At 38.2% G+C, this 144,179-nt stretch overlaps 4 protein-coding genes across 9 annotated transcripts in view; 2 read left to right on the plus strand and 2 right to left on the minus strand.

Moving 5' to 3' along the window:
- Positions 1-27,299: 27,299 nt before the first annotated feature.
- Positions 27,300-44,873, minus strand: si:dkey-164f24.2 (cytadherence high molecular weight protein 1). 4 transcript variants are annotated; one of them, XM_051654040.1, is made up of 15 exons: positions 44,572-44,873; positions 41,563-41,910; positions 37,350-37,397; positions 37,158-37,205; positions 36,779-36,814; positions 34,346-34,660; positions 33,617-33,655; positions 31,522-31,560; positions 31,267-31,341; positions 31,049-31,141; positions 30,844-30,934; positions 29,834-29,877; positions 29,648-29,692; positions 28,280-28,370; positions 27,300-28,131 (listed from the first exon to the last, which is right to left on the minus strand). In XM_051654040.1, the coding sequence occupies exons 1-14, from the start codon at positions 44,614-44,616 to the stop codon at positions 28,290-28,292; spliced, it is 1,347 nt and encodes a 448-aa protein (XP_051510000.1). In that variant the 5' UTR covers positions 44,617-44,873; the 3' UTR covers positions 27,300-28,131; positions 28,280-28,289. The 4 variants fall into 4 exon arrangements, with proteins under 4 accessions (XP_051510000.1, XP_051509999.1, XP_051510001.1 ...); XM_051654039.1 differs by having other exon boundaries at positions 29,834-29,878; positions 30,833-30,934; positions 44,572-44,872; XM_051654041.1 differs by lacking the exon at positions 29,834-29,877 and having other exon boundaries at positions 30,833-30,934.
- Positions 44,874-45,638: 765 nt separating this feature from the next.
- Positions 45,639-53,658, minus strand: LOC127415335 (Rieske domain-containing protein). The gene is made up of 4 exons (XM_051654071.1): positions 53,512-53,658; positions 49,452-49,661; positions 49,174-49,208; positions 45,639-49,073 (listed from the first exon to the last, which is right to left on the minus strand). Exons 2-4 carry the CDS (start codon positions 49,615-49,617, stop codon positions 48,798-48,800), a joined length of 477 nt encoding a protein of 158 aa, XP_051510031.1. The 5' UTR covers positions 49,618-49,661; positions 53,512-53,658; the 3' UTR covers positions 45,639-48,797.
- Positions 53,659-62,837: 9,179 nt separating this feature from the next.
- On the plus strand, positions 62,838-114,558 carry ncs1b (neuronal calcium sensor 1b). 3 transcript variants are annotated; one of them, XM_051654066.1, is made up of 10 exons: positions 62,838-62,969; positions 65,914-66,021; positions 66,134-67,312; positions 82,161-82,185; positions 96,837-96,975; positions 105,515-105,593; positions 107,871-107,959; positions 108,067-108,144; positions 110,658-110,780; positions 113,710-114,558. In XM_051654066.1, exons 3-9 carry the CDS (start codon positions 67,249-67,251, stop codon positions 110,754-110,756), a joined length of 573 nt encoding a protein of 190 aa, XP_051510026.1. In that variant the 5' UTR covers positions 62,838-62,969; positions 65,914-66,021; positions 66,134-67,248; the 3' UTR covers positions 110,757-110,780; positions 113,710-114,558. The 3 variants fall into 3 exon arrangements, with proteins under 3 accessions (XP_051510026.1, XP_051510028.1, XP_051510029.1); XM_051654068.1 differs by having other exon boundaries at positions 65,914-65,978; XM_051654069.1 differs by lacking the exon at positions 65,914-66,021.
- Positions 114,559-121,751: 7,193 nt separating this feature from the next.
- The window catches only part of hmcn2 (hemicentin 2), a 110,165-nt gene continuing 87,737 nt past the window's right edge, over positions 121,752-144,179 (plus strand). Inside the window, exons 1-9 of the mRNA XM_051654029.1 lie at positions 121,752-122,010; positions 127,168-127,238; positions 128,597-128,755; positions 129,774-129,896; positions 138,047-138,218; positions 138,373-138,479; positions 138,614-138,734; positions 138,913-139,176; positions 140,982-141,126. Coding sequence (XP_051509989.1) covers positions 121,752-122,010; positions 127,168-127,238; positions 128,597-128,755; positions 129,774-129,896; positions 138,047-138,218; positions 138,373-138,479; positions 138,614-138,734; positions 138,913-139,176; positions 140,982-141,126 — 1,421 coding nt within the window. The remainder of the gene's footprint in view (positions 122,011-127,167; positions 127,239-128,596; positions 128,756-129,773; positions 129,897-138,046; positions 138,219-138,372; positions 138,480-138,613; positions 138,735-138,912; positions 139,177-140,981; positions 141,127-144,179) is intronic.

The following is a 144,179-nucleotide window of genomic DNA, read 5'->3' on the forward strand; positions in this document are numbered from 1 at the left end:
CTGAACAGTATATATACAAAAGGAACTAATGAGGGAATAGAAGACAGGTGAGGATGATGTGGAACAGATGGAGGTGATGAGGGCAGTGCACCATGGGAAATGGTGTCCAGGGGGAAACTTCAAAATAAGAGTCCATGGAAAACATGAGGGAGACAGAATGTGACTTTTACAAGGCGACTCCTGGTGCCTAAAGATGGAGGGACAGGAGGAAACAGGTGACCAAAAGACAGGGGTGGAGTCAGAAGGTTTGTGAGGACATGTTCAAATTTCAGGAGGCATACACTTCTGACTGCTATATGATTACATGCTTAGAATAAAATTCTCATATTTTTAAATATAGTCTAACAACAGGTAATTGAATGACATTTTTCTCTCTTTCATGTTTGATTTTTGCCTAATTGTCCAAAAGAGAGGTACAGCATTTTATTTTACCAGTATGGTAAAATAATGTTTTAATGATAATAAAAACAAGAGAGGAGAGGAAAATGGAGAAAAGAGGAAAGGGGAGAGGAGAGCAAAGGAGAGAAAAGAAGAGATGAGAAGAAAGGAGAGAGAGGAAAGGCAAAGGGAAAGGAGAGGAACGGAGATAGGAAAAAGAGGGACTAGACTGATGTAGACAAGTCAACCCACCTTTGTCTGATGTAAAAGCTCAGACAAAAGCTGGGCGGTGAGGCCTTTCTTCTTTCTGAAGAGATTCATCAGGCTTGGAGAGAAACGGTCAAGTGCATCATAGAAGTTCTCTCTGAGATTTTCCCCCACCACTCTGTTGAACTCATAATAAACCTGAAACATAAAACTTAGCAAACCATGTATAAGCCCGGTCAGATGACCCCATCTATGACCCCCAACACTACATGATTTGGGTCACACAGTGTTAACCACTCCCAGATGGTTATATACAGTTGTGCTCAAAAGTTTGCATACCCATGGAGAATTGGTAATATATGTACCATTTTTAAAGAAAACATGAGTGAGCAGGCAAAACACATATTTCTTATGGGATTCATATTCAGCTGTAGGTTATAACAGAATGGCACAATCATAAAACAAAACATGGCATCACAGAAAAAAAATGAAATGACCCCTGTTCAAAAGTCTGCATACCCTTAGTTCTTAATACTGTGTATTGCCCCCTTAAGCATCAATGACAGTGTGCAGTCTTTTGTAATAGTTGTCTATGAGGCCCCAAATTCTTGCAGGTGGTATAGCTGCCCATTCATCTTGGCAAAATGCCTCCAGGTCATGCAAAGTCTTTGGTCGTCTTGCATGAACCGCACATTTGAGATCTCCCCAGAGTGGCTCGATGATATTAAGGTCAGGAGACTGTGATGGCCACTCCAGAACCTTCACCTTTTTCTGCTGTAACCACTGGAAGGTCAACTTGGCCTTGTGCTTAGAGTCATTGTCGTGCTGGAATGTCCAAGAGCGTCCCATGCGCAGCTTTTGTGCAGAAGAATGCAAATTGTCTGCCAGTATTTTCTGATAACATGCTGCATTCATCTTGCCATCAATTTTCACAAGATTCCCCATGCCTTTAGAGCTCACACACCCCCAAAACATCAGTGAGCCACCACCATGCTTCACAGTGTGGATGGTATTCTTTTCACTGTAGGCCTTGTTGACCCCTCTCCAAACATAGCGATTATGGTTGTGACCATAAAGCTCTATTTTGGTCTCGTCACTCCAAATTACAGTGTGCCAGAAGCTGTGAGGTGTGTCAAGGTGTTGTCGGGCATATTGTAACCGGGCTTTTTTGTGGCATTGGCGCAGTAAAGGCTTCTTTCTGGCAGCTCAACCATGCAGCTCATTTTTGTTCAAGTAGCGTCGTATTGTGCTCCTTGAAACAACCACACTATCTTTTTCCAGAGTAGCCTGTATTTCTCCTGAGGTTACCTGTGGGTTTTTCTTTGTATCTCGAACAATTCTTCTGGCAGTTGTGACTGAAATCTTTCTTGGTCTACCTGACCTTGGCTTGGTATCAAGAGATCCCCGAATTTTCCACTTCTTAATAAGTGATTCAACAGTCCTGACTGGCATTTTCAAGGCTTTGGATATCTTTTTATATCCTATTCCATCTTTTTACATTTCCATTACCTTGTTACACAGTTCTTTTGACAGTTCTTTGCTCCCCATGGCTCAGTATCTAGCCTGCTCAATGCATCCATGTGAGAGCTAACAAACTCATTGACTATTTATACACAGACACTAATTGCAATTTAAAAAGCCAAAAGTGTGGGAAATTAACCTTTAATTGCCATTTAAATCTGTGTGTGTACCTAGTGTGTCTGTAACAAGGCCAAACATTCAAGGATATGTAAACTTTTGATCAGGGCCATTTGGGTGATTTCTGTTATCAATATGATTTAAAAAGGAGCCAATCAACTATGTGATAATAAATGGCTTCATATGATCACTATCCTTAAATAAAAGGTTTTTTTTGCATGATCAGTCATATTTTCAAAATCAATGCCAAAATTTCACAATTTCTGCCAGGGTATGCAAACTTTTGAGCACAACTGTATATATATATATATATATATATATATATATATATATATATATATATATATATATATATCTACACCCATTTTCAGCTGCATGTTGCAGTCAGTTTCCTATGTGTTAATGATATTTGAGTAAACAAACGAGTAGAGCCCGACTGATATGGAATTTTTGAGACCGATACCAATACCGATTTTAGAGGGGAAAATTCACTGATTACTGATATGGTGGCCGATATAGTTCATTTTTGAGCCGGAATGAAAACAGACCTTTTCTATGTGGATTTTTCACCGATATGACTATGCAAAGGTACTCAGAAGTCTGCTTTCTTAAATATTTTTATCAAAGTATATTTGACATTATTATTATACATTGTCAACAAATTCTAGAAATGAACACTGAGAAAATGAAGAATAAATAAAAATACAATAATTAGCTAAATAAACATCAGTACTGTGTGTTTAGTATCAGTCAATTGCTGACCATTTAAATAAAGAATAAATAGAAATACAATAAATAGCTAAATAAACATCAGTCAAATCAAATCACTTTTATTGTCACACAACCATATACACAAGTGCAATAGTGTGTGAAATTCTTGGGTGCAGTTCCGAGCAACATAGCAGTCGTGACAATGACGAGACATATACCAATCTACAATAAACATCAAATTTACACAACACAATTTAAAATTTAATTTACACATAATTACACACAACACAATATACAAATAATAACATACAATGTACATTATACAATACACACAATATAGAATACACATTATACAATAAAAAAAATAGTATATATAGTATATATAAAATGTACAGTAGGTTGTATTGTACTGTATTGACATTCAGGCTGTCGGTTGATAGTCAGTTGCCAGTGTGTTGTTAAGAGAATATAATTTATGATCGTGAGAGATCAAGAGTTCAAAAGTCTGAATGCTTGGGGGAAGAAGCTGTCATGAAGTCAGCTGGTGCGGGTCCTGACACTGCGATACCGCCTGCCTGATGGTAGCAGTGAGAGCAGCCCATGGCTCGGGTGGCTGGAGTTTCTGATGATCCTCCCAGCTTTTTTCACACACTGCCTGGTGTATATGTCCTGGAGGGAGGGAAGCTTACCTCCGATGATGTGTCTGGCTGTTCGCACCACCCTTTGCAGGGATTTGCATTTGTGGTCGGTGCTGTTGCCGCACCAGGCGGAGAAGCAGCCAGTCAGGATGCTCTCTACAGTGCTGGTGTAGAACCGAGAATTCCTCAGCCATCTCAGGAAGAAGAGGCGCTGATGAGCCTTCTTCACAACAGCCTCAGTGTGGACGGACCATGTGAGTTCCTCAGTGATGTGGACACCCAGGAACTTGAAGCTGTGTTCTCTTTCTCTTCTCCTGAAGTCCACCTCAAGCTCCAAGTCTTACTTACTTGAGGGAGAGGTTGTGCTCCTGACACCAGCGTGTCAGAGTGTGCACCTCCTCTCTGTAGGCTGTTTCATCATTGTCAGTGATCAGACCTACCACCATCGTATCATCAGCAAACTTAACGATGGCATTGGAGCTATGTGTTGCCACACAGTCATGTGTGTACAGGGAATACAGGAGTGGGCTAAGAACACAGCCCTGCGGGGCTCCAGTGTTGAGGGTCAGTGATGAGGAGATGTTACTGCCCATTCTAACCTCCTGGCATCTGCTTGACAGGAAGTTCAGGATCCAGCTGCACAGCGAGCTGTTTAAGCCCAGAGCCCGGAGTTTCTCATCAAGCTTGGAGGGCACTATGGTGTTGAATGCTGAGCTGTTGTCTACAAACAGCATTCTCACATAAGTGTTCCTTTTTTCCAGGTGGGAGAGAGCAGTGTGTATTGTAGATGCAATGGCATCATCAGTGGAGCGGCTGTTGCGGTATGCAAACTGCAATAGGTCCAGAGATGGAAGCAGCACAGAGCAGATGTAATCTCTGATTAGTCTCTCAAAGCACTTGCTGATGATGGGGGACAGAGCAACAGGACTCCAGTCATTTAAGCAAGTGATTTTGGATTGCTTTGGAACAGGCACAATGGTGGACGTTTTAAAGCATGTGGGGACTACAGACAAAGAGAGAGAAAGGTTGAAAATGTTCATTAAAAACACCAGCCAGTTGGTTCGCGCATACTCTGATGACGCGGCCCGGAATGCCGTCTGGACCTTTATGGATATTCGCCCGTCAGAAGGATCGGGTTACATCCGCTACAGAGATGGAGAGTGAACTAACCTCTGTAGGTTCGGCCGCGAGAGCTCTCTCTGCGAGGGTGTTAAAGTATAAAAAGTATTTAGCTCATCCGGGAGAGAGGCAGCGGTGTTCACGGCAGAGTTTTGATTCCCTTTAAAGTCCGTGATGATATTAATTCCCTGCCACATGTTTCTAGAGTTGGTGGTGTTAAACTGTCTTTCAATCTTGTTCCTGTACTGGCGTTTTGCTGCTCTGATAATTTTTCGGAGGGCATAACTGGCTTGTTTATGCTCCTCCACATTCCCGGAATTAAAAGTGGAGGTCCGCGCGTTAAGTGCCGCGCGAACATCGCTATTAATCCAAGGTTTCTGGTTCGGGTAGATCCATATTGTTTTGGACGGAACAACATCCTCTATGCACTTCCTTATGAAACACGTTACACTATCAGTGTAAACCTCGATGTCGTCATCAGAGGCGGACCGGAACATCTCCCAGTCTGCGTGATCAAAACAGTCTTGTAGCATAGAGTCTGTAGCATCCAGTGTCCGACCAACACTGGATAGTTCTGATGGTGGGTGCTTTCTATTTCAGTTTCTGCCTGCCTGTAAGCGGGCAGAAGCAGAATGGAAGAGTTGTCCAATTTGCCAAATGGTGGGCGGGGGAGGGATTTGTAGCCATCCCGGAAGGGAGAGCAGCAATGGTCCAAAACCCGGTCCCCTCGTGTGTTAAAACTGATGTGTTGGTGGTATTTTGGTGCAATTGATTACTGTTTAGTATCAGTCAAATTCTGACTATTTTAATAAAGAATAAATAAAAATACAATAAATAGCTTAATAAACATCAGTACTGTTTAGTATGAGTCAATTGCTGACTATTTAAATAAAATAAAAAAATACAATAAATAGCTTAATAAACATCAGTACTGTTTAGTATGAGTCAATTGCTGACTATTTAAATAAAATAAAAAAATACAATAAATAGCTTAATAAACATCAGTACTGTTTAATTTCAGTCAAATGCTGACCATTAAAATAAAGAATAAATAAAAATACAATAAATAGCTTAATAAACATCAGTACTGTTTAGTATGTCAATTGCTGATCATTTAAATAAAGAATAAATAAAAATACAATAAATAGCTTAATAAACATCAGTACTGTTTAGTATAAGTCAATTGCTGACCATTTAAAGAATAAATAAAAATACAATAAATAGCTAAATAAAAATCAGTACTGTATCTTTAGTATCAGTCAGTTACTGACCATTAAAATAAAGAATAAATTAAAATAAAATAAATAGCTTAATTAACATCAATACTGTATGTTTGGTATCAGTCAAATGCTGACCATTAAAATAAAGAATAAATAAAAATACAATAAATAGCTAAATAAACATCAGTAGTACTGTTTAGTATCAGTCAAATGCTGACTATTTTAATAAAGAATAAATAAAAATACAATAAATAGCTTAATAAACATCAGTACTGTTTAGTATCAGTCAAATGCTGACCATTTAAATAAATAAATAATAAAATAAATAGCTAAATAAACATCAGTACTGTATGTTTAGTATCAGTCAATTGCTGACCATTTAAATAAAGAATAAATAAAAATAAAATAAATAGCTAAATAAACATCAGTACTGTTTAGTATCAGTCAAATGCTGACTATTTTAATAAATAATAAATAAAAATACAATAAATAGCTAAATAAAAATCAGCACTGTATGTTTAGTATCAGTCAGTTGCTGACTATTAAAATAAAAAATAAATTCAAATAAAATAAATAGTTAAATAAACATCAGTACTGTATGTTTAATATCAGTCAAATGCTGACCATTAAAATAAAGAATAAATAAAAATACAATAAATAGCTAAATAAATATCAGTAGTACTGTTTAGTATCAGTCAAATGCTGACTATTTTAACACAGTGCCAGTCATTTAGAGGCAGGTTCTGAAACAAGAAGCATTTACACCTGCCAAGACAAGAGATAAACAGCAGCAGTGGTGTTACACCATATTCTGCTTTACAAGTTCAGGGGAAACTTTCAATGGTGGAAAATCAGACTTTGAAATATTACATTTTATAAATGCAATGACTGGAATTGTTCGGTTGAAGGGGGTACCAAACTGTGAATCCTGAACCAAACAGTTTGGTGAATACATGTTTACACATTAGCTTCCACTCAGCTGACAAGCAATGAAAGTAGCTACGTGGTTAGCTAGTTAGCTATAAGCTCGTTGTCATGGAGAGTAAAAGATGGACCGACATTGTGTCTCACCAACTAGGTAACAACGTAGCGTGAAATCAACACTCAACATACACAATCCACCACTGCACCGTTGTCTGCTGAGCTGCAAAAATATGCTCTGATGTTTACCTTTCAATCTGCTGCGTTACTGATTGCACTGACAAACAAACACCGCACCGCTGAACTCCGCCCTGTCTGCAGAGCCACCGTCAGTTCAGCTCTGTAAACGATGGAGTCGAAGCACGCTCTGCTGGACAAACTACGTTATGACACCAATTCTAAAGCACTGTTTTCTGCATTATATGTTCTGAAAATAGTTTTCATATCTGCGCATGTCAGTAAACATATATACGCCGATACCGATATATCAGTGAAAGGCTAATATCGGTCGACCGATATATCGGTCGGGCACTACAAATGAGTAAATTCAATCCTTAGACAGCTTGTGCCTGCTTAACTATCTGTTTTTAAAAGATGCCTCTGTGCTCTTTTCGCTGCACCATGATACACATACAAAGGCTATTGGGAGCAATGTGTGCATCAAGGTGCAGCGAAGAATAGCGTGGAGCCATCTTTTAAAATCAGGTAGTAAAGCAGGCACAAGCTGTCTAAGGATTGAATTTACTCATTTGTTTACTCAAATACTCAAAAAAAAAAGTCATACATACCTGGCTTTCTGTAAAAAGAGCTGGCCATCGAAGTACCATCTGGCTGATGTCAGGCTTGTCATTGACAACTTCTTTTCTGCGAAGAGCAAACGTCCATTTGGTATCCATTTGGCTTTGTCTTTATCATTTCATTCACAAGAACATGACGAGCTTCTTCAAGGTTGTGGTCATCCATCCCCTCTGGATTTTCAGGTAGGAAATGTATTTTCCCTTTCCTTGGCTTCTTGATGTCTTTGTTGGGAGGGTTGCTGTTAGTAGTGTACCTTCCACATTTACCACCACTGACGGCAACCTACAGTCGACCCAGCTGGCGCATTTTGGTCCTATAATTATCCATCTTGAACTTCAGACTATTCTTCCATCCTTCCAAGCCAGAGGATGACCCTGATTCTTTAAGGTATGGGTGTGTTTGTACTGGCTTTTGCAACAGCTTCAAATTCTTCTTTTGTTGGCTATGCTTCAAATGCATACATGGTCTCGGCTTGTTTCTCAAGGATATCATGTTTAAGCTCTTTTATGACTTTTAGATTCGTTGCATCATTGAGATACAGCAGATTACCTTGATGAAGCCGATACTCAACGTCAACAGAAAATTTGGGAATGTAAAATACCTCTGGCCACTGAGAACTTCTATCCAGAGAGGAGTTGGACAGGATCTCGGTGTCTGCCTGGCTGCTTGTGTCACAAGAAAATTCAGTTTGTGCAGTGATTGGTACAAGCTCAATTATAGGGATGATTTTGATGGTTGACTTCTCTGGGAGCTCAGAGAGATCTGTAAGATTACACAGTTCGTTGTTAGATTCAGGATCTTGGTATTGTAAGGTGAATCTGTAGTTTGCTTGGAGAGTGCCTTTGAGCCAGCCAATCAAATCTTCAAGTGTGTCTGGTCGTGTTGTCTTCGTTATCTTTCTTATATCTCCCTCTGAGACAATAACTCTCATGGTTAATTTCTGTTGGACAGCCATCTGGGTAAAAAAAAATAAGACAGGTATTTAGAAAATAACATATTGTCTCAGTGTTACCATAAGTTCGCCTTGTACCTTGTATGCTGATAATGGGAGGAAATCATTCAACTCTGACATCCTAACCACCCACATAGAGGTAGCATCACTGTTGTGAAGCTGGTGAGATCTCAAATGCTCACAGTACCATGCTGTCATTTTGTGGCAGACAAACAGAATTTCTGTATTAGCTGCAACAATCTTTTCAATCTGGGCAAATTCAGGGAGACTTGAACATGAGCCAGTAGAGAGAACCATGCCTGGATGATACTTGATTCCATCTAAACAGACAGACGAGGCAAGCAAAACTGGGGTGACCTTTGTCATCCCAACTGATGGTCTGAAAAATGAGCTACAGTCAAGATGGTAACTGATTGCTTTCTGGTGTTTGTTAGCAAGTGTCATGGCAAAATTTTTGAAATTCTGAGCATTGTGAATTGCCTTTTTAAAGAGCTTATGCTTCCCCTCAAAGTGCATAGTCCAAACCTCACACAAGGGGCCAAATTTCCTAAGCTGAGGGTAATGTTCCACATAGTGATGCTTTGGCTTTAAATGAAAATCTAGAAATGTTGACTGCATCAGCTGTCTGTGCTCTGCTATCTTACAGTCCAGGAAATGCAGTGTCTCTTCAGCATGCCTTGGTGCCAAAGCCAGCTCAGTAATGTCTTTGAAAAGCATGAGAATTTCCCAAGTGTTGTCAACCTCAGGGACACAGTGACCAATGAGAAATGGAAGGAGCCATATGAGACACCAATTCTAATGGGCAAAATTCTCATTTTCTCATGGGAAAATCCCTTTACAATCATCTGAGGTCTGTCTGTTTTGTCAGTAAATGTGTAATTAAAGTAACCGATGGTGTGATTTAACATATCTAAAGTGAAATACCTCTTGCCTATTAGGTATGTAAGACACAGGGACAACTCAGTTGGAATAATGCCTTCCAAGACATCATGCAAGATGCCAGGAGGGTAATCAGTGACTACATGAAAGTGATTGAGATTCTCAGTTAAAGGACAGGCTCCTTTCACACCATAAGTCTGACTCAATCCTGGGTCCTCTCTTACCTCCTGCACCTGCCTATCATGGGAGTCTTTGTCTCTAAGTTGAAAGAAACCAGAACATACCTCCTGTTGCTGAGCGTCAGTACTGCTTGCCAAACAGAATCTGCAGAACTTGTCAACAGCGAAGCTCTCCAGGAATCCAGCAAGTGAGTGGGCACCAAGATTATTAGCGGCAACATATAAGGCTGTGCCTCTCACATTTGTACCTAATTGTTCCAGGTAAACACCATTTTGCTCCAATGACTTTAGATCATAGATAAGAGGTTGCAGAATTTTGCATAACCACACTTTTTGACTGTAGAGATATTGCATAGTAGAGCAAGCTGGACTGAGTTGAGGGCTGACCCAGTATACTGCGCACATTTTATGTTTCAGTTTTGATGTTCCTAGAGGATTGGCTACTTCAAAGTCGTCAATGTAAAGGCCAAGAGCAATTGTGAACTCGTCCCTTGCAAGAAGAGAGTTTTCATTAAAGTACTGTCCATCTACATATGATCTGTATTCCTGTAGCACATGCACTTTTTCTGACATAGCTCTGTTTAACACGTCAGTTTTGTTAAGCAACTTCTGGAGCATGGGAAGAATGGGGACATACACAAGTGGTTTTTGAACTTTTTCCACAACATATTCTATGGGGTTTACCAGTGGAAACTCTCTGCGTACATAGGCTGCTCTCCTTTTAGCAGTTCCTAAGGGTCCATCTTTGGCATAAAAAGTCATCATGTTACTTTCTGACACGGCACTTGTAACCTCTCTCACAACTGTTTCATCCATGTCATCATATTTCTTTAGCATGGCCCTCATTCTGTTATGCAGAAGTGGCTGTGACAACTTATTGATTGAACAAAGCTGTTGTATTACTTCTTGCACAGTACTCTCTGGTATGTGCAGAACAGTTTACGTCTTTAACAGAAGAGATGCCAAGTTGTGCTCAAGCTGTTTTTCTAAATCATGTTGATTCTCACTGGCTTCATCACTCACCTCTTCTAACTCCTCCATATCATCAGCATGTGACATTTGCTCTTGTGCAGCATCACTGTCATGGCTTACATAATCATGACCAATGATTTCTGACTTGAACCTCTTCCAGTTCTGTTCCTTGTGTACTTTACTCTTGTGTGCTTTGAAAGTGGAGTAGACACTGCTTTCAAAGTTACAGTCTTTATAAGGGCACCTGACTTTATGGTTTACTTTTAAATGTGCAGTATGCAGGTGAATAAAGTAATCAGCCTCAGAACAAGACTCAGCAAACCCACATGACAGACAGCAAAACTTAACTGGTACATCTACATTTGGTTGCTGATCTGGAGTTTTGGTGTGAAGGTGGGATAAGTGTACTTTTAGTGCATTGAGTGATTTAAATGTACATAGACATTCCTGATGTAAACAAGGAAATGGTTCCATTCTTGCATAACTTCCATGTTTGAGCCTATAATGTTTAAATAGCTGTGCTCTCTTTTCACAGTTATGAGAACAATACTTACACTTCCAAAGCATCTCCTCCTGTGACCTGCAACACAATAAAACAAGTTAGTTAATCATAGAAAAGCCCCTTAGAGAGCTATGAACCTTGATAAACATCAGGAGCTACTGTTTTTGCATTTAAACCATTAATTAACTTTTTATTTCAATCAATAGCAGTGTCAAAATACAATGTGGTCACTAACCTTAACTTAAATGCACTCACCAAATTCAGTAAACCATGGTTCAGCACTCGTCCCGTCGCCCTCCTCTCTCCTCCGCTGGAAGCAAGGTGTGCAGCACCTCGTGCGTCGCGGAGCGGGTGTTTAAGCAGCAAGGGAGGAATGTAACAAGCTAACAGATGAAAAATGTCCCTAACAGATGGGTGGGGTTCAAGCGCGGTGGAGAGAGAAAAGTAGCTAGCTAACAAGTGAAAAATGTCCCGTCGAACAGTTTAAAACAACGTTTTTCACTGCTCACAAACAGCCCCTCGAGGGAAAAAAGAAATAATAAAAATGTAACAAGCGAAAAAATGTCTGTCGAAATGGTTAAAACAAACTTTCCAACTTCTCACCAACAGCTTCTCGTTTCGCACACACTTTCGCAACCACGATAAAATGGCGTTGCCTGACTCCGCAGCAGTTAACCAGCGTCAGAGACGTTAGTGTGGGGGATGGGCTGGCCAGGTATCTAGAGGCCAAGTGTGCGTTCACATTCCCATCGTGCATTGCCTCTAGAAACTGCCAATCGCTGTATTCTGTTAAAAGATGCAGCCACCACCTTCGACAACAATATAATATAATACTGAATGGTACTGTAGTATTTGGTGCCATTAGCCATACAGAATCGACAGAAAAATTTGATTTCTCAGAAATGAATTTTCCATAGACATATGGAAACCCGTTTCCGCCACTTAAAAAAATATATGTCACATATTGTGCCATAATAATGAGAACATATCTCATAATAATGACTTAGGTTTTCATAATAATTACATAATTTTCTCATAATTATGACTTTCTATGATCTTATAATAACTGAACATAATTATAAGTTATTATTATGAGAACGTATGTCTTAATTATGGGAAATGTTCTCATTATTATGAAATACTAAGTCATTATGACATAATAAGTCATAATTATGAAATAGTATCTTATGACATATAAAATCATAACTATGAGATACAACACCCCTGGAGTTTGCTAGCTCGCTAGTTCGAATCCCAGGGTGTGCTGAGTGACTCCAGCCAGGTCTCCTAAGCAACCAAATTGGCCTGGTTGCTAGGGAGGGTAGAGTCACATGGGGTAAACTCCTCGCGGTCGCTATAATGTGGTTCGTTCTCGGTGGGGCGTGTGGTGAGTTGAGCAAGGTTGCCGCGGTGTATGGCGTGAAGCCTCCACATGTGCTATGTCTCCGTGGCAACGCCCTCAACAAGCCACGTGATAAGATGCGTGGGTTGACGGTCTCAGACGCGGAGGCAATTGGGATTCGTTCTCCGCCACCTGGACTGAGGCGAATCACTACGCGACCACGAGGACTTAAAAGCACATTGGGAATTGGGCATTCCAAATTGGGAGAAAAAGGAAAAAAATAAAATAAAATATGAGATACAATGTCATTATTATTAGACATGACATATGTGACTTTCAAGTGGCAGAGGTGTGGTCAGGACAAAAACGTAATAATTTTAAGCCATTTAATTTAAAATTCACACATTCAAAATGGTCTACAAATTAGTAGATTATACTTATAATGCAATCAAATGTAAATAATTTAAATACACTGTAATTAAATTGTTTAATTAAATATTAAATCTGGGCTAACAGTGTAGGGCCCAGTCTTGGCAGCATTGATTTAGGATGTCTAGATTGTTTTGGAGACCTTCTGGTGTTTTAGATAAGATTAATAGATCATCTGCATACAGTAAATATTTTACTTCCATGTCTTGTATTTCTAGTCCTGGACTCATGGATCTGTCCAACAGTTCTGCTAATTAATTAACATTGTCTTACCTCTCGATGTTGGGAAAAATATTTTGTACTTTTCTTACCAATTTTTACGCCACATTTATTTTGGGTGTACATATTTTTAATTATGTCATATACCCTACCCCCTATACCACTTTGAATAATTGTATATATTAAACCTTTGTGCCAAGTGGAGTCAAAAGCCTTCTTGAAATCTACGAAGCATGCAAATATTTTGCCCTCTTTCTTTTGGTGTACATGTTTGTTAATAAATGTGTTTTGTTGGGCCTCATGTATTCAGATAGAAGACAAAGGCAGGCCTAACACAGTCATAAAAACCTAACTCAAGCCCCCACCTTCCAAGTCGTAAATCTTACTGTTAAAATCGCGCCAAAATCAAACATAGGGAGTCCAAAACAGACTACAAATCCATGAAGCCTTGCTCACTAAAGGATCGAACTCTCAACTCCTATTGGATGAGGCACACAACAGAATGTCACCTCAAACCATGACATCATCAGGAGTTGAAATACCTCTGAAATGCTTTCGAGATTTGCTTCCAGCGACTTTGTTTGCAGTGTGTGGACACAGCTCTTCGCTGCTCTCAGGTGCAACCTCGTGGCACAAGGAAGTAACGTCCGACTTGAAACTGTGGCCATACAATCTCCATCTTGCTGGACGAGTTGAGATTACTCTGTGTTCAACCGAACACTCTAACGGATCCGAAGGAGACTGCCGAGCAATTCGCATCTTCATCCATTTGCCTACAGAAGTGAAGAGATTAAAGATTTCTCTTCCATTTTCAATCAAGTCGACATTTCTGAGTTCTCGGCCAGCCCGCCGAGAATCAACAGCCGTGCCCGCCAACAGAGCGAGGAAACGGCCTCCCGTCATCACACGAGCCTCAAGGAACCGGGTCAGAGTTAAAGGACGGAGGAAAACACATTCTACCTGTGTCCTCATGCGATTCAAGTAAGAGGTTTACGTCTGGGCAGAGATAGAATGTTCAAATCAAATCAAATCAAATCAAATCAAATCACTTTATTGTCACACAGCCATATACACAAGTGCAATGGTGTGTGAAATTCTTGGGTGCAGTTCCGATCAACATAGCAGTCGTGACAGTGATGAGACATATACCAATTTACAATAACATCAAATTAACACAACGCAATTTAAACATCTGTTATACATAATTACACTCAACTTAAAACATCAAATTAACACAACGCAATTTAAACATCTGTTATACATAATTAAACTCGACTTAAAACATCAAATTAACACAACACAATTTAAACATCTGTTATACATAATTACACTCAACTTAAAACATCAAATTAACACAACACAATTTAAACATCTGTTATACATAATTACACAACTTAAAACATCAAATTAACACAACACAATTTAAACATCTGTTATACACAATTACACTCAACAATATACAAATAATAACATACACTGTACAGTATACAATATGCTGTTTTTGTTTTTTTTGTTTTTTGTTTTTTACTATATAGATACTATATAGATACACATTATTCAATAAAAAATAAAATATATATGAAAAAAGTATATATATAGAATGTACAGTATTGTACTGTATTGACATTCAGGCTGTCGGTTGATAGTCAGTTGTTAAGAGAGACATAATATAATGACAGTAATATAATTTATGACAGTCCGGTGTGAGATAAAAGAGTAATAAAGTGCAGGGCTGATGTATTTTGATCGTGGGAGATCAAGAGTTCAGAAGTCTGATTGCTTGGGGGAAGAAGCTATCATGGAGTCGGCTGGTGCGGGTCCTGATGCTGCGATACCGCCTACCTGATGGTAGCAGTGAGAACAGCCCATGGCTCGGGTGGCTGGAGTCTCTGATGATCCTCCGAGCTTTTTTCACACACCGCCTTGTATATATTTCCTGGAGGGAGGGAAGTTCACCTCCGATGATGTGTTTGGCAGTTCGCACCACCCTTTGCAGTGCTTTGCGGTTGTGGGCAGTGCTATTGCCGTACCAGGCGGAGATACAGCCAGTCAGGATGCTCTCCACAGTGCAGGTGTAGAACCGTGTGAGGATGTGGCGGTTCATTCCAAACTTCCTCAGCCGTCTCAGGAAGAAAAGGCGCTGATGAGCCTTCTTCACAACGACTTCAGTGTGGACGGACCATGTGAGTTCCTCAGTGATGTGGACACCCAGGAACTTGAAGCTGCTGACTCTCTCCACTGGTGCTCCATTGATGGTGATTGGACTGTGTTCTCTGTCTTTTCTCCTGAAGTCCACCACAAGCTCCTTTGTCTTACTGACGTTGAGGGAGAGGTTGTGCTCCTGACACCAGTGTGTCAGAGTGTGCACCTCCTCTCTGTAGGCTGTTTCATCATTGTCAGTGATCAGACCTACCACCGTTGTGTCATCAGCAAACTTAATGATGGCATTGGAGTTATGTGTTGCCACACAGTCATGTGTGTACAGGGAATATAGGAGTGGGCTGAGAACACAGCCCTGTGGGGCTCCAGTGTTGAGGGTCAGTGATGAGGAGATGTTGCTGCCTATTCTAACCACCTGGCGTCTGCTTGACAGGAAGTCCAGGATCCAGCTGCACAGCGAGCTGTTTAAGCCCAGAGCCCGGAGTTTCTCATCTAGCTTGGAGGGCACTATGGTGTTGAATGCTGAGCTGTAGTCTACAAACAGCATTCTCACATAAGTGTTCTTTTTTTCCAGGTGGGAGAGAGCAGTGTGTATTGTAGATGCAATGGCATCATCAGTGGAGCGGTTGTTGCGGTAAGCAAACTGCAGCGGGTCAAGATTGAGTGGTAATACAGAGCAGATGTAATCTCTGATTAGTCTCTCAAAACATTTGCTGATGATGGGGGTCAGAGCAACAGGACGCCAGTCATTTAAACAAGTTATTTTCGATTGTTTTGGAACAGGCACAATGGCGGATGTTTTAAAGCATGTGGGGACTACAGACAAAGAGAGGGAAAGGTTGAAAATGTCCGTAAAAACACCAGCCAGCTGGTTCGCGCACGCTCTGATGACGCGGCCCGGAATGCCGTCTGGACCCGCGGCTTTGCGGATATTCACCCGTCGGAAGGATCGGGTTACATCCGCTACAGAGACGGAGAGTGAACTAACCTCTGTAGCTTCGGCCGCGAGAGCTCTCTCCGCGAGGGCGGTGTTATTTCCTTCGAAACGACCATAAAAAGTATTTAGCTCATCCGGTAGAGAGGCAGCGGTGTTCATGGCGGAGTTTTTATTCCCTTTAAAGTCCGTGATGATGTTAATTCCCTGCCACATGCTTCTAGAGTTGGTGGTGTTAAACTGTCCCTCAATCTTACTCCTGTACTGGCGTTTTGCTGTTTTGATAGTTTTTCGGAGGGCATAACTGGCTTGTTTATGCTCCTCCGCGTTCCCGGAATTAAAAGCGGAGGTCCGCACATTAAGTGCCGCGCGAACATCGCTGTTGATCCACAGCTTCTGATTCGGATAGATTCGCACAGTTCTGGTCGGAATCACTTCCTCTACACACGTTCTGATGAAACACATTACGCTATCAGCGTAAAGCTCGATGTCGTCATCAGAGGCGGACCGGAACATCTCCCAGTCCGTGCGATCAAAACAGTCTTGTAGCGTAGAGTCTGATTGGTCCAACCAGCACTGGATCGTTCTGAGGGTGGGTGCTTCCTGTTTCAGTTTCTGCCTGTAAGCGGGCAGAAGCAGAATGGAAGAGTGGTCCGATTTGCCAAATGGTGGGCGGGGGAGGGATTTGTAGCCATCCCGGAATGGAGAGTAGCAATGGTCCAAAACCCGGTCCCCTCGTGTGTTGAAACTAATGTGCTGGTGATATTTTGGTGCGACTGATTTTAAACTGGCTTTATTAAAGTCCCCGGTCACAATGAACGCGGCCTCAGGGTGCGCGGTTTCCTGCTCACTTATACTCCCATACAGTTCCTTGAGTGCCCGGTCTGTGTCGGCTTGTGGGGGAATGTACACAGCTGTGATAATGACCGCTGTGAATTCCCTCGGTAGCCAGAATGGTCGACACAGAAGCATAAGAAATTCCAGATCAGGAGAACAGAAAGACTTGATGGAATGTACGTTCCTCTGATCACACCAGGATTTGTTGATCATAAAACATACACCACCTCCTCTAGTTTTACCTGAGAGGTCTTTCGCTCTGTCCGCTCGGAGCATGGAGAACCCCGTGGGTTCAATGGCTGAGTCTGGAATCTCCGCAGACAACCAAGTTTCCGTAAGGCAGATAACGCAGCAGTCCCTCGTCTCTCGTTGGAAAGAGATCCGCGCTTTCAGCTCGCAGAGCTTGTTATCCAGAGACTGAACATTTGCCAGTAGAATAGTGGGTAGCGGGGGTCGATTTGCGCGGCGTCTTACTCTGATGAGAACGCCGGCTCTGTTTCCCCTTTTCCTCCTGCGTTTCCGCGGCCGTGCTGCCCAGACAAAGGGCTCCGCTTGCGTGTTTGTAAACAGCGGGTCGGCATTGAGGAATGTGAAGTCCGGTTTACGGTGTGAGATCGCTGAGCCAATGTCCAAAAGTGTTTGTCTGTCGTAGACAATAAGGCAGACAACATCCAAGACAAAAAACATAAGAATTGTAAACAAGACAAACAAACCATTGCTATGTTGTGTCGGAGCTCGCAACGCAGCAGCCATACTCGGCGCCATCTTGAGTCCACTTGTTATAGAATGTTATAGTGTGTTATTCTTGTGTTTCAAGGTTTTTGCTTGTACAGTTTACGGACCGCCATGTCCGCTCATTATTAATACTCAGGGTATTAATTATCACAAATTTGTTTTGTGGTCCAACCAAATTGGATTGTTGTGCAATTTCGCCATCGAGGGTGAGACAGCAACTGAGATCATCCATTAAAGAGTCAAATAACAATTAATATTAATGGAGGGAGGGATAGAAATAAAAGGGCAGACATATCCAAATATATTCAGACTAAGAACATTAATATTAACTTTTTACAAGAAACTCATAATGACATGATGAATGAAATAGACTGGAAAATGTGGTGGGAAGGAAATATCTTTTTTAGTCATGGCTCTAATGTAAGTGGGGGTGTTGCTATTTTATTTGAAAGAAAAAAAAATATGACTGTTGTTTCTTCATGTGAGATAGAAAGAGGACAGAGTTTAGCTGCTGAAATAATGGGACAATTGTTTGTATTTATTAATGTCTATGCTCCAAATAATGGAGCAGAGAGAACTAGTTTTTTTAATAAAGTGCAATATGGCAATTTGATAAGATTGCATTTTTAGTTTTAGGTGGTGATTGGAATTGTACCCTAGATTTTATTTTAGATAGAAATGGAGAGGAACCCTGCCCTCCTTCAGTAAATGTTTTAAGTAATATTATTAGAGATTAGGATTTATTTGATGCATGGAGCGAACAGCATCCAGAGGCAAGACAGTACACCTGGGTTAAAGCATCCAATGCACATATTAGTTCAGCTAGGTTAGATAGGTTTTATATTAGTAGAAATAAGAATAATAGTGTTTTAAAATCTATTATTTCTCTGAATGGTTTTTCTGATCATCATTTGTGTTTATTTGAAATACGTTTGAAAAAATCACAATGCCCTAGTTTTTATTGCCATGTTAATGTTTTTTTACAATTGTACAATGTTGTTTTTTTGTAAGAAGTTTGTTTTATTGTGGCGCAAATGGAGAGAACAGAAAAGTGAATATGATGATATCATACAATGGTGGGAGGTGGGGAAAACCCAAATAAGAATGTTTTGTCAAAATTATACTGCCCACAATAATAGTATGTTTAAAGAGACTATTAGAGGACTTAAAAGAGATATTGAACAATTTGAAATGAGTGTAATTAATAATAATTTAGCAGATGTGGGAATGTTGAAGAAAAAAAGAAGGCTTTAGGTTCTCTTCATCATGAACATGCAAAAGGAGCTTTAATCAAAGCTCGTTTCTCCTCGCTGCAGGACATGGATGCTCCTAGTTCATTTTTTTTTATCTAGAAAGGAAAGAATCAGAGAGAAAACAGATGCTACATCTGAAACAAACGAATGGAACTTTGAAGTCTGATCCAAAAGAGATGCAGATTTTTATAATGAACAGTTTTGAGTGCAAAAGTGTGATGCCTCAAGTATGGACTTTTTACTTAAGGATTTGCCTAAATTGAGTGCTGAACAGCAAGAGGAATTAGACTCTGAGATACGAATACAGGGATTGTCAAAAGCAGTTCAACAAATTTCTGTTGGTCAGGCCCCTGGTATTGATGGACTTCCTGCAGAATTTTATAAACATTTTTGGCACTTATTTAAAGAAGACATGTTGGAGGATTTTAAAGCTTCTTTTGAAAAGAAGGAATTACTAATCAGTTGTAAAAGAGCTATATTGTCTTTACTGCCCAAGAAGGGTGACCTTGGTCTTTTAAAAAAACTGGAGACCAGTTGCTTTATTATGCACTGATGATAAGATTCTTGCTAAGTGTTTTTAAAATAGACTAAAGCAATACATTGAGTATATCGTACATAAAAGCCAGACCTACTGTGTACCCAACAGAACTATAATAGATAGTCTTTTTCTCTTAAGAGATGTAATTGATTTAGCATTTATATATAATCAAGATTTGGGTATACTTTCTATTGATCATGAAAAGGCTTTTAATAGAGTTGACCATTCTTATTTGTTCAGTACTCTTAAAGCTTTTGGAAGTGGCAAAAATTAATATCAGTGATAAAACTTTTATATGCTGGGGCATCTGCCATGTTAAAGGTGGGAGGTGGGTTTAGTCGGACAGTTTTAATACACAGGGGCATTAGACAAGGCAGGGCAACTGTATTCTCTAGCAAATGAACCTTTGCTTTGTCAGTTAAGGAAAACATTGCAAGTTTTTTTAGTTAAAGGGTTTAAAAACAGGCCTGTTAATGTATCTGTGTATGCCGACAATATTCCTGTTTTTATAAAAAATTATAATGATGTAAGAGCATTAAAAGAAAGTTTAGAAATCAATGAAAAGACCTCATCTGCAAAAGTCAACTGGGGAAAAGTTAAGGTTTTATTATAGGGAACTGGCAAGAGAGAAATCCCCCTGTACTTCCAGGTGGAGTTAAAATTCTTGGTGTCTATTTAGGAAAGGAGGGGTATCAGGGAAAGAACTGAGAGGGTATGGTATGCTGTCATATATGGGAAGGGTTTTGGTTGCCAATAATTTAGCTGCGTCCATGCTCTGGCATAAAATGACTGTGCTTAATCCACCAGATGATGTTTATTTGTGAGATACAAAAGAGACTAATTGACTTTTTTTGGTCTGGATGTCATTGGACGAAGGCAGCTGTTCTTTTTTTGCCAGTTCATGAAGGTGGACATGGACTAATGGATGTACAAAGCAGACTCATGAATTCAGACTCCAAGCAGCACAGAGACTGTAATATTCAAGAGGATCGAATTGGATTGATACAGCCTGCACTTTGCTGCAAAAAGTGGAATTTTTTAAATATGACAAGCAGTTGTTTTTAATAAGGCTGACAGACTTGGATTTGAGTGGCACTTCGTCTTTTTATCAGTCAGTTTTAAAAGCATGGAGATCCGTTTTCAAATTGGAGAGAGACTTTTCAAATCTTGGAGACTGGATAAAACTTTAACCTCTTTTCAGTAATCCTCTGATAGGAGCTAAGGTGTTAAGCCTTAAGAGTTTAAGGACTCTAATGTCAAAAGATTGATGTACTAAAATATCAGATCTGAGAGCTGGTAAAAATTGGCAAAGTCCTGACGGTCATTAAGTTTGTTTGTGGCAGTAGCACATCGATTCCACTGTGGAAAATGGGTGTCCGTTTTGTAATTTTGAAGAGTCTTTAGACCATGTTTTTTACACTGTTTTAGACTGAAATGGTTGTTCCAGACTTTGGGGTAATGGTTTAGGAAATTTGGGGAAGTGTTTAGCACAATAATGTTTATATTTGGACCCGAGTATTTTGCTTCAGAGAGAAAGCACATTTCTCTGATAAACATTATAGTGGGTGAAGCAAAGTTGGCAATATGGTTGACAAGAAAGCTGAAATTAAGAGGGGAAAATTCAGGAACCCTGAATTGACATTTAAAACCCTTATAGCTGCTAGATTTAGAACAGAGTTTGCTTTTTACAAAATGACAAATAATCTGGTAGTTTTTAATGAATTTTGGGGTATTGGTGAAATTTTATGTACAGATGATGAAGAGAACAATTTAGTTTTAATTTTGTAATCATAGGTTTTTTCTTTATGGATGGTTTTAATTGAAGAATGAAAATTTTTTTATCACCTAATTTGAAGTTTTATGAATTTTGTTCTGTTGTAATAAGGTGATTGTTTTGACAAAATGTTTTAATAAAGGAGTGTGAAACATTCAAAAATTCTCTCTCTCTCTCTCTCTCTCTCTCTCTCTCTCTCTCTCTCTCTCTACACACACACACACACACACACACACACACAAATATACACATCCTTGTTAGAGGTCTGCAACCCAACCCAGACCCAAGAACCCAATGGTTTTCAGGCCGGGGTCAGGTTAGTTTTTCAAGAAGAACTTCGGGTTCGGGTCAGGTTCGGGTTTGTATGAATGAAAAAAAATAACAGTCTTACCGAACTTGTTTCACGCATGTGTTTTTTAACTATTTTAAATACCATGTCAAGTTAAAAAGAACTTCAAATTTTCAAAAACACGTTTTGTGATCCGTGGCGTAAGAAAGTATTTCCATCCACAAATGCATTTTTTATGACCATACTCAGTTTTTCGTAATTTTTTTTTTATTTACTTGTTCATTGAACTGTTGTATATAAGCAATATCATACACGCAATCATTCGATATGGCCCTAAATCAGCACTGCTGTGATTACCTATATTAGAAAAAACCATAACCCTATAATTAACTAAAAGTAATTCAATATAACTGAAAGTCAGTAACACTAATCTGACTACAATAATTTTAAATGTAATGCATTACACTACTTTTTGATTACAGTCATTTAGATTACAGTAACTAATTACTTTGAAATTGGATTACACCCAACACTGGTCATTTGATTAAAATTATTACTCATTATTAACCAAGTCAATTTACTCTCCATGTCATGTCAATTTATTTATAGAGCACTTTTAAAAACAAGTCTCTACCAAAGTGCTCTACACAAGAAAACAGTATAATACACTTAAAGATGCCAAAGGTGAAAAACTAAAAATAAAATACTAAGAAACAACCAACAAACTAACAATACACAAACTAACCAATCTTACAGAGATTTAGGGCCAATGAAAATAAATCAGTTTTAAAACATTTTTATTTTTTTATTTTATTTTTATATAAGTGGTGGAGTAGCAGTAGCAGATTTAGGCATGGACGACATGTGCCATTGCCCAGGGCGGCATCTTGCAGTGGGGCGGCACGAGGCACCCACACATAACCCCCCCCCCCCCCCACCACCATCAACAACTTTGTGGGTGTGTTGAAGCAGGTTTCACCCATGGTGCCATACAAGCTAGAACCACTGTGGAGTAGGATCTAATTTCCACTGGTATGTTATTCCATAACCGTGTGGCAGTATGTACATGAGCAGAATCGCCTAGAATTAAAACTGGTCTTACATTGGTTGGTGCCCAGTCTCAGCTTGTGATATTTTACATAAAATAGAAAATTCATCCCAACTGTCCAGCCACAGAAATGTTCTGAAGTGAAGAGTCAAGTTTTGATATGAATTTGAGCACTAACAAGACAAGTGTAATTTACGTCTTATTTGTTTCCTTGTGTTTTCTGTTTTTAAGAAGGAAGTCTGAATGTTTCAGATGTTTGTAATATTTTAGGCTCCTTGGCATTAAAGATAAGTATCATCACATTGTTGAGAAAAGAAGTTCTTCCTAATAGCAAAGGTTGCAACACTTCTCCACCAGAGCATAAATGACTACATGGTAGTTGCCAGTTTACACAATCAGCCAAATTCTGTTTTGTTCTCAGATTTAGATGTTAGAAGAGACCTCACTTTGGATTTTGAAAAGATCTTGTCTGAAATTATGCAACTACTGAGAATTCTGACATCAGGTTAATACATGACTGCCCACCAGGTACATAAACTGCCACTTAAACACACTCAATCACTAGTCCAGCAGAGGCTAGTGAATAATGTTTTAATAAGACAAGATTTAAAGGTGAATTTTTGATTTTTTTAATGAGTAAAATGCACTTCCCTAATCTTAAACTTTAGCCTAAACATAATCAATAGTGTCCTAAAAGACAAATGAGAGGTAAACAAAACAGACATCCTTACCCTAAACACCTAAACCTAACTGATCGTGTTCTTGTCACAAATGCAACATAAAAAGCAAACTTTCTGATGCAGCTATGTCAATTGGTGTCGCTTCTATGACACTTTCATCTCACCTGTCAGCTTTTGTGCTTGACTGGATTCAAGCCACAGTCCTCCGAGTCAGGAGTTAGGAAAGTCCAACACTCTATCATGTGAGCTACTGCAGAAGTTAATTGCAGTGTGTAAATGTAGGTGTGTCTGTCATAGAAATGTTAAAATGTATAGTTTTTCAAATAATGCGTTAGAGTAAAAGTGTTTCATAACATTAGAGTCTGCAGTAACAGATATAACTGTTTACAAAATCATAATGAACTGTTGTACTTGTGATTTGTGTGAAAGTGAATAAAACGCACAGTTGTTTTAGTGCCTCTAGTGTTAAATTCACCAGGAAGCTGCAGTGAGACATAGAACGTGGCATGTAAAACTCAATTTAGTTATAGTAACGCTTTTTCCAGCTAGGTTGAAAATAATCAAACTCTCAGTGGGCCTCATTCATTAAACTTTCATAAATATACGAGTAAATTCGGAGTAATTTGCGCGTAAAATGGACTTTCCTGAAAACTTCCCGCCAAATTCACATATGCTTCGTACTCAACAGATTTGTTAGTAAAAACGTGTGTATGTTAGTGAATTCCAAGCATATGTAAACAGAGGGCGTGTGCACATTCATTCATAATTATCATAACCCACGCCCATAGAAATGCCATATAAGGAAAGCTTCAGACTCGCTAGTAAATGAGAATAGGAAGCTTTTAACGTCTATGCAAACATTAATAAAAGTGATTTATTTATTTTTTATTATTATTATTATTATTGACCTGACCCGAGATCAGTTATTTTTTCAAAATGGAATACATTCACATCATAAAATATTGATTTAGCAAACACTCGCTTGTTCATTCTAAAAAGAAAGTGAGGAACTTACAGTCATTGCAGCTTTTGCTGTCATCGTAGGTTCTTTTGTCAATTAAACAGTCAAAGAGGTAAATAAAAAAGGTTTGAAATTAAGCTTTAGTGTAAAAAAAAAAAAATTTCATGCAGGGGCGGTTCTAGATGGGGGGCCCTGACAGAACTCTTCCTGATAAAAATAAATAAAATAATTATTTATTACATTACACTGTACACTGTGTGAAGTTCTTAAATTTGTCTTTATAATGTGCAAATATTTAAGCATTTAGAGACCCATAAAATTCAGTGTGAAACATTTATTTATCGAAATACCTTGTCTATGTACACCAGCAGTTCCAGATTCAGCAGATGTATGCCCATCAGATAAAACATAAGTGTTGTTGGAGTCCAGGTGTTACAACATTGAGGAAGTATTATTGTGATTTCACAACTATTGGTCACAAATCATGCACTTTACAAGACTGATATCAAATTGCCAAAGTTTTTGCCTACATAATAACCCACAACATTTGACTTTTTTTTTTATTTATTTTTTTTAGTTTTGGTGGGATTTCAGGTGATCGGCAAGATATCTTGACGCAAGCACTGACCATGGATCATTCCAAACACTACTGAATCATTTCAGTTTTATGAACCAACATTATAAAACTGACCCGAGATCAGTTAAAATCCTACGACACAGGTTTATGGGTTCACTCAGGCTTCGATCACCACTAAAGCTCAACTCCCCCTAGCGGCAAACCACCAAAGTTTCTAAACTGAATGAAATAATGAATCCTTGTTTGCTGAAATCACGTGATTTGGCCAGTTTGATAAGCACTCCGAAGCATTGGTTCCAAACAAATGATTCATAAAGGTTTCGAAGCTTCATGAAGCATGTTTCGAAAGTGTGTGGGTCAATAGTGTATGGGTCCTACCTGCAGTGCTTGTGACAGAAAAATCTGGCCACAACTGAACCCAGCGGTATGATGGGGATTTTTTTGAAACCCTGTTTTCCTGCTGTCCGAAGAGCATTGAATGCAGAGAAGCTTTTTGATCTTTGTTAGCAGGACACGTCAGTGAGGAGTATCCATCGGAATTTCTTCCCGATAGATCTATTTACTGCAGCCTTGAATGAGCCTATTAGGTTGTGTGTTCCAGACGGGAACGGATCCCAGCACCCGAGTCTGCTACTGACCGATGGGAGGCGCCCAAACCTCCTAGGAAAGTAGGAAAGACGAATCGCAGTACCTGGATGACCGGTCTGACATCTTAATTCCTGGATATGCGGTTGTAACTCAGACTTATTACATGCACAGGTCTCTGGAATACTCGATTCTGATTGTTCAGTGGCGCCACTTAGTGGTCTGATATTTCTGAGGAACAACCGCACATCAGGGCATATCAGACCAGTCATTGGGGTATTGCGAGTCATCTTTCCTACTTATCGTATCACTCTGCGATTGCTACAAGTAAGCTAATAAAATAATTTAAACTCATATCAATGTTTCATGTCCACATATTTATTTGGCAAATAGTCTTGTAATAAGCTGGATAATGAGCAGTCATTTTTGCAATATAAACACCACCAGAACTCTGACGCAAACCGGAGGTGCAAATCAGCTGTTCAGTGATTTCTTCTCATATAATTTCAATGCAAAACAATATTTCATGTACATTTATTTGGTAAGTAGCCATGTTATAAGCAGGATAATGTGCAGTTAGCTGGTTACCTCAAAATAAACCCAAACAGGTGAAGTGGACAGCTAGATCAATTCTATTCTGACCAAACACAACAGAGTATAACAGAGAGTCATGTAATAAGCAAACATACCCTGATAGCACACGTACATCACCTTGTGGTGGAGCGAAAATGTGCCCTGTCTCTTTAAGCATATTTAGTTTAGGGGCCGCCACCGTTACAACCTAGACATCTATTTGATGCGTGTTTGCATCTGGAAGATGTATTTTTTACGTTGTTTCCTCATCAGTGTCTCTGATGTCAATAAGACATTTAGCAGATGTCTTTGAGATGTTTATGATTTAGAATGTTTGTAAATCTGATCTTTTTAAGATGTTTAGCAGATGAAAATATCTAAAACAAACATCTCATAGATGTATGTGTGCTATCTGGGTAGTGACCAAACAATTATTTAAAATTCTATTAAATAGTTCTAGGAGAGTTCAGGAAACCTACTTGAAAACAGTAATTATTTTTACAATTTCACTTTAAGGGCACAGGCACTTTATGGTGCATCAGAGAATGTTGTGAATGCATTGATTTCAGTGGGGATGATATGTATGACAAACGGAGCAGAAAAACAGAAGTGTTTGCAAAAGTGACGCTCCATTCCTACTGCAACCAAATATAGAGAACAGCTTTGAGATGCCAAACACCTTGCCTTGAAAGTATGAGACTCATCAGTCAGGTGAGGGACCACTAAAGATCGGTATAGTCAGACAGTTTGCACTTTTTCACATTATTGTGTTCACATTTTAAATTAAAATATCCTATACAGAGATCGCACTCTCACAGTGTAGGAAGAATTTACACACAAAATAAAATAATATGTATGAATCCAAGCCCAGCCCAACCCTTTCAACACTGCAAACAATAGTGTTCTGGGGGAGCTAGATACATGTTATGTAATATCTGCTTGCACCTTTAATTTTTCAGTTATGTCTTTTTCAGTTAAGTGTTTTGTTAGTTACTTTTTCACCCATGATCAGAGTTTTTCACAATTTCTTATTATTCATTTAGTGTTTCTGTAAGTCTTATATCATCTCTTATCTCGATATCATTTATTTTATCTTGAATGATGGTTTATCTTAGCCTTTTATTTTGTTGTATTTTTCTCTAAACTACTGCAATTGTGTTCTCTCTCAATATGTTTTGACAACAGTTGCATTTGCACCAGCGAATATCTGTTTACATCTAATGCATACACAGAAAAGTTGAAACATTAAAGTTGGGTAGAATAATTATTCTCAAACTCCTTTTATTTATAATTTGGGGAAAAGGCACCATATCCTGTGAACAGATAAGGGAGGCAGAGAAGAAGCGGCAATGGTACAGTATGAAATTGTGCTCTATTGAGGAAGCACTCCACTCTAAATCTTTTTTATCAAATGAAACAAATACAACGTTAACAATTTATAATATGGTTCTATTTGTTAACATCAGTTAATGCATTCGGTATAATGAATTAACAAATGCATTTTTACATCATTAATTGATCTTGGATAATGTGAATTTATCAAAATACTATTGTTTATTGTTTGTTTTTTAATAATGCTTAAATGTTAACATATAATGTAAAAATAAATAATAATAATAATAATAATAATAATAATAATTTTATATATATATATATATATATATATATATATATATATATATATATATATATATAGGTAGAAATTAACACTAACCAAGATTATTAAATGTTATAAAAGTATTGTTTGTTGTTAGTTCATGTTAACTGTTGCATTTACTAATGTTAACAAATACAACCTTGTTGTAAAGTATTCATTCCCCATAAAAAAATTGTCCAAGTACAAACATAGAAATTTGCAACACGCATCCATTTAACTCTACTATTTATGCAATATATAACACCTGCAAATCTATTGTACATGCATATGGAAATTGAAGAGAATTCATTAGAAGCTCTGAAATAAATCCACAAGCAAAGAACAGCCACACATCCTCTTCATTTGTAGGTAATAACCAGCACAGAAAGGCACTTTGCAAGGATGTCGTTTCATGATGTTTCAGCAGTCCCTTTATGTTCTATGAAACTAAAGAAAAAAACAATAGTGGTGACAACTAAGACATGATTTATTGCTCATAATGCTCACAGATTGGACTTTACTACATTTGTTCACCTTTTTAACTGATTCAAATTATTTAAGAGCTTAAAAATAACAAGCATATCCTCACTCATACCAGCGGCACTTTAACCTTCAATTGCAACTTCAGTAGTTGCCAGACATCCATTGATGGCATCCACAGTTAGGCCACCACTCATTGCCAAGTCCTGTGAAAATGAAAAACAGCATTAACTAAAGCATTTTTATTTTATTTTTTACTCAAAAACCAGTGACAGGCGCTGGCTTTCTTTGTCAGTCCACCGTAAAAGTTATGGAATGTATCATGGAACTAAGCTGTCTATGGCACTGTAATTGCGATATTCTATACAACATTTTGGTAATTCTTTTATCATTATTATGAATGCATTTTTATTTGCATATTAATTGAGAGACTACATGAAATATTTGTACTTTTACAAATTTGTCACACCGCTTTATATAATGAACCAGTAAAGACAAAAAGTGATTAAAAACAATGAATTACTCACAGGACCTAATATATACATTCTCCCTTGTGTATATACTGTATTTATATATATTTGAATGCATATTTAATCAACTGATATTGATTAAACAATGTTTATGCACACGTTATGCGTCAGCTACACACATACTAAGCATCATCTGTTTAGTGACCTTGGTAGGGTTGCACCAGCTGTGCGTAAAGTCTCACTTAAGTTGGGACATAAAGTTCACACTACGGGCTTAGTAACTACTAGTTAATTTGTAGCCTTCAAATTTGCACACAGAAGTTTTAAAAAGCTGTGCATTTCAGTTTGATCTTGTTATGGTTGATATGCTTACATAACTGTCATCAGTAATAAATTACATTCTCATTGAAATACGATACGTAGTAAAAGTAGATTTAATAAATAGTATGTTTAGCCTATGTAAATTACATATTCAAGAACAGTATCTAAAATTAATAAGGGGCAATAAATAAATACTAATACAACAGGCTGGAAAAATTGACATTTATTCAATTTTGAAATATTGACACCACACAGGAAAGTGCACCGTTAGATCCGTTTCATACTGAAGAGCAGCTAAGAAGTACATTTTTTACATAATGTACTCTCTCGTAAATGTAAATGAGCATACATCATATACTGTATGTCTAAAGGATTGAAGCCTGTCGTGCAAAACATGAGCTCATTGATGTCAGAAAATCAGTCTGCTTTTTTATTCCATCCGTTACTCCTGGTCGGAGGCTTCTGTAAATATTTAGTTTATAGGTTGGTTTACGTTCTACCTACGTTTAATGGTGCAACACTCAAATATTTATTAGTACGTAAATTGTGACTTAGTGCCCATTCACACCACAACTAGGCTAAGTTGTAACTTGTGTATTGCTGGTGCAACCGGCCCCTTGAGTTTAGGGAGGTGGGTAGGGGGATGGCGGTAACATAGTTCTTCAAACAAGAAGTTTTGAGTAGAACAATACCTTTTTGACTTCAGTTTCTACTTGTGACATAAATTCATCTTGAGCCTGAAATGTAAAGAATACAATTTTATTATAATTTCAAAATTATAATGGCGGATGTGAGTCTAGGGAGGTGGGTATAGGGGTGGTGGCAACACAGTATTTCATACAAAAGTAGTGTCAAGAAGTTTTAAGGAAAAACAGTACCTTTTTGATTTCAGTTTCTACTTGCGCCATAAATTCATCTTGAGCCTGAAATGTAAAGAATATGATTTAATTATAATGTCAAAATAATTACGATTTTCACTGGAAAGGCAGCTTTCTTTCACTGCCTTTTATAGTCAGAGAAACAGGTAAAAGTAGAAGCTAAAATGTTTCATATTTTGTATATCTATCAGTAATTTAGAGTCAATGTATATTCGTATATGCATTTTCGATAAGGACTGGAGCTCAGTGGGAATTCTCTCTCAACTTTAGCTTCTTTCAATTTTCATCCTTAATTTCTCCAATCCAGCAATAAATGAGACATCAAATAATATGAATAATTTCTGATTTGCAGATAATTTCAATCAAGAATAATATGCAGCAGACAAGTTACACAAGAAAAGATAGTTAAAGGGATAGTTCACCCAAAACTGGAAATTCATGCCATTCCAGATGACTTTCTTTCTTCTGCAGAACACAAATGAAGATTTTTAGAAGTATATCTTAGTTCTGTTGGTCCTTTCAATACAAGTGAATGGTGACCAGCAATCTGAAGGCAGCATAAAAGTAATCAATAAGACTCCAGTGGTTAAATCAATATCTTCAAATGCGATATGATAGATGTGGTTAAGAAACAGATCAATATTTAAGTCCTTTTTTTTTCCAATAAATCTTCACTTTCTATTTCACTTTCAGATGTGAAAGTGAAACTAAACAGGTGCCACATGTGACTTTCAGATGTGAAAGTCATACACATCTGCGATGGCATGAGGTTGAGTAAATGATGACAGAATTTTAATTTTTTGGGTGAACTATCCCTTTAAAAGTAAAAGCTGTTGTTTCTGTAGCTCAGCCGGTAGAGAGCATGGTATTAACAATGCCAAAGTTATGGGTTTGATTTCCATGGAACTCCAAAACTAATCAAATGTATACTGTATGCCGAATGCACTCCATGTCATTTTGGGTAAAATTGTCTGCCAAATTAATAAATGAGAAGCTCACATGGATACTTTCCTTTGGCAGCGGCACAGGCTCAGGAGCAGGATTTGTTTCTGCCAGTGTCTCTGATAGAACCTCAGGGGCATCTGTTGTTATTTCAGGAATCTTTGGAAAAAAGACCCCATATTCTGTTTGAAACCACTGAGGAGCTAACAGGATTTAATGCTTTGATGTGCACATTATGGGTATGTCTGCTCGCTGAAACATCCAATAGCTCACCTTCTCCTCTGCGATGGCTGCTTCAACACCTATGGCTGACTCGGTCACAACACAGTCTTCAGCAAAACGATCACTGGTGGACTCGACCAAAGGCTTGATCATGTTACAACCCGAGGGCAGCGACCATATTGAAAATTAAACTTCAATCTAAAAGGATTTTGAACATAAATGCTGCAGATGATCCCACTAAAAAAGTTAATAAAAAAGCATTCTTATACCTTGGGTTCTTCCAATGTGGCTGACTGTTGCTCAGGCTCTGGTTTCACTAAAGCTTCTGTTGGTAATGCAGCTTCCTAATAAAAGGAATTTGAAAGAATTATTCGTGTGCCCCCTGTCATGCACTGCAAATCAGTACAATGTTATTGAAATATGCTTTTCACCACTAGAGAGGTATATTTTATTTGTACGAAATTTCAGGTGGCCTTTCCTTTCAACTAAATAACAATAAAACCAGAAAATTCCAAAGAACTCACGATTGGAACCATTTCTGCTTCAGGCTTTGTATGTACATCCTGTCATGGATACATGGAAACATGCACATATTAAAAGGGAAATAGTTGGTTTAGAGTGCAAAAAAACAATCACAAACCGATCTGTTCAAAACACTACACACACATTTCTCCAGTCCAAGTTTCATGCTTTTAAACAATTAACACAGACTAATAGACTCACAAGACTAAGGGAGTATTTACACGTGGTCACTTCATGCGTTTTTACTCTTCGGATAGCTATCTGATCATGAAAAGACAAAGTGTAGATGCCCTCCAAGATGGATTCAAGACAGATATACATCACTACTTTCGGAGGTGTTTTGAGACGCATTACGTACGAAACTCGCTCAAGTGTAAATGCATCTGGCTGTATATGTAAACTTTACTCCGCCCAAACAGGGCTACATCAGCACAGCGAATATGTGAAACATAACAGCAGTTAACAAGCCAATTTAAAGTCGTTATAATTTTAATCTTAATGACATTATTTGTTGTTATAAAAACAAAAACAAGTCTCTGGAAATCACTGTCAGTTTTTACATTCTTGCAGCAAAATTTTCACAAACAGAAATTCCTTAAAGGTGCACAATTAAGTTTTTGTTGATGTTGTCTTGAACTTAAACTGACACCTAGTGGTTTGGGTGCAGCATCATTCAAACACAATAGATTTCAGTTGTATGTCATTGTAGAAATTCACTATTCACAGCCAGCCAGGTTAAAATAATTCCCTGAGTGAAAGTGTCCATTAACAGGGCAGATTAAGTGAGTAGTAATCGGCTGGTCATATGATCCTAACCCCAACGGGGGCAGCAATACGGATCTCGCCTAGGACGCCAGAATGGTCTGAAACGACAATGGCCACAATGAGGGGACCCTCTCCATGTAGAATAAGACCGATTTTATAAGGTTACTGAAATGACTGGAGTCCTCATCTCATGTAAGTAGTCATGATTTTAGATGTATGTTTCAAAATTACAATTCATTCATTACAATTCAAAACTTTTTAATGAGGAAAAAATTACTGAGTGCACCTTTAAAAAGTTGCCTAGATTTGCAGAATAGAAGTTGAATACTTAATAAACATTCTGAGAGCTGTTAATGATAAAAAAAAAAAACATATTTCCTTTCTCAAATGCTATAACTATGACTTATAAAAGTATGATATTTCTTTTTTCTTTATTAATTTTTTTCCTTCGCCTTTACTTCTTTTCTATGTGACTTAGTTAATGTGTTCAATATGTGTTCAGTATGTACTTTTTATTGAACAAATTTTGATTATTTGATTATTTTTTTCAATAAAAAAAAACTAAAAACAGCTGTTACCAAGTATTTACATGAGGCTCACACACAATAAATAATACCAAATTAAGAAATGGATGCACATTTAGGAGAGACAGAAATTTTCTTAATTTATTTGATGCAGAACGCTGACAAAACTGAAACTAGACACTGACGATTAGTGCAGCTGACCCATCTTACCTACAACAAGCCCAGAGGGGAAAAATACACAGTGCGCACACACACACAGACACACCGTGTCACCGTTTTATTTGCATATAGCGCGGGAATTGAAGATTGGATTTATATCTGTTTGGCAGTGACACAATAATGTGGCCAAGTGTAAATGGAATTTGCTTATTCAATTTGATAGCAATGCAAAAATACCCACTAAACTGCTCTACAAAGGCAAAGTGCAGTAACTATACCAACACTAAAACTGAGAAAAAATGGTTTAAAGTTACTTAGTTTTAGTGTTGATTTTGGTGCAACTTTAAAACACTCGGTTTTCTCTGAATCTGAGCATTGTTTAGCCAAATCCGTCTGTCAATGGATAGATTACAGTCTATGAGACCTGATTTCAGTCATAGCTCAACTCAACGTTTTGCATTTGCATGGCAGAGATGTAGCGCCATATTTTCAGATTCACATCCGACATTATAATCTGCTGGGTTAATAATGCATACAGAACAGGGAGTGCTATTACTGTTTTTATACAACTATCATGTCTTAAAAAAAATAAATAAATAAATAAACAGACCAAAGAAACAATAAAAACAATCAAATCCAAAGAACTCACCACTGCAACCTCTTCCGGTTCAGGTGCTCCATGTTCACTCTGTAGGTGAAAGAGAAAGTCATTGATTTAAAATCATACTCATTTGATAGCAGAAGTTAGTTTAGTGTGCATAGAACAGGGATTTTAAACTGGAGGACGGGGACCCCTTGCAGACCACAAGGGGGTGCTAGATGGTCCATGGAAAATTTCAGGGGGAGGGGGGGACAAGAAAGAATGTTTTTAACAGAAAGAAGACTTTTAGGTGTATGAAATTAATTCAAGTTTGCAATTAGTTTTGTGGGGGGTAAAAACCGAAACTTAGAATAGTTTATTCCTGTGTTTTATTTTTCTAGGGAAAGTTATTCATTATTTAATTTTGTGATTTAAATTTGTCTTTATATTACACATATTATTTTCTCATAGTATACAGTAAATGTGTGTTTATAGATGAGAATACTGTATATGGCTGCCTTTAAATTTTATGAAGGGGGCCCCTCGCAAGGGGATCATCGTATTTGGGGGTCCTGCAATAAAACACCGGACCAAATGGCCCAAAGGAATGAACAATAAATTGGATGAAGGAGGCTAATGTCATGCATAACCACACACACATTTGAACTTCAAATGAAGAGTCCAATTATACAATTAAGTGCTAAGAAAGGACCAGATAAATTCACCTGTTATACATGCAAACACACTCATGCAAAGAGTTCAGTGCAATGTGCCTTGAAGGTATATTGTATCAGGCACCTCCGTAATTTCTGTGACGTCTGTGTAGACTTCTAGATGCTCAGCTTCAACAGTTATTGCTTCAGCTTCAACAACAGGCTCTTCCACAACCTTGGCAGCAGGCACAGCGACTTCCACTGCGGAGTCAGCAACAGGCTCAACTTCAGTTGCCACTGTTTCTGTCACAGTTTCAACTGCAGCTTCAGTGTCAGCTGTAACCACTGTCTCCTCTGATACTGGCACCTCTACCACTGAATCTTCTGCATGAAGCCCAGAAGCAGCTTTATCTTCATGTTCAGTGTCAACCGTCTGAACAGGTTTAGCCACAATGTGAATCTGCACCAAACATGCATATGCACCACAACATCATATGGAGATCAAACAAAGCAAGCAACATTTATACAAAAGCAAAACTGTCAGGTTTTAATAGAGCTTGGAACTGCAGCAAATGGACCTCAGTTAGGGAAGCATAGTTCACTCAAAAACGAAAATTCTGTCATCATTTAATCACTCTCTAAATCTTACTGTCTTCTGAGAAACACAAAGTCAGATGTTGTGCAGAATGTTAGACTCAGTCACCATTCATTTTCATTGTACTGAAAAAAGATATGACAGTGAATGGTGACTGAGGCTAACATTCTGCCCAACATCTCCATTTATGTCGTATGGGTTTAGAATAACATGAGGAAAATGATGACAGGATTTTCATTTTTGAGTGAACTATCCTTTTAATTTGATGTAAATGAATCCAACGATGTAAGGGACAGATGTACACTCTTAAAGGGGTCATGTCATGAGGAATCAAATTTTACTTGATATTTTGACATATAAGTGGTCATTCTACTATAAAAACACACTGTAAATTTCAGAACCCAAAACTAAATCCCCAATACAATAAAAGCATTTGTTGAAATCAAGCTTCAAAAACGCATCGTTCTCTACTTCCGCAACTTCCCTACGTCATTTGGGGGCCCAGTAATTCATGACTGCCTCTACAGTGAAAAAACATCAATGCCTACTTTACGTCATCGCATCCTTGTTCCCGCCCTTAAGTGCTTCAGTTCATAAACTGAGAGAGAGAGCATGACAAACAGGCCTTGTGTGGCCTAACTATTCCTGAATACCAAAGGGGGCCCATATGGACAATTTTTTATTATTTTTATTTATAAATATGCACTACACAGACATCTTTGACCACTGTCATGTATCTGGCGCTGCTTTTAAAATACGTTGTGTAAAGTTAAAACTCTGAATAGGAGAAGCTATTCTGTTTCATTCAGCTGCTCTGCCTTTTTGAGTACAAACACATCATGGACACGTTCTTTCTCTCCTTCGCTATTTTTTTTATTGCTGGTGTATGTAAAAATGCACTAGATGTTGTCTTTGACCGTTTTGATGCATTTTCAGCAATGTGATACTGTGTATGTGTGTGTATTCACCGTACTTTGGACTATGTGTGTGTGAGTTTTTCAACTCCTATTAGCTTGGAATGCTTGTGAATCAGTCATAATACAATTCAAGCTTTGCAAAGGAACTGCTATTGAAATATGGGGCAGTTAAAAACACTTGGACCTGATCAAAAATGTAATTAAACCATTTCATTCATGAATATTTCAAATGTCATGACTTTTTGATAGTTTATGGTGCTGGGTGTTAACAGTTGTGCTTGAGATGAACGGTTTAATATTGTTGGATGCAATGTGTTGGATGTGCGTTTTGTGTAAACACTGTAATTTTGTTTTATAATATTGTGGACCTTGTTCATTTTCTTCCTATTGAGTTTTAAATATGGTTTTATTTGAGAAGCTGCACCATGTTAGCCAATCATAACAGTAGGCATTTTCATTAAAGTTTTAGGGGGCGCTTAGGCCAAAACCACGCGTTTCAGACAGAGGGCCAGAGACAGGGTGGAAATTGATGAAATATTACTAATTTATTACTGTTTTGGTGCAATAAATTTTTTTTTAAAAAAAAGTACTTTCATTATCAGTGGACCTCAGGGAAGATAATAAAACTATATACAGTAAATAAAAAAGAGTACTTCGACCCCTTTAAATCAGATTTAATTTTCACATTTAATTTATGTTCTCTAAAGTTTTTTGTCCACTGGAACTTTTTGGGAAAGATGCATTTTCAATGTTTTGGTGGCTGACTGATCAACATCATGATACACAACAGTGTAATCCATTGACCAGACTGTATTTCTACCCCTTTCAGCCTCATTTTCATTCACATCATACTTAATATGCAGTCCACCCTGACCAAAGTCTTTTGCATTATAAAGAATTTTGTACCAGGCGTAATGTTCCAGTCACTTTTACATAGGAGCTAAACTGTTTACACAGAATAAAAGGGCAATATTTTCATCTGAAACTACAGCAAACTGCTTAAAAACTATGAAACAGATCATGCACATGAATTATTAAAAATACATGTCACTTAAGGAGACATTACCTCAGTGACTACAGATGATGTGTCCTCAACCTGGATCTGTCAATAGCATGTTCAAAAAAGATCATGGTTAATGAATGCACAAATTCACTTTGGTTACCTAACCATACAGTATTTATATAAAGCTAGTGTTCTCTGTTCGTCAAAAGAGTTGACACACAGCAAATTAGCTGCCTTCACACATCATAAAGCGAACGTGTGAGAGAAAGCACATTAGACCACCTAAAAGGTGTGGCGCCGGAGGCCTGCTAATTAGTAAGAAAAAAATACACATCTACTGTATTCCGGCCCAATACTGTTTATGGCCAAAGGTGAGGGTGTTTTTATTAGGAATACAGTGGTGTTATGTAGAGAACAGATGGTGTAAAACATGTTAACATACCTCAGATTCTGCAGGGATGGACACTGGCTCATCTTGAGGTGCTGTGACCTTAAAAGGAGAGTTTAGACATTTTTAATGAGGAAAAACGCCTATAGAAGCCCAACAGTGTGTTTGGCCAAAGGCAAGGATGTTTTTATTACATATACACTGGTGCTATGCAGTGGACTGATGGGGTAAAACATCTTAACATACCTCAGATTCTGCAAGGATGGAAACTGGCTCATCTATAGTTGCTGCAACCTAAAAAAGACAGTAAAGCACAAGATTTAAACCTCACTGTCCACATAAATATAACATTTTATTGTGTTATAATTGTCATTAACTCCTTTATATTTTTTAACAATGTATTCATTTGGAATTTATACTTAAACAACAACATTATGTAAAGTCAGTTCTACCATGTCTCCCACTCCTTAAAGGGATAGTTCACCCAAATGAGCAAATAATGACAATTTGTGGGTGAACTATTTCTCTAAACAAGGTTAAAATGAGAGCCCTCAATGAGAGCATGAATCTGAGCAAGGCAGGAACCAATTTACCTTCCTCACTTTTTTTAAGAGCTGGTACTCTTAACAAATAAACACAATTTTCTTACAAACAATTATGTCTGTTTAGACAAAGCTAACACAACCCTATGGTAACAAACAAGCAAAAAAAAAAAAAAGAACTGCTAAATTAAAAAATGCATGTACATCGCAGAGCATAGTGTATAATATTAATATAACATATGCTAGGCTGTTAAAATATTGAGTACAATTTAATTTTGTTGTGCTCCATATCTCAGTCTCTACATTCTTCACAAGCTCACAGAAGGTAAGTGCCCCAGCTCCCTGTGGGAGCAGGACAAAATGTTCCAGTGCCAGTGTAACTCTTTTCGGAACAAAGTGTCCCAGGCTGTTCCAAACAGCTTTTAGTTTTTAACAATAAGAAATAAAAAACAAATCTCCATACAGTTTTGTGCAATTTGAATAAAATTAAAAATGTTTCTGTTCGGTTTATACATTTAATTGTACTCTAACAGTGGGTAGAAAGAAATATGAATACACTGTCAACTTAAAGTATTTTCCAGATATCATTTTTTTCTTTAGTACAATGAAGGTATAAATGTCTGTTATTTAATTTTGCAAACAACATTTTGTCTTTATTCTGCAATTACATTGGCTTGACAAAGCCAACATACTGTTATTCTACAGACATGGTTTAGGGCTTTATCAAAATCCCTAAACAAGACCAAATTTCTGACTGTAAACCCTCTATCTATCTGTAACTTTCAAACTTTTTTTAAATTAGTGTTAAACTTTCAGACAAGGTTTGTCAAGCCAACATCAAAGTCTGTCTTAACAAACTTTACCTATCTTGTATAAGACTTAAAGGAATATTCCGGGTTCAATACAAGTTAAGCTCAATCAACAGCATTTGTGGCCTAATATTGATTACCACAAAAAAAAAAATAATTATGATTTAAAAACTTTACAGCTCAAATAACACATGAGTTTTAACAGACATTTATAGTTTATAAGTGCTTTTATAAAATTATAGGCTTCACATTTCTGCCTTTCAAACCCTCCAAAAATGTGTTGGCTTGTATTGAACCCGGAATATTCCTTTAATATTTTTATTACACAGTATAAATGGATCTTTTTACTTTAAAACATATAGCTGCCTTTATATTTTAGGAAGGGGGTCCCTTGCAAGGTGATCATCATATTTGGGGGTTCTTGGCATCAAAAAGTTTGAAAACCCATGGTCAAGCCACAGTAACAATGGAGAGAAATTAATGTGAAATGAGTGCAATTTTGCAACAAAAGGTTTTATAATGTATTTCCAATGCTTCAGACAAAGTAAAATATTAGAAAATCTCATTTAATGTATGCTCACATCATGACTCCAGAGGAATCACTAGAGCTACATGTATTGTGTAAACCACACAATGGCTTACACAGTGCAATAAAACTCAGTCACAACTGTTGTCACAAAGATTGTTGTTGAAAGAGACAAAAGACTGCCTGTTGGCCACCACGCCCCCTCAGAGTTCAGCATGTGCATGTGGTTATAAAGTGGCCCTCAGTCAGATATCCATATCACTTTCTCCTATAGATTATTTTATACTTTTTAAAATATATATATATATATTAAAAAAAAAGAAACTCAATTATAAATAAAATACGAATCGCTTTTACAGTCCTAACAGGGGCGTAGATTCTGGAGGGATGGGGGGAGGTAACCCCCCAATAATCAAGACTAGCAAGTACAACATATCAGCCACTGCAACGGCTACCTGGGCCTCTTTAACAAACACAAGAAGGAGGGGAGAAAGAAAGTTGGGGGGAGAAAGGGAGGAGCGGAGGGGGGTGAAAGTAAGAGCCCAGTAGAATACAAAACGTTCTTTCTCTCCCAGCTGCATAGATGGGAGCTCACCTGCGTTTCCACAGAGACATCCAGCAAGTCAGCAGACTCGCGAAACCCCCAAAGCCAACTGAGAATGAGCCCCATGGCATCACAGACCTTACACTCCAAAAAACTTGTGAAACTCAAAGAGACTCAGCCCTCAACCTGCCTCTAACTTTATGGGTATGTGCCTATCTCACTTGCCCTGCCCTGTGCCACGCTCAGTGTGTGTGAATGTCCAACCCAACCACTTGTGATGCCTGTAAAGAGAGAGGAGAGGCTGAAGCAGAGCTCACAGGAAAAGAAGGGTGGGCTTTAAGGGGTTAGCTTTTCTTAAAAAAAAAAAAAAAACCCAAGGGAGGGTGAGGGGCAGGAGACTGAGGAGAGTAACACTAACAATATACTTCGTGTCAGTTTGGGTGTGAGGGGAATTTAAGCTTGCATATATGTACTTGCATGTAGGTACACTCATGTCAGAACACAGCATTCTGCCTATGTCAGCACATAATTGCCACATGTTCCCAAATTAGATTAGAGAGCACATTTTGTACCAAAGGGATTGTCCTACAGAGGACCGCTGCAATTTTGTACATCTCAAAGGGTACTCTAAGGCGACGTCCACACTAATATGATTTCTAACGTCATCGTTTTCCAAAGTACGCAATACTAGACTGTCTCTGGCAAAAACAATGCATTTTCAGTGTATTAGTGTGCATGTGACCAAAGAATATACATCTATGCATTTGGCAGATGCTTGCACAGTGCATTTGAGGTATAAGTTTTATCACTCTATGCATTCGCTGGGAATTGGACCCATATCCTTGACATTACGAGTGCCATATTCCACCATTTGAGATACAGGAACAGGAAGGAAAACACAAGAACTCACAAGAGTCTCTAACCTTCCATATTCTATGCAGGTCACCAGATATAAACCATAAAATGTCAACTGGTAATTGACGACAAGAGGTTTGAAATGCTGTGCCTAAAAAGGCAGTAGCCTTCAGCGAATCAAATAATGTAATTTTCAATAAAAGAGCAGTTGGGCAGTTGGGTTTTGTCTGCTGTGGCTCCAGGCTGTTCACTCACTAAAATATACTCCTCCTACATTGCATATGACCCCACCCACATCTTACATCCTCAAAAAAAGCCATTACTAACAGGCCCATACTTTCATATTGGTAACAACAGTGGCCATCATGCATTACAGACACATTACAGTCCTACATAATGATTGCAAATCCTAAATTTTTTGTGTGCATTGATGAATATCAACAGGCTGTTAAACCTCAATAGATGCGTTTCCACTATCGGGCCAAATGAGGGCGTGCCTAGTACCTGCCAGGCCCAGTTGCCTTCCCTCGGTCACTTCCGGGGCTTCATCGTGCCTCCTCTGGGCTTTCTTGGGGCCACAGCCACTTAATCTTGGGCCAAAAAAGGCCAGCTGGGGATTGAGGTGGGGTCAATGTCAAAGGCTGAGTTTCACGGAACCAGCGCACAACTGTACAGGTTCGGGAAAAATAGAACAATTGCGGGCACATTACAAATCTGTTAAAATGCACAGTGGACAAAGCAGTGCCCAAAGAAAGAACTTTCCATGGTTTCGAGATCATGGACTGTGTGCTGGAGAGACCACTCGGAACACCATGGCAGTTACAGTCCGTGAGTTGTCAACGCTAACTTATCTTGCTAGTTAGCTAATGTTTACATTCGATATAAACTTGATATTCTTGATAACTAGATAACATGATACCTCAACTTGAGCTTTCCTCTTGCTTGTGAAATGGGTGGGGTGTGTGAGGTTAGCACCAGGGCAGCGTATTAAGGGTGAGTTTTAGGGCAATGGTGCAGGGCTATTAGCCCGATGGTGGGAACGCATATCGATTTTGGTCTCACGGCTCGAGGTCCGAGGCTACTGGTCCCGGCTGGCCAGTTGATAGCCATGGCTCGCACTGGACCGATAGTGGAAAAGCAGCTAAAAAGTGACATCCAACAAGGGGGTTCACATGCACATTACCTCTGCTACTGGAATGGTGACACTTTCAGGTTCCTCAATCACAGCTGGCTCTTCTATGGGGGGTTCCACTGGGGCTTCTGTCAGGTCTTCTGCTACCATCACCAACTTGTCTTTTATGGCATCTGTAACTTGGTTCTCTAACTTTACTGGCTCTTCAGGAGGAATTTCAGCTGGAACGTCAACTGGAGCAACTACTGCCACTGGAGTATTAATTGGAACTGCGATGGGGCACTCTGACGTTTTAGGAACTGGAACCCTTGTGGGAACTGGAGCAGAGACTCCTTGCACTCCTGGGGATCCCTTTCCAGAGGAGGCATACTGCTCCTCCAGGGTCCTTCTTTGGGCCTGCTACTCATAAATAAAATAAAATAAAAATCAAATCATGAAATCAAAACCAATTCATTTTTGTTTAAAAGACTGCTAAGTTCAAATGACTGCATTTGATGGGAATTACACATTTTATAACAATTTCATTAAAAGCTTATATAAGTTATGAAAAGTTGGCCTTCTAGTGGCAAACATTGGCTGAACCAATTGATTCAGACAAGCCTAGACAAGTGAGTCTGAAGAGTCAGCATCCCTGTGAGCTCCAGATGGGGCAACAGAGAATGGACAAAAATGCTAATCACATCATAATGGAACCATAATCGCATTATAATCAGACTCATCGCTTCTTTGGCCAAGAGCGAGGGCTGGCCGGTGCTGTTTACATAGGCCTCAAAAGAGTTTAAGCTCACATTGTGCGAGTATGGGGTGTACAGTGCCCAGCACAGTTAAGGCCACATTATGCAGCCATGTATGAAGGCAAGCATCAGCACTGGCCACTGCGCTCACAGAACAAAGCCAAACGAGGCAAAACATGGGCCTGAGTCCATGCAACAGTTCAGCTTTTAAAGCATAATACAATTTCACCACAGAAAGCTCTTGTTATTGTAGCAGCTTTGGGGGATAGGAGAAGACGTTAAGAAAAAAGCATGCATTTTCACTGAAAGAAGGACATTTTGCCTCAAGGTTGTTCAGTCTTACACAAACAGGAGAAACCAGTTCGGAAGCTTGGTTCTTCTATTTGGAAGTGATGGATAGCAACAAACAAGAGAGTTGGAATGTGCCCCCCCCCCCCCCCCCCACACACACACACACAAAAGTATTCTCACCATTTCCTATTTTACAGGGAAGGTTAGAGAATGTGAAATATGCCCAATTTAGGACCGGCTCTATCTGGGGGACTTAACAGCTACAGAGAGATAAAAGATACCCCTCTATTTCTGTACTAAAAGACAGGTCTGTTGATATGATTACATGCCTCAAGTAGGGTTTTAAGGGAGTCAATGAGAATTAATTGGTTACATTTTCAACAAAATATACTGGAGCGAGTGGTATTTCAAAATATTTTAATGATATAACTTACAAATGGGCTGTGAAATCCAAACAAAGAGCCCAGTGTTCATATGCACAAACTGTATGCGTTTCGTTATGTCAGTGGATACAGAGGACAAGAAATGTCTTACAGAGTTGAGGCATGGTCAGTGCAGTGCAACATTCCTTTGGCATGACAAAACATAAACCAAATCACTGTCCAAAAATAAATGTATTAAGTATTGAGGAATTTTTAATAAGCCGGTTACAGTGGATGGAGGACGGTGTTATAGAAATTCACCAATTCCAAATAATAGATGCAAAGGTTGTTGTGGTGGGCTCAGCCCTCATCAGCTCTTGGTCTCTTGACCAACTGTCTCTGCAGGAATGTGCCCTCAACCATGTTTGGAATCAGACAGTCTCGGGTGATGTGCCAACATCATCAAAGTCCATATGAGTTTGGAGGTGGGGTCAGAAGACATGATTTGGTCTGTTGCATGGATAGAGCAAAGGAAAAGGGCCACGAAGCAAACCAATCACACTCTGTCGCCCCAAACACACCCATGGTAAAGCAAAAGCACATATTTATTATTATCATTATTATTTTGCCAATTATTATTATCATGCAAAGTGAGCTTTATGCAGCAGCAAGGATAGTTGAACCAAAAAGGTCAAATGAAAACTTTTTGTACTTAAAAAAGTGGATATCACTTGTTGTCACTTTATTTTAAATCCTAACAGCTCTTCCTCAGAACAGACATTAGGCTAATCAACGAATATAGGCCATTCTTATTCCAAAATATGCAATAAGCTCTATTAAAGGGGTAAGCACTCAATTGATATCCTTTGCCCACTGAAAATATTAGCACAAGCCCTAATATTAAAGACACTGCTGCCCTGTGTTGAACAGCACAATTAATCAATAGCCTAAAATGGTCATATGAGTTAACAGAACTGTTCTGCTATAAGAAACATATAGGGTGAAAAAAACCTCCTTGAGGGCCGTTCACACCGGACGCGTTGTTGCGTCCGTCTGCGCTCTTTTCTCGTTGTTTTTCTATGTAAACATGCGCTAGACGGAGGTCTTTGATCGTTAACTGTTTTGGCCGCGTTTCGCGGAACACCGCGTTTTTTTAGACGCCGTGTCAAGTAAGCAAGAACGTCACAAATATAACTTTTAAAAGCGCGTCTTCAGACACCTGCGTTCTGTTACATTCGTTACGCTGCGTTATATATATATATATATATATATATATATATATATATATATATATATATATATAGTGTGTGTGTGTGTGTGTGTGTGTGTGTGTGTGTGGCAGGCGTATGTGTTCGGTCTGAACAGCCCCTTATTGGTGCTTTTAAGTGGAAATGGGCCAATTGGCCAGCGCACATAAAATGATAAGCCTATGACGACAGTTAACTAAATTCGAACTGCTTACAGACTTCTGTAAAAATGTGTTATGCTCCATTTTAGGAAAACTATCAACGAAAGCTTGGAAGCTGGAACTAGACTAGAAATGTGGCAGATGAAGCTGATTGGAAAACTTAAATAGGTTTGAGCATAGTTTGGATATAAATGTTAAAATCTAATAAATCTGAATTGTTTATTTATTTATTTATTTTTTCAATATTAGGTAAATAGCTACTTACCACTCTCCTCATGCGGCGCTTGTTCTTCTTTCTCTTGCTGGGCATGTTTACTGTGATGCGTGTGTAAAATTAAATAATAAAAAGTGTATTTCTTCTGTCGTGGAGAAACGTAGATGAGGATGGAGAGCGGATCCGTCGCCACTCTTTCAGTCAGATTACAGCAGTCAGAATGTCAATATGGTTCTATTTAAAGCCCGGTTGATTTTTTTTTTTTTTTTTTTCCATCTCCGTGTCAGCCTATAGGGGGAAGGGAGTTAGGAACGGAGTCCACGCACCTCTGCATCAGTCTTCGTGATTATAATGAAGTGGGCTGACCCCATACCAGCTCTTCGCAAGATTGCATAACATTATAGCTACTCCGATAAGACAACGTCAGTCTTGTTTTAACGTTGCTGTTACACTTTACACACGCGGTTTCTGTTGTAGGAAGGTAGGCTATGACTTGTCTTGTGAAGGCTACTTTATTTTGGTAACTCAATTTAAATTGGTTTATTGCATGACAGTTCTTGGCCTTGTTAAAATAAATTAATGTCAAGGGATGATGCCAATTTCTCCTTTAAATTTAGATTCACATTAGTTGCCATCACAGCCAATAATAATCTGCATGATGTTACCAGATTCTTTTTTTTTTTTTTTTTTTTTAAATAGGACTATAAATAAAAAATCATGCATTATGTAATACTATAAAACATGCTTTTATATTATGCTGGTGGTCTAATTGTACTCATTTTTTTATGATTCTTCATGCTTCATAATTATTATGATGATGATAATTACACATAGCGTGTACAAACGAATACACAGGCTATACATTTAAAACTTTATAAAGGAAAGAATAGTCTTTTGTCCATGACTAGCACACTGGTAAGTTACACGTTAAGCTAAACATATGAAAATGTTGCTGTCTTTAGCCTATTCTGTTTGCATAGTTTCCATTAATTACCAGTGTTCCCCATATTGAATCTCTTAACTCGGTGTTAAGTGTCAAATACATGCATGTTTTAAAAAGGCATCTTCACACACAAGGCAAGATGTTTTTTATGTTCAACTGAAATATGTCTGTGGCTTGCCTGATGTTATTTTTATTTTTATTTTTTACTTGCACAAACTGTAAAATGTAAAAAAGTAATTTACAATACTACTGTTCAGTACATAAAATGCACATGCACACATACACATGTTAGATGTAGCCTACACAAAGTTTTCAGTCTTGAATACCATCATTCCTGTCCTCCATCTCCCAGCCACCACTATATCTATTCACAAACAAATACCCTTTGCAGAGCAAGCACGTGCCTGAAGCTGTTATAGGCTGATGTGTTACATAACTCGTGGACCGTGTAAAAGTAAAACACAGTAGCAGTTTTCTAATGGTCCATTCCCCTATACACACATCCATCATTCCCACATTTAAACAGTGGCAACTGTGGAAATCCTATGCATTTCAACGTATATACTGTGGATAGTGGTAGACACTCGTAAACTGCTTCAACTCTTTTCTGCCAACTGTATCCTAATTTTATGACTTCAATAAATGGACAGTGATTGTAATGGTGATCTACACAAATAAATCATTTACTCTGTGTACATGACTAACATCCTCTTGTAAAATGTAAAGACAGCTCGATTGGTTCTGTTGGCGAGTATTGAGATTGGTCTTGGAAGTCTGTTGGTACACTGGGGATCAGCTGATTGTTTACATATGTGGAGCTGGGGATTAAATAGCATTTCTTGGGTCAAAAGATCAAGACCTTTGAGAGAACAAACATAGATTTAGTCATATAAAGACTTTGGATATGTGTTTTGTCTTCTTTAAAATACCTTTCAAATGTCTTTTTAAGTTGTGCAGGAATAAATTTTGGCCATGTCAAATCTGGTTTAAATTTATTTCTTTCTTCTAATCAAATACTATATAAGAACAAATTTCCAATAAGAAATAACCTAAATGTAAAATTATAATATTATAATTTTGCTTCTATAAGAGCATTCAAAATTCTCTTCACAAGCCAACACTTGACATGTTAATAAAAGTTTTTATTTCTCTACAATGAATACAAATGTTCATAGAAACATATTTTAAATTATATTTTTAAGGGTAAAGAGGTAATGTATGATTTCCTGTTGATCTGTGAGTGAAATATACAAAATATATAAAAATCTACACTCACTGAGCACTTTATTAGGAACACTATGCTCCTAATAAAGTTCCCAACGTGGTCTTCTGCTGTTGTAGCCCATCCGCATCAAGTTGGACATGTTGTACTTTCTGAGATGCTACTCTGAACACTACAATTGTACAGAGTTATCTGAGTTATCGTAGCCTTTCAGCTCGAACCAGTGTGGCCATTCTCAGTTGACCTCTCGTTTCCATCCGCAGAACTGCCGCTCACTGGATGTTTTTGATTTTGGCACCATTCCGAGTAAACTCTAGAGACTGTTGTGTGTGAAAATCCCAGAAGATCAGCAGTTACAGAAATACTCAAACCAGCCCATCTGGCACCAACAATCATGCCACGGTCCAAATCACTGAGATCACATTTTTTCACCATTCTGATGGTTGATGTAAACATTAACTGAAGCTCCTGACCCGTATCTGCTTGATTTTATGCACTGCACTGCTGCCACACAATTGCTGATCAGACAATCACATAAGTAGGTGTACAGGTGTTCCTAATAAAGAGCTCAGTGAGTGTACTGTGTTCATTCATACCTGTACTTGCCTTATATTAGTTTATTTTTTAAACAGGTAATTTGTTGTGGAATCATATGGCCTTTAGAGCAAGCTGTTGCATTGTTGAATGACTTGAGTAAATGAAAAGGTTTCAGTCATTCCTCCATCATTTGACCCTTGAACAGTAGGGCCGAAATTGCAGTGTTGTCATTTTACATGTTTTAAGTTGTGCTTGCTACTGATACCAGAACCAACATTGCTCTTGTGAGTAGTACTTTTGCTGGGCATTCTTAAAACATGTAAATAACATATGCAAACAAACCAATTACTTTTAAAATTTAATTCTGAAATGTGTGTGCACTCTATCAGTGAGATTTCTTGTATGCATTTGTGTATGCATATTTCTTAAACATGCTTGATGGAAAGGATTTTTTTTTTTTTTTTTTTTGCTATTTATCTTACTTTCTATTACTAAACATCTTTTTTTTTCATCATTGGTGTCGCTGTGGAATGTTATCTACATTCGCTGTTTAAGCATTCCCCCACCCCCAAGGCTTTATCAACCACTCCTATATACACACAAAGATTAGGAATACTTCTCCTTCAGGCACCCACCCGCATTCACTTCCATCCTTGACCCTCAGTTTCAATGACCCCTTCACTCACCAATCACTCACCTCTCCTTGTCTCCCTTCACTCACTATCATCACTCCGTAGACAATGTATACATCAAACCCCCTCCAACTCCTGAGACCTCCTTCCTGTTTACAGAATCAAAAGCATTGATAAAGGTGGTTTATACTGAGTCTACGTAAGCACAAATATAGTGTGCATTCTTTATTGTAGACAGAGAATGTAATACTACACTACTTTTCCTTTTATCTTTGCATGTATATACAGTATATTTTTGAGCAACATTTATCATCCTTTAGATGAACATTTTAATGTAAATATGTACGTTTCAAGCTAGTTATCAACACCAGCAACAGGAGAAAAAAACAAAACAAGAAAACAATTAGAATATCCTGAAGACAAGGCCAAAACAGCTGGAAGTATTGGAAAGTGTCTGTGCTTGCACAGTGTTGTTTTTAGTTACCTAATCTTTCAAACTACTTTTGCTGTCCGCACACCTGTCCCTAAATCAGCAAAACTGAGTAACACACCAAGAAACCTCTATAAGATGGCATGCGAGATCACTCAAGAGCTCAATGCTCTGATACACTGAATAAATAATTCATATTTATACAATTATGATCATTTACTAAATAAATTGAAATATTAAATAAGTTAAATAAGCTTACATTGACCAATTTTGTCTAAACATAGAAAGACAAATGGTCTTGTCCATTATGCCAGAAATTTTAAAAAGCACTTGGAAAGCACCAAATAGGCCCCAGGAGGAGTTTTTCAAAATACATTTTTTAAACCTTAATATCAGATGCTGTATCTGACATGGATGTACAAAAATACAGCTATTACATAAAGACCACATTTCAAGCTCTTTGTTGATCATCTGGGCTCAGAGCCACTCTTGAATATCATTCTTCTTGTGAGGTCACTTCATATTTTTTTCTTTTTTGAAAGTGTCTCTGTATTTCTCTGTCTGGTAGTAATCAGAGTCAATGGCTCCTGGTAAGTCATTTAAGGTGACGAACACATCTCCATTCATCTCTGTCACTGTGTGGACTCTTTGTTTAATGCCTTTAGAACACCAGGTTGGTTTGAGAGGCTTCACAGAAGGGTCCACTGCCTGATAGAGACCTTCACCCTCAGCTAATGTAATTTTATACTTGTGCCATGGGCACATAATGCATGGCCGACCATCAAACTCCTTGAGTGGCAAAAGAGAAAATTAAAAATTTAAAGCAGTTAAGACATGTGGTATACAGACATAAACAAGAAAAATCCGAAAGGCTTTCTCAACAACCCACCTCAATATCTCCTTGCTGAAGTGGGCCTCCAGAGTCTGCCACAACAGAAAAACATGAGAAACTACTCATACATTTTTTTCTAAGTAACAGGTAAATTCTCATTGTGGACATGTCAAAATTACTAGGGCTGCACACGTTACAAAGGGTAATTCTAAAGCCTTACTTGTGAGCTCAAACCATGATCACTGCCTACACATTATTTGTGTCTATACTTCTTATTTTACATTCTTTAGTCAGAAGCATAGAAATAGGACAAGTAGTCAGGTTTGTCCACTTACGGTAGCAGCGTACATCAATAGCATAAAAATGCCCCTGGTGGTAAAGCACAAGAATATCTCTTCCACCAACTGACTTCACCACTCGTCTGGCTTGAATGAGGTCCTCTTTTTTCGCTATGAAATGAGAAGGTTTGGATGCACTCGCTGCCTCTTCATTTGAGTTCATGTTTCTTTCCCTGTCTTTTGTCACTGTGACAGGGCAACAGGCACCTGTGTATGTGTATGAAACAGAGGCAGACAGAGAGATGGAGACATAAAGCATTTATTAGTAGCCAGGGTTGGGAGTGTTACTTTTGAAATGTATTCCACTACAGATTACAGAATATATGCTATAAAATGTCATTTGTAACATATTCTGTTAGATTACTCAAAGTCAGTAACGTATTCTAAATACTTTGGATTACTTCTTCTGCACTGGTAGATTTTTTCACTTGTTTTGACTATAAAAACTCTGCCAGTACAGTAATACAAAATACACGTTAAAAATACATTCTCTGAAAAACCTCAATATCTTATGCAGTGTTGTTTCTAAAACAAAATAAATCAAATTGATCTCGTTTTAAGGATTTTTAGATATTTTTACAGGAAAATAATACAAAAATTATTATCAAGAATATGATTTTTGCCCTAATATCACAGATCTTACTTGAAAAAAGAAATTATGATCCAATGTGAATTTTCTTGTTAAAAAAAAATATGATCGTGCCTGGTAACATGTGCATTTAAAATGACTAGAAATAGCATTTTAGCTTAGCATAAAGCTGACAATTTACACAAGGTTTATTTCTATTTCTTCTGCTCCAAACTTACTTCAAACTTACTTCTCTGTCTGCTCGTATGAATGTAACACATCATAAGAAAGTGTTTCACCGCTGTTCAAATGCACTTTGGATCGCATCATTTATATGTATAAATGTTTTCCATCTGAAAGGACTAAATATTAAATGAAACAAATGACAATAAAATGCAAAGTAATCTCTTTAGTAATCAAAATACTTTTTGAATGTAACTGTATTCTAAATACCAATGATTTAAACTGTAACTGTAGTGGAATACAGTTACTTATATTTTGTATTTTAAATACGTAATCCCATTACATGTTTTTCGTTACTCACCAACCCTGTTAGTAGCTATAATCTTGTTCGCCCCTTTACCCAATGAGAAGTAATAGAAACATTAATTTAAGGTTCAGTTGACAGTATTTGTGGCATAGTGTTGATTACCACCAAAAATAATTTCAACTCGTTTATTTTTGAAAAAGCAAAAACTGCAGTTACAGTAAGGCACTTACAATGGAAGTGAATGGGGTCAGATTTTATCACACTAAAATAGCATAAAATAGAGATTTTATCACACTAAAATCATGCTAACATAATATTCAGTGCTGGGTAGTAACGGAATACATGTAATCTGGATTGCATAATCAGATTACAAAATAAAGTATTTGTAATCAGATTAAATTACATTTTGCTACTTTTTTTATAGATTATATGATTACACATTAGCAAGGCAACACAGTAAATTGTTAATAATGTATTGATCATTTTCATATCAGTATCATCATATTCTTACCCTGAAGTGCACAGATGAACATTGAGCATATGCTCCTTTTGCATTATAACAGTAAGATATGCACCTCAGCTAAAGAATAGGTGATGGACTATTACCAAGTAGTAAGGGTCAAAAGGAAGCGTGTCAGAGGTCTAGGCTGTTAGCTTTGACCTAGTAATGTCATTTCTGTTGATTTCAGGTTCATTGAATGAACTAGATATGTTTTTAAAACTCTATATTATTTCTTACTACCTCACCAATGATGTGCTCACATATTGAATTTAATTGCTTCCAAAGATCTAGTGCAGGTGTCGGGAACCTTTTTTCACTAAGGAGACAATTTTTTAATTTTTGGTTGATATATTTTTTCGAAAGAGCCATAGCACAAAATAATAATTTACTATTTTCAAAAAATGTTTTTCAATAAAATAAAATGTTTTTTATGCCCATAGATATGCAACAATTAATAGGTAACATGTTGTAATATGGTTTATAAGTGTTTGTGCTGGTTTGTGCTTTACTTCCTTTTTGGGCTGGGTAATATGTAGAAAAAGAGATAATTGCCTTAAAAAATATCACAGTATCCTATTATAGCGTCAACCCCCCTGCTGAGGGTCAGTGAATATTTTGCTTTATTGATTTTGCTTTAAAAAATGTATTTATTGAAACATGAAAAACTTAAAAGACATTTCTAAATTCAAATTGCACTTTAAACGAAATGAAAAAAGCAATTAAAATAACGAAGTGATCAAAAAATCTGATATATAACCACCACAAATCCAAACATTAACCATCTCCAACGGCCCCATTTGCCATCAAGTATTCGTCAATGAAAATGGGTGAAAAGTTACTAAAAGCCTACAGATTAAGAACTAAAGACAATTATAAATGTAAAGATAATAATAATCATAATAAATAAGCCTAATAAACTCCCTTGTGTTCCCAAAAAAAATGCTGCCAAATGTGTGTTCTTATTGAATGTGTTTGTATTGCGAAAAACGTGTAAAAGCTCTTTACATGCACGTGTTCTATGAGACAGGGTCCCGCAGCATGCCTCTGAACAAACAGCGAATCAGGCACGAGTATTGATGGCTATTCTGTTCTTATATGATCAAATATAAAAACGTTTCTTCAAGCGCGTGTTTTTGTGACTAACAGCATTTCTTGTCACGTTTCACTACGAGACGTCTTACAGGTCACCCGCCTGTTGTGGATATGAGCAAAATTACTCGCGCATGAAATACCTGCATTTGGACGAGGAGCTCGTGAACTGGATTGAGCCTCGTCGCATTTGGAGGGTGGTGGGTGCTATTTCACACCCTGGGTGCACATAAAAATAATGAACGTTCGTAAAATCACTAGTAGAAAATGCTCTTAACCGCTAAGATTAATAGTTATTGAGAAACGAGGCCCAGAACTCTATGCATGTGCGTGTCTTGGAGAAGTGCTTTCATTGCACACACATCAAATCAGACTCGCATCAGCGGCTTTTCTTTCGTCTGTTCTTCAAAATATAATCATACGTTTCATCATACATCATGTCTTTGTGTCTAATTTCTTGTCATATCATTTCGAGAAGTCTAACGGGTCGCCCTCCACAGTGGCTGGTACATCATCAAAATTACGCACCACAAAAATCCGCATGTGGCAGGTGATACTTTCAAACCTTGTTCACCAGGAGTAGGCTGTACGACAAATTTGGGAGAAAGGAAATCAGAACTGTCCTTGACTTCAAGCTTTGCAATCGCACCCACACTTTCCGCAGGAACATTTTCTCTAGAAAGTTTTAAACAATCATGTGTTGGTGATGAATGGTGAGACATAGGTTCCTGACCCCTGATCTAGTGGATACCATCTCGAAGGGTCCTGCCCAGAGGGCACACAAATTCAACTGCAAAATGTGCAGCAATATGGAACAAAGCCCTTTACTGTTGCTGCTGATGCAGTGGAGTCCACTGCACGAAACCTGACATAAAACTTGACACAACTGTTCCCTGTGTGACTGGGTGGAACTGTCAGTAAAGCTTGTATTGAACTCAGAACATTCCTTTAATAATATCTAAAAGTACTGAAAATGGCCAGCTCAGATTTCTCTGGTTAAACATGGCATTAAATAATAATAAGGCCAAAGCATCTGCTCATCATAGTTTCCAATCTTAATTAGTCTGCTATATTCCCATAATTTTTTTTTTTTTTAAACGGCATGCTTGTCCAACAATCAGCTGACGTGTGTGCGTTATCACGTGACTTAGATTGAGCTATATATAAAACAGAACGTTGTTTGATTCTCCCGCCACTGTTGCGGCTGGTTAGTTTCGGCAAATTTTGAACAATGACGTCTTCGCTCTACAACAGCCCTGTTTAAAATATAGATCATGATGTCTCATGGTGCTTATTTAATACGGGTATGCTCTAACTATGTTTGACAAATATAAAGGTGGGTAGATGATGTAGCTCACACATAATAATATAAATAAGCCGATTTGTCGAACATGTATTTGAAATTTACCTCTCAAAGTGTGATAATCTTCTTTGATATCTGTCTCTTTGTCTCGCTTGTGTAATTTTCCAAATAATTGATTAAATAAACATATTTTACATATAAAAAGAGGAAATCACGAAGTGAAGCAATTCACAGTACTTGGATTATTTCCGGTTATATCCAGCGTTTGCGTTTCAAAATAAGAGATTTTAGGGGCCGTTCACACCAAACACGTCCTAACGCAAGAAAGTTAGACGCCGCCACTTGAACCCAGGTGTCTCGAGGCGTGTTTTTAACTGTTAACGTTCTTTTTAGCTTGACACGGCGTCTAAAAAACGCGGGGCAGCGGTCAAAGTCGTCCGTCCAGCGCATGTTTACGACGAAAAATAATTGAAAAACTGAGCGGACGGACGCAAAAACATGTTCTGTGTGAACACCCCATGCACATGAAGAGTGATTTTTAATCAGAACCTTTATGGTAGCCTACATATTTTTGTGATCTTTTCAGATAGTATAACATTTATGTATAAATTAGGAACGACATAATAGATGGTGTCGCGTTTTAAAATATATAAGAAATACGCAGTGGCCTAATGCCCCAATCTAAGCACGAAGTGAAGATCTATGAGATCTACGAGAATAAGTAGCTGTTCTGGTAACTTTCTGTTTGTTTTCACTTATAATATAGAATTATGTCTATAATGATTTTGTGAATATGCGAATTAAATGAATGGATGTATAAATGTAAAGTGCAAGTAAAAGCACATTAGAAACCAAGTGGTATGTTGCACTAATAATATGTCCATTAGGTGGTGCTGTTGACAGTAAAATTTGAACTAGTTAGGTTCAGAACTGGACATCATAGGTACCCATTGGGAATAATCCACATACTGAAATCCAACACATCTCACCCCCACCACTACAACACAGAACAATCCTGACAGTACAGTCAACAAAAACGAGTTAGTGTGTCTCTGTCAAAGCATGGGTCTGCTTAATGGTAGGATCCAAGGGGACTCTTAAGGTCGATTCACATCCTGCTCAGCTCTTGGGGCTAGTGTTGTTAACTATGCCATTACAGACTTGGACCCCTTCTCCGTACGTGCATTCACTGTCATGTAATGTGTTCCTAAAGAAAATCCCAAAAGAGGTGAGAGAGAAATACTTTGACAAACTCTCAAACCTCATGCCACAAATTTCCAGTTCCGCAGAAACGGATCACAATGCAGGTGTTACTTTTATTTACGCAACAATTAAGCAAATGTTGCAGCAAAATTCATTTCTGAGCTGCACACACTCAGAAACCAATCACTACTTTGATCAACATAATCAAGTTGTAGCTATCTATGTACATCTTTTACAGCAGGCTATTCTTTTTTATGTTTATTAATGTATTGTTAAATGTTTATTTTATTTGTATATTATATTGCATATTGTTCTTATTTTATTTTCATTCTATTTTATTGTTATTTATTACTGCTTAAGTATTATTATTCTCATTTTGTCATTACTTGTTGTGTGTATTGATGCTTTGGCAACATTGTATGCAAACACAATTATGCCAATAAAGTAAAAAAAACAATCTTCATTCTGTTTGCCACTAATATGCTTTCTTCTCGATCTGTGATGTACGCATAAATATACACACACTAAGAAAATACCCTGGCTAAGATAATCTTTTTTTTTTTTTTTTTAAGATAACAGGCTACTTGTATTTTAGCCATCACTGATGTGCAGGTTTGTACAGAGCTTAATATTCTCTTTGGTGACATAGTATTTAAAAAAATAATAATAATAATAATAATAGTGTTTTTATATATTATCTGAAAAATTCATATAAGTGAAATTAATTTTCTTCTCTTACAGGCCAAGTGTGAAAAAAAAAAAAAAATAGGTAGAAATGGAATATAGTTCCCTGTGAAACATATAACAAATAGAAAGGCATTTGCAATTGGCTTTAGACCACAGTAAATAAACAATAAATACAGAGAGTAATAAATGCAACACGGTGTAAATAGAGCAGCGATGGATACATTGCATGGGTCTACTACACTTAAAATAGAGTAGGGAGTGAATGGCTATAGATAGTGTTGGTAAAATTGGAACTTAGAAACCTGCTCACATTGACTTATTTTCCCTAAAACAAGGTATGGATCTGTAACAGTCAAAACATACAGTATGTTTGCTTGTGTAGTTAATGAACAAGCAGTGTCAGCGAGCACTCTAAGCACTCAGAAATGACCAAAGTAACCATAACAGAATAACAGTAGAAAGCAACTTCATCTGCCATGTCTGTTTATTTTATTTTATTTTATTTTTTTAATAATCACTGATTAGTACCACATTTCACATTCACAAAAATGTAAATCTGCTTCAAACAGCAGACCGGTGGATTTTTTCCATTAAATTTTCATATGTTTCATCATTTGACATAGTGCTTTAGAGTGTAAACATCCATTGCTTCGCTGAAAATGCATTTACCCAGATGATGGCCCTTTCCAAAGGCCAAATGTTGCTTTGAACAGCTACTTACCATCAATTAAAAGCAGAATGTTTTATTTACATCAGAGAAGAGTAGAAATGGAGAACAAGAGAAAATGAGAAATGGAAAACACAAATTCTTTGTGGCCCATGCAATGTACACCCAACATGCTTCATGACACAGGCTATATTGTGCTGGAATTGCAATCAAATACAAAGAGAGTGCATTTGTAAATATAGCTGCATTAAATAATATTTTGGGATCATGTGAATCTGTGAGCTCGATATAGCCAATAAGAGATGGTAAAGGGACCGGAATGAGGTGCCAGTGTGCCAGACATGCACATTGCTTAGCAGAGGTAACTCCACCATTCTATGCTGCCCTCGTTTGTCAGTATTAGATTAGAATAGATGGTTTTCCTCTAAACAGGAGAGCCAAAAGTTGATAAGAAAGGTAAAGTCAATCCTCAAGATGTTACTGTATAGAATTGCATTACTATCTTCAGGATCATGTAGCCTAATCACTGTTGCTTTGAACTTATTAGCTATAATAATAATTATTTATCTGGTTCATGTTTATACTCACATTACACTATGTAACACAATTTTGGTTTCTGGGTAGTAAGTGTTATTTCCTAATTGCTTATGACTCAAAAGTATAGCAAATGTCTATTATTCCCCACAAACTTTGCTTTTGTGACCAGGACAGTGAAATTTTGAAATTTACCTATTTCCAATGAGAAAATGGGCGAATTTGTGTCTTTTTGTTCACAAAGTCAGAAAAAAACAACATATGAATCCAAATTAACATGAATTTATACTAAAGTAATACAAAAGCAAAGGCAAAGATAGCAGGGAAACTTGGTAAAATCGCCTTGGAGACCCATCAGGAATGCCACCATTTTGAAGTCTCCTATGACCTCCCAGCCATACTCATCATACTTCAAGGCGTCCAGCAAGGTCTTGATGCTGTTGTAATCCTCTTTGAGGTGCACCATGAGTGAGCCAGGGGAAGAGACGGGTACTTGTTACCATTATGGAGCAGCACGGCTTTGAGGCTCCTGGATGAGCTGTGAATGAAGAGGCGCTACTCATTCTGGTTACAGGCGATGCCGATTGCCTCGAACAGACTGGTCACATTGTGGCAGAAGCAGAGCCCATCTTGACAGGTGAAGAAGCTGGAAAAAGATTGGAAACACTTCCTCTGATCTGCGACTTGCACACTTTCATCCAACGAGTTCCACTGCTTAAGCCTAGACGTCAAAAGCTCCGCATTGGACTTGGTGAGACCAAGATCTCTAATCAAGTCGGTGAGGTCTTTTTGGTTGGGGTAGTATGGGTTTCTCTCCTCAGCTCCACCTCTGAAATTGTCATCTGGATCTACAACGTCTTCCTCGCTTCCAAGCAACAATTGTCCATCTTACCTTCCAGAGTTTTTTTTTTTTTTGCAGTGCTCGCAGTTGAAATGAGGTGTCCAGTGTTTGCCTTGATCCCTAACAGGCATGCCGAAATATGCCTTGTAGGCCTCACACATCTTAGCGGATGCTTCCACAGAGTACTTTTTCGCTCTTGTCTCGATAAATTGGCCGCAGACATAGCAAAATGCGTCTGCCGGATGCTTGCAGCCTCTTGATGCCATCTCAGAAAAATGCAGATATGTATCCACTTAGGCAGCTGGAACTAAACTGAACTGGTGGGCTTAAGGCCCCTGTTTTTATACTACTATTTATATGACTGGAAAACGTTCTAGAAGTTACTCCATGTTTACTCAGCACTGAATCTATCTGGAATGTTCTGGAAAATAGGTAAATTTCAAAATATCACTGTCCTGGTCACAAAAGCAAAGTTTGTGGGGAATAATAGCCATTTTCTATACTTTTGAGGCATAAGCAATTAGAAAATAACACTTACTACCCAGGAACAAAAAAACAAAAAAAAAACAAATGATTTTATCACAAAGCTGCTTGTGCCTTACTAAAAACCATCTATCGGTCTGAGAGAGAGAGAGAGAGAGAGAGAGAGAGAGAGAGAGAGAGAGAGAGAGAGAGAGAGAGAGAGAGAGAGAGAGAGAGAGAGAGAGACCATAACCAATACCCACACAGGAAATTAGGGGCGGGTTGCATAAAAGTTTTAGACTCGGGGCCAAACATGAGTTTTGCCCACCCAATCAAACATTTGGGAAACGGTTTAAATAATAATAATAATAATAAAAAAATAATTAAAAAAAAAAAAAATATATATATATATATATATATATATATATATATATATATATATATATATATATATATAATTTATTTATTTTATTTATTTATTTTTTCTGCATTGGTTAAAAGCAATATGGGGGCGGGCTGTGTGTTGCAAACATTGAGGGTGGGCTGTAGACTGCCTATCCAATTACAAAACAGCACCCAAATGTGTAGCGTTTTTCTAATTTTGTCATTGGCCGAAAGCAACGACACACTGAAGAAGCGGCTGCTGCAATACAGAGAGTCCGAGATGTTACGCGAGCGAGAACAATAATAAGATATTTTTTGTGCAATGTATAGGTTTTTAGTGCCCTTATAGAAGCCTGGTGCTGTCTCAATGTGCAGTGACCATGTGGCTGCTGTTAATGTATCACAGGCTCCCTCTTATCAAATATATCCCTCTCCCTTCACATCAACTACCCGAAATCGCGCTGCGGATGTTCGTGAAGTACTGGACCTGAATTATAAAGTAGAGGTCTGTGCGGAATGGATTTTTCAGTCCCACTCACGTAAGATTCTGTCCCTTCTATCATAGGCTATTTTTATTACAATTCCCATCCGAAAAAAAAAAAAAAACTGGTAGAGAGAGAGAGAGAAAACACGTTAACACTAACATTGTCAAATATCTGATTGACCTTTGGTTGGTTGCTTTCAAAGTTTTGTTTGTACCTTTCTATAATAAAGCGTTAACATCCATAGCACTAAGGGACGAGGAAGAATTTGAATGAATCAACCCTGCGCCTGTAAATCGTTAATTTTTTTGTTGCTCTTGCGCAATAGACGGATAACACGAATACCACTCTGTACCTTAATACATGAAATCAATCTATTTTATTTTTTAATAGATTTATATTTATGTTTTGCGGGAGTCACACGGGTAATTTCTTCCTCCCGTTCCCGCGCAAACATCATCTCGCGCGCACCTGCACTCATTAATTAGAACTGTTGCAGGACGCGTGTGCTTCTGTTTTCCCTGTTGTTAATTCGGTGTCGATGAGAGATTCTGTTTGTCTCCGTGCCTTTTACTCTTATACATCTTTTTACAGCGCTGTGATAGTTTTTTGTTTATTGTTTGTCATTGCTTTTTAAACTACTCAATTTTTGCCATGAAAATAACCTTTGGTGCTTACATGGAATTACTTTCCATCCATCCATCCATCCAAATTCCTGTGTTCCCTAAATTACTTTTCACACATAGTTTCGTTGGTAAAGGGTAAAAATATCAATACCCTTTGCTACCCTACAAAGGCCATACTCATTAACTAACATTGAAACTGAGAAAAATGGCTTGAATTATTTTTATGTGGATTTTGTTGTTACTGCATTTTCACACAATGGTTTCTCTGAACTTCAGCATATTAGACAAACCCGTCTTCACCGGACAGATCATAAGAGACCTGTTCCCGTCAGAACTCAGTTTTGCATTTTGCCTTTGTAGGGCAGTATCATTGCTTATTACATTTCTGTTAAACATCATTTCATATTTTAATTACTTCTTTAAGCAGTGCCCATCTGTGTCAAATTTTAGGATCTTAATCTTATGTTATTGATCTCTCCATCTAATATATTTCCTTTCACTCCATCCTTATTTTCCTCCTTGATATTATTTCTCTCCACGCCATCCTTGCATTCGTGGGGACTCTAATTTGTCTTTGTAATTTGCTTTAAGGTTGTAATTCTAATTGATCTAAAAGTGTATTGCTTTATTTTGTCTCTTAGTAATACTTCAATCTTATGAGTCATCAAATTTATTTGTATAGTGCTTTTCACAACAGCTGTTGTTTCAAAGCAGCTGTACATAAAATTATACTATAACAGAAAATGAATGAATACAATGCTAGTATTAGTTATGTTTAGAAATAGTAGTGGTTAAAATTGTATAATAAAGTGTGTATGATTATTTACAATGTTTATCAGTTTATTTATTTCAATATATTTTTTAATATGGGGAAAAAAGTGTAAAATATTGTTATATTGGGTCTTATGATCTTAACAATTACACCATGTTATGCCAATTAAAGACATTAAATTAGAAGTCTGAGTAACCTCTCCCCATCCCAAATGCCCACCTATGACATCCCCCAGCCAACCCTAGCATAGCTTTCAGAAGCTGGGCCTGTTTAAACTACTATTTTGGTCTTAACTTCAGTTTGTTGCATAAAAAATTTGATCGATCTAATTTAAGACCAAAATGTAAGACAGCACACCACTAGGCTAACTTTTGTTTCTATTCTATGTTGCCATGGAAAATAACTGTCAGCTGAGCCAGTGGGGGCTTCAGAGGGCTGAAAGGGGCTTGAGTTGAGACTTTAACAAAATGTGTTGTGTTTTTTATTATTTGGGTTAAAATCACTAAATGTGTTCATTAGAATAAATTTTGAAGCATTATAATTCTCTAATAAGCAAATATTTTCAACGAATGAAAACTGTATTGAGCGTCCACAGTTGGCCATTTTCTTTAAGCTGTTCAGTGTCTTACTTTTCCCACAATGCAATGTGAACTAGACTGTGAATTAGACTGTCAATATAAGACAACTGTGAGCTTGTTTTATGCAGCAGGCTTTCTTTGACGTCTTTAGCTAGTCAGACTAATTGTTAGACGAAGTCTTAAGTTAATGTTTATGCAACCGGCACCACGTTAAACTGCTTCATAAATCAGAAATGAAAAAAAAAGTATTTTAACTCATTTTGTCTTGAGTGCTGGGTAGTCTTTATAGTTGTCAATTATTTAAGTTTTTGTAAAAACATTTCAATGTTTTTTAGAGGACTGTCAATAGCTTTTGTATTTGTAGTATTCCAATATTGCCATTACACTGATCAGCCACAACATTAAAACCACCTGCCTAATATTGTGTAGGTCCTCCTTGTGCCGCCAAAACAGCACCAACCTGCATCTCAGAATAGCATTCTGAGATGCTATTCTGCTCACCACAATTGTACAGAGTAAAAATCTGAGTAAATTCTAGAGACTGTTGTGTGTGAAAATCCCAGGAGATCAGCAGTTACAGAAATATTCAAACCAGCCCGTCTGGCACCAACAATCATCCATGTGATTATCTAATTAGCCAATCGTGTGGCAGCAGTGCAGTGCATAAAATCACGCAGATACGGGTCAGGAGCTTCAGTTAATGTTCACATCAACCATCAGAATGGGGAAAAAAAATTTGATCTCTGTGATTTGGACTGTGGCGTGATTGTTGGTGCCAGATGGGCTGGTTTGAGTATTTCTGTAACTGCTGATCTCCTGGGATTTTCACACACAACAGTCACACTCATATTCTATAATTCTGATTTAATGTGAATGGGATCTACGCTAATATTATTCTATTTGTTTCCCTGTCTTAACTTCAGGATACATATCCTGAGGTTACCAGAGCCTGCCAGACCCAGCTCTGGTACCTGATGTCCGACTCCCACTACTATGTGTTGCTGAGTGAGGACGACTAACTGCAACCTGCGTCAGCCAGATGTCACTTCAGTCTACTATGATGGATTTCACTGAGGATGAACTGATGCCAGCTCCAACTGTAAGACATGGTATACTTCACTGGCCACTGCCTGAAACCTGGACTTAAGATGGACTGCACTGGAAATGAACTGCAACAAGCTTCCAGTTGAACTGCAATGCACCTCACTGACCTCTGCCTGCATCACCTCGGTGAAAGTATGGACTATACTCTTAAAATGGAATACATAATGTAGATAATTAATTGAGTTAAGTGCCTTGCTCAAGGACACAATGGTGGTGGCTGTGGGAATTGAACCAGTTATGTGCTTTAGCCCACCACGCCACCACCACACTAATTACCAACTAAAGCCTTCATCCACCAAATAACAAAGGACAATTTATCTGTGTTCACTTCTGCAGTTAATTCATTATGGACTTCAAAGTCTTTAGTCATTAATCTTACAGTTTATACAAAATATTTTTACATTGGCCCCTAACACTTAGTTTACTAATTTTAAACCATGACTTGTACTAAATATAAATAACTAATATTGCCATGTTTAGCCAGAGAGGAACTGGCCCCCACAGTGAGCCTGGTTTCCCTCAAGGTTATTTTTCTCCATTAACCAACATCTTATGGAGTTTTGTGTTTTCCTTGTGACATTTGCCTTTAGCCTGCTCACTGGTGGTCTAAACAGGCCTAAAAATATTATTTATTTATTTTAAGGCACAATTTACAATCAAGGTTTTTTTATTTGTATCAAACTGCACAATTATGACTGTTAAAGCATCATTTTCTGTAAAGCTGCTTTGAAATGATGTACACGTGTGTTGTGAAAAGTGCTATACAAATACAGTAGGCTAAATGACTGACTGGCTAATCAGTACCAAATAACATTTCATTAGTAATCTACCCAATACTGGTTACTTACCCTACCCTCTGAAATTTTTCTTGACATACTTAATGTTAGGTTTTAATACAGAAATGTGCTTAAAAGTGGAAAAGAGAACGAAGTTAAATTGATGCACAATTTCTTGAGTTAAAAACATTTTTTATTAGCCGCTTTGATTTGTGAGTAAAGTCCATTCTCCAAGCTTAAGGAACTCAGGGGTTAATGGCAGCGGTGAATTGAGTTTGTCTTGCCTCTGGAAAGACCGCGAGAATAGTCCCGTCAGAATGAACGCACTGTCGGTTACAGACGCCCAGAGAGTGGCGGAGGCAATCCAAACACACCCTCAGAGAGGAGCGAGCTATCTTGTTCATCACTAAAAAACGGAGACACCACTATCCTAAAGCGAAGCGGTCGGTGAGTGTCATATCATTTTGACTTTCATTCAACATTGCGTTAAAAGACACTGGAGAATGGTACTGAGCAGTGTGACACGTAGCTTGATGGCAAGCTGCCCATTCGCCATGCCAGTTAGAGTTTCTATGGATACACCGAGTCAATTATTTAATTTATCAGCTGAAAGTTGCAACAAAAGTGAAAGTGTTTCGGAAACATGAAGCATGCTCTGTTCTTTCATTCCTGTAGAGATAATGTCGTTTACAGTCTGTCAAAATGTGCCTAAAATAGGCTATTAACGTTTTGATAAGTGTAATCGTGTAAACATGTAATTTCGTCAAAAAAGCCAGTTACTGTTCAGTCAAATCTCTTCAGTGTGATAGCAATCCTTCCGAAAATTTACCATGGTATAGTTTCCGCCATGCGTACTGTTACTACTGTAAAATAATAAATTAACATGCGTTGTCCTTCAAACAGTATAATAATGTTTCTGTCAGTTTGTTTACTTTTTTATTTTTAATGATGAAACATTAGATAGCAAATTAAGTTACCTTAATATTTTATTGTATTTTATATCGATAATTCTAATTATGATATTTTGATGTTAAAGTGGTTTTCATGGTACTTTTTGTTATAGAATGTAGATGTATATGAATGTATATTTTACATATAACTGAGGTTGTACCATGGTATTCAGTGTTAACATACTGTGTTATTAACAGTAGACTATATAGAGGCCTGGCATGACAGTATTAACGTTTTTAGTTTTCAGATAGACTGTCAGAATATTAACAATTGTGTTACATAGTTAGTAATTATAGTGGTAGATGCATTTAAAACAGCATAGGCATATTGTCATTTTAAACACCATTATGTGATTACACCTGTACCACTCTAATACAGGACAAGGTATACCATATTATCTGTGGACATGATACCATGGTAAGAACAAGAGTAATACAGCTACAGGTTTTTATAACTATGACAATGACACCTGATGTATTAAGAACTAATTTTACATGCATGATGTAAACAACATTCTTAACAAAAAAATGAAAAAAGGCAAGTTCCTCCATATCAAGAATTTCATATACATATTTCTTGTTTAACAGAATTGAAGATGCAAAAATAATTTCATATAGTTTAAAGTTGATACTGCAGTATAGCTATAGATGTTTTCTCTCTCATTTCTGCATCCAGCTAGAAGATTGTACCAGCATGTTATGGCATTTGCAGGCAGTTAACTCACAGTGCATATGGAGTTGAAAGTGATTGCAGCAGATGGAAGGAGGTTATTAGCTTTGGTGCTCAGCGTTGCAATGAGTCCGTAATGTAATATTTGACCTCATGGCTTGTTTTGAATTGCATGGGCAAGATAATTTTATTTGAACTATTTTTGTGTTCTGGGCCTTGATTATAACATTTTTCCCAGAATGTTTTTCTGGATACTGGTAGCAAGATCAGAGGATGTTAAGCCGGGTTCACACTGTATGATTTTAAGAGATTTCTCTCGTCATAGGGCAAAATCGGCAGTCTTTGATCAGCCATGTTGACCTATATACACCATGTTCAATGACCAAATAGATGAATCTTAGGCTGCGTTTACACCGCAAGGCTTAATGCACAGATCCGATCTTTTGACCGTATCTGATTTTTTTTTTTTTTTTGTCTCGCCTGTTACATCAAAGACACGACTTGTATCTGATGTCTGTGTTTACAATAATCTCCCGCCCAAACTCGAATGATTCCATTGCTGATCGCTTTCACTTATGAGCACCACGGTTCACCTTCGGGTTTTGAATGGCCCTGTGCTATTTCATATTTTCAGAAGTAGGCAAAATTTCATATGATTGCAATTAATTAGGAAAAAAGGCAAAAGCGACTTTTTATTGCTGCCATGGTAAGCACGCCTTTAATGATTTCAACATCGGTGAGACAAGAATTGTGCCTAAGACCTAGAAATCAGGAGTGGTGGGACCAAGTCCACATGTTTGACGACAGGGAGTGGGTTCAAAATTTCCACCTCAACGAGAGTACCTTTGAGTTTCTGAGTGAGCGCCTAAAGGCACGTATGCTTCATAAGGACACGCCGTTAAGAAAAGCCAAGGGAAATCGAATATACATGTTTAGACGTAGGTCAAATATCCAGATATCAGATATGTATCTGATTTAAAACCACATTTGGAAGTGGCTCAGATTGGATGCGAAAAAAATCCAATCCCGTGCAGATTTTTCTATATACACGTGTGCAACAATATCTGGTCTGTACCTCCAGTGAAGTTCTGGCAATCTCAAATATTTTGCGTCGCAGTCGCGCAGTGTGACTGCTTCTACTTTGGCCAGTTGAGAGAAAAAACCCAGTCAGCGCTCAATCGGGATGACTGGGATCAAAGTCTTTGTTACAATGTGTATTATAGTAATCGCACAATCTGACATAATGACTCACAGTGCGCCATGGCTGTACACAAGATGTCACTGGGACCATATCCTAAAATCAGACAAGCAAATGTACAGTGTGCAACAGGCTTTATCCATACCAAATGGTTCAGAAAATCTATTTTATTTATTCTTTAATGAATGGTGATTTATCGCAGAGACTCAAATAGAGCAAATAAAGATACATTTGTGTCTGTTGGAAGGGCAAGTAAACAAGCAAACTCTATAGCCCAAAATAGAATCTTCTGACTACTTGAAATATGATTTGACTAATTTAGTTTGATTCAGGTTCTGAGGATATCGATCCACTTGCTGTGTTGGCAAGAGCACAGTGTATTGTGCCAGCTGTACATAAGCACTGGGAGAAAATCATTCTCATGAAAGTCCAGTGTGAGACATCTGCATGGAGAATGTGTAGTCTGCAATTCTCCTGGCCAGTGCTCATTTCTCAGTGGCTCTATCAAGATTGCTGGATTAAAGGCACTTATCTTTCAATGCATTCTAGCCTTGTTGCTGTTTGTGCCCACAGTGTTTAGAGGTATCTCTGGACAACCAGACCTGGGCAAACAGGAGTTGCTGCTTTAAACTACAGAGGTGAGGAAGAACAGGCCAGGAGATAAGCAAGCAGCAGTCTGTGGTCAGTGGTTCCCCTGGCCAGTGCTCATTTCTCATTGGCTCTATCAATATTGTTGGATTAAAGGAATTTATCTTTCAGTGAATTCTAACCTTGTTGCTATGTGTCCCCACAGTGTTTAGAGGTATCTCTGGACAACCAGACCTGGGCAAACAGGAGTTGCTGCTTTAAACTACAGAGTTAAGGAAGAACAGGCCTGCAGATAAGCAAACAGCAGTTACTTGGGGAGATTGAATGTCCTGTGTCTGCATTGGAGAGGCTGCAGTAAGGCATAAGAAAGAGAGCCATCAGCAGACTGTGACAATTAAATATTGGTTACCTATGGGTTCATCATATTGTCAGTGTTGGCGAATGTGAGCAGCCCTATACACTGCATCTAGATAATAGAAGTGACCTTCATCCAGCCTCTCTCTTTCTATCTTTATAATATTTGCACTCAAAAATACCTCATTAATGCTACCATATATCCTGTCATCTGCTACCAGAAACACTGATTTGGGCATCTCGGAGTGCACAACGTAAGAAATCAACAAGGACCAAGCCTGCACTTTTCATTAAGTTTACCAAACCCCTTATCTTAGCTGCCAAGTTGACAAGAACAAGGAATCTCCTTTAAGAGTCACTCAGAGCTAACAAGGTAGAAGCAGTGAGGGAGTAAAAAGAGGGAGAGAAAAAGAGAAGAGGGAGGGTGGGAGGAGAAGCAGAGTGAATTGGCGCTCAAGTGTGAGCGAGTGAGCAAACAGAAAGCTGTGAGTATCTACTGTAACCAATGGCGCTCTGATAAGACATTTCAAAGCCACGCTTTCCTACTGAAGAATCCAACGAAAGAGAGGATCAGAGCCTTATGCTTAAGCAAACGGACAAACAAATGGCCTTTTATTTGAGGAGCAACAGTTCAAATGGACTCTTCTGAGACAACCATAATTGAAGACGAATTGCTATGAGACCTACTGGACAAGAGGGATCATAATAGTGACTTTATAGTTATTACAACTGCCTTGAAAGTCCAAAGGAGAGCAGAAGAGGAATATTTGTAATGGATGGATTTCCTTGGGGTTGTTGTCAGTGCTGATCCATCACTTTGTTGGTGTGCTTGGGTCTCTGTCTGTGATTTGCCCCCATATACTGCCTGAAGGGAAAGCGAGCTGGTGAGTGGACTGGAACAAGTCAGTCTCACACTGGACCACTTGAGCTTTCTGGAGGAGGACAGAGTTAAGTGGAGAGTACAGTATGGGGAAGTCAAACAGCAAGCTCAAACCAGAGGTGGTGGAGGAACTGACCAGGAAGACGTACTGTAAGTAATGACACTTTTTAACTCTATGCAAGAAACGCTTTTTTTTTTTTTTTTATACACTCTCATTGTGTGACTGCTATGCCTTTCATAGTGTTAATTTTCTCTTCATGTTAATCAGCATTACTGTTTGCTTTCCTTTTGTTGATTTTTATTTTTATTTTTATCTTTTGAATAAAAAGCCATGTTGGCTATTAAACCCCATTATTTATTTATTTGTTTTCTGTCTGGGTCCAGCAGATGTACTAATTTAGAGATGAGAAATATACTGTTTGAAAACAAGTATGGAGTAGAACAGAAAATACAAGATGCAGCTCATACATAAAAAAAAACATACATATTTTCACAAGAAATCACAATTCCCACAGCATCACAAATTGTGATTAGCAGAAGTCTGGAAGGGGTCCTAATCAGCATGTTTTAAAAGTCCTCCAATTGGTACACAAGCTTTATGAATATGCAAATTGGCAGGTCTTGAGATCTGCAATCAGGCTGGTGGTTGCCTAGAGAGATATCTGAAAGTGGCTTGCTCTCTGCCAGTGAAGCAGATTGGGTTTCCATGGATGCGTAGGCTATATACAGTATGTAAACACATTAAGTCTCAATTCTAAAAGTAGTGCAGTATAATGACAACAGTGTCTTCAAATCCTAAGCACACAATTCACTGTAGATCATCATGTAACCATTCTGGATTCTTTTTATTGACTATTACCTTTGAAATTAATTGCAGTGAACTAAGAAGGCCTTACATGAAAAAATAAATAAATAAATAAATAAAAGTATACAAAACATTTTGTTTGGTTTAAGCTGTTTTTTTTTTAGCAGGGTAAGCCAGAAAATAACATTTCTCTTTTAAACAGAAGGGATTTAATTAAACTGAGCTCTGGGGACTTCTCTTCAAATTTTGCGCAGCTTCGTTTAATATTTCTCTGCCAGTATAGACTAACCTCATAATAATAATTTTAGCATATTGATACTTATTAGTGTTGGTAGGACTTGAAAGGATAACGATTATTATATGCTGTGCAGCTGCACACTTATGTAATTTTGTTTGTATGTGACTAGTTACATTAGCTGTACTAATATGCACAGAAAAACAATTAACTTGGCTGCTGCTCTGCAGTAAAAGATGATTTAGGAGACCTAAGATAAAAAATTTTTTTCCAGAAATCATCATAATTGAAAACCAACCAAGGCTGTGTGAGTAAATAGTGTCTATGTTAATAAGCAGTGCATACAGTAAAGTGGGCAGTGCTAGTTTGAATTCATCCTTTGGTTTCTGCTGCGTGTTGGGCTCTGTGGTTGGCGCTCAATGGAAAGGCGCTGGGCAGGAAATTGCAGCATGCAGGAAAATGTGGCTCAGTGCTGGGATGTGCTCCATTGCCCTGTCATTCTTGCCCTGCCTCTCTTAGTCTCACAGTCTCCCCTCTCAGTTTCTTTCTTTCTTTCTTTTAGTGACTCTCTCCCATTTAATTATCTCTCTGTGAGCATGGAATGGAATACTGTAATTAAGGCCTTATCAGCTCTGATGAGCAAGGAAGGACATTGCATTTCTCTTTCTAACCATGTACCCCTCTTACCGACCCCTCTTTTTCCTCTTTTGTTTTTTTTCCCCCCTCATCCCCGTTTGTAGCCTTTATCAGTTTCTCTTACTTTTGTTCCACCACGTCTTTCAACTCTCTGTGAGCTCAAGCCCATAGCTTTGTCCATATACATTTGAGTTAAGTTTAATCAATATCACACAAGCAAGAGTGCTGTTGTACTGATACTGAATATCAGCATAGTGCTAATTCTGTTGCAGACATCACAGGTAATCACAGCAGTGCTGAAATTCATTAAAGCAGCATAAGAGTGTAATATTTCTTAGGTTTTAGCAAGAACATATTTCATATTGATTAACTTAAGACAAAATATGGCGAGTTATTTTGTCTATTTTTGCTTCGCCAACAAAAATAGTACCAAAAAAACTGTATCATCCATTTAATGTAACCAGCTCAAAGACTTACCTGTCTGGAAGGCTGTGAACACAGACAAGAGGAGTGCAATAGCAAAATGTTCCAGTGCTGTTTTCCGAAATATCAGCACTCTTAAAACACACTTGTCCAATCAAATTAGAGGACTAAAACTAACTTTTGTATAAAAATAAATGTTCCATAAACACTGAAAAAGTGGTATCCTGCAATTGTTACCTCAAGGATCTATTTCAACTTGAACTAACCCCTAAAATTTGTTGGGCTGTTTTAGTCAGATTAAATAACATGACTTGAATAAAACCAATTAATCCAGATGCTACAACATAAAGCACATTTTAGGTTACCTGCCAAAGTTTTGATCTAATTAACTGGTTAGATTCAAGGAAAAAAATGATTTAACATAAGTGAATCAACCTGACTAAATTAGGTTACACCAATTTATTCAGGTTTAAGGGTTAGATCAAGTAGAAATAGCTCCTTAAGGGAAAAATTTCAGGTAATCACATTTAAGTGTATAATATCTTTATTGTATCATATTTTAAGGCATTTAAACATGATTTCAATTTAAATATAGCTTCTTTGTCTCTCTGCATTGCAATCTCTCACATCAAAGTGGCTTTTGATTCAATCTAAACATATTTTGCATAAGTTTATAGCAATTTAAGGACAGCTTAACTTGCTTTTATGCTGTGGAGGCTTGCTGCTGCAAGTGTTTATTACTCTTGAGTGGGCTACATGATTGAGTTTTTTTACGTGGTGAGTATACAGGGAAGCCTGTGTGAATACAGACTGGATTTTTAATGTAGGCAGAAGACACTCTTTCCTCAGTTTTTCATTCTTCCAGGCAGGCCTTGATCAAAAGCTCCCCAATCAGCACACTGCCTCGCCTATTCACTGTGAAGATTAGCAATGGCATTTAACTAAAAATATGAGACTTTGTCTTCTGTCTGGTTATGTAACATTGGCTGATGGCATTTTCATTTTAATCGTGGTCATATCTCTGGATATTGATTGAATGAGAGCTACTGTAGCAGCTCTAGAGTGAATTTTAGCCTCAAAGTGGAATAGCATCATGCATTGGAGGCCTGAATGATTTAATGAGGCGAATTCAAACAAAAGGCTATATAGCACTGCCAGTTCAGTGCCAGGCAGCTCTCATTTCACTAATGTGTTAAGTAATAGGCCCCAATGGCAATTTCGTTTGGAGGGATCCCTATCCGCTTGGAGCAGTGGAACTTTTGCCCTTTCAGTTACTTTCACATTTAGAGGATTTGCATACAATTGACATTTTTGGTTCCCTTTAGAACATTAGCGGCCATATAGAGAACATTAGCGGCCATATAGTCCGAATGAAATAGCCATTTCTCTTTTCCAGTATGAGAATGTGAACTCTGAATTGCCCACAGTTATTGTGCTGTGAGTAACTGTCTTAAGTATGTCTGGAGGAGCCAGTCATTTCCCTCTGTCACACTTTTCTAAAGCATTTTTTCCCAAAGCTTGAAACACAAATGATTTGTTTATCTCCACCAGAACAATCCACAATGACTTCCTGTGCCTTTGCAATGAGGCATCAGAGTCTCTGAAAAGATCTTGCTACTGTGTGGTTTCCAAGCAATTAGAGGTACAAAAAGAGCTTGGCTGCAGAAACAGAAAAAGTCATTCATTAAATGTAAGGAGGGTAGTGTGAGTGATTTAGATATTAAACAAGAAGCCATCACAAATCCCTATGATTTCCTAATGTTTAATACATAACCTGATGCATTTATGCATATTGAACATGCAAATGTTTGATTTAATTTTATAAGTAGGCTTTGCTACAGTATGTGCATTGCCAGTGTCACTTTTTAACTTCTTTGAGAATGCTAGGGTAACAATAAACTCAGCTGAGGTTGATATTTTGCAGCTTTAGTTTACAAGGAAAGATGCAAAACTCTAAAAACAATGAGGAAAATTAAGAAACAGGACTTACCAAATGTTACAGCAAAATAAAAGCAAGAGATGGCAAGCAGCTAAAGACACAGGATGGTCTACACCCACTGAATGTGTCCAAAACCAGAAACATGCTCCCTTCTCAGACAGTTTCCGGAGGTATGTAGACAAGGCTTGTCCGAAACCAATGTTTGCTTAACATCCTGCATACTAAGATGCCTCCATCTGGTTGATTTTTTTTTTTGTAGGCAGCATAAATACATCCTTTGCAGCCTGTAATATATGACAATCCTATGCGGTTTAGCGGGTGGTTGAAAGAATAAAAATGCATTTTGAAAGAGCAGTTGAAAGAAGTATATTAATTTATTTCAATATATCCATTTTATTTGACTTGTTTTTATATTTCTTGCAAAAAATAAGCATTGTAGTTATTAATATTTGCTTAATTATCGCTACAGCACCATCACTATTTGAAAAAGTAATTTTTGATCAAATCTATAGAGGCCCCATTTCCAGCAGCCATCACTCCAACACCTTATCCTTGAGTAATCATGCTAAATTGCTAGTTTGGTACTAGAAAATCACTTGCCATCATATCAAACACAGCTGAAAGCTATTTGGTTTGTTAAATGAAGCTTAACATTGTTTTTGAGTTGCCACAGTATGCAATAGACTGGCATGTCTTAAGGTCAATATTAGTTCAAAAATGGCAAAAAAGAAACAGCTTTCTCTAGAAACTCAGTCAATCATTGTTTTGAGGAATGAAGGCTAAAAAGGCTGAAATTGCCAAAAAAAATTTAATACAATGGTGACAGTCTTCAAAGTCAAAGGACAACTGGCTCTAACAAGGACAGAAAGAGATGTGTAAGGCCCAGATGTACAACTAAACAAGAGGATAGGTACATCAGAGTCTCTAGTTTGAGAAATTGACGCCTCACATGTCCTCAGCTGACAGCTTCATTGAATTCTACCCGCTCAACACCAGTTTCATGTACAACAGTAAAGAGAAGACTCAGGGGTGCAGGGTTTATGGGAAGAATTGCAAAGAAAAAGCCACTTTTAAAACAGAAAAACAAAAAGAAAAGGTTAGAGTGGGCAAAGAAACACAGACATTGGACAACAGATAATTGGAAAAGAGTGTTATGGATCTTAACCCCATTGAGCTTTTGTGGGATCAGCTAGACTGTAAGGTGCGTGAGAAGTGCCAGACAAGACAGCCACATCAATGGCAAGTGCTACAGTAAGCGTGGGGTGAAATGTCACCTGAGTATCTGGACAAACTGACAGCTAGAATGCCAAGGATCTGCAAAGCTGTCATTGCTGCACGTGGAGGATGTTTGATGAGAACTCTTTAAAGTAGTTTAAGTTCTGATTTTTTTTTATTTTTATTTTTTTTATTGTAATAGTAAATGTTCATGCTATTAATGTCTGGACAATACATTATGATCAGTTGAATGCCACTTTGGTGAATAAAAGTACCAATTTCTTTCCATAAGTGCAAAATCTGTACATTATTCTAAACGTTTGGCTGCCAGTGTATCTTTATACAAAAATGCTGTCTTACTGTCATGGACTGACTGGGCAGAGAGGATAAAATGTAGTTGTCTTTGGTTTCAAAAATAGCTACTGACAGACTGCACACAATTACGACAGGGTAAAATGAACAAAGTAATGACGAGTTAGAAACAATAATTTCAAAATAAAAAAGACATGACCAAAAACAAGAAACAAAACAAAGATATCTATAAACACTATAGACGTTTCATTGGGTGTCATTTAAAGATCATTTTAAAGGGAGACTGCACAAAAAACAAAACAAAAAAAAATTCTGTCATTTTCTACTCTCCTTTAACATACATTCTAAACCTGTATGACTTTCTTATGGGGTACTTAAAAGGAGAAAATCACAGGCCGCCTTTTCAATACAATTGCAGTGGATAGTGCCTCACTTTAGAGCTTAAAAAAGGACACAAAATGATCATAAAAGGAATCCATGTGACCCCTTGTGTCATATCCTAAGTGTTAGAATGGAGGCATACAAGGTTTTGGTGAGAAACAACCTAAAAGTAATTTTTCAGAGAAAATCTTGACATCTATTGCACGTTCATGAGTGCTATGAGAGAAGCTGTTTCACAGTGGCTTGCGAGTTCGTCTGAGAACACATATCCTTTAATGTTCCACATAAAGGCTGGTTTACACCACATGATTTTAAGACTAGTTGACTCCATTCTGCAGATTTTTGGCCAGTCTGAGTTGACAGATTTCACAGAAAATCTGATTTTCAGAAAAACTCTGATTTCTTACCCTAAGAATCTAGATAGAGAATATAAAACATGATTGATCTTTTAGTGCAGACTACAAAGGAATTATCATAGTGTATAATGCTCCACTACTTGAATATGAAGTCATGTGGTGAGCAGCCAATGAAAATCAAGCACGCAGAGCCATGAAGCTAAAAAAATATATATACACCGATTAGCCACAACATTAAAACCACCTGCTATTCTTCTCACCACAATTGTACCGGGCTGGGCGGGATGGGCTCAGTGGGCGACCCGGCTCATCCCTTTGCTGTCCGGGGAATCCCAGTTTGCAGCACAACAACTGCCGGCAGCTAATCTCCTGGTCTACAGTGACCTGAAGAAGACCATCCTGCAGCGGGTCGGCTGGAGCCCAGAGCAATACCAACAAGTATTCCTCATGATGAAGCTGGAAGGATCTGGCCGCCCGTTCGCCTTCTCTCAGCCAGAGCCCAGAGCAATACCAACAAGTATTCCTCACGATGAAGCTGGAAGGATCTGGCCGCCTGTTCGCCTTCTCTCAGCGGCTCCATGATACCTGTCGGAAATGGCTGCTGGCGGGGGACCGTGAGGTCGAGGGAGTGGTCGACCAAGTGGTGCTGGAACAACTGATCCGCCGGCTTCCAGAAGGGATGGCGGAATGGGTCCAGTGCCATCGCCCGGCGTCGCTGGAGGAAGCGGTCCAGTTGGCGGAGGACCATATGGTGGCATGCCCAAGGGCGGAAGAGCCCTCTCCCTCTCTCTCTCCTCCCCCTGTGTTTCCTCCCATCTCTTCCCACTCCTCCCTCCCCTCTCACTCTGTCCTCTCTACAGGCCCTGTTCCTGCACCCTGGAGGCATTGAAACCCGCCGCCAAAGCCGGTTCCTTGCTTGCACCGGTTTGTCCCTTTCCCGGCCACTTCAGTGCCTTCACGCTCTCCCCCTCAGGCGGATGTATCTGCCCCCTCAAGTGCAGTCGTAGTGCCTGGGCTGGCCTGCTGGCGTTGTGGGAATCCGTAACACTTCCGGGATCAGTGTTCTGTGATGGAGCTGGGGACTGTAGTCCGGATCCCCGACGCTCCACAGGCTGCCCCCGATCGGGCTGGAGGGTACAGAGTCAAGGGGAGTACACACCAAGCCTTGGTGGACATGGGTTGTAATCAGACCACTATCCACCAATGCTTGGTTTAACATGAGGCTTTGGGCACAGCTAAAAGGGTGAGGGTGAAGTGTGTACATGGGGATATTCACAACTACCCTGTGGTGACCCTTGTTATTAAATTTCGGTGAACAAAGCATAGAGTGGAGGCCACGGTTAGTTCCCGCCTCACCCATCTGCTGATTCTGGGAACAAATTGGCTGGAATTCAAAAATGTGTTAATGGGAGTGTGTGCGGATGGGTCCTGCACAAAAGCTGTGAGATATGCGATGCTTTGGCAGGGGAGGCGCAGCCGGGGCCATCTTCGTCAACTCCACGTCATGGTGACGTAAGGCGGTGAGAGGCTGAAGCCCCTCTCATCATCAGGGGGTTTCCCAAAGGGGATTTCCCTCTGGAGCAGTCGAGAGACGAAACCCTCAGGCACACCTTCGACCAAGTGACAGTTATTGATGGTCAACAACTCCAGCCGAACATCATGCTTTCATATTCGTATTCTGCAATAATAAAGGAGCGGTTGTATAGAGTGACGCAGGATGCTCGAACAAAGGAAGATACAACCCAGCTCTTAATACTACAGAGCCGCCGGGAAATGTTGTTCCAGGCGGCTCATTATAATCTGATGGCGGGTCACTTAGGGGAGAGGAAAACACTGAACCGACTAATAGCCCGTTTTTATTGGCCGGGCATTGGCGGCGATGTTCGCAGGTGGTGTGCAGCATGCCACGAATGTCAGCTGGTGAATACACCGGCCACCCCAAAAGCGCCATTGCGCCCCCTTCCGCTGATCGAGGTCCCCTTTGAGAGAATTGGCATGGACCTCGTCAGGCCATTGGAATGGTCAGCATGTGGACATCACTTTGTATTAGTCCTGGTGGACTATGCAACGCGATATCCGGAAGCAGTGCCTCTACGCAACATCTCAGCATGCAGTGGTGAGGATTCTGAAAGAAATCCTCACTGATCAAGGCACAACATTTATGTCACGGACACTCCACAAGCTTTATGAATTGTTGGGTATTAAGTCGATCCGCACCAGTGTTTACCATCCACAAACAGATAGCCTGGTGGAGCGATTTAACAAACCCTTAAAAACATGATTAGTAAGTTCGTGCACGAGGATGCTAGAAATTGGGACAAATGGCTCGATCCCCTGTTATTCACAGTATGAGAGGTCCTGCAAGCCTCCACTGGGTTTTCCCCATTCGAGCTGCTGTATTGGGAGGAGGGACCTTCAACCAGTAAGAATGAAATTCAATACGTTCTTGATCTTAGAGCAAAACTCCACACTTTGGGGCAACTAACCAGGAGAATTTGCTCCATGCTTAGGAACGTCAAAGTCAACTGTATAACGGGAGCTCAGTTGCGGAAATTTGCACTGGGAGACAAAGTGCTTGTATTACTCCCCACATCGGGCTCCAAATTACTCGCCAAGTGGCAAGGACCATTTGAGGTCACACAACAAGTTAAAATGAACCGATAGAGGGGGTGCACCTCAACCTCCTGAAATTATGGAGGGAGGCGGTCCCTGTGATGTTGGCTATGGTAGTTCTGGAGAGGGCGGAGCTCGGGCCGGAGGTGAATACAAAACCCAATCATATCACCCCGGTCACTTGCGGAGACCACCTCTCACTGTGTCAAGTCGCAGAGGTTGCCAAGTTGCAACAGGAGTTTGCAGACGTGTTTTCTCCTCTGCCGGGTCATACAAACCTCATCCAGCACCATATCGAGACCGAGCTTGGGGTGGTGGTACGTAGTCGTCCCTACTGATTGCCCGAGCACAAAAATAAAATTGTTCGGGAAGATTTGGATGCAAAGCTCGATATGGGGGTAATAGAAGAATCCCACAGCAATTGGTCCAGCCCGGTTGTTCTAGTTCCTAAGAGTGATGGGTGTGTGCAGTTCTGTGTGGATTATAGAAAAGTTAACGCGGTGTCTAAATTTGATGCCTACCCAATGCCTTACGTTGATGAGTTGCTCGATCGGTTGGGCACTGCTTGATTTTATTCGATATTGGATTTGACAAAGGGTTATTGGCAGATCCCCTTGACACCAATATCCTGTGAAAAAACGGCCTTCTCCACACCATTTGGATTACACCAATTTGTGACGCTTCCTTTCGGTTTGTTTGTGGCCCCGACTACATTTCAGTGTCTCATGGACCAAATCCTCAGACCGCTTTTGGCTTACGCTGCTGCCTATTTAGATGATAAATAGGTATATGCAGCATCTGAGGGCGGTTCTGTGGTCGCTGTGATGGGCGGGACCCCAAGAAGTGCACGATTGGATGGGTGGAGGTATGGTATCTGGGGCTCCACTTGGGCCACGGGCAGGTGCGTCTCCAAATTGACAAGACTGCGGCGATTGCGACCTGCCTGAGGCCCAAAACCAAAAAGGGGGTGAGACAGTTCCTGGGGCTGGCTGGCTATTATAGGAGGTTTGTGGCTAATTATTCGGACGTCACCAGCCCGCTGACTGATCTCACTAAAAAGGGAGCTCCAGACCCGGTCCAGTGGATGGAGCAGTGTCAACAGGCATTTACACAAGTGAAAGCTGCACTTTGTGGGGGGCTGCTTTTACATTCACCCGATTTCTCTCTCCCTTTTGTCTTACAGACGGACGCTTCAGACAGAGCGCTGGGGGTGGTGCTCTCACAGGTGGTGTAGGGGGTGGAGCGCCCGGTGCTGTACATTAGACACAAGCTCTTGCTGAGGGAGACTAAGTACAGCACCGTTGAAAAGGAGTGTCTTGCCATCAAATGGGCGGTACTCATTCTCCATTACTACTTGCTGGGGCGGGCCTTCACTCTCTGTTCAGACCATGCCCCACTCCAGTGGCTCCACCGCATGAAGGATACCAATGCGCAGATCACCCATTGGTATCTGGCTCTTCAGCCATTTAAGTTCAAGGTGGTCCACAGACCGGGAGCACAGATGGCTGTTGCCAACTTCCTTTCCAGAAATGGGGGGAGTGGTAGACAGGCCGGATGTATCCCTGGCCTGAGTCGGGCGATGGGGTTATGTGGCAGCGGGGCCGTGGTCGAGCATCCGCCCGGAGAGAGAGAAAGCGGTAAGGGTGCATACACCTAGGCTAGATTGTGATTAACACCTGTTTCTAATTGTAGTGTGCTTCGGGAGAGCGGTATAAAAGGACCATGCCACCGACAAGAAGCAGAGAGAGTCATGGACAAGAGACCTTATTGTGAAGCTGATGAGTTATGTTGTGAAACTGATGAATTATTATTGTGAAGCTGATGAGTTATTGAGAAGCTGTAAATTGCTGGAGTATATTAATTAAAGCCTTACTTGTGAAGAAACCGCTCTCCTGTGTCCTCCTGCTGTGAAGGTCCTTTACACCTATTCAAGAGAATATCGTGATCTATTGTGTAAAAGGCAGCACTAAGATCTAAAAGCATTAGAAGTGAAATGCAGCCGTGATCAGATGATAAGTGCAAGTCATTAGTAACTCTGATAAGTGAAGTCTCTGTACTGTGGTGTGGCCTGAATCCAAACTGAAATTGTTCATATATACTGTTTCTCTGTAGAAATGAACATAATTGGAAGGATACTACATTTTCTAGTAATTTCGACATAAACAGGAGACTATACTATTAAGAAGAGGGTCTGAAATTACAGGGAGTACCTCTTTTAAGAGCTTAGTTGTTATTGGATCTAACATACATGTTGTGGCTTTTGATGTTTCAATAAGTTTTGTTAGCTCTTCAGACATATGACAGCGAAGGATTGAAGTTGCACGTGAGGAAAATAAAGACACACTATTTTCAGAGGTACTGTGACAGATGATTGCATAATTCCAATTTTATTTCTGATTATTTCAATTTGATCAGAAATTCATGAAGTCATTACTATTGTGCTGTGACAGAATATCTGGTTCAGTTGAAGCTTTATTCCTAACCAGTTTAGCCACAGTACTGAACAAACACCTAGGATTGTTGTGGTTATTTTCTATGAGTTTGCTAAAATATGCTGACCTGGCAGATTTAGTTCCTGTCTGTAGCTACAGACACCATTTTCCAAGATGCTTTCTTGAGAGTATGAGTGTGATCATTGTACCATGGTGCGTGGCTTTTTTCTTTAATTTTCTTTAATCGAAGGGGGACGACACTATCAAGAGTACTTGAGAAGACTATATTTATATTTTCTGTTATTTCATCAAGTTCTTCTAGACTTTGTGGCTTACTGAGTCTATGAGATAGATCTCCAAGATTATTAGTGAAGCTATCTTTAGTGGTCGAAAAAATGTTCTACCTAAACAATAGCATGGTGTAGATTGAGTAACATTAGCTGATCGCAGAATACAAGAGACGGGGTAATGATCTGAGATGTCATCGCTCTGCGGTAGATTTTCTATAATATCAACATCAACTCCATATGGCAGAATTAAATCTAGCATATGATTTTGGCAATGAGTTGGTCCTGTCACATTTTGTCTGACTCCAAGCAAGTTGAGAATATTGATAAATGCTAATCCCAACTGGTTAGAGAGGGCTATCAACTGGTCAGCCGGGGCCAGTAGCCTCGGACCTTGAGCCGCAAGAACAAAATCGATCTGCATTCCCACCATTGTGCCAATAGCCTCTCAGTGTTGCCCTAAAACCCACCCTTAATACACTGCCCTGGTGCCAACGTCACACACAACCCGCCCATTTCAAAAGCAAGAGGAAAGCTCAAGCTGAGGTGTCAGACTCTAGAGACTAGCTAGCCCTCGAAATGAACACAGATTTGTACTGTGCCCAAATTTTTTATTTTTTTTTACCAAACCTGTATTGTTTGTTGTGCGCTGGATACACAACTTGGCAAGTTCGGCGACGATATACTTAATCATGTCTTCGTTTCGGCAGACGCCGTCAATCATGTGTTGCACATTTTCATCAGCCCAAATAGTCAGAAGAGCCCTGATTTCATCTACTGACCAGTACTGATGATTCTCCGTTCTCCGTTGATCTGTTGAGGTAAGCTGATACCTAGATATGAAAAATTGGGAAATGAGAATCTTGGTACTGACCTTCTGATCTGTCTCTGCTTTTGACATTGACCCCGCCTCAACCCCAATTGGCCTTCTTTGGCCCAAGGGTAATCGGTGGGCCAAAGGCACTTGGGAAGCCCCCGAGGAAGCCCCAAGGAGGCACGATGAAGTCCTGGAAGTGACAGTGGGAACGCAACTGGCCCTGGCATGCACTAGCACACCGTCATTTGGCCTAATAGTGGATCCGCGGCCAATGCCATTATTGAATTTTGGGTTGGGTGCAAAAATTCTCATGCCTTCATTGCCTGTTTTTTAAGCAGAGGCCCAAGGTGTCCAAGTTTTATCTTGTTACTTTGTTGTCTCTTAATCTCTGTTTCTGTCTTAGTCTCTCTTTCTCTCTTTCCCTCCCTCATTTTTTTTCCTCAGAAATGGAGCACAACATTCCCAAAGGAGGTTTTAATAAGACTTAGGAAGACAGACACTGTCTCACTCACATGCTTTTTTTGTCTCAGTGACAAGACTCCCTACTGTGAATCAGCTGTATTTCACTGTTGATGCCTTTCCAGGTTATCAACAAATCATCAATTCCCACACCACTAGACAAATATGACAGTGACAGTAGAATTAGATGTAGGCTTTATTTATTTTCATGAATGTTTCCAGGAATGAAAGATCAAAACTAAACCCATGCTGCATGTTGATGGCTACAGGTTGTTGGGTACTTTTTTCGGCCATTGTAACCAAGCTTCAAAGTTACTTCTGTTTCCCAGCAACAATAAAACCGCATTCAAACTGTGTCTAAGTGCTTGGGTTGTGTGGGTACTGTTTCATGTAGCCTACTCCTTATACAGTCATTTTTACCTAAAATGACATCTGTTGTGTGAGAGGAAATTGTTTTTGTTTTGGCAATTAAAAGCAAAATACCTGCTCAGTTTATAAGATTGCCCACGTCTGTACTCACTGGGTCAAATTGCAAGTTCCAAAGTAATAGGATGCCCAGGGAGAACAGGAGGATTATGCTGATTGAACGAATTCTACCTCAGTTCCAGTTGTACAGATTGTAAGAAACTGTAACGAAATGATAAAACATGCAACATGGTGTTTTGTGTATGTACCAAATATCATGTTGTATCAACATGTGTCTTTGCCCATATTCAGCTCTAGTTTTTGTCCTCATGTGAAAGGACAGATAACCATACTTACTGATTTGTTTGGAGACGACTCTTGGGGTCTAGTTGAGAAAGCTTCCTCTTAGAATGTATAGATAAGATGCAAGTAATGCACTGAAAATACATCATAGGGGATCAGTAACTTTTGTCTTTGTCATCTTGGACTTACATTGACACCTAGCTTGGATGCCGCATAATTTAAAATCAATAGTTTTCAGTTTCAGATGCTATTGTAGAAATTTAGTATTCATTACTTTTATCAATGAGTGAAAGTGTCAAATAACAGGACGGTTACTGAGATTAAATGAGTAGTATTCGGCTGGTCATGTTATTCTAACATGGCAACCCTGTGTGTGGACCCTCTCCATGTAGAATAAAACAGCTTTTATAAGGTTACTGATATGACTGAAGTCTTTCATTGAATGTGAGTGGTCATGATTTCCTACGTATATTGCAAAATTACAATTCATGTCTTTAGGAGTTAAACTTTTTTAATGAGAAGAAAAATTACTGAATGCACCTTTAAATCACAGGCTTTTATGGAGAGCTAACCACTGTTTGTATTCAGGTTCTAACTAAATATGTGCCTCTTTTCATTAATCCACTCTCTCCTTTTCTGGGCTTGCAACTAAAAATTGTAGGTTCAAACCCTGTAAGCTGTAGCCCAGTTTGCTCCAGGCTGACTGTCTTATAATAAATCTGTTATAAGTAGCTTTAGATAGAAGTGTCAGCAAAGTGATATATTAGTGTATAATTATTTTCAAACTGGTAAAACTTTACAGTAAGGTTCCATTTGTTTACATTAGTTAATGCATTAGGTATCATGAACTTATAATGAACAATATATATTTTTTACAGCATTCACTAATCTTTGTTAATGGTAGTTAATAAAAAATATTGTTCATTGTTAGTTCATATTGAATTAACTAATGTTAACATATACACATTTTGATTTAAAAAAATGTAATACTACAGTATATGTTGAAATTAACATTAATCAAGATTAATAAATGCTGTAAAATTATTGTTTATAGTTAGTTCATGTTAACTAATGTTGTTAACTAATGCTAACAAATGGAACCTTGTTCTAAAGTGTTTCCTTAAAATTAATGGAGCTTTAATTTGTTTTATGAGCAATTGTTTGTTAGTGATTTTTTTTTTATTATGGAATGGCACACATAAAATTTCCCTATTACCAGACAGATGTCACTGAATTAATTGTCGTGTAATATCACACCTGTCTCTGTGACAACGCAAGTCTCTGTAAACAGCAAACAAATGTATGTGTTGCATTATATTTTACTTTTGTCTTGAATTCAATAACTTATTCATTGTGTCCTCCCCTATATTTTTCCTACAGTTACAGAGAAAGAGGTTCAGCAATGGTAAGTCTGTCTGTCTGTCTGTCTATCATCTCTCATCCATCTGTCCATCCATCTATATCTATCCCCTGCTCTGTGTCTGTATCCTCCATATCTCCTCTCATGCTTCTGTTGTCTGTTTTGGCACACCACACTGAGTACAGCATGCTTGTCTGCCTCCATCTGCTTTGGCCACTCAACACAGCAGTCTTTCCTCTCTTCTTTTTGTAGTTGTGCTTCTCTAATAAAACATTTCAGTTTCTACCCCTGAAACACACATTTGACGGTAATATTATAGTCTATCTGTCCATTCACTGCTATTTTCCTGTTCTCATTTCCTGTAGACAATGCATAATGGACATTAATACTGTTATGTGTCATATAATTAGAGCATTACATTTTAAGTTTTAAGTCTCTCAGTATAAATGGTTGCCAACAGAGCACCTTTGAGCCTTTTCTGTAAAAAAAAAAAAAAGCACTGGCACCTTTTCTGGCAAGCCCTATGTCAGCCCAACATTGGCACTGTGTGTGCCTGGGTGTTTGCCAGGCTAAATTGTTGACTCATTTCCACGGCTGCTGGCAGACATAAAACCAGTGATAAAGGATGTGGATGTTGGTCTGCAGTGGCATGTGAGTTAGGTGTATTTTGGATAACTATGAATTCTCTGCAAATGAGATCTCACTCCATCTTTCTGAGTCCTGTACTGTTGACATTTCAGTATCTATCATCCACTAAGGATCCTGTCTGAGGATGGATGATGTTATATGAAGTAACACAGAGCTGAAGAGATTCTCTTGCTTTCAGCCACAGTACTTGTGTGATCCACAGAATAGTCAGAACGGTGTGTGTGTGTGTGTGTGTGTTAGGGCTGGGCAATATGGCCAAAAATATTATCACAAAATTCTTTTTCATATCATTCGATATCGATATTTATCATGATATACATTAACATTTGCACATTGCACTTTTTTTTTCTTTCCCCAAGTCGGCAGAAGAAAAGAAGAAGAAAAAAAAAATCCTAAGCACTCAGACTAGTCTATACAAAACTGCATTGTGGGCCCAGAGTCAGTCAAAGCAATGGTGTCTAATATAAAAATATTTTATAGAGTTTATCAATCAAGTGCTGTTGGATAGAATGTTAAAATATCATCTGTTCCTTTTGAAGCATAATGACAGCATATAATTTTTACATTCAAATTATTTTTCTATTTTGTTACATTCAAATGTAGAACACAAGCAAGAGTGCGATATGGCCCTAAATCAGCACTGCTGTGATTACCTACGGCACTCGGCCTGCGGCCGAATCACAGCAGTGCTGATGTAGGGCCATATTGCATGATTGCTAGTGTGATATTGCTTATATACAACAGTTCAATGAACAAGTAAATGTTAAAAAATGTGGAAAAACTGAGTACAGTCATAAAAATGCATTAGTGCATGGAACTACTTTATTACGCAGCAGATCAGAATCTGCCGTTGCTGGTTCTAACCAAATGATGCGTCCAAGCCTCCGTTAGTAATTAAAAAATTTCACTTCAGAAATAGTATCACGGCTTATGCTGTTTCTAACAAGTTATTGGATAAACAAGGAAGAGTGTGTGAGTGAGGTGAGAGAGAGAGAGAGAGAGAGAGAGAGACAGACGGAGTGTGTGCATCACCTGTTGCCACTCCCAAGCAAAGATGCTGTCAGCTTTCTGAAGTGGAAAAGTAGCGGTCCAAACGGGGGTAATTCTACCTATTTCGCGGTAGCCGGTGCACAAGAGTCGATCACTATAGAAACCACATTGTCCTCCATTTTAAACAGTGTGTCCACTCCAATGTGGAAAGTCCAGTAAGAGGTAAGCGCCTTCAGTTTGTGTAATTAATCAGTCTGTTGTGTCTCTCAGCTGTGATGAGCCGTAATGCTGAAGTTGTTCGTTTAAAGCCGTTTAAAGCTATTTCCTAGCTTTAGTAGTAGTAATACAAGCGATCATATAGTGCTGTATGTAAACGCTGGCTGAGGCGGATTCACTTCACGTCACCTAACCTGCTGGCTAACATATGCAATGTCAAAAAAATTACATGTAAAAAAAAAAAGACAAACCGTAGCTCTTAACACATCTGCACTGCTCTTACACTTTAGTTTAGAATGGCACGAACACAAGCGGAGTGATACACACACAGTGAAGCGTCCGAGCGCTGATGGTGGCTGTGTCTCGTTGCAAGGATGCAGGATGGAAGGATGCGTCCTCCAGAGGTCACATTTGTCGGCCGCATACGTCATCGAGGCTGTCTCGTTTCAGAAAAGTGAGTAGGACACTCCGAATGCAGCCTTCGAATGCGACCTTCTTTCACGGGAGTTCGGAGGATGCATGAGGTGTATCCATCATGGGCACTCATAACCCACAATTCTTTGCTTCAACGGAAATGTCTAAAAAAAATGCCCATTTGCCCTGTAAATATGATGTTCAAACGCAAGTAATGTTAATTCCCAAGTTGAAGTACCTCAGTAGATGGGTGCAGAGTATATAATATGTATAATTATATTAATATATAATTAAAATAAAGTATTAGACTAAAAGTGCACCTGTATAATCTATTTTCTTTTCTCTTTACATCTTTATAACATATAATGTATGTACCTCATACATTCCCTTCTAAAGGGACTTTGTTCCCTTCTCACTCAAAGTGCTCGCGCTTGTTAAAGAGTGGCGTGCTGTCATAGCAACCATGTTACGTTCCGTTTCCGTTTGTCCTACGAAGGCCGTCTCGTTTAAACGAGGCTCGTTTAAAGGAGGACACTCGGTATACTGCAGCCTTCAAAGGACGCATTCTACCTAGCATGCAGCCTTCCAAACGAGACACAGCCAGTGTCAGACCATCAGTGCTCATGGAATGTCTCTCGTCCAATCCAATTCGAGGACCGGAACTAACTGTTGAGATATATATATATATATATATATATATATATATATATATATATATATATATATATATATATATATATATATATATATAATTATTATTATATTTTTTGTGTGTATGTGCAAATATATTTGGTGCTACTAATTGCAAATAAAAAAATGGAAGATGCACACAGCAGTCATGCTCGGGTCTCAGGAGGGTATATATAGTCTGAGTCCACTTGTGAAAATGCAATAAATACAATTTTATTTTTTGTTTTAATGACAGCATGCACACAAGCTGGCATGGACTCAACACACTGGTGCAGCATCTTCAGCATCATTTGGGAATATTCCAAAGAGCATCCTGTGTGCTTCAACAGAAGCAAGGAAATCTGACATTTGTTTTTTTTTTTAATATAAATTATTTAAAATTATCAATGGCACAAATTTGCTTATTGTAATTGTTACTTAGAAATAGTTCAGAATCTTAAATTATTTGTATTTATTTTACATCATGATGTTTCTTTTTTTATTATGTCTTTTTATTATTTCTTTTGTTTTACATTTTTCAAAATCCTCAAACATTCTGTTCCAAATTTCAATTAGATTGTAAATCCCAGATCTTTTAATGTGGAGCCAGACTTTAAGGCCCTAGTGTATATTCATATATGTTTTTGTGTGGTTGTGATTTTGATCTGTTTTCCAAACTCAGTTTGTCTATGTTCAGAGCTGGACTCCTCTGAAATATAATGAATCCAAGATGGCCATCTTCCTCCTGCTCTCAAACTGAATTAGAGAACTATTATATTAGCCTGACAGAATTGCATTCTTATTGGTGTAGGCAACAGCATTCATTGTCCTCTTATCTTAGACACAGGCATTCTGTCGCAGGTAATTCATAAAAGCAGCCACATAAGTACTGAAACCCCATTGGGATTTTATTAATTATATGTATATAAATTACTTCTTTTCATATGCACTGATGTGCATTGATCAGCAAGCTATTTTCCTTCATAGTATGCCAGATTGGAATTTAAATTAATGGCTTTGCATAGGTTAACCAACAGCCTGAGGAGCAGCAATTAAATAGCAGAATGTTTATTTAGTCATTTGTCTTCCCCTGCAGGAGCTAATGGATTCATTTGTGCTGGCCATCACTACGAAAGTCTGTATTTGAACATACTGCAATCTTCTGAAGTGCCATTTAATGGCTGGCACTGCTGAAGTGCTGTAAGGTGGCAAAGCATTTGTCAGCAGTCTCACTAAACAAAAACTGTACATTCAAATGTATGCACAGCACATGCACACATGTTTGAGCCAAGTGGTCGTGGGACAATGTTCCTATCAAACAATTATAGCCCAAACCCAGGGCCAGATCACGGTCCTGAAAGGCTCATGAGCACAAATGTCCTCATTTACTCACCCTCATTCTTGACTTGATATCTTCCATGGAATACAAAAGAAGGATTTTAAAAGGATGACTGGTCCACTGATTTCAATATAATGGCAGTTGATTGAGACTCACTTAAAAGCTCAAAAACAGACCCAGAAATGTCATAAAAGTAGTCCATGTGACTCTTGCATATTAAGTCTTCTGAAGGCATGCAATACTTTTTGAGAAACAACCAGAAATGTAAGGATTTAAAATATAATATTTAAATATTATTATTATTTTTTAATATTATAGATTTATTATTCTTATGTTATTAATTTATTTTGGGGTAAACATTTTATAGTGCACCTTTAAATTCTGATTCGTTGATAGCAGAATTGTTCCATGATCAACAAGGATGTTGATCCAGGAACATGTTCTACTTGGGTATATTGCATACAGCATACAGCAACACAAACAAACATCTAACATTATTATTATTATTATTATTATTATTATTATGTTAATTTTATAAACTCCTGATCAAATCACTCCCTCTAGTAACTTCCAACCTACATTATATTGCTGTAGCGTTTTCCCTTTCAAGAGGTTAAGGGCCAGAGAGGTTGAGAAGTGATGAGGGTCAAATGAACCACCATCAGTGCAGCTGTGTGAGCAATGACAAGGGAATTTACCAAGGGAAAAAATTGCCAAATGTTTTGTGTAATTAGTGCTCTTCAGTGCCAATGCATCCAAGATCTAGTTGACTGATGATGGGTGACATTCATAGTCCTCAAATAAGTGACTTGTATGGACAATTTAATTGTGTATAATTAGAGAATGAGGCTGACAGTTTTTTTCAAACCAGAAACTGATGAAGCATTAGAGTGTTTATACAGATGTGTACAGTGAATGAAAGCTGATATTTTTAGCTATGTGCTTTTGGGGGTTAAATATGTTTTCTGTTGACATCTGAACATTAAAAGTGTCTTTTTAGAATTAAATGCATTCATTAACATCATATTTGAAATATAAGTGCTTTGTATGTCTCACTTTTCCAAAAACAGCAGACATTGCTTTGTCAACAGTGGCTACCTCAAATTAAGCTGCAATCAAGTCGGATTAGCGTAAAGCAAAATGCTGTTACCCTTCTCATTTGCTCCATGCTCAGTCTGTGCATGCGTAATCCTGTGAAGAATGTGATCATCCTATTGTGTGTGTGTGTGTGTGTGTGTGTGTGTGTGTGTGTGTGTGTGCGTGCGTGCGTGCGTGCGTGCGTGCCTACCCACAAATATAGGAAATCACCTACATTGGAGGAACTAGCCAACAGTCCCCTGGAGAAATATGGCTTTATAAACTAAACTAAACAAATTACAATAAACTAAATACTGTCTTGATGAAAATTTAAAAGGCAGAAAGCTTTCTGGTTTAGGGGATTGTGGAAGCGGGGGCATGGCTGAGCGCTGGTTTGTGAATGAGAGCAATGAATGATAAGGTCTCGCACCTGTGCGTAATTTCTCTCACAGCTGTTCTGTGTTTCAGTGAGCAGCGTTGGGGAGAAAATGGGAGACGAGAAGCCCGGAGGGGGAGAGAGACAAACCTGTCTGTGTGCTACTGCTGAAAAGCAAACCGCGTGTGAATTTTGAGTTGTAAAGAAGTGAATAAAACTTATGTTAGACTGTTTAGCCGGCTTCCACTTCCTCCTTCCTAGACCCACAAGAGTGTGTGCTACAGGGATAGAATACCAAATGGGGAATAGGAGATACCAAAAGTCCCCACAAAGATCATTAACCCTGAACAACTCACTCGTATAACGATACATCCCTATAGCAACTTTCAATACTTTACAAAATGCTACATTTTAAAATGAAATTAATTGAAAATTCTGCCTTCATTTACTCATTGCTTTATTTATTTATTGCTTATTTACTCATTTGTTTGCTGCAGGACATAAAAGGTATTTTCAGAATGTCTGAGCTGTGACTCAAAAAGCACCTTAAAAAAGATAATTATCCAAAGCTGCGCATGCGTAAAGAACTAGGAAATGTATTCATACTTCAAATCATGATCATGATGAATCATGAGTTTGAGGTGTCATAAGGGTGAGTAAATGATGAGAGAATTTTGGGGTGAACTATTCCTTTAAGTTTCACTTTGTTCCTTGCACTAAACTATCGTATGGTTCCAGAAGAAGGCACGAGTTGTTACTTTTATGTTTTATGTTGTTGTTGTTGTTGTCATTTTTGGAATCAGTTATTGTGACTGTACATTTATCTGCTTGTTACCTATTTTAATTGTTGGTTTTCTATATTGTTGTTATATTATTGGTTAGGTTTAGGCATAGGCATAGGGGTGGAGTTAGGTGTTCAAAAATATCTGTATTAGAGTATAATGTAAATCAAATTATTGTGACTATATTACCTGCCTGTTACATCTTCTATATTGTTGATAAGTGGTTAGGTTTAGGGTTGGGTTAGACAATCTAAAATATTAATATGATGGTTTAATGCAATTTAATTACAGTAATATACACTCACCAACCACTTTATTAGGAACACCTGTACATCTACTTATTCATGTGATTATCTAATTAGCCAATCTTGTGGCAGCAGTGCAATGCATAAAATCATGCAGATACGGGTCAGCAGCTTCAGTTAATGTTCACCCCCAAACTGTGGTGAGAATAGAATGACAGGAGCGTTTTCATGATGCAGGCAAACAGTCGCTATGGTTACATCCTCATCATGAAACTGCACTAACCTGAAATCTCTGACATGGGGAGTCAACTGTCCCCGTGAGGGAAATGGCTCAATAAATATACATTTTTAATGTCTAAATGAAAATTTTAAAATGCAGAAAAACTGGTGAGGTTTAGGGGTAGGGTAAGAGGATAGAAAATATGTATTTAGCTCAATATAAAAAGTCAATGAAAAGTCCCCATAAGGACTGAAAAACAAATGTGTATGTTTGCATTGATGTGTTTGGTTGAGAGGCAGAAGGTTCTTAGGGCTCCCTGAGCGGATGCTACAGTCCTCTCCCTTGCCACTACCACCTACAGACCCCTTTTCCAATGAATGACTAATGCATTAATCATACTTTCAGAGAACATTTTCTCCTTTCTATTTTCTTGCTCCTGTTTCAGCTGTAAAAATAGTCTGATTGATTTGTGAATCATCAGTGCTTGTCTGTTTTTTTTTTTTTTTTTTTTTTTTCTGACCAGTGTGGTGTAAAAGGGCAATTGTTCAGAAATTAAACAGTTTGCATTGCTCTGTATGTGGCCAAAGGGTGGCATCATAAAGCCACAAGAGGTTATACAAACCTCTGGCCCTTAACAGGATACTTGGAGAGTGTGTGTGGGAATATCTGTAAGAGGTTTTCTGTACAAAGTTTTTTTATGGTACGCATAACTGCTGGAGTCCTTACAGTTGAAGTGTGAATTTTTTTCGATGGTAAAATACTTCTTCCTGGCTTAATATGCAACTATAAGAAAGCTATTTGTAGGTTGAAATTTACTCGAAAAGTGTAAACACTTTGTCTCTGTGGCATTGCTCTGTTTGCTCTAGCATTCTGATCAGCCTGTCAAATCAACACTGGCTCAACCAATGATGTGACTTCAGGGAGGGTTCAAGGGACTTTTTTTTTTTTTTTTTTTTTTTTTTTTTTGACCAATGGTAGATGGGGGAATGTTTGTGTAATCTGCTTGAAAACAATCAAAAAAACAACATTTTTGAAGTCTCACTTGCTCAACTGAACCATAAGGTAGTATAGCTGCTGTGCTGAAATTGTGCATTTCAGTAAACTCACTAAACATGCTACTGACTTCGTAAAGGCATTGATGTCCTTTTAATATTTTATTGATTATCATAACCTGTCCTTTGAACACTCTTGCTGAAGTGACTTCAGTGGCAGTATGTTTTAATTAGCTTGCTTGTGTGAGCCCTGCCTCCTCACATAGAATTGGGGAGAGCTTGTTTTATTGGGGTATGTAAACAGATCCATATGATCTTGCACTTTTCCAGCCCCATATGTCCATGAGTATTCTGTCCTTCTTCAAGAGGAGAGTTCCTAACCCTTATCTTTGCTTTCTCTTGACGCAAAGGTTTTGAATAATTATCGTCCCATTTCAAAATTGCCATTTGTTTCAAAAGTTATGGATAAAGTTGTGTCACAGTTACTTCCTTTTCTGAACTCGACTCAGGTTCAATCATTTCAATCAGGTTATGATGACGACTCATCACAGTACTGAAGCAGCTTTGTTAAAAGTGATGAACGATTTGTTACTTGCAGTTGATCCTGGTGATAGTGCAGTTTTGATTTTACTGGATCTTAGTGCCACTTTTGACACAGTAGATCATAACATCCTTCTGTCACGCCTTGAACACTGGGTGGGCATTAAGGATACAGCACTACTCTGGTTTGATTCATATCTTAAATTCAGGACATTCTCAGTGGCTATTGGCCAGTTCATTTCTTCATCTGTCTGTCTCCTGTGGGGTTCCTCAGGGGTCTATTTTGGGGCCATTACTCTTCAATCTGTACATGCTTCCACTTGGTAACATCATTAGAAAATATAACATCTCTTTCCATTTCTATGCCGATGATTCTCAGCTGTACCTCCCATTAAAATCTAGAGACTCTTTGCAGCCTCTCATGGACTGTCTTGAGGATATTAAATGCTGGATGGCAAATAATTTTCTCCAGCTCAACAATGATAAAACTGAGGTGATTATCTTTGGTCCCTCCAAAACTAGAAGCTCTATAGTTAGTTACTTAGACAATCTCACTCCATATGTTAAGTCACATGCAAAAAATTGAGGTGTTATCTTTTACTCTGAGCTTTGTCTTGAAAAAAAAATTAGCTCAGTTGTTAAAAACAAATATTATCAGTTGAGAGTCATCTCCAGACTTAAATCGTCACTTTCCTTTCAAGATCTGGAAAAAGTCATTCATGCATTTATTACATCACGCCTGGACTATTGTAATTCTCTATACCTTGGTCTTCCCCAATCTTCATTGGCACGTCTGCAGATGGTACAGAATGCAGCGGCTAGACTGTTAACGAGTGCAAAAAAAAACGTGATCATATCACTCCAATTCTAGCTTCTCTTCATTGGCTTCCGGTCTTTTTTAGAATTCAATTCAAGATTTTGCTGATTGTTTTTAAAGCTCTTAATTGACAAGCCCCATCTTATATTTCTGACCTTATTTATTTGCATTCATCTCCTAAGTCTCTCAGGTCTGCCAATAAAGCTCTCCTTTATGTCCCACGGTCATGTCTTAAATTAAAAGGTGAAAGAGCCTTTGCAGTTGCTGCTCCATGCTTATGGAATCAATTGCCACCTGACATTAAGTGTGTTCCTTCAGTCTCTTTCTTTAAATCTAGACTTAAGACACATATTTACTCTTTGGACTTCCCTGGCTATTAACTTGTTGATTAGTAATTGTTATCTTTTATTTTATTTTATTTTATTTTATTGTATTTTATAATTGTTTTTGTATAGCACTTTGGTCAGTGTAAGCTGAATTTAAATGTGCTTTATAAATACAATTTACTTAATTATAATCAGGAAAGGGATAGAGAGACAAATATTCTAACAGCCTATGATTTTAAGACCATGGGATATATATATATATATATATATATATATATATATATATATATATATATATATATATATATATATATATATATATATATATATACAGTTGTGCTCAAAAGTTTGCATATCCTGGCAGAAATTGTGAAATTTTGGCTTTGATTTTGAAAATATGACTGATCATGCAAAAAATATTTAAGGATAGTGATCATATGAAGCCATTTATTATCACATAGTTGTTTGGCTCCTTTTTAAATTATAATGATAACAGAAATCACCCAAATGGCCCTGATCAAAAGTTTACATACCCTTGAATGTTTGGCCTTGTTACAGACACACAAGGTAACACACACAGGTTTAAATGACAATTAAAGGTTAATTTACCACACCTGTGGCTTTTTATATTGCAAACAGTGCCTGTGTATAAATAGTCAATGAGTTTGTTAGCTCCCACGTAGATGCACTGAGCAGGCTAGATGCTGAGCCATGGGGAGCAGAAAAGAACTGTCAAAAGACCTGCGTAAGAAGGTAATGGAACTTTATAAAGATGGAAAAGGATATAAAAAGATATCCAAAGCCTTGAAAATGCCAGTCAGTACTGTTCAATCACTTATTAAGAAGTGGAAAATTCAGTGATCTCTTGATACCAAGCCAAGATCAGGTAGACCAAGAAAGATTTCAGCCACAACTGCCAGAAGAATTGTTTGGGATACAAAGAAAAACCCACAGGTAACCTCAGGAGAAATACAGGCTGCTCTGGAAAAAGACGGTGTGGTTGTTTCAAGGAGCACAATACTTGTTGACCCCTCTCCAAACATAGCGCTTATGGTTGTGACCGTAAAGCTCTATTTTGGTCTCAGCACTCCAAATTACAGTGTGCCAGAAGCTGTGAGGCATGTCAAGGTGTTGTCAGGCATATTGTAACCAGGCTTTTTTGTGGCATTGGCTTCTTTCTGGCAACTCGACCATGCAGCTCATTTTTGTTCAAGTATCGTCATATTGTGCTCCTTGAAACAACCACACCATCTTTTTCCAGAGCAGCCTGTATTTCTCCTGATGTTACCTGTGGGTTTTTCTTTGTATCCCGAACAATTCTTCTGGCAGTTGTGGCTGAAATCTTTCTTGGTCTACCGGACCTTGGCTTGGTATCAAGAGATCCCCGAATTTTCCTCTTCTTAATAAGTGATTGAACAGTATTGACTGGCATTTTCAGGGCTTTGGATATTTTGATATCCTTTTCCATCTTTATAAAGTTCCATTACCTTGTTACACAGGTCTTTTGACAGTTCTTTTCTGCTCCCCATGGCTCAGTATCTAGCCTGCTCAGTGCATCCACGTGAGAGCTAACAAACTCATTGACTATTTATATACAGACACTAATTGCAATTAAAAAAGCCACAGATGTGGGAAATTAACCTTTAATTCCCATTTAATCCTGTGTGTGTCACCTTGTGTGTCTGTGACAAGGCCAAACATTCAAGGGTATGTAAACTTTGATCATGGCCATTTGGGTGATTTCTGTTACCATTATGATTAAAAAGGAGCCAAACAACTATGTTATAATAAATGTCTTCACATGATCATTATCCTTAAATAACAGACAGTTTTTTTTGCATGATCAGTCATATTTTCAAAATCAATGCCAAAATTTCACAATTTCTAAAATATATATATTTTAGGGATGCACCGATACCACTTTTTCTCTTCCGATCCAATTCCGATATCGGAAATCTCAGTATCGGCTGATACCGATCCCGATCCGATACCAGTGTTGTTGTTTTTTTTTTAATTTTTTAATTTTTTTTGTTTTTTGCATAATCAGTTTAGAATATCTTTACATTATTGTGTGGAACTAATTGGGTGTACTCTTTAATATGTAAAGAAACACAAACCTCTAACTACACATTATTTCAATATAAATGTATAGCTTATTAAGAAACACTTTATTATTAACTAGTATACTGGATAATGTAGAATCAACATTAACAGTAGTTCATCAGTAGAAAAGAAGATATTTTCAACTTGTATCTGGACTTTAAAGGATTCAGATCTCTTTTTTGTTCAATTTAGTTGTAAGATATCAGCTCACTTTTCATTCACACAGTTATTTTTATGGAACCCATTCAACTTAAATATTATTATAATTTGTAAACATAATAATATATTATAATAGTAATATATAGTAATATATCTCAATCGTGCACCTTTAACTTTTAAACCCTCACGCTTTTATTTTGACATTCTGAACTCTCCAGGAAGTCCTGTATGTGTCTGTTTGTAGGCAAGTTCACAGTAGTTTAATTCGCTTCTTATTCAAATTCTGGTAAATTCACCTCTAGTGCCATTCTAAATGCATATTATAAGTGAACCGAATAATTGAGCATCTACATCTGAGATGTTGTTCGTGAGTAGCACTCAAATATTTCGCAACGCGTAAAGGCTAAAAATAGCCGTGAGTGTGTGTGTAAACAGCAGCGCCATTCACTGATGCGCTGGAGCTGCGCGTGCATTTTATATATTTACTTATTAAACACAGCCTTTTGTGATTTACAGAGCTATCGCACTTCTTCAAGTGGCTTTGAATAAAATGCGCAAGTCATATTAACTACTTTAATTGTGTTTTTATGGTTCTTTTATGTCATTTTTTTAGCTTGACAGTAACGAACATGACTAACACACAGTATCGGATTTGGATCAGGCTCGTCGGACCGATACCCGATCCGTCAAAATGCATCAGTATCGGAGCCGATACCAATCCAGGTATCAGATCGGTGCATCCCCCTATATATATATAAAATTAATCTCTATACATTAGTGTACTCCTAAACATTGAAAAAATATGTACATTTAAAATGTATATGTTTTGTATCTTCTGGGAAAATAGACCAAAAATATTGATGACTCATCTTGCACTCACAATCTTTGTCCAGTCAAATACTCTCAAGAAAGAGAATGTCCTTCCTGTTAGCCTGTTATTTTGATTAATTGTGCAACCCTGAAGGATCGTAGTATTAGTCTAATGACATACTCTTTAGGAAATGTATTGACCAAATGAAAAGTGCATTAAAATCACCACAATATTCACAATATTGCTACATTTTATATTGCCAGCAAAATCATTGCGATTATATCATGAATATTATCAATATATTGCCCTTCACTATTGGCTATTAGCCCTTCCATGACCCAGTTTACACCTGGTATTAAGATGCATCTCGGAAGATCCAATCACATGTGGTCAGGCAAAACATATCGCTGTTTACACCTGGCCACTTAAATGCATTTTCTGGGACCACTTGTGTCTGGATTTCAAGGGGAGGGTCTCTGTTTCATGCAGTATCTATATAAAGGAGCTTCAACTGTTCTCATTTTTATCTCTGCATGTTGATATCAGACAAGATCCGTGAAGTTCTCGTGCATGTTTTTGTATCCGCTTTTACAAATTTTCTGATCTGACGTTTTTTTAAATTTATTTTAAAGTCACTCATAACCAGCAAAGATTAAACTCTTGTTTTAGCGTAACAGTTTTATTGACAGGTGAGGGGTGGTGCTTCACTGCGGGGATGCATGCAGGACGGTTTATCGTTAACACCTCAAATGCGATGTGTCACATGCGTTTTTGACCACATATGTGGTTTTTGTGATCCGATCACAAAAGGTTTTAGACCCCATTTAGACCTGTATTTAGAGCTGAACACTTGTGATCAGGTCACTTGAAACGCATCTTGATACAAGGTGTAAACGGGGTCTATTTGTTCTGCCCAAACTTCCTGCTTCAATAGGAAATTCGTCAACACAGGAAAGAAAACTTTGCTCCTCCAGTGATTTAATCTATTAGGAGTTTCAGTTTGTGTGAGCTAGATTGTTGAGCTGAGATGGGGATAGACATTTTCTTGCTTAAGGGTCACATTACATCATGTAACAACATGAATTAATATTCTGTGGTAAGCAGAGCAGCAATAACAGTCTGCTCGGATGAGCTCGACATCAGTGGTTATTATTTTAATGCACCGCTAGAGAATGACAAAAATTTAACCTCTGAATTGTGCTCCCAATTGTTTGTGAATGTGATTATTTGCTGGTTTCCATGGGGCCAGAACCTGTATCTCTGAGGTTGCTCATGCAACATGCTATTTGTAATGAGTGATAGCGAGACAAACAGACCTAAATGCAGAGGAACAGTTCAAAGGATTTTTTTTACAATAAACCTCACACAGCGGTCACGCTCAGGTCTCAGGAGGTTAAAAGTTCAATTTCAGTCTGACTAAAATAATAATAATTCTTTTTAAAATTTGATGTAAACACTTCAGTCCACCTGAACTAACGGACTAAAAGACCTAGATAATGTGATTGTGGCTCGGCTTCGTCCAGAATGTATACACATTAATCAGACTACAGTTGGCCTCTGAAAGACAGAGGTGACACGTAAAGTCAAATATTCTTTTAAGTATTGTGTCAAGTATCTGTTTGTATTTGGACAGACAGATGAAGCTAGCTAGGCTACGCAAAATCCTGGGAGCAACTATTTCAAATGTAAAGATGAAACAAATCCAATAAAAACACAGAAGTTCATATGTGCACTTGAATTGGCCAACTTGAATTGGTCAACAAGAATGATGGCTCCTTCAAATAACCCACGAATGAGCCCACGTTTACATGTATCCCTCATACAAATACATCTGCATTCCAACAGTGTTCTGTAATATCTTGTCTACTTTTCATGAGGGTCTTGATACCGTTACACATGAGAGCTGACAAAAACTTTCCCAAACGTCTATGGAATTATTATAAAGATTAAGGTTTTATTTTCCCACTTCCAGGTACAAGGGCTTCATAAAAGACTGCCCAAGTGGTCAGCTTGATGCTGCAGGCTTCCAGAAGATCTACAAGCAGTTCTTCCCCTTTGGTGACCCCACCAAGTTTGCATCATTTGTCTTCAATGTTTTTGACGAGAACAAGGTGAAATGCACGTCACTGTCAGAGCCTTGCATAACAGATTTTTCTTTAGGATTGGAGACATTGTGTCTCTCTCTTTCTCACATATACAACTCACAGAAGATCACTCTCACTTTCCCAGTGCCTACAAGTGTTAGGTTCCACTAGAGTAGTGATCAAAGGACTGACATGAGTTATAGTCGACTACATAAAGAGAACAAAACAGCACAAACAAGTGGTTTATGAATTACTATTTTTGATCTTTGGAGAGTGAACCAGACACCTACTAAGACTGTTTGCTTTCGAAATTTGATTAATGACCTAATATATTGCAGAATCTTGCAATTTTTCTTATTAATTTTACTGTACGTCATGATGTTCCCTTGTTTAAAATCCTAAACCTTGCACTTTATTTCCAGGTTAAACTTACATTTTGAATCCCAGATTTTCAGTGTGGACTTGTTAATGAATATGAAGTGAAATTTGAATTATTCTCACTATCTTCTGCATAATTTTCTTGTTTCCCATTATTAATTATTCATTAAATAGTCTCATTTTGTTATCTCAACAATCTGTAATGTGATTACGAGCCAGTTAACCCATGCCAGACAGGAGCTGTCTGCTAGCCAAACTACTTTCTGAGATCACACACAAAGACAATCACACTCAAACATAGCTCCCTATGTTTATTTATGGGCTTTGTTTGAATGGCACTTCTGTAGTTCATGAGGCACATTAGTCTCTGTGTTTTAGCTTTCACTTGCTCTTTTCCGACAGTCTGTACCATTCTGCAATGTGTCTCACCTCAGTTTCACTTTTCCAGCAGCTGGCTAATGGCATCAGTCTGGGCTTGTAAAGAGCTGCAGTGATATCCAACAGAACAGACTCAGCAGTCTGACTTTAGAGCAAAGGTCTAATGAGCTGGACACACACACAGTGATGACTGCTCCTACTACAGATGCCCAGGCATGCTGTAGCTGCAGCTATTTTCACTTTCCCTAAATTTTTGTTTCAAGGTTAATTTTGCATTATGAGCTGTTTAAACCAAACATGCTCTTGCGTACAAGAAAAAAAATAAAAATTGATGCAGCATAACAAATGGAACAGAATGCAGGTGTCGAGATGCGTTTTTAAAATTTGAAGTTCTTATTAACGTGCCTCGATGTGTTAATGTTGCGTTCCATTCAAAGTTGGTTGTGGGATATTCGTACTTGATATTTGCATTTTCCGACCATAAAGGGATTCCAATATGGAATTCTCGGAACAAGATGTAACACTATGTAACACAATTTTTGTTCCTGGGTTGTAAGTGCTATTTCCTAATTGCTTATGCCTCAGAAGTATAGAAAATGGCTATTATTCCCCACAAACTTTGCTTTTGGAATTTACCTATTTCCAATGAGAAAACAGGCGAATTTGTGTCTTTTTGTTCACATAATGTCAGAAAAAAATAACATATGAATCCAAATGAGCATGTATTTATACTAAAGTAATACAAAAATGACTACAAAAGATTTAGAAGTGAGTAGTTTTTCGAGATTTACGATTATACTGTACTTTTACTGTACTGTACTGTACTTTTACAAATCAGCCCCCAAATGTAGTCTCCCATCATGTTCTCGTTATACTGTCTTTGGTAGCGGCGTTCAAAGTCCAGTATACCCTGATGGAAGCGCTTGCCTTGCTCCTCCGAGTACGCTCCCATGTTCTCCTTGAATTTATCAAAATGAGCATCAAGGATATGGACTTTGAGGGACATCCTACAGCCCATTGTGCCGTAGTTCTTCACCAGAGTCTCAACCAGCTCCACATAGTTTTCGGCCTTGTGATTGCCCAGGAAGCCCCGAACCACTGCAACAAAGCTGTTCCAAGCTGCTTTCTCCTTACTAGTGAGCTTCTTGGGGAATTCATTGCACTCCAGGATCTTCTTTATCTGTGGTCTGGCGAAGACACCGGCTTTGACCTTTGCCTCAGACAGCTTAGGGAAGAAGTCTTGAAGGTACTTGAAGGCTGCCGACTCCTTATCTAGAGCTCTGACAAATTGTTTCATAAGGCCCAATTTGATGTGCAGTGATGGCATCAGCACCTTCCGGGGGTCCACCAGTGGCTCCCACTTGACGTTGTTCCTCCCCACAGAGAACTCGGTCTGCTGTGGCCAGTCCCGCCTGTGGTAGTGCACCTTGGTGTCCCTGCTGTCCCAAAGGCATCCCAAACAAAACATTTTCAAATTAAAAACTTTTACAGTTTTAAAAATTAACTAATTTTATAACATAAAATTCTGAGCAACAATTGTCCATCTTACCTTCCAGAGTTTTTTTGCAGTGCTCGCAGTTGAAATGAGGTGCCCAGGGTATGTCTTGGTCCCCGACAGGCATGCCGAAATATGCCTTGTAGGCCTCACACATCTTAGCAGATGCTTCCACAGAGTACTTTTTCGCTCTTGTCTTGATAAATTGGCCGCAGACATAGCAAAATGTGTCTGCCAAATGCTTTGCAGCCTCTTGATGCCATCTCAGAAAAATGCAGATATGTATCCACTTAGGCAGCTGGAACTAAACTGAACTGGTGGGCTTAAGGCCCCTGTATTTATACTACTATTTATATTACTGGAAAGTTCTAGAAAGTTCTAGAAGTTTCTCCAAGTTTACTCAGCACTGAATCTATCTGGAATGTTCTGGAAAATAGGTACATTTCAAAATATCACTCTCCTGGTCACAAAAGCAAAGTTTGTTGGGAATAATAGCCATTTGCTATACTTTTGAGGCATAAGCAATTAGGAAATAACACTTACTGCCCAGGAACCAAAAAGAAAAAATTGTTACACGGTGTAACCAAACAAAATTCCAACACTCCTGTTAGCTTAGCAGGTTTTCGACTGTCAATAGAGACATCTACTAGCAACCGAATTGTGAAGGAAAAACAATGCAAAGCTAGCACTTGTCCAGAAGTACGTTTATCAAAAGAGAGTATTATTTATTGCTACATGTTTTTGTGATGTCACGCACATGCTTCTTGGCAAAATTGGAGTTGATGATTTTCGCACAAATTTCCAAGTTGGAAGCCTGACTTCATTGTCAAATGACACAGATGATTTACTCTAGTCATTACTGGATGATATATTGTGTATAAAGTAACTTTCATAGAGCCTACACAATATATTTTCAGTTACAATATGTCTTTTTGTGGTTTGACAGCTTGAATGAAAGAACTTTTCAGTGCTGCATACAGAGAAATTGCATAATAAACATCGCCATTTCTAATCATTCAGTTTGCACAGTTACACCAGTTTCATACACTAACCTGCAAACTAATCAACATCACTTTGTTCATTCCTGAAGAAGTACAAAAAGGAAAAACCTTTGTAATTTTGGACTTCCATCAGCTCATAATGTGTGTGTAATGACTTGTCTATGCGCGAACAGCTTCAGTAAATGTTATGTCACCCCCTTGTGGTCTCCCGAAGCTATTACATCAGACTACATTAAATGGAATGCAGCTGGCAGTGAATTGAAAGCAAATAAATTAGGCTTCAAATTTAAATGTCAGCTAATGTTAATATATCGATGGCAAAAAAATGTATTAATAAAATAACGTGCCGACAAATAATCGGTTTATCGATATTTTATGACATCCCTACAAAGATAAAAAAGAATCCAAAATATTAAAAACAGAAAATAACTGAATGTGTAAGTACATACCCAGTTCTTTTGACAGATCAGAATTACTTTTGAAGTAACCAGCTCTCTCCTCCAAGTTTTTTAATTGCTTAAATGTCAACTTGTTTGCATGTTAGCTGTTATAGATATATTTTTTAGATTTCAGAAATAATGTAGGTTAATGTGGTTCTGAATTAAGAATCAAAACACCTGTGTCCGGGAGCATTCCCACTTGCGCTTTCAAAGAAACACTAAATCATTACAAAGAAGTAACATTTCAGGCAGATCATTGAAAATGTGAGTCTGGGCAAGGACGTGATTACATTTTCTTAGTGTAGACTACATACCTCAGGGCACAGTGAAAGCCATCATTAAAAGTGAGAGAAAAGGTAAAATAGCTGTGAATATTCCCCAAACTAGTCATCCTCTGAAATTTAGTACTTGAAATAGTAGAACCATTGTAAGGGAGTAGCAGTAACTGTTGTTACAGTTTTCCTTTAGAGCTGGATGGAACTTTACAATGCATACATCACAAATGTGACTTATATGGAAAAGTGGCAAGAAAGTTGAATCACATCTCAGCTGGAGTATGCTGAAGGCATTTATGAAACTCAACAATGTGGTCTGATGTGATTCTGTGGTCTGTTGAGACCAGAACTGAACATTAAGGCCTCAATGCTAAGACTATATTTAGCTGAAACCTAACCATAATCTCAACAGTGAAGCATGATAGATTCATCACTACAGCAGTGACTGGAAAACTCATAAAGTAGAAGGAAAAGATGGATGGAGATAATACAGAAAAATTCAGTAGAAAAGCGTACTGTAACGAGTGCCTGCTGGTGCTGACAATGATGAAGACAATGACGAAGGAGTGAAGAACCCAAGAGCAATTTTATTAACAAACGTGAATTCCAAAAAACCCTAACTATAAACGTGAATGAAACATAAAACATGAACTTGACTTGACATAAACTTAGCTTGACATAAACTTGGCTAGACATAACATGATAACGTTACCAAATACACAATACCTGACAAAGCACAATGGGAAAATAAGAGGGCTTAAATACATACACATGATAAAGATAACCAATGACCAAACAGAACTGATAACAGGATAACAAGACCATAAACCAATGAAAACAAGACACATGAACATGGAGGGAAAACAGGACATCACCTGACTAGGGACACATGACATGAAACAGGAAATAAACTTTTCAAAATAAAAGACATGAAAAACATAAATCAACAAAATACACGACATATCCCCCCCACTAAGGGGCGGCTCCCGACGCCCCAACATATGAACAAAACACATAAAACATGACATAATATTCCGAAGTTCTGTAGGGAGCTGGGGGAGGGGGGGTGGGTGGCGTCTTGAGGCGTGGCTTGGAATGGCATGGCGTGGGGCATGGGACCAGGGCAGAGTCAATGGAAGGTGGGGCCCTGAGAGGCTCGAGGGGTGGAGCTGTGGAAGGTGGGGTTGTGAAAGACTTGAGGGACGGAGCCATGGAAAGCGGAGCTGTGAGAGACTTAAAGGGTGACACCATGGAACTTGGTGCCTGGAGAGTAGCCGAAGACTCGAAGGGCCAGGGTGGAGCCAATGGCAGGGAGAGCCAAGGTGGAGCCAGATGACCGACAGACCAAGGAGGAGCAGGAGGGACGAGGGACCCCGGCAAAGCCGACAGGCTGAAGGACCGCAGTGGAGCCGAGGGAACGCAGAGCTGAGGCAATGTCAAGGGACCAACAGGCCAAGGCGGAGTCCAGGGCTCGGAGGGTCCAGACGGGGTCGGAGGGTTGAAAGTTCCCCTTGCCTGTTCAGGAGAACTAAGAGTGGGTACAAGGGCGGGAACCATCTCCAGGTCAGATGTGGCCATGACATGGCGTGGAACAGGCTCAGGCATGGCCGTGACATGGCATGAAGCAGGCTCAGGCGTGGCCGTGATGTGGCATGGAGCAGGCTCAGGAATGGCTGTGACGTGGCATGGAGCAGGCACAGGGGTGGCCGTGACGTGGCATGGAGCAGGCTCAGGCGTGGCCGTGACGTGACATGGAGCAGGCTCAGGCGTGGCCGTGACATGGCATAGAGCAGGCTGAGGCCTTGCTGTGACGTGGCATGGAGCAGGCTGAGGCGTTGCTGTGACGTGGCATGAAACAGGCTGAGAATCCAGGGCAAAAGATGGTGCTAGCTCAGCGACCATGACGAGGAACTCTGGCTCGGCGGCCATGTCGTGGAACTCTGGCTCGGCGGCCATGTCGTGGAGCTCTGGCTCGGCATCCGCCTCGCCCACAGTGAACGTGGAACCAATAATCTGTAGTGCGAGGTTGATATATTGAGCCAGGATGTGGGTACTCTGACCACCTGGCATCAGTGAAGAGATTGGCTCATTTAATCCAAAACGGAAAATGTCTTTAAGGGCAACCTCATTAAAGTCCACCCGGCATGCCAGAGTGCAAAAGTCCTCCACATAGTCCTCCAGGGGACGATTTCCCTGACGTAGGTGGAGGAGCTGGATTGCTGGATTCATTATGGGCGGTCAGGTATTCTGTAGCTAATGGTTGCTGGCGCTGACAATGACGAAGACGGTGACGAAGAAGTGAAGAACCCAAGTGCAATTTTATTAACAAACGTGAATTCCAAGAAACCCTAACCATAAATGTGAATGAAGCATAAAACATGAACTTGACTTGGCTTGGCTTGACATAAACTTGGCTAGACATAACATGATAATGTTACCAAACACACAATACCTGACAAAGCACAATGGGAAAACACGAGGGCTTAAATACATGGACATGCGAGAACACATGATAAAGATAACCAATGAACAAACAGAACTGATAACAGGATAACAAGACAATAACATGTTTGACATGTTATATATACATATATATATATATATATACACTACCAGTCAAAAGTTTTGAAACACTTACTCATTCTTTATTATAATTTTTTTTGTTAAATGGATATATTTTGGAGACATATCCATTTACTAAAGGGTTTTTATTTTAGGCATTAAATCTGTATAATGTATAATGTTTTATAAGGTATTTATATTGTTATTTTATGTTTAATGAGGTTTTACAATGTATTTTTTTATTAATTGAAGTAATTATTATTTTTATTTATTTAGAGTAAGAGTTTTAATGTTTACTGCTCTATTTATATAATGATTTAAATGAGAGTGACAATGTTTTGTGTATTGCTCTAGGGACCAGAGAGTGTTCATGCAATCAGGGTTTGAAATTAACACCCGCCAAATGCGGGTAAAAATCGGCAGTGGCAGGTAACTGTCACTCTTACCAGCCACTTTGGCGGGTGACGTTTTCAGGGTTTTTCCTTCTTTGAAATTTCAATGCATGTCTGGCGACTCGGAGCTGCTGCCGAATCAAATTTATTAGTATGCTATTCGTGCCTCTCATAACTTACAGGCGCAACTGTGAAGGGCGAATGAAACGTGCTTTCGCGCAAACCACCGCAGCGCACATCATGTTGGGTGTCCACTGGCACGGGGCGTGGTAAGGGAAGCGAAACTAGCATTTTCAGTTCATTTCAATGGGAGCCGAGCGCCATGCTCGCGAGGTGGATTTTCATCGGAATGCACCAGTGTACACGTACGGTCAGCGTGCTCTAAGGATAAGATAGTCAGAGCTTTGGAACAGCGCAGAGCAAAACTTGTGTGGTTCAGTCGGGCTTTACGTAGGCCTACTCAATATCAGGGCAGCTGGTGGAGACCATAAAATGTATGTGACCCATTTTAATTCTACAGATTACATTCTAATATAAAGCTCTATATAAAAGAAGTCGAACCCCTCAAACTGCTAGACAGCCCTTTAATTATAAACAGCACTGATGAGGTAAAGAGGAAACAAATAATAGACATGATCAGTTTTTAAAATACACATCATCATCCTTACTAAAATGTATTTATTTTTTTACTGCAGTGTCACTAACTGATAACTTGTATAAATTCATATTTAATCTATTGGAGTGAATCTAGTAGACTTTATTTTTATTACAACTGTAAAAGTTGTTATTGAAGGTTTTTAAATGTGTTTATGCATTTAGGCATTTTGTTTTTTTTTATACCAAATACTATAGTTTATTTTTTAGAAAGGACTATCAACATAACATAACAAAACCACAGTAATGTGGAGCCATCCATGGTGTATGTGGTTATGGCCTTATCATCACAAATGCCACTGTTAAACAATGCTAGAACAATGGTAAAATTTAATATAGGCAAGTACAATTTAAAATGAAGGGGTAAAAAATTCCATGAATTCCATGAACAAATTATTGACAGATTTTCCTCCTTTTCTAACTCTCCATGACATAGATATTCTAAAGGTGACTTAAATCATTAGGCTTGTGTCCTGCTAAACTAATATAATTCTCATTCAAATAGGAAAAAAAAAAAATCCATGCAGTTACGGACTCTAGCTACTTTTATCACTTTTTACAAGGCGGTGGATTTTGGCTAGTTAAAATGTTGAATGGCTAGTGACCTTGGAAACTACTAGCCATTTTAGTAAAGTTAATTTCAAACCCTGCATACAAGTAATAGAAAATACATTTTACTTTAATTACTTCAATTTACCTCTCTTGCACTATGGCGTTTTAATAGACAAATCATAAAGTGTGTCAACTTATTTGGTAGATATTTGGCAGCAAAATGCATCTTTCTAATGGCTGAAATAGTGCCAGGCTATAGCCCCAAGGAAAAGCAGTTGGTGGGACAGAATTAGCAGCCCACTGGTCCTGTTTATTCTGAAGATCAACAAAATGTTTTAGGGTGGCACCATGCTGAAAAACCAATAAAATTCCTTTCTTTCTTTCTTTCTTTTTCTTTCATTCTTTCTTTCATTCTTTCTTTCTTTCTTTCTTTCTTCAGGATGGACGGATTGAGTTCTCAGAGTTCATTCAGGCCCTGTCGGTGACCTCACGTGGGACCTTGGATGAAAAGCTTCGCTGTAAGCACATTTTTAACCATAAAATGTATGAGAATTTTACCAGACACTCTTACATATTTGGGTCTTTAGAGACCCTGCACAAATGGATCTAATGGTTGTTTTTTTCATATATCAAAGAGAAAATGCAACAATTTAGGACAAATTTAGAACAGGATTCATTACTTTCACAATGAAATTACACAAGACGCAACTGGCTGTCAAACACATATTGAGCTACACATAACAAAAGATACACGTAAGTTACACATAGGTATTTTCTCAGGCACTTATTGAGTCTAAATAGATGGACAACTTACAGAATTTCAGTAGTAATTGAAATGATAAAGACTACAGTAAAGGCCAATTTCTTCAAAGTAAATTTCTTTAATTTTGCAGTCAAGGAGAACTTAAATCATTATAAGACTGGGCATGTTTCCAGGCCTGACCATTCAAGTTCTTTTTCATTTTAAGCTGAGTTTATTCACTTACCCCTCCTTGTGTAGACCCCTTGTGGTCTTGTACCACCTTCTGTCTCTGTAGAATCTTCACCCCAAGCACTGACCTGTGTTCGCTCTACATAATTTTAGTAGTACACCCAAATGACAATAGTCATATCATATTGTTCATGTGTTGTACTTACTGTAGTTTACTTCCATGTTGTTTCTTCATCAAATAGCAAGTCAATCACTGAAACAACAGTGCATATGGAATACTGATAAATCACCATTGTTGTTAATTCATTGTTGCACAGAAAATCAATGTGATATAGTATTTATTTGTATGAATATAGTACTCATTCCTCTTGTAATAAACAAAGAAATAGATATCCTGTGATAGTAAACTTAAATAGATATGAAAAAATCATAAAAAATATAATTTATGTAAGTGCAAAAACCAGAAGAAAAAAACAAACACACTATTACAAAAAAGTGTCTAATGACCCCATACACTTTTTGTACTTATAGAAAAAAAAAACTATTTATTATTAGTATTATTATTATTTATTTATTTTTTTTGCAATTTTGGCTTTGTTTTTTTGTTTTGTTTTGTGTTACACTATTTATAAGAGAGAGATTGAGGAATACTAAAGAGGTGTAGGCACAACTCCAAAAAAATGGATGAGGTACAGGGATGGAAGGAGGTCTCTGGTCACTAAAGACCCAAGGTATGTGTTTAAGGGTCAATTAATAAATGCCTAATTAAACAGTAAAGTACCTTTTTGAGATGCTTAAAAAAACAAGGGAGCATCCTTAAATTCTGAAGTCCTTGGAATGGATTTTATAAAGATTAATTTATTCTATTTACAAAAACTATTTCATAAATTCCTTAGCCTATAATCACCAAAATTCTGTTTCCCATCTGCTCAGAACAATTTAGAACCACAAAAGCACAGTCAACAGTCGAAATGTTGAGGCAATTAAAATGATAAACATCACAGTTAAGGCCAAAATTCTTTAGTTTCGCAGTCAAGGAGAACTTAAATCATTATAAGACTGGGCATGTTTCCAGGTCTGACAATTCAAATTCTTTTTTATTTTAAGCTGAGTTGATTCAGCTTAATTGTGCACTGAAATTAAACTTACCCCTCCTTGTGTAGACCCCTTGTGGTCTTGTACCGCCTTCTGTCTCTGTTGACTCTTCACCTCAGGCACTGACCTGTGTTTGCTCTCTGTCATGTTAGTGGTAAGATTGTCTCTTTTCAGGGCTCTTTGTTATAGATTAGGGTATAGAAGTAGGGCAGTCCTGGAGTCCTGGGGAGAAGAGGAAACTAAAAATGGAGATGAAAGAGTTGCTCCTCACATCTCACTGCTCTAATTGCTATGTCACGATTGGACTCATACAAAGGATGCCTCGTTATCAGTCATTCCTACACCCAGGCCTTCGGTCCTCAGTGTGTTGATAAGCGTACATCTAGTCTATGCTAACTTTGCCTTTCAATTCATATAAAAGAACTGATGAACTGGTGCTTTTTCAAGGTTTTACTTTGTTGAATGTAAGGCATTTTTGCCATTTTTAAATATTTGTTTCTGTGGAACACAAAATGGGAATTTTTATGAATCAGCCAAAATTTTACTCATTATTTACTGACAATTTCCAGTCACTTTCAACATAAGAACTATGCAATGAAAGAAAACTATGAAAGAAAGTGCAAGGGTGAGGAAATAATTACAGAATTGTCATTTTTGAGTGAACTATTCCTTTAACCGTTATGGAATCATTTGAGATAAATGAGTTAATCTGTGTTTGATTCACCACTTTCCGTCCACGCTAACCATGACTTCTCTTTACTCACTGCAGGGGCCTTTAAGCTCTATGATCTTGATAATGATGGCTATATCACACGCAATGAAATGCTCAATATAGTGGATGCCATCTATCAGATGGTGGTAAGTCACCCTTCATTGCAGCTCTAATTACAGCAGGAGCATATGCCATTAGTTTAATGAGTAAAATATATCTCAAGTGTCTTAAATATTATTTCATTTGTTTTAAGGGAAACACGGTGGACCTTCCAGAAGATGAAAACACACCAGAGAAGAGAGTGGATCACATTTTTGCCATGATGGATAAGGTAATGTATATTTCGTTTTTTAACCCCAATCATACTGATATCCAGTTAATAATCCTGGATCCTGCATGCAACCCCTTTTTTACCTAGACATTTTATTATGCAAAAAAAATTTGATCAGGATGCTGTTTATTTAGTTAATGGATATGTTTAAAAAAATCAGTTAAGCAGAGAACTGCTTATTTATGGTTTAAAAAAAATAAAAAAATAAAAACCCTATCACCAGGCCTATCAAAATAACTCACTCATTTATAGCTCTGGCATAAATTTGAGAGTTATTAATTCCTCTATCATCAATGCAGTGCACGGCAGATCAAGAAATACATTTGGAAACAAGAGCTCATATCTGTGGCAAAGCTAGCGTCACTAAAGCTGCCCTCGGGTCTATAAACGCTACTGTGGCATGCGCGATCACTAACATTGGAACCTAGTACTAATGCCCACTCAAGCCCACTTTGAGCACTGGAAGATGAGATCAGGGCTTGTTTGGGAATGTTCACTGTAGAAGCACCTACAGAAATGGCGTGATTTATCATTGCAATTTCAGATCGGAATTGCTTCTCTGAGAAACCAGTAGGGTAGCTCTATAGGAGCTAGATATTTGCTGTTACTTTTTAATCTAAGTATGCTGAACCACACTTAGCCACAGAAGGTGAAATATACAGTGTTTTTATTCCCCACTCTGCAGTAAACCTTTCCTCAATGGATCAGCCTTTTAGCACTCGCCCCCTGCTGGGCATGTGAAGCAACTTTACATAAATTGAGAGAGAGTTTTCCTTAAGCAGACAGTCTCATGCATAATTGGCTTAGAGGTGAAGTGTGTAATTTATGGGCCACTAGATAGTCCCACCACAAACTCATGCAAAACTACCATGCATCTGCATATACGCAAAAGCAACCTTAAAGGAATAGTTCACCCAAATATGAAAATTCTGTTATAATTTACTAAACCTCATGTTCCAAACCTGTATGACTTTCTTTCCTATGTGGAACACAAAAGGTTGTTTTACAACAAATGTTTTATGAAGATTCCCCTGCATCTTTGCAATGCAATGGCTAGTGGATAGGGCATCACATTAAAGCTTTAAAGGAATAGTTCACCCAAAAATGATCATTCTCTTATCATTTACTCACCCTTAAGACATCTCAAATTCGTATAACTTTCTTTCTTCTGTGGAACACAAACATAACACAAACGGTGAACTATTCAGTTAAAATTGACCCAAAAGTATCATAAAAGCAGTCTGATGTCATGAAATTTATGTGACAATGGCAACATTTTTGTGAACCAAAATTCCGTGCTTCATTACACATTTGGCTGCAGTTTCCCAGTGAAATGTCCAACGGGGGGCGCCAAAATCGAGTGAAATGATGTTGTAATCAGACAAGGTTTTTATATTAAATATTAAATGGATGTTTTAATGAGTAAAACGCACCTCTCTAAGCTAAAACTTTAACCTAAACATAACCAATAGTTTTCAAAAAAATAAACGAGAGGTGAATAAAACAGACATCCTTACTCTTAACGAATGCCTAAACCTAACCAAATTTGACATTAAAAGCACATTTACTGAAGCAACCTTTCGCTTCACTTTTACTTTCGATTTGAGTGTCCTTGGCTGGGCTTGGCTTGGCTTGGCTACCACAGAAGCTAATTATGTTGGAATAAGTGTGTAAATTCTGTTATACAAGTGTTAAAATGTATAGTTTTTCAAATGATGCATTAGAGTAAAAGTGTTTTGATATAATAACATAGCAGGGTGTGAGTAATAGAGAGAAAAATAAGTGTTTATAAAATCATAAACAGCCACAATACCCATGATTTGTGTGAAAGTGAATAAAAAGCACAGTTGTTGTTACACCTCTAGTTTTAATTTCACTTGGAAATTGCATCAAAATTTAGAAAACGGCACAAAAACTCAGTTTGCAAAAAATGTGTTATAGTAACTTTAATTCTATGAGACTAAGTTGCAAAAAAGTAGACCGTGCGACTTGTGTGTCATATTCCAAGTCTTCTGAAGGCATGTGAAATTAAAAGAATTTCTCAGCTAAAATCTTTACGTCTGTTGCATGTTCATGAGTGCTATGAGAGAAGCTAGTAGTACTTTACAATAAGGTTTCATTTGTTTACATTAGTTAATGCATTATCATGAACTAACCATAAACAATATATACTTTACAGCATTTATTAATTTTTGTTAATATTAGTTAAGAAAAATTCAATTGTTAGTTCATGTTAGTTCATAGTGCATTAACTAATGTTAACATAAATAACTTTTGATTTAAAAAATGCATTACTATATTTTGAAATTTATATTAACCAAGATTAATAAATCCTCATTATTAGTTAATGTTAACTAATGTTGTTAACTAATGTTAATAAATGGAACCTTATTGTAGTATTACTGAGAAGCTTGTTCATAGTGGCATGTGTTCATGCAAGAACTTGAGCTTTTTGTAATGCTAAACAACACAAGATATCCTGTGTGATCATGTTGGTATGCTTGTTTTCTCAGAATGCTGATGGAAGGCTGACTCTGCAGGAGTTCCAGGAGGGCTCAAAGGCAGATCCCTCTATTGTACAAGCTCTGTCTCTCTATGATGGCCTAGTATAGTAGCACCTTCTCTCAAGGATAAAGGTATGTTTTGCTTAAAATGAGTGTATCCTACAATCAGGTTGTCAGTTACTCTGTCTGTCAGTGCCATGAAATCTTGACCACATCCAAAGCTTATGATTAAAAAGTGATTTAAGGGTACAGTACATTCATCAAATAATAATTATTATTGGCTGATAATAATAACATAGTAACAATTTCAAAGTCACAAACTCATTGGTAGCACACTGATTCTTGAGATAAGTTACAAAACATGTCCCACATAAAAAAATCATCTTTATGTTTAAAACCAAAAAATTCATAATAATTAAAATACTGAAAAAGTTCAATCTTAAGGAAATGTGTATACTCAGGGCATTTATTACTTATATTTTTTTAAATAATTTCATTATAATTTCTTAAAATGCTTGCTCTATACTTGGAAGCTCATGTAACTTAACCTGTCCTCAGCAAGAGTTCACAATGTTAAACTGCCAAACAAAGTGTTTAAAAATGCAACAAATTCATGAATATAAATATTAAATGAAAGGTAGGTAGGTAACTGTAAGATATCAAACAATACATAAAGTAACAATTAAATGATATTTTCCATAAAAACTGCCTATCAAAGTTGTGTCCTCACTTTGAGTAAACTTTATATAATCCTGAATAAATCAGACAATGTCATGGTCAGCTATACCTCTGAGTACCCCTTTCCCACTTCCTGCTCATGGTAGATGCAGCAGTAGCACACATGGTCTGGTAATTTTTATATTTATATATTTCAAACAAACAATGTTTATATCTATATACTGTATATATATATATATATATATATATATATATATATATATCACAGCTTCATAATATCAACACCGTCATCCCAAGGTGATAATTTCTGTTAAGACTTGTGGAATAATTTTAGCATTTTAGTTTAGGTTATAGAGACTTCAGCTGAGGAAAAAAACTAAATGGCTCCAGTGTAAAACACATGGTTAAGATGGAAAAATATTACATTTTGTCTACTCAAATTTGTCAGAATTTTCAGAATAGTGTTAAGACAGAATTTTTTTTATTATTTTTTTTATAGAATGTATTTTATTTGTTAACTCCTTTACTGAACACCATTCTTAGATAGTTAAAGATTTTTCACTCTTGCTGGATGGATACAATTAAAATAGCTTGCTTTTAGTGTGTCTAACAGAGTTGACAGAAATTAGAGTAAGATTAGTTATAAAGTGAATAAATGTCAATTTTCAGAAAAAAGCATGTTTGGTTAGCTGAGACCTTTGTCAATAAATATATCCATTTCAAATGTATTTATTATTAAAAAATAAAAACTCAGATTTAAAACATATTTTCTCCTTTATCTTAAGAATCAGTGACCAGAAAACAGGCCTGACTTTATTCACATTTCACACTTAAATTAGTTACACAGGAGCCTTCAGACAGTGAGTGCCAAGAAAAGGAGAGAGAAAGCTCATACATAAAAAAGTGTTGTCAATCTTATGTTCTATCTAGAGTTTTACAGCCTTAGCTGAGTGACAAATTGCTTCTATTAAGCCTGTAATTGGTTGAATGACACTGTTATTATTGTGTATGTATTTCTGGCATTAAAATCAAGGTTAGATGTACATTAATTTGTGCCGGCCTAATATAACCTCAACACTGCAAAAAAATATTTTCTAGTCAGCATCTAGTCCATTAAAAATCTAAACAACCTTTAAACAAGATACATTTACTTGAGAAGCAAAACTGTGTAAGATAATAAGACATGCTTTCAGAGACTATATATCCTTGTATTAAAGTCATAGTTCACCCAAAAATGAAAATCCTGTCATCATTTACTCACCATCATGTTGTTCTACACCTCTACTGTATGCCTTTCTTTCCTCTCCGAAACCCAAAAGTGTCATAAAAGTAGTCGACTACATCATATTCAAAGTCTTCTGGAGGCATACAATCATTTAATTTAATTTATCTTTTACTCTCAAGTCAAATCAAATCATAAGTAAACTACTGTATGTAAATCGTGGTGAATCCAATATGATGGCGACATCGATAACATGAAACCTCATTGGTTCTTGGCCTGTGATCAAATATATTGCCGTCACATTGCTTGAGTAAATGCGGACCACATTTTTATTTTTGGATGAACTATTCCTTTAATAATACAAGATATACTATATTTAGTTAGATTTAAGACAAGAAAAAAATTTCACCAATGGCATAAGTAAAAAATATACAATATTGTGCAAAAGTCTTAGGCACATAAAGTGTTTCACAAAAGCATTTGTCTTAAGATGGTTATTTATATCTTCAGCTTTAGTGCGTCAATAGGAAATATAAATGTTAGACTCCCAAACATTACTTTTGCAAATAGAAAAGATTAGAATAGAAGAACAGGGAGCCCTGCAACAGATGTCATGGCCCCCACAAATCCCCCCACTGAACATCGTGTCAGTCTGAGATTACATAAAGAGACAGAAGCAATTGAGACAGCTTAAATAGATAGAAGAACTGTGGTGAATTCTCCAAGAGACTTGGAACATCCTATCTGCCAACAACCAAGAAAACTGTGTCCAGGTGTACCTAGGAGAATTGGTGCTGTTTTAAAGGCAAAGGTGGTTACACTAAATATTAATTTAGCTTTTTTAATGTTTACTGGACTTTGTATGACATGAAGTGATAAATGAAAACTATTTATGGCATTATTTTCGAAGACATCCTCACTATGCAACATTTTTCACAAGTGCCTAAGACTTTTGCACAGTACTGTATATAAATCAAGTCATAATATCTCATGTAATTTTGCTTCTTGGATAAATGTATCTTATTTTAAAGATGTTCAGAGAGTTTTACTGGAAAACATTTGTATTTTTTTTATTTGCAGCAAAGGATGTCATATTGTCACGTTGTGTATAAAAACTTAGAACAACATATTTGTGAGCTTTTTCTCTTGTTCATTACACAGACACAGCAAAGGATCCAGTGCAGCGCCATTCCACCATGCTATGCGCAAGATGAGTCTTGTCTTTAATTGACTTCTCATTCTGGACCCTCAGAACTGAGAGCTGCATGAGACAAGGACCACAAGAGCTCATCCTCATCTTCTCACCATAAGCAAATCACATGTGACCTTTTTTTTTTTTGGCATTCAACAATAACAAACAGGCAAAGGAGGAAATTGTCATCCTGAAAAGTGTTTGTGTAGGTGTATATGTGTGATTGCATGTGAATGCTATACTGAAGAATCCCACTGGATTTTCACAAGTGCTTGTTTTCTAATGAACAAATGCACTGGAGACTTTGATGGCACTGATTGTTTAAAAAAGCATGTTGAGAAACATATATTATTTATGTAAATATGTGTAAACATTTTATATTTTTTATCATATTTTGCTGGGATATATAGGGAAGTGCTCTTTATCTATAATTGATTTCTTTACCTTTAACCTTGAAGTATATGGATTTGCAGCTGATTCTTACTGCTTCTTCGAATGAAAGAGTGTAATCCTGTCTTGCTTGTTATTCAGATCTATGAATGTGAAAGGAACTTAATTTATTACATTTGTGCTGCGCAGCTCCCATTGTGTAGCGTGTGCTGTTCCTCCCTTGCTAGCACAAATCATTACAAAGTCCTCAAGCCACATCCGAAACAAGGCACTGTAACCAAGCAACATGCAACACTGTTATTCTTGAACAGCTACATATCAGAATTGATGTATGTACCTTTAGAATAGAGAAGCAAACAGGATATCTTTCTTTTTCTCTGTCTGTAAAGGCTCCAGTATCTGCTAGCTTAAAATAGACCTTTGCCTTTTGTGTCCTCTCCTGTGTCTTGTTTTTCTGTCGAACAAAAGCCATGGACTTGAATTATGGCAATTTCTTTGTGGATTTCTCAAAGCAACAACGTTATATAGTATGTGCCATTGAGACGGCCTCTGTTTGAGTTGGTCTAATACTTCGTCAGTCACTTTCTGACAGATGATTACATTTGAGTCACTGCATAATTGTCTCTAATGTTATTTGCCTTCTATAAGTAAGATGGAGTTTTTAATATCTGAGATGTTGCACTCTCATTATTTAATCAATGGCTGCTTCCATTTTCATCACTGTATGACACATATATAGTATAATTTTTTCTGTGCTCACAATAGGACACTATTGCTGAGCCATTTAAGTATTGCATTGGAGCACAGACCTTGTTTTCCATCAGCACAATGGATTAGCTGGCTATCTTTCAAAATAATTCACAGTGCTTAATTAATCTAGTTTTGTAACACAAAAGTGCATCATAAATCACATTCGCAATACAAAATATGTAAAATAGAGGTCTCTGTCTTAGTATAAACAGTATCAGTCTTAGAGAATCACAGGAGCATTAATACTTAAGCAAACATCCTGCCCAATACATCAACAGATGACCCTTGCTCAGTCTTATTATTATTAAGGCAAAGCAGTCATTCAATTCTAGGTACATTAAATGCACCGGAACTGACAGTGATTGGAATCATCATTCCTTAATGCCCCATCAGTTATGTTGCATTCTATTGGCTATTTTTCATGTCACCCTTTTCTGACACACCCAGTTTAAGTCTTGGAGTCTCCACTAACGAGCTGATGAGTTGAATCAGGTGTGTTTGATTGAGGAGACATCCAAAATATGTAGTGTTGAGGGGCCTCCAGGACATGTTTGAGAACCACTGTCTTAAGGAGCTATTTCAACCTGACCTAACCCTTAAAATAGTTTTGTTGGTGTAAGCAAATGTATTCAGACTGATTTGGTGGAACATACTTTTTGTTAATAACATAATAACTTAATTTAAGGCAGCAATTAAACTTATTAGGAACAGTTAAAAGGAATATTTCACCCATAAATGAAAATTAATTTACTCACCCTCATGCCATCCCAGATGTGTATGACTTTCTTTCTTCTCCTGAACACAAACCAAAAAATTTTATAAGAATATTTTAGCTCTGTAGGTCCTCACAATTCAAGTGAATGGGTACAAAAATTCTCCTGAAGGAGAACAAAGGCAGTATAAAAGTAATCCATATGACTCCAGTGGTTAAATCCATGTCTTCTGAAGCGATATGATAAGTGTGGCTGAGAAACAGATCAATATTTAAGCCCTTTTTTTTACTATCAATCTCCACTTTCACATTCTTCTTCTTTTGTTTTTGTATTCAGAGCTAAAATATTATTCTAAAAATCTTTGTTTGTGTTCAGCAGAATAAAGAAAGTCATTCACATCTTGGATGGCATGAGGTTCAGTAAATATTGAGAGAATTTTCATTTTTGGGTGAACTATCTGTAACGGGGTTCACAGGATGGGCAAGGAGGAGGCAGGAACCAGCAGAACAGTCAACATAACTTTAATGACATAAATCAACTTAAAGAAACACACACACAGCAGCTGCGTGCATCTCTGTCTCTCTCGAACTGGTGCCTCCGGCTCGTCTTTATCCCCCTCCTGGCTGATTAGGACAATTCAGCACCAGGCATGCGTCCTCACATCCCGGCCACACCCTCCTCCTCATTACACTCTTCCACCACCTGATTCAGGCCGGGGAAACCTCCGGCTTGACGTACTTCCCTCCCCTCCCTTCCTGGAGGGGAGGTGTTGACCTTCCGGCCGTCCTTCTGCCAGCAGGTCTTCCCTGCCTCTCTGGAGCCCTGGGAGAGACGAGGGGAGAGGGAAATAGTGAGGGGGAGAGAGAGAGTGAGGAGAGAAAAACTCGCTAGCCGGTCCCCGGACACGCCGTCGCCTGGTCCTCAGCCACTCCTCTGCCCTCTGGCGGATGACAGTTGCTCCTCCCTTGGCGGACGGCAGCGAGTCCTCCGACTCCTGGCGGATGGTAATGGCTCCTCCACTTCCTGGTGGATGGCAGCAGTTCCTCTGGCTCCCGACGGATGGCAGCGACTCCTCCGTCCCCTGGCAGACGGCAGCGGCTTCTCAGCTTCCCGGCGGACAGCAGTGGCGAGGACTCCACGACAGCGCATCCCTCCTCCTTCCTGGGTTTCAGCACCAGTGTAAGGGGTTCACAGGATGGGCAAGGGGGAGGCGGGAACGGCAGAACAGTCAACATAACTTTATTGGCATAAATCAACTTAAAGAAACATAAACGCGCAGACACACACACACACAGCGGCAACGTGCGCTCTCTCTCTCTCTCTCTCTCTCTCTCTCTCTCGAACTGGCACCTCCGGCTTGTCTTTATCCCCCTCCCGGCTGATTAGGATAATTCAGTGCCAGGTGTGCATCCTCACGGCCCGGCAATGCCCTCCTCCTCGTCACACTATCCCTTTAAGTTTTCTATTTTAGTGGGTTGAATTTTGTTATTGTGCATTTGGATTGTGACTGCAGTTGCTTTTTTTTTAATAATGTTTATTCATGGAATCGCTGCCTTGCAACAATTCAATAAGCCACACAAGTGTTTTACATATCAGCAAAGTCTTGTGATGGCTTGTTGCTGCACCACAAATGCCTTCATCATTTCTTTAAAGTTGTGAAATTAGTGTAATATAGCTCTTATTGTGCATCTATCATGTCTTCAATTTCATTACGAAGTACTGAAGGCTGGTGGCCCAGTCAACACAACAAGTGGGGCTTCTGAATCAGCAATAACAGTTCTTGCTGACTAAAATAAGACAGGCCCCACGCTCAGCTCACTGGCTTGCTTTCCAGATCCACTTCTAAAACAAAACAGACTTCACACCCAAGTAACATGGGACAGCTAGAGCATAACATGTGAGTAGGGGAGGATAGGAATGTACTGTGTGTTTTACAAATACACACATTTTTACATGAAGGGGTCATAAACATGGTTTTTGCAGAGAGGTCTGGATTATTTATCCAACATTGTTAGGAGTAAAGAGGTGATGAAAGGGCTGTTTGGAAAAATGAGAAGCCAAACAGTGTGTTCTAGAAATTCATTTTAACAGATGCATTGTATTTAAAGGTAAACTGACATGAAAATATGTCAAACTTAAGCATTGAAATGTAATTGTTTTAAAATTAAGTTTTTGCTTTGAGTGTAAATAGCACTTTAAATAAAACTCAAATGTCAGTGTTCCCAGATTCCTAAGCAAATCCTTATATAAAACTAGGTAAAAAAAAAAAAAAAAAAAAGGTCAAATTTGTTTTAAAGAAATACATACTCATGAAATCTTTCCCTGAACCTTGTATTTTTCAAGGTAAACTGATATGAATATATGATAAACTTGAGCATTGAAAATGTACTTGTCTTAAAGTAAAGTTTTTGCCTTGGGTATAAATAACACGAATAGACAGTTCAGTGATTCCGTTGCCTGAAATTATTGTAAATTATCTAATCATAAAATTAGGTAACATTTTTTGCATCTGCCAAATTTATTTTGAAACATCATGCCCTAAACCTTATGAAGAAATCTTTCCATAAGTTCAATAAGTTTCAATGGCATTACGACATTTGTCAAGGCTATTTGGGTGAGTCTCAGTTGACCAAACATGTGCTGACCTGAGTGCAAATTTCTTGGTGGTTTTAGTTTAAATTATCAAAAGGACAACATCTGTATACTCTCAAAAAACCCTATGCCATTTCTCTTTATTTTGGCTATAGAAAAACTAATGATGGCCACCATGCAGATAGCACTGGCTGCCGTTTTGGGGGTTACTGGGTCATTGACATCCTCAAAGAACCCCTTTCCTTCCTTTTATTCGTAATGTTCTCTTATCAGTTTGACAGCATTTGCTGCCCTGCTATCAAATTAGAGCAACAATAAATGACAATATGACCAAAGTTCCATGAGGTTTGATTGATGTATCTGTGTTACTGATAGAAGCATAATTTATCTGGATACACATGGAGGTCACAGTGTATCCAGAGTCTTTCCTTTCAAAAAGCATCTGGGATTCCTCTACTGAAGCCTTGTCATTTATGCCACTCATTAAACCATGTCCAGCAAATAGCATATGTATTATTAGATGCATGGCAGCTGAGTATAAACTCACTCTATTAATAAACCAAAAATAATTTAAACCTCATCCATGCCCTGAGACTAAATATTACTCCCACTAAGAAGAACACATACGGTTTGGTCACACTTTACATTATTGTCCTTGTTACAATGTAATTACAAAGTAAGTACAATATAATAGGATGTTTTACAGCTGGTTGTAATTGCACAATGTTCACTAATCAATAGATAGGTAAAGCTTGTCAAGACAAACTATGATGTTGCCTTGACAATGTCTTGTTTGAAACAGTTTTAAAAGTTTGAGGTTTAACCCTTAAATGCATGGGGGTTTCACCAAACATTATTACGTACTCAGGTCTTTAGAGACCTGTCACGTATATCTATACAAATAGATCTACAAAATGTCCATATAGTGTCAAATGTTTTGAAACATTTTCAAGACAATAAAAAAAAAAGCAATGGAATAGAATATATTCCGATTTATTTTGATGCTTTATTTTTTATAAATCAAAGAGATGATCCAAGAAATACTGAACGGGATTCATTACTTCTACACTGAAAATCCATGAGACACAACTGGCTGTCAAACACATATTGAGCTACATATAACACATAATCTACACATAATCTACACATAATCATGTATTTTCTTTTTGAGTCTAAACAGATGCACAACATACATAATTTCAGTTGAAAACACAAATGACAATAGCCAAATCATCCTGTTTATGTGTTACACTTGCTATAGTTTACTTCCATGTTGCTTCTTCATCAAATGGCAAAGTCAAATGTTTATCAAGACAACCAATGAAACAACGGCGCCACCTTGAGTAAAAAATAGCATGTATAATATAATAACATGCATGTGCAATACTGATAATACACTATTGTCACACAGAAAATCAATGTTATACAGTAGTCATTTGTATGAATATAATATTAATTTGTCTTGTAATAAACAAAGACATATATGTCCTGTGATGGAAAACTTTGATATTTATTTATATATTAAATAATCATAAAAATATTATTTATGGATGCGCAAAAAAAGGGCCTTTAAAGGTGCACTCAATATCTTTTGTCTTTGTGTCATCTTGGACTTAGGTCCTATTTCCACCTGGTATTACGATGCGTCTTGGGTGATCTGATCACATGTGGTCAGGTGAGACACATGGCTGTTTACACCTGATCATTTAAATGCATCTCCCGTGACCACTTGTGTTCGGATTTGGAGGGGAGGGTCTCTGTTTCATGACGACATACATCAATCATATTTCAGTGTTTTACTACATGATAATAAAGTGCAACAAAGTCAGAAAACACAAAGAAAGCACAGAAAAAATGGCACATTGTTTCTCCCAGATGCAATTGAAAATTAATTTAAGAACAAACGCAACATGTCAGGCAGATCGGACGGTTTAAGGCAACTCATAAATGGCAAAGTTTAAACTCAAACTTAAACTTGTTTTAGTGCAGCGGTTGATTGACAGGTGAGGGGTAGCGCTTCACTGCTGCTGGGACACATACAGGACTGATTAGCGTTTACACCTCAAATGTGATGTGGTCACATGCGTTTTTGACCACATTCGTATGTGGTATCTGTGATCCGATCACAAAACGTTTTAGATCCTGTTTAGCCCTGTATTTAGGGCTGACCACAAGTGATGGGATCACCCGAAACGCATCTTAATACCAGGTGGAAACAGGGTTACACTGACACCTAGCGGCTTGAATGTAGCATCATTTAAAATCAATAGTTTTCAGTTTCAGATGCCATTGTAGAAATTCACAGTCTGTCATGATTACTTTAATGAATGAGTGAAAGTGTCAAATAAAAGGATGGTTACTGAGAATAAGCCAGTAGTATTTGGCTGGTCATGTGATTCTAACATGGCAGCCCCCATGTGTGGACCCTCTCCATGTAGAATAAAACAGCATTTATAAGGTTACATGATTTTGCCATTTTGTTTTGTTTTTTGTTAAACTATTCAGAAGAGAAAGGTTGAGGAATACTAAAGAGGTGTGGGTGCATCTCTAAAAAATGGATGAGGTTTACACGCATGTTCTTTATGTCTTGTGGCTATACTTTTGAAAAAGTGAGTATTTTAACGTTAAAAAAATTGGCTCCCATTCACTTCCATTGTAAGTGCCTCACTGGAACCAAGATTTGTGCATTTTTTTTTTTTTTTTTAAAAAAGGAGGAACGAGTCGAAATTTTTTTTTTTGGTAATCAACATTATGCCACAAATGGTGTCCATTGAGCTTGACTTGTATTGAACCTGGAATATTCCTTCAAAGTTCTAGATGCATCGAGTTTGCTGAGTTTAGTGGACTGCAGTTGAGAACTTTGGTATTAGTTTAGGGATTTTAGAAAACCCCTAAACCAAATTCTGTAGCATAACAGGATGCTGGCTTTGTCAAGCCATCATAATAATAGAAGCATGTAGGCTATTGTGTGTAACATGGACATTGCAATGTAAAGTGTTACAATTTCTGACCCTCTCATGGAAGTTGGCATGTGTTTCTTGAGTAGCTCGGAGAATCCCCCTGTTAAACTGGAGCAGGCCATGTGGGATGGGGTTAACTTGGGAGTCACTGTCGGGTCAAGTTACACACAAAAAAATAAGGTTGTAAGGACTCATCACACCCCTCCCCGGCACTATTTTCAGTGTTCAGCGCTCCAGAGGGTGTCTACACGCTGCAAGATTCTTCAAAAGTTTGCTCCGAAACTCAGCCAAGGATGTGACAAGACATAAGGAATTTATCGCAGATAACGTTTATCAAACTCGAGTAGGATTACTTACACCGGAACCCTCTGGGAAATCGAACCAGTGGGTTGAACATTTGAGGGACAATTGACTTTTTCCCCCTTTGGAAATTAACTGATTAAATCATTTTCTCCAGCAATTTAACTAGGTTATAAAGTTTTAAACCTACTATAATTCTTTTTTTTTTTTTTTTTTTTTTTTTTTTTTGCCGTAATTTATGAGACTAGTTCTTCATACTTTTTGACTGACTTGTTTAAAACAGTGGTCAAATGCATTAAATTAAGAATGAATACGTTTTTCGTTCAAATCCTCATTTTGGCGCTGAGTATCACAGCGCGCTGCGTTTCATCCATACCGCCGGTGAAGAGAACCTCCGGCACGGATGACAGCGCTTCAACACTGGCCTTTGTCTTCGATGTTACCGGCTCCATGTACGACGATCTCAAACAGGTGATAGATGGTGCGTCTCGAATATTGGAGAGGACCCTGAGCCGCAGAACAAGACCCATCAAGAATTTCGTGCTGGTTCCTTTCCATGATCCAGGTAGTATCAAAATGTTATGGTTACAAATTACGATTTATAGTCCCAAATTAGCCTATAAATCAGTGTGTCAATTAATTTATGTTGTATAAAACTGATTTCATAAAGTGAATAACTGTATGATGATGGAGTATAGACTTATAATGTACATTATGCAGTCCTGAAGGTCTGAAGTTATTGTGGCCAAGCAATGTCAATGAACTAATATTGGAACAAAGGTGTTTGGATTGCAAGGGACATTTTGACCACAAGAGACCGCTGATAGGTAGTGGTTCATGCCTCGTAGAGTTAAGCTCAGCTAGTCATAACAGAGAAAGAGATTTTTTTTATTGTTATCATATATGTTATTTCAGTGAATTTTGAGCATTTCATACATAAATGAATTGAACTAAAAAGATGATTGAGATCAAGTCAAGTCATGGCTTCAACTAAACTATGGTTACTTTTTAAATGTAATCCGTTACAAATACTTATTACTGAGCGAAAATGTAATCAGAAACATAATCCAATTATACACAATAAGAAAGTGATGTAATCAGATTACCTTTTAAATTACTGTGGTGATGGGGCCGTGGCCGAGCGACATTTGGAGAGAGCGAGGCCGGGAGAGATTGTCACCTGTGGGAAATCACCTTTAACAGCTGTTTTATGTTTGCAGTGAGAGTGGAGAGGGATAAAAGGGCAATCCGGGGGGTGGTGGTTGGAGAGAGGCACGCAGCATTCCAGTGTGTGTGTGTTCATTGGTGTGCTGAAAAGAAAGAAAAGTGTGTAAAAAAAAGATTTACGTAGACCGTTTACCTGGCCCCCGCTTCCTCCTTCAAAACTAAGCAAGAAACATTGTCACAGTGGTGCCGATGTTGTTCTGGGCTGTGGGCGACCTGTTGCAGGCTGGTCTTCCTCAAGTCCTCATACACCAGGAGGTTGTACGCAGGAAGTTGTTGAGGCGCGAACTGGGCTTCCCTGGACAACAGCGTTAGTAGGTGGACTACCCACTGGGTACTCGGCCACTTCCATACTTCGGCTGTTCGCTCGAAGAGCTCGATAAAAGCCTCCGGGTCATCCCGCGGTCCCATTGTGGTCAACGTGACGTGCTCCATGGCCATGGGTTGGTCCAGGGTCACGGCCGAAGACCACTTCTGGTGTACGAAGCTCCGTAGCACCTGCCGGTCCTCTGCTTTAGCCTGGAACAGCACCTGGAACTGCTGCTCCTGTTCCACACATAGCTCAAGCAGAGCCTGATGTTGGGCTTGGTGGATGCCGGCGAGGGTCTTGATTACTTCGGCCAGAGGCGAGGACTCCATGATGGCGTTTCTTCCTCCTAGTTCCCAGGTTTCGGCACCACTGTGACAGTGTCTCTTGCTTAGTCTTGGAGGAAGCAAGGGCCAGGTAAACTGTCCACATAAATCTTTATTTTACACACTTTTCTTTCTAACACACAAAGGATTGCTTTTCAACACACCAATGAACACACACACACACACACACACACACACACACACTGGACTGCTGTGTGCATATCTCCCTCCCCCCTCCGACAGTCTGGATTTCCCTTTTATCCCTATCCACTCTCACTGCAAACACAAAACAGCTGTTAGAGGTGATTTCCCACAGGTGTCAGTCCTTAACGTTTGGTCTCTCCCGGCCTTGCTCTCTGCAAACATTGCTCGGCCATGCCCCCATCACCACAGTTACTTTTGGATTACCTCAAAGTTACATGTTAATAAAGTCAAGAGAAAAGCAATATAATCTCAAAGTCTTTTTATCATGCCTTCTGGATGCAAACAAAACATGTTTAAATAATATTATGTGTAGCTATTCATATACACTCACTTAACACTTTATTAGGAACACCTGTATGCCTACTTATTCATGCCATTATCTAATCAGCCAATTGGATGGCAGAAGTGAAATGCATAAAATCACACAGATACGGGTCAGGAGCTTCAGTTAATGTTCACATCAACTATCAGAATGGGGGAAAAAAATCTGATCTCAGTGATTTAGACCGTGGCATGATTGTTGGTGCCAGATGGGCTGGTTTGAGTATTTCTGTAACTGCTGATCTCCTGGGATTTTCACACACAACAGTCTGTAGAGTTTACTCAGAATGGTGCCAAAAACAAAAAAATCCAGTGAGCAGCAGTTCTGTGAATGGAAATGCCTTGTTGATGAGAGAGGTCAGCAGAGAATGGCCAGACTGGTTTGAGCTGGCAGAATGGCTATGGTAACTCAGATAACCACTCTGTACAATTGTACTGAGCAGAATAGTATCTCAGAATGCACAACACGTCGAAACTTGAGGCGGATGAGCTACAACAGCAGAAGACCACATCGTGAACTTTATTAGGACCATAGTGTTCCTAATAAAGTTTTCAGTGAGTGTACATAAGACAAAAAACATGAAAAACAGGGACACTGCCTCCTTAAAACAGAATATGTTCAAATGTAAAACAACTATTTTTTAATCAAATCAGGTTCTCTATTCTTCAGTTCACTATTTGCATCAGAAAATGGCTTATTTTCTCATCAAGCAAATACAATTAGAACAGATGCACTGATTTATGACTTGGTTAACTTTAATCAAAATCTGACAGTATGTACTTAAAACACAGCAAAGTTAGTGTGTACTTTTGAATGCCATTTCTTCTTTGAAGAGACAAGAATGTTGAAATTTCCACGAAAATAATACATTTTCTCCAGTGGTAATCGAGATGAAGCAGCACATTTAATGGCTTGATCTTGTTTGCATTAAGAGCACAGTGGTGATGTGAGACAGGTGTTATTAGTGCATGCCACAGGAAGTGGCACTCCTGACTCACTTTAATCTCTAGAGAGAACCAGAAGAGAGGTCGAATGCGTAGCATAACAAAATAATCAATTTGGATTATTTTGTTATAAATTAAAAAATGTAATCCTTCTAGTAATCCCAATTTCTTTTATGTAACTGTAACGGATTACAGTTACACATTTTTTTAATTAAATAATGCTGTTACAAGTATTCCGTTACTCCCCAAGCTTGAATATATACTATGAGTAATTACTGCATGTTTGTCACACTCGTTAAATATGTCTTTAAATTCCACATCTGGAGACTGCAAGAGAGTAGTATATTCTCAGTTAAACTTCCACAATCTTTTCTGATTCAGACCAACTATCCGTTCACCTAGCGGGGTAGGGTGCCCATGGAGCTGATGAGAAGCACATGTTGTCTGGTAGAATGTAATTAACACAATCACCCCCAGTTCTCCATCCAACTCTCCGGAAGAGCCAACCCAGCCCCCGGTTAGAGGAGAGACGTCGGTCCTAGACTGGTAGGGGGATGGTGCCAGTCCTTCCCACACCTTTTAATGTGACGTTCCCTTGGGGACCTTGTAAAACTGCTGAGATCATAAAGACAGCCAGTGACAGACAGAAAGACATGATTGCACTATACATCTTGATGGCCTCTCACAGTCTAGAGAGGAAAAGAGAAAGTACAAAAAAAAAAAAAAAAAGGAATGCGTAGATAATTGCATTGCCATTGCACGAGTTTTCAGTTCATTATGTAGATGCACGTATTGTTGTTTAGAGTAATTTGATGTATCGGGTGCCTATTCAAGTTTGAGAAGATGATTTTTAAGTGTGCTTTTGTCAGACTCAAATTTTTTAGGGATATAATGTGGTCAATGGATTAGTTCACACAAAAATAAATTTCCACCCTCATGTTGTTTCAAACTCACAATAGGAGATGTTAAGCATTGTATGGAAAAAGATGCAGTGAATGGTGTCAGAGACATTCCGACTAACATCTTTGTTACACAGAATTATATGGGTTTGGAACAACATCAGGGTTAGAAAATGATCCCTTGAAAAATCTCTTGAAATATTATTACATTGCAATGTGCCATCTCAAGCAAAATTAATACATTTTAATCAATCCTGGGACATCATTATGCTTTCATCAAGGTAAAAGGTTTGACAGTTTCATAAAAATGTCTACATCAACACAAATATTAGCAAAAGTCTATGTCTATATTAACATTAAAATATTAGCAAAAGTCAGCATCAACAATTCATGGTTAAAGTAATTTTTTACACATACTGTAGGCATGCGGGACACAAATGAAAGTGAAATATAAGTTCATGTTGATGAACGAAAGAAGCTAGATTTTGTTTTTGTGTCTGTGCTCTATTGTTTCAAAGATATAATTGAATTCAATACAAAATTGTGCTGGCATCCAAGGCTGAAGATCATAACTTCAGCTTGGTTTTTATTATTTAATTGTGTATTGATCAATCTTTCCCAGTCACTCTCAGAAAAGGATAGATTTCCCGTGCAAAAGTGAGCCAAATATTCCTTTTCTGTCCATTCTCCTGAAGCACTGTCAAACTTGTAATCCTCCTGTTTGTCTTCCATTTTTTTAAATAACTATTAAAATTTTCGTTTTTGTCAGAGTAATTAAAAAAAAAAAACATGTGGGATACCCAGACCAATAACAATGGATCTTTCATATGCCGGTTCATCCATGTGTCGTATATTCAGCACTCTAATCAATCAGCTTTTGAGAGAGTCCAAATAAGTGCCAAATTCAAGGTGGACACAATTCATCCTGAGACATCCTAAGAAAAGAGAAACAGAGACAAGAGGGATAGTATGGAGAGATAAGCTTGGTGGATGATGGCAGTCCTAAACAATAATGAGATCAGGTTATACACCCTGCAGTCATGTTTTGCATGAGCATTGCTGGAACCGGGTCCTTCATTTATTGTCTCAGCTGTCAAAAGTTTCAGGATAGTCATTTGTAACCACTGAGACAAACATGTTTCATGATTGGATGTTGGCTTAGATTATAGCCCGTTTGTCAGTCTGGTCTAGAAACAAATGAAAGACAATCATTAGTGGGGAAGTATCTGTGGAAGAGGCTTTGTACCCAGGCCTAATCCTCACTGTTTAAAATTCATCAATGAGGGTGAAGAAGGTTAATCTTTTCAAAACACCCACTCCCGAAGGATTTGTTTGTTGAATTGAAGTGTTTTGATTGACTTTCTTAACACTCACTGAAGGGTTCAGAGTCAGACTACAAGTATGGTAACTTGAAGCCTTCAGCTTATTTACACAATGAATGTAGAGACAGATAGATATTTCTTGATGGTTACTGATTCTTTGTTTTATCTCATCAGATATTGGCCCCGTTTCCATCACTACTGACCCCAAAAAGTTCCAGAAGGATCTTCAGGAGCTGTTTGTTCAGGTGGGCACCAGTCTGCAAAAAAGCTAATGTTTCTGAATAGAAATAATCAGTGTTTGATTAATTTTTATATGATTAACAATGTCTGGTTATTTGGTTATTATCTCATTGGTTGGATGACGTTAAATGATCTTTATTTGCATATTCGTGTCATCTAATTTGTCAAACTGTGTTCACTGTTTGACATAAAGTCATAAAATTACCAGGGTTTCCACGGTCATAGAAAACCTGTAAATATCAGGGAATTTTACTAATAATAGAAAGTAATAGAAATTAATAGAAATAACAGTAATTAACTGTAGTAAGATGGTTACTGAACAGTAAGGTGTTATTGTATTGTGTTTAAAACCTCTCAGAGTTTGTAATGAACATTCAGTGTATCGGTGTATTTGATGGTTTTGATGGAAAGTTTGAATTAGATCAAAGATAATACAGTTTTAAAGAGTGTTTGGTTTTGTCCTAAATGTTTGATGTTTCAACAATTGAGTTTGTAGTTTTGATTTTGTGGTTATAGTTTTGAGAAATGTATTATAGGTTTCAGGAATTGTATCTTAGCCATTAAGAAAAAAAATTGGAAATCATGGAAATTTTTATAGTGAATTAAATATTTTTAGTTATGTTCAGTTCTTGGGTAGAGATTCCACAACTTAGTCCCGCTGTCAACATACAGTATGTTGCCATCAATTTTTAGGAAAACTTTTTGCTCTAGATTATTTTATTTTTTATTTATTTTTATTGTTTTTGCATGTTTATTAGGTGCTACTAGTTACAAATCAAAAAGGGAAATGGAAAATTCACACAGCAGTCACTTTTGGGTCTCAGGAGGTTATAGGGAAAATCAGCCCCGGTCTTGACCTCTGTTCCACCCACGTCCTTGCCCAGACTTTGTTTATGCCACAACTGGTCTCTTACAACTCATTTTCTATTGTTCTGCCTGCCACACACCTCCTCAGACACATCCAAAATGTTCATGCTCCACCCACGCACCTTTATTCAGGTGTCTACACTTATATTCTTTAACAACCACAGGCACGTTTTTTGTGGCAGACTAATAAGCCAGTGGGCTCACTCTTTATTAGCTACCAGTATCAAATTCTTAGCTACCATTATCAAATCATATTCTGTACTCTGTGTTCTTATTTGCACTCTGTGGCTTCATCTGATTCTCTTGGCTGATCTTAACACTTGATCTGTCTCCAGCACTACAATTTTATTAGTACTGTGTTCATATTGTCCCTTTGGGGTTTGGAGTAAGTACTATAACAACACAATATGTACTTTTTACTACTTTGGTTAGCAAGGGTTTGTCTAGTGCATACATTGTAGATGTTAATGCTGAATACAATGTTTTTCTCTCTCAGGGTGGAGGGGATTGCCCAGAGATGAGCATTGGGGCCATCAAGAAGGCTCTGGAGGTTTCTCTGCCTGGATCTTTTATCTATGTCTTTACAGATGCCAGAGCCAAAGATTATCGCCTGAAAAGAGATGTTCTTCAGCTAGTACAACTCCGACAGTCTCAAGTAAGCAAGTCCATGCGATAGTGATTCATAAATACATGTTTTTGTAATTTTACATGTCCTACAGCAAACTGATAGTTCCACCCAAAATTCAGGCCAGAGTCAATAGCCACATTTCCACTATCAGGCCAGTGTAAGCCAGGGCTATTAGCCTCAGACCTCGAGTTGCGAGACCAAAATTGATTTGCATTCCCACCATTGGGCCAATAGACCAGCAGCATTGCCCTAAAACCCGCCCTGATGCCAACGTCACACACCCCGCCCATTTCACAAGCAAGAGGGAAGCTCAAGCTGAGGTATCATGTTATCTAGTTATCTAGAATATCGAGTTTATATCATTTGTATACATTAGCTAGCTAGCAAGATAAGTTAGCATTGACAACTCACTAGCTGTTACTGCCATGGCATCCCAAGTGGTTTCTCCACTAACAGCGGGATGATGTCCCAGTTTGTGTACTGTTTTGTCCATTGTGCGTTTTAACGGATTTGAACTGCACCTGCAATTGTTACATTTTTCCCAAACTTATACTGCTGTGTGCTGGCAAGTTCGGTGAAACTCCACCTTTGACACTGACACTGCCTTACTCCCCAGTTGGTCTTGTTTGACCCAAGGGTAATAGGTGGGCCAAAGGCCATTGGCTGTTGGCCCTGTGAAAGCCCCGAGGCAGCACAATGAAGCATATTACATAAACCTGGGGAAAGAAGAACGTATTTTAAAATTGAAAAATGTGGACACTTCATCTTTAAGTTTGTACAAAGAAAGAGGATATTTAAATCTAAAGAATATAAAAAAAATTTATATTAAGCCGTGCTTCTCAAAGTGCAAGTGGTCAGTCAAACCCTTAGCTGTGAAGTTGTAAATCATAAATCGAAATATCTCAGCCCATTTAAAAAATCCATCTGCTTTTCATGGAATTTACCCCACTGTTGATGTTTATCCCCAACACCCAACCCCCTAAACAAACACTCACACACTCATAAACATCTCTTGCAATGTTTTCCCCATCCCCTCTAAATTCAGGTTGTGTTTGTGTTGACGGGGGACTGCGGGGATCGGTCCCAGCCAGGATACAGAGCTTATGAGGAGATCGCTGCCACCAGCTCTGGTCAAATATTTCACCTAGACAAGCAGCAAGTCAATGAGGTGAGACGCATGAACCCACATGACATTCACATAAATAAATTGCAGACACACTCAAACCATGTTGAAAAAACACATGTTGGAAATGCACTTTTAAAGCAAGTGGAAAAATAGAGAATGGTTTCAGCTGTGTGTCACAGCTGTGTGTCCCAACTCTCAGCAATAATAATTTTTCATTTACTATACTGTGTGGCAGTCCTGGCTCAGTTTGTGCACTATGCGAAATAAGGGGGAAAAAGGAGTAACACTTTAGAATAAGGTACTCTTACATTAGTAAATGCATTAGGTATCATGAAATAACAAAGAACTATATTTTTACAACATTTACTGTATTTAATGTACATTTTTAAATACACAATTGTTCACTGTTAGCCATATTAGTTCATAATACATTAATATTAACATATACAGCTTTTAATTAAAAAAATGTATTCATATATGTTGAAATGAACATAAACCAAGATTAGTAAGGGCTGTAAAAGAACTGTCCATTGTTTGCTCATTTTAACTAATGTAGTTAACTAATGTTAACGAATACAACCTTATTGTAAACTATTATCAGATAAGGGTATCACGTGTTAGTCTGGTGGTATAATTTTCAAGGAGCTTGCAAGGAGATCTGGGTTCAAACCCTTTTTTTTATATATACCTAGAAGAATTGCAACTTAACTAGACAGCCAGTTATTAACATGCATTTCTGATGTATGGAAAAGAGCAGCTTTGACATCTTGATAATAACTCTTTATGGGTAGATAATGACATCATTTCCAGTTTAAAGCAAATTATCTGAAAAAGGTGTGACTTGAGTAGATTGATCAAATTTACACATGTGAATGTGTGATAATTTCTGCCACAGAGTAAGCCATACAACTTAAATATCAATAATACAAATAATATTTTTATTGGAAGTTGCATTCAAAATCCATTCATCTCAAAAATCTGAGGGGGAACGTGCATGCATCTGTCTGTGTTCCATAGTATGTAAACTAAAATCATGCATGCTCAGTCATAGCCAGACATGAAAAAGAGCAGACCTTCCTCTATGTGAGACTCTGGTATCATGCATGTCAACACAGGACACAAAGGAGTCTGAGTCATCCAAAAACAACCATAGAAAAAGTAATCCACAAGAAAGCAAGATGTATAAAAAAAAAAAAAAAAATCTGCCTACTACTACATGAGCCCTGAAAAGTGAAGACAAGCGTGTCTGCGTATATGTATTTGTAACTGGATATGTGTATGTTATTGATTTATGGTTGGACTGGGGTGGGTAGTTGATGGTAGTCATGGTTGAGAGCTTTACCACATGTACCTGTTAGTGAGAGTGTGAGTGAGTCTGTCTGCATTGGGGATGACTAAGCAACCTTAAGCTGTTAACACTCTCCATCAGCCCTGTCACTCTGTGAGAATTGTCTCAAGGTCAGGGTCACACAGTTGCTCTTACAGCTGACATTTTCAGTCTTCTTCCCCCTGACATTCATTCTAACACAGTCATCCAAAAACTACATAGCAGAATATACTTAATTCCTAGTTTAAGCCTGTTGATACATTTCACACTCATTCCATTATCAGGATCTCCATCCTTTCAGGTCCAAGTATGAAAAAACAACCCCATGTCAAATGCATTTTCCGGTTGGGTGGCATTTTTAACATTCATGTTCTGTTTGCAGTCTGAGAGACAACAAGGCCCTTTTAAAAAACATAAAAAAACATACTTAACCCTTGAATGTTTGGGAATTTCACCAAACACACATATTCGGGTATTTAGAGACCCGGCACTTATATCTATAACAAATGGATTTACAAGATGCCCAGATAGTGTCAAATTATCTAAATATTTTCAAGACAATTAGAAAATAATAGAATAAAATATTTTTTTTATATATATATTTTGATGTTTTTATTTTTCATATATCAAAGAGAAAATGCAACAAATCTGGACGAATCTAGAACATGATTCATTACTTTCACACTGAAATTACATGAGACGCAACTGGCTGTCAAACACATACTGAGGTACACATAACACATAAGCTACACATAAGTTACACATAGGTATTTTCTCAGGCACTTACTGAGTCTAAATTGATGGACCAGTGACATAATTTCAGTAGTACACCCAAATGACAATAGTAATTTCATACTGTTCATGTGTTACACTTGCTATAGTTTACTTCCATGTTGTTTCTTCATCAAATAACAATGTCAAATGTAAATCAAGTCAATCACTGAAACATCAGCGCCACCTTGATTAAGTAATATGCATGTGTACATGCATATAGAATACTGATAAACCACCATTGTTGTTAATTCATTGTTGCACATAAAATGTGATATAGTATTTATTTGTATGAATATAGTACTCATTCCTTTTGTAATAAACAAAGAAATAGATATCCTGAGATAGTAAACTTAAATAGATATGAAAAAATCATAAAAATATACTTAATGGAAGTGCAAAAAAACAACAACCACAAAAAAAAAAAAAAAAAAAAAAAAAAAAACACTCATACATACCTAGGGTCTCTAATAACGACCCTATACACTTTTTTATATATATGTATATTTGTGTTAAACTATTTATAGGAGAGAGATTGAGGAATACTAAAGAGGTGTGGACACAACTCCATAAAATTTATGAAGTACAGGGGGAGGTCCCGGGTCACTCAAGACCCGAGGTATGTGTTTAAGGGTTAAAGGGATAGTTCATCCAAAAATGAAAATTCTGTCATCATGCGCTAAATCTCATGTTGTTCCAAACCCATATGTCATGGAATTCAAAAGGAAATGTTTTGCAAAGTCCAAAATGTTAGCCTCAGTCACTATTCACTTTCATTGCATCTTTTTTCCATACAAAGGAAGTGAATGGTGACTGATGTCTAACAGAAAGTTAACTCATATGAAAAGTCATATGGGTTTGGAAAAACATAAGAATGAGTAAATGCCATAATTTTCATCTTTGGGTGAACTATCCCTTTAACACTGAAATATCAGGTTGATATGATATGTCATTTCCTAATCTTAGATCTAATTAAAATCAAAAGTTCTTTAAAAGTTTGAACTTGATAATATATTTATATATAAATATATCCTCATTGAAAAATTTTAAACTACATATTTGTGGGGCCTCAGAGACCCAGATATATAAACATGATTAAATGCAATTAATTTAAACATGATTCTTTCATTGGTGTACCATGTACACACTGCATTTCACTAACTATTTGGATTTGTTTTGTTGTATTTTATCTGGATTCAATTAAACCCAAACAAATGGACCCCAAACTAAAGCAACATAACTGTATTGGATAATATACATTTCCAGAAATAAAATAAAATTAAAATAATGAATACATGGCTATTTTCTGATACAACTAAGGGTTAATGCTTCAATAATAACTGTCAAATGGGTTTTAGGTCAGAGGAACATATTAAAAGTATTAGAAGAGTAAATAAGAGGTTAATTTTTAAATTACTACTAATATTTTTACACATAAATCAATGGTGTCTCTGGAACTGCAAACAAAGTAAACAGTAATGTCAAACTCAACAGGACATGAAGGTTAAAACTGAATCATGGCAAATCCCTAAATCCGCAGTAACCACATGATTGCTCTCCAAATCTAACCAGAACTCTACTTCACTGATAGGAGTTAAATAAGCTGCAGCCAAATCAAATACACACAGCACTTTGTCATTTCTTGGGAGGGGAACGGGGCAAGGAGAGGGAGCAGGGCTTATTTTACTTTGTAATCCCGGATATGATCTATCATGCATGCCTTCTTCAGCACAGCTGCCTGTCCAGGGCCGGCTCCAGGTTGGACGACTCCAACAGACAGCTCTTTGTGGAATTGATGGAGTAGACACTCCTTAAACAAAGGACAGGTCTCGGCTTAATCACTGGAGTGATTTGCAGATAAAGCTTTATTAAAGTGTCGGGCGCTTTAAAGAGTCTAATGCTTTGGCTGAAACCTCAGGCTGGCCAAACTCAAGGTAGTTGAAGATTCAGCTGTGCTGGACAGAAGAGTTTAGTATTGATAGTAGAATACAGTATATATTGTATACTGAATATTATATCAATCTATCTTAGCATATAATTCAAAAATTCCGCATTCACAGCTTAAACAAATGCGATTAAACCATTAAACAGGCATCCATCGGATAGACCTAAGAACATTTAGCAAAGAGTGTCTGAGCTGTATTTAGCGAGTTTAACTAGACCCACTCTAGTCTGGATCTCCAGCTCTGTTTTTGCCATAGGTGAACAAAGTCTAGTCTCTATGGAGGACCTTTATGAGTCACTATTGAGAGAGGAAGGTGCATTAACCCCTTGCTTTGGTGTTACGGTAAAAGACTGTAGCAGGTGTGTAGACTTTCTTCAGTGAAAAGATGAAGGGAAAACCATCTGAAGTTAGTTTGGGACGTAATTGTCTTGGTTCCTATAATGTCTTTTCTCCTTCCATTGGGGTCAAGTTAACCAGTTAACTGTCAGTGGTTTTCAGTAAAGCATTAAAAGGATAGTTCCCCTAAAAATGAAAATTCTGTCAGCATTTAGTCACCCTCTTATCATTCCAAACCTCCAGGACTTTATTTCTTCCATTAAGCACAAAAAGGAGATTTTAGGCAGAATGACTAAATGTTTGGGCACTCTTTTCCATATAATGGAAGTGAATTGGGATTTGAGCTGTCAAGCGTCAACTGAACCTTTTTTGAGCTACAAAAAAGTTATTTCAATTTTGGTCTGTTTCTCACACAAAGCTATTGTATGGCTTCAGAAGATCTGAAATACAGTGCAAAAGTTGTATGGAACACTTTTATGATACTGTATGGTGCTTTTCTTGTTTTATTGGAGCTCGACAGACCGAATTAAAAGAGTCGCCAGTAAATTCTTCAACTTTTCTCCTTTTGTGTTCCACGGTAGAGAGAAAGTCATGTAGGTTTGGAATGACATGAGAATGAGTAAATGATGACAAAACTTTCTTTTTACATTTACATTTAGTCATTTAGCAGATGCTTTTATCCAACGTGACTTACAAATAAGGAGAATTTCAAGCAATTTTTAATTCAAAAATCAGCAATATCTGCAGTATCGCACTGCCAAGTTCTCAAAGATATATTATAAATATTGTTAAATATTAAGTGCATTTAGTGTGGATTGGCTTAGTACTCTCTAAACAAATGTGTTTTCAGCTGGTTCTTGAATGTTGAGATGATTTCAGCAGATCGTGTGGAGGTTGGAAGCTCATTCCACTACAGAGGAACAGAGAAAGTGAATGATCATGAAATAGACTTTGTGCCTCTATGCAACGGGACCACCAAGTGCCGCTCGTTCATTGACTGCAGAGAGTGAGTTAGGACATTGAGCTGAAGGAGTGAATTGAAGTAAGAGGGTGCTGTTTCATTGGCTTTCCTGAAGGCCAAAGTCAAAGCCTTGAATTTAATGCCGGCTGCAACAGGTAACCAGTGGAGTAAAATCAAGAGTGGGGTGACGTGAGCCCTCTTTGGCTGATTGAAGACCAGACATGCTGCTGCATTCTGGACCATCTGCAATGGCTTAATTGTGCTAGCTGGGAGGCTGGCCAACAGAGCATTACAGTAGTCCAGTATTGAGATGACCAGAGCTTGGACTAGGAGCTGTGCAGCATATTCAGGCAGGAAAGGTCTTAATTACCTGATGTTGTAAAGTGCAAACCTGCAAGATCGGGCAGTTGATGAGATGTGGGCAGTGAAGTTAAGCTGGTTATCTACCACCACTCCCAGGTTCTGAGCTGTCCTGGTTGGCGTTAGTTGAACCAAGATGAATAGTGAGGTTGTGGTCAACAGACGGGTTGGCTGGGATCACGAAGAGTTCTGTTTTGGCCAGATTTTGGGTGAACTATCCCTTTAAACCGCCAGTTATCTTAACAAAGTGTGGGTTCTAATTTGGAACTTTCCTCAGCTGACCTCTCTCATCCTTTCCATCTCTGCCTTTTTGCTGCCCTACCATACTCCTCCACAGCTAATCTCTGAAACATAACAGTTCAACTCGCAAAAGAAAGCCAGTCAGTTAAGGTTCATCATGCTGGATCCTTTTGGTTTTGATGATCCTTTCAGTCCTTCAATCTTTAGATCAGGGGATACCTTTAAAAGATATAAGAGACACTCAAAGGCCCTATCTGTACTTGGTTGACCACATATCCCTCTGCTGTAGCCTCTTTGTCGATTATCTATCACAAGGCTAATCTCCACGGCTCCCACGAGGCGTTCACTGAAACAGACACTGGTTTGAGGCAGATGTAGGTCATTGGCGAGCACTTTGCTGCTTTGTGGGGGATAGCTGCACATGTGGCACTAATTACAGCTGTTTCCAGTTGTAAACTCCAAAAGGAACCAGCTGCCGTCTGCAGCCAGAGAGAGAGAGACTGAGAGAGATAGAAAGAGAAAGAGTGAGAGAAATAGGGGAGAATGTGAGTAATGAAATTATCAAAGGCTATGTTCGCTCCAATTTTCTCTCTCATTCCTAAATGTATAAAGATGTGTTAAATAAGCGTCATTCTCGAGAGCTTACTGAAGTGATGTTTTCGTTCATTGTTATGGACACAGAGCAGCCATTATGTCTGTAATCAATATTAGGACGTCATAACAGATACACACAGCTGCCTCTTAAGGAGTTAATGGCTGAAATCTAGAAATACGAACTGTGAAATTTAACCTCACCAGTTAACACTCTTTGTTTCCTTAATTGTTGGGCTTACGTTCCTCTTATGCTAATAAACTGCTGACCCTGCTTACAAAAAACATGTTAAATCAGCCCAAACTGGTTTGCTGGCCTTAGCTGGTCACCCAGCCTGGTCAGGGTGGTCTATTTGCTGGTTTTAGAGAGATTTTGGGCACTTGTCAACTGGCCAGGCTGGGTGACCAGCTAAATCATCTTACAGTAAACCAGCTAAGACCAGCAAACCACCGTAGTCCGGTTTATGCTGGGTTTTGTTTTTCCTGCAGTGGAAAAAAACAGGTTTATCTCCATTTTCTTTGTTATCTATTAAATGGCCATAACCCTAATCAGCCTAAACTGGTTTGTTGGTCTTAGCTGGTCTCCCAGTCTGGCCAAGATAGTCTATATGCTGATTTTAAAGGGGTTTTAGGCACTTGTCAACTGGTCTGGTAGGGAGACCGGCCAGCTGACCAGCTAAGTCAGCTGCACACCAGCTTGACTAGGCATTTAAACAAACTAAAGACCAGCTTGGTCAGGCTAGGAAACCAGCTAGACCTGCTTAAACCAGCTAAGACCAACCTTTTTTTTCTGCAGTGAAAATAAACAGGTGTATCTCCATTTCCTTTGTTATCTCCAAAATGCTCCAAATGATAGTGATCTTTAATTGGATTGTACCTTGTAAAACCCCATGATGAATTATCCACTGAGGGGTGTAATCTTGATATTGAAAATAACTGAGTTCTCTCAGGTCATTGCAGTATGTTCAGTCAGCCATTGGCACATTGTTGTTCATATAATTCACAATAAATGAGGTTAAGCCATCCATGTCCATCTTTGATGCTGCTTGTTTAATTTGCTAATCCTCTGGAATACTTTTCAGAATGACTAATGCGTTTAACATTTTACCATGTCAGTCTGTGTCTTCTAATCTGGTCTATGACATTCTAGAGGGAACAGCAGTCCTTTACTTTTTGAGCTGCTCTCTGAGATATTTCTTGCTTGTCAGCCCAGGGATACTGTGCATTCTCCCTCTGACAGCTAATCTGATCTCATTTCCTCACTGATTAATAAGGGTCTGCTTGTGACACTGTACCTCTGTTATGAGGCTCTGTTATGTTATGAGACACTGTCAGTGGGAGAGCCTGGCCTGCTTTTCACTTCTTTGAATGGGTTCTTGTCAAAGTGAATCTGAGCTCCAACAGGCTTACCTCTTTTTGTATTTTGATCACAGTCAGGGTCATGCAGTACAACTGAAATTAAAGCTGAATTGTGTATTGTTTCAGTGTTAAAATAAATTCTTGCAAATTAAGTTGAAGTGATTACCTAATTATAGGTAAACCAGAACAAGCTAAATAGATATTCAAAGAAACTCAAAGGATTTATTTTGAAGTCTATAAATATTTTATTATCATGTTACATTAAGAACGTGTTAATCCATTAGACTTATCTATTTATTTAGGTTCTTAAATGGGTTGAGGAAACTGTCCAGGCCATGAAGGTCCAGCTTCTCTCATCTGACCATGAGAATGCCCAGGAGACCCAGTGGGAGGTGCCCTTTGACCCCAGCCTAAAAGAGGTCACTGTGTCATTGAGTGGTCCAGCACCACAAATTGAGCTCAGGGACCCTCTAGGTATGATCAAGTTCTACCTTGCTTTTATTTTAAAGGTTTAAATATGACTAATTTTCAATGAAAAAATATTTATAATTCTATGATTAAAAATAAAGTTTGGGTTACAATATTTACAATCGAGCAAACCTTTTTGATCTGCCCCCTGAAAAATTAGGTCGCACGGTTGGAGACAGGCAGGGTCTAACAGAACTGCTCAATATCCCAAACTCAGCACGGGTGGTCAACCTGAAGAACCCTCGACCTGGACCATGGACACTAAAGGTACCGCCTAAGAGTATTGATCAGTGTCTACCATGATAGTCATAACTGACATTTATTATTCAGGTATAATATCCTTAAGATCCTCATGAAACATTTTAGCCTCAGTGATTGAGAAAGGCTTTTCCCTTATTCAGGTGGGCTGCATGGGGCGGCACACCCTCAGAGTAACAGGGGTTAGCAACCTGGACTTCAGGGCAGGTTTCTCAAGTATACCGGTGACAGAGTTTAACAGGACCAGAGAGAGGCCTATTAAAGGTATCACTATATTGCCAAACTATATGCACTACATGGTACTGATATCAATATTTTCAGATGTATATGACAGAATCAGATGTATATGAGATGTAAATGACAGAACCTAATCCTCCCATTGTGCCCATGACTTCCAATACTGTATTACTGTATAGATTCAACATATCTCATTTTCCTCCAGGTATTCCAGCCCATGTGATTCTAAAGTGTTCAGGTCTTAAGCCTCCTGGACTCATTACCAATATGGAGTTAGTATCTCTAGGTGGCCGCTCTCTGCGTACCATTCCTGTGCCTTTGCCTTCCGATAGAGGCTCAGGAGGTATCTGGAGCATTCCAGAGTTTCGAACCCCCTCTCAAAGTTTCTTCATCAAAGTGTCTGGAAAAGATGGAGATGGCTACAACTTCCAGAGACTGTCTAGCGTCTCTTACATCAGCATCATCCCTGGTGAGAGTCCACCCACACTGACCACGTTTACATGCACCTAAGAAAACTGTTTATTCTTGGGTTTTTGCAGAAAGCGGCATTCTGAAACGTCACATAAAGGAGAATGCAGACTTCCTTGTGCTGCTTAAGGGATTAAAAGAAAGCAGTGTAACACATCTAGGCTTCTCCTCGAGAACGCGGCTTAGTGTGGCCATGTAAACAACAAGTTAACACAGTGGAAAGAATTCAACATTTCTCGGAGTACAGTTGGAAAAGCACATACACTATAAACTATAACCATTAATACTTACCAATGTAAAATATCGACTGTCCCTCACGTTCACGTAATTGTGCTCGTACACTGGGGGAATAACAGAGTTTTAGTAAGAGGGAAACCCCAATATTGAAATGCAATTCTGCTGCAGGTCACGATGGAAAGTTAGGGAAACAAAAACAACAACAACTCTGGAATATCTGGAAATGAAGCGAAGCAACAGTGAATAAAATAGCAAAGTCTTCCCCAGCTAACAAAAAAAGGTCCTCAGAATGTCCTCTAAATGACCTCTACAAACATCCCACGAACGTCCATGTGTAGGGTTCTCTTGCCGTCCATTCAGGACGTCCATTCAGGACGTTTAGGGGATGTTCACAGGATGTCCATTCAGGGCGTCCATTCAGGACGTTTAGGGGACGTTCACAGAGGCCATTTAGGGGATGTTCTGAGGACCTTTTTTTGTTAACTAGGTTAGTTACATTTTTCCTTTGTCTGAGTTGCAAGGTGTCAGGTCTGATGATAAAGAGAACACATGGACGAATGGATTTTGCAAGTGTTGTTATGGAAATGTCAGATGAGGGACGATATAGGGACGGTCGCAAACTCTGGCCCGGATGAAAATTGGACTTGTAGCAAACGTTCGGAATGTCCTCGGAACGTCCGCCAGCGAACGTTACAAAGCGGACCAAATGCGGACGTCCTCGGAACGTAACAAAACGGACCAAATGCAGACCTAAGTGGACGTTCGCAACGTCCGGGGGATGTCCCCTGTTTGCTGGGTCCTTGGATGCCATGTTTGTTATTATGCTGAAATTACGTTGCTGTGGAGAAAGCTGCTTTCTGACCAAGTAGCATATATACGGGAGTAAAGAGTACGCTGCTTATACAGTGCATGTAATCTGGAACGCTGCTCTCTTGCAATAACCTGCTTTCTGGTGTCCATGTAAATGTTGTCACTGTCTATTTTACTGCTGTTTTTTGTTTTATGTTATGTTATGTTATGTTATATGTTATGTTATGTTATGTTATGTTATGTTATGTTATGTTATTTTATTTTGTTTTGTTTTGTTTTGTTTTGTTTTGTTTTGTTATGTTATGTTATGTTTGTTTTGTTTTATGGTATGTTATGTTATGTTATGTTATGTTATGTTATGTTATGTTATGTTATGTAACGTTACATTACGTTATGTTATATTTGTTTTGTTTCACATTCAGCTTGAAACCTAGTTTGTGGCAATATTAGGATTTAAGAATATTGAAGAGCAACAGTGCAGTGACTTGTCCTTTTGATTTGTTTTTTGATACTTTGTTGTTGATCTTCTCGCCTCTTCTCCTCTCCTCTTTTTGAAGTACCCTGTTTTTCACCAAGCTTATTGTCTGTTAATTTCTTAGACAGAAATCACTCTTACAGTAATTGTAAATACGATGTGTTGACAGACTGTTCTATTTTCTTTAATTTGTTAATATGATATTGTTTACGTTGTGTTGGAGGTACCCCAGCTGTGATCAAACAATTCCTTGTCCTTTACCACTCACCTCCATGCCCCCACAGAGCCTCCATTGGTTAGCATGCCTACTGTGGTAAGAGGGTTCTACATGCAGCCTGCACAGATTGACTGCTCTGTGGTGAGCGACCTACCCTATACACTAAGATTCACCAAAGGTGGAATCACAGTAGGAGAGGAGAGAACCTTTGAGTGAGTCCTTCCTATAATATTTCCTTTTTTTATTTCATTTGATCTACCTTTATTTAGCCAGGAAAGTAGAACACAATTTTTACTTGCAAATGCTGGCCTGGTAAGAGATAATGTCCTCTTAAAAGAAGGCAGGTGAACAATTAGAAATGAAATAAATGAATAAATTCAACCAATTACATCAAAAGGAAAAAAATAAACATAATACAAGTGATAACATGTAATACAATCTACAAAGAGTAGAGGTTAATTAAGAACAGGCTAGCTAAATTAAAATAATGGACAAAGAACATGCAGCTGCCAAAACAGTTTACACACAACTGTTACCCATTTTGTCCAAAGAATTTGCTATTCTATGCAGTCCTCTTTCTCTACATCTCTCTATATCTACTTTTGTGCCTTATGCCCTGCCACTCTTCCATTCTATACATTTCTTCCCCTCTCCCTTTCTTCTCTCTTTAATGCCTCTTTCTTCTTTGTCTCCAAACCCAAACATGTACAAACACTATTGCAGGCATTCTCTCCAGTGATGTGGCCTTAAGTAAACATAATGGAGCAGATGTTAAAGTGAACATCTGCTGGACAATTTTTTGCTCCATTTGATGCAGTGTGCTGACACGGGGCATTCATTTACAGCCGAAACTCAAACCTTAACCCAAAAAGGATCTGTGGGCTTTCACGAACATATCAATCATGGATTGGATATGAACAGCAGGGATTGTGTGCATTGCACAGAAGAAAGAGCTATCATGAAAAATTAATAAAAGGCGTAGTTGTTTTTTTCTGAGAGCCCTATGTTTTGAATTACTAACATGAAATAATGTTGACTTATAGTGAAAGTTATTCTGTGCAAGCTAGTTGCTAATGACTTAAAGACTATCTTTTTCCTTTTCTTCCTTTTAGCTGATGCCGTGTGTGTGTGTGTGTGTGTGTGTGTGTGTGTGCTTGAATATGTACATATATCATTTGTGAAATGTAACACTATATTTTCAGTCTAGAGGTGCGGTCGAGACAGACTTTAATGTGAAACTCCACAGCAAGTATGGGTAACAGTATATGATGTCAGATGATTCTATTTTTAATATAATATAATATGATATGATAATGATGCGATACAATATAATATGATATTATTAGTGCTGTCAGTTGATTATTTTTTTAATCGCGATTAAGCGCATAATTTATTTGTAGTTAAACGCGATTAATCGCAGATTTTAAAAGTGCTGAAATGTGACACTATATATACTTCTTTTCTTATCAAAATTCATTTATTTCCATCTTAGGAAAGAAAACAATATGTAGCAATATAATGCTTTATTAACATTTTCCAAACAAAGCCTTCCACAATATAAAGATAGAACTGCACTATAATATAACCATTCAAATAACATTAAACGTTTCCCAAAGTCTAAGTGGGAGTTTGACTAATTGAAGGAACTAGTCCCCACATAGGTTGCATATTCATTGCAATGGGCATTAAATCCCTTTAACTGTCATCCTCCACAATATTAATTTGCCATTAGACTGTGGCTTTCGGCTTTGTTACAGCAATCGTGAAGCTGCTTTTATGATTCAGGTCAGAGGGTCAACGCCAGCGTCGTGCGCCGCTTTGAACTCACCATGAAAAGTGCTTACAAACAAAAACATCACATTCTGCGTTTTTGTGATAGTTAAGATTTGGTGTGCTTCTGTGGTAATAAAAACATGCCTTACATATGCTGAAAAATACCTGATTTCTATCTCAAATCCCATCTGGGCTTGTTTTGTACATCAAATAGCTCTAAGAGCTCATTTCACCATTATTTTATCACTGACAGGGAAACGCTGTCAGAGATTCTTTTATTTATTGAGATAACAACCTCCACGGCTCTATCATAGACGAGAGTGTAATGAGCGTAAATTTAGCGTGTTAAGACAGTACCACCCATAGAATGTCTATGGGACCGCCCATTATACTATTTTATGCTAAGCTTGTAGGCTCATATAGGTAGAAGGGCTCTGGGGCTGTGGCATGTGCGTCAGTGTAATGACTCCGGGTGGGCACATTACAAAGGTGCCGCCCTTCACACCAGTGTTTATGCTGTATTAAAGGTGCTATATTTAAGATTAACAAGAAGCGTTTGAAATGGGTACTGCAGTCCAAATTTAAAATATTGGAGAGTTGTCTGCCCTGCCCCAGACTCGAAGCTCATGCGGGTTGCCAGAATGTTGACATGCAAATTAGCCAACTCAGCATCCGTTTTAAAGGATTTCTGGGCTTTAAGATCTCCATCTTCCAAAGGCATCTCCAGTATTTATCCTTATTTTACTACGCCTCTGGTCATGGTGGTATTTAGATGGATGGCGAGGCTTTTTAGGTCGGGTGGAATCTGTTATCTCTGATCCAGTTCATTTGCTGGCTTCCATGGCTACAGCACGCAGTGATGTTTGCCTGCAAACTTGTTCAAATCTGGCAACCCGGTGGTGTCGAAATACTACTGGTGAGTGGGCAGTGGGCGGGATCACACAGGCCAAAACATAAACAGAAATTCCGGCCCGGAATGGAAACTTCAAAGTAGAATATACTGGCTGTAGCATTGTTATCGGAGAAGCCAGTATTTCAACTTAGCATGTTTCCTAATTCTCTAATGACATATTATGGACATTTTATGATTTAGTACAGTAAAAATATTACATATAGCACTTTTAACGGTGTACGCGTTAAACTTTTTTAATTAATTGCATGTATTAACTCATTAATTCTGACAGATCTAAATATAATATAATATAATATAATATAAAGGAGGAGCTCTCTTGCATTCTCATGCATATAAATGAAACTTAATTAATGGAGCACAACATCTAGTATGACTGCACCTTAAAGGGATAGCTGACATTAAAATGTGAATTATGTTATCATTTACTCACCCTCGTGTTACAAACCCATATGACTTTCTTTCTTTTATGCAACACAAAGCAGCATGTCAAGCAGAAAGACAGCCTCAGTCACCATTCACTTTCATTACATCTTTTTCCATGCAATGAAAGTGAATGGTGACTGAGGCTGAAAGTCCCTA

The sequence above is a fragment of the Myxocyprinus asiaticus genome, chromosome 24, assembly GCF_019703515.2.
Source record: "Myxocyprinus asiaticus isolate MX2 ecotype Aquarium Trade chromosome 24, UBuf_Myxa_2, whole genome shotgun sequence".
Taxonomy (NCBI): Eukaryota; Metazoa; Chordata; class Actinopteri; order Cypriniformes; family Catostomidae; genus Myxocyprinus; species Myxocyprinus asiaticus.

Bases quoted from the DNA above. Each gene is read 5' to 3' on its own strand.
- si:dkey-164f24.2 (XM_051654039.1), bottom strand. From the start codon at position 44,616: ATGCCCAGCAAGAGAAAGAAGAACAAGCGCCGCATGAGGAGAGTG. The intron at 34,661-36,778 runs GTAATGTCTCCT...TGTTTGGTGCAG, and splicing joins CATCATCTGTAGTCACTGAG to ATTCACATTGTGGCTAAACC. The intron at 29,879-30,832 runs GTGAGCTTCTCA...TTTACATTTCAG, and splicing joins TGCCAAAGGAAAGTATCCAT to GCTCAAGATGAATTTATGGC.
- LOC127415335 (XM_051654071.1), bottom strand. From the start codon at position 49,617: ATGAACTCAAATGAAGAGGCAGCGAGTGCATCCAAACCTTCTCATTTC. The intron at 49,209-49,451 runs GTAAGTGGACAA...CTGTTGTGGCAG, and splicing joins TATTGATGTACGCTGCTACC to ACTCTGGAGGCCCACTTCAG. The intron at 49,074-49,173 runs GTGGGTTGTTGA...TTGCCACTCAAG, and splicing joins TTCAGCAAGGAGATATTGAG to GAGTTTGATGGTCGGCCATG.
- ncs1b (XM_051654066.1), top strand. From the start codon at position 67,249: ATGGGGAAGTCAAACAGCAAGCTCAAACCAGAGGTGGTGGAGGAACTG. The intron at 96,976-105,514 runs GTGAAATGCACG...TTCTTTCTTCAG, and splicing joins ATGTTTTTGACGAGAACAAG to GATGGACGGATTGAGTTCTC. The intron at 105,594-107,870 runs GTAAGCACATTT...TACTCACTGCAG, and splicing joins CTTGGATGAAAAGCTTCGCT to GGGCCTTTAAGCTCTATGAT.